This window comes from Tursiops truncatus, chromosome 1 (assembly GCF_011762595.2).
Source record: "Tursiops truncatus isolate mTurTru1 chromosome 1, mTurTru1.mat.Y, whole genome shotgun sequence".
Lineage (NCBI taxonomy): Eukaryota > Metazoa > Chordata > Mammalia > Artiodactyla > Delphinidae > Tursiops > Tursiops truncatus.
Window position 1 is genome coordinate 62658127 of NC_047034.1, and position 144179 is coordinate 62802305.

The 144179-nt window shown below is 43.7% G+C and overlaps 1 protein-coding gene across 4 annotated transcripts; it reads right to left on the bottom strand.

Moving 5' to 3' along the window:
* Window positions 1-11783: 11783 nt before the first annotated feature.
* On the bottom strand, window positions 11784-91103 carry UCK2 (uridine-cytidine kinase 2). 4 transcript variants are annotated; one of them, XM_033855643.2, is made up of 8 exons: window positions 90753-91103; window positions 88240-88622; window positions 38214-38373; window positions 37288-37384; window positions 30449-30591; window positions 24402-24499; window positions 21901-21949; window positions 11784-20537 (listed from the first exon to the last, which is right to left on the bottom strand). In XM_033855643.2, exons 2-8 carry the CDS (start codon window positions 88249-88251, stop codon window positions 20398-20400), a joined length of 699 nt encoding a protein of 232 aa, XP_033711534.1. In that variant the 5' UTR covers window positions 88252-88622; window positions 90753-91103; the 3' UTR covers window positions 11784-20397. The 4 variants fall into 4 exon arrangements, with proteins under 4 accessions (XP_033711534.1, XP_073660895.1, XP_019791032.1 ...); XM_073804794.1 differs by lacking the exons at window positions 88240-88622; window positions 90753-91103 and adding an exon at window positions 52029-52088; XM_019935473.3 differs by lacking the exons at window positions 88240-88622; window positions 90753-91103 and adding an exon at window positions 90469-90607 and having other exon boundaries at window positions 11785-20537.
* Between the last annotated feature and the right edge of the window lie 53076 nt (window positions 91104-144179).

A 144179-nucleotide genomic window follows, 5' to 3' on the forward strand; every position in this document is an offset into this window, starting at 1 on the left:
TAAGTTTTTATTGAAGTATAACACAGATACAGGAAAGATTACAAATCCTAAGTGTTACAAAACAGAAACAGACTCATAGACTTAGAAAACAAATTTATGGTTACCAAAGGGGAAAGGTAGGGGGGAGGGATAAATTAGGAGTTTGGGATTAACATACACACACTGCTATATTTAAAATAGATAACCGACAAGGACCTACTGGATTGCACAGGGAACTCTACTCAATATTCTCTAATAAACTAAACAGGAAAAGAATTTGAAAAAGAATTGATATATGTATAACTGAATCACTTTGCTGTACACCTGAAACTAACACAACATTGTAAATCAACTATACTCCAATATAAAATAAAAATTTTTAAATTAAATTAAATTTTAAAACTTTTTATTGAAGTATAACACACATACAGAAAAGATTACATATCCTAAGTGTACAGATGGATAAATCATCACAAAGAGAATACACCTAGTAACTACCAGCCAGGTCAAGAAACCGAATCTCACCCTTCCAAAGCCTCTCTCCGGCCCCTTCCCCAACTCTTCCTTTCCCTCCTCCCCAAAGGTAAGCACTATCCTGAATTCTGAATCCCTAGATTCGTTTCTGGAGTTGAGATTTGCACCCAGACTCCTGAGGCCAGGGTTTTCAGTAGGCACAGGACTAGGTGGATGGACGTCCCCCAGTCTGGCTGGGTCTGCACACCATTGCCAGGGCTGTTTTCCTCAACCACATCCCATTCTGTGCCATTCTCCTTGCAGTGCCCTTGGTAGCACCGGAAGACAGGTGACAGCTCTAAAGCGAACTCTGGAAACAGGTGTGGGAGCTGCCTGCACCCAGGCCAGAGTCCCTCCCTTGGCTCAGTGACAGGGATACGCACTAGACCTTAGGTCAGTGAGGTTGCCCACATCCCTTCTTCAAGAATGTATGATTTAATGACAAGTCTGTCCTTTAGGAGAGAGCAAATCGATAGCCCTGAGCAGTGTCCTTGAATAGATATAACCATATTCTCAAAGCTAAGAGTTTTTATTTTGTGAGATGTGGAGAAAAACTTGGGGTGGGGGAGGGGGAACGGGGAGTTAGTGTTTAAGGCAGAGAGTTTCGGTTTAGGAAGGTAAAGGACTTGGGACATGCATGATGGTGAGAGTTGCACAACCGTGTGAATGTACTTGGTGCCACGGAACCGTGCAGCTGAATATAGTTAAAATGGTATGTTTTATGTTATGTGACTTCTACCACAATAAAAAAATTTAAAAAATCTATATAGTCACTGCAAAATAAAATAAAAAGACTCCAGTTTGTAACAGGACAATAAAACACACCCTCCGTTCCCCCACCTCACCCCCTAGTCTCTGTTCTGGTACAAAAACAGAAAAGAAGCGTAAACTTTGCTGAGATAGTGATTAGCTTGGGTTCTTCTGAAGCCCTGAGTAACACAAGCTCTAACCCATGTGCTGCCCGCTTCACCCTCAAGCATATTTCAGCCAGACCCTTAATACAGAATTCTGTGGTCCACTCCCCTCTTGACAAATCTTCTTTTTCTTGTGTCCTTTCACTCAGGACAAGATGAACCCCTGACTTTCTCAGGCAGCACCCATCAAGGCCCTGCTCCCCTTCCCTGGCCGTCCTGACCAGAGGACTGTTGGGTGGAAACAGTCTAGTGAAGGAATATTCCTCCCCTCTAAGCCATTGTGAGCTCAGGGGGGAGCCACCTGAAGGGAGATGGGCCAAGCCACAGACCCGAGTAAAAGAACTGAGGGTGGGGTTGGAGAGGTCCGTGAAGAGGGACTTTTAAAGTGCAGCTGTGCTCGATACTGTCCCAAATGGGGATGTTATCGGGAACATGAGGCCCAGGCCAGGTGGCTGAGGTAACCATTTCCTGGTCAGGTGAGCAGGAAACCTAGTTTAGTGGAGAGCAGCGTAGCACTTGTAAAGCTCTCCAGGTGGGGGAGACTGGGAGGCGAGAACCCTGTCTTTGGGACGCAGGACACAGAGGAGGCAGCAGAGTGTAAGGTACAGAGTTGAAGCTCTGCAATTAGAAAAACATGGGTTCCAATGCCAGCACCTCCATGCATTGCTGACTTGGCATAATTTACTTAACCTCTCCTAAACCTCAGCTCCTTTCATGGAAAGTGGGGTAACATAATCCACCTCATATAAGTCAAGTGAGATTTAAAATAAAATAATGTTATTTCAGCGACAGACACACAGCAGAGCCTAGGTACATGGTTGATGAATGAAATGATTAGAAGAAATTTCAATTACGCCCTCTGGTGGAATTAAGCCTAGCACATTGGAAAATGGAAGGAGCATTTAGGAGACGGTGTGACTATAGGATGTCATGGCTAACACACACACACACACACACACACACACACACACACACACACACACACACACACACAGTGTCGCACGAAAATGACTGCATGGAAATCTCATTTTAACTTAAGTTTTAAAAACAGCGACTATGATCAAATTTATTAACACATTGCTTTTAAAATAGACTCTGGGGGACTTCCTGGTGGCGCAGTGGTTAAGAATCCGCCTGCCAATGAAGGGGACACTGGTTCGATCCCTGGTCTGGGAAGATCCCACATGCCGTGGAGCAACTAAGCCCGTGCGCCACAACTACTGAGCCTGCGCTCTAGAGCCCGCGAGCCACAACTACTGAGCCCATGAGCCACAACTACTGAAGCGCATGCGCCTAGAACCCATGCTCCATAACAAGAGAAGCCACCACAGTGAGAAGCCCGCACACAGCAACGAAGAGTAGCCCCCGCTCGCCACAACTAGAGAAAGCCCGTGAACAACAACAAAGACCCATCACAGCCCAAAATAAATAAATAAAATAAATAGATTTATTAAATTAATTAATTTAATTAAATAGACTCTGGTGGCAAAGAAATTCAAGAATCCTCACAGGGGTGTTCCTTGATGGGGCAGGAAGATAGCATGATAACATGTCTCCAGGCTGTCCTCCTCTCCTCTCTTTCCATGGACCATGGGAGGGTACCTGGAGTCTCCCATTGACTAGAGGACTTGGTCCCGTTCCCTCAACTGTCAGTGGGATAGAAAAGTCCCCCCTAGCCACATGTTCTTTTATCACATCTGTCCTGAAAAGTGACAGAGGATTTTCCTCTTGGAGCTTGTTTCAGGGATTAGGACAGAGCCACACTCCACCCACACTGTCCTACTTCCCCCTCGATGTCATCTTCCTCAAGGCGCCTGCGTGGGGAAGGAAGAGAGCCCCTCTCCTCAGGCTGAGGCAGACCCCTCCCACAGAGCCTGAGACAGAAACTCCTGCTACAGGAGACCTCCCTTCTTGGATGTCAGGCTGCATCAGGCCCAGGAAACATCAGAGCACGAGGCTCAGCCCAGCACTTCACTGACACTGCTGTTTCCTTGGCTCTGAACCAGCTGGTACACATCAACCAGCTGTGGGCCTCCTTTTCTGGAAGAGCTTACATTCTTTTTTTTTCTTTTGGCTGTGTTGGGTCTTCATTGCTGTGCGCAGGCTTTCTCCAGTTGCGGCGAGCGGGGGCTACTCTTCATTGCAGTGCACAGGTTTCTCATTGCAGTGGCTTTTCTTGTTGCGGAGCACGGGCTCTAGGGCCTGCAGGCTTCAGTAGTTGTGGCACGTGGGCTCAGTAGTTGTGGCTTGAAGGCTCTAGAGCGCAGGCTCAGTAGTTGTGGTGCATGGACTTCATTGCTCCACGGCATGTGGGATCTTCCTGGATCAGGGCTCGAACCCGTGTCCCTTTCATTGGCAGGTGGATTCTTAACCACTGCGCCACCAGGGAAGTCCTTACATTCAATTCATTCAACAAATGCCCAAGTGGGCCTAACTTTCCCTGAAGGAATTTTAGAGAAATTTATATGAACAATTTTTTTTTTTTTTTTTTTTTTTTTTTGCGTTATGCGGGCCTCTCACTGCTGTGGCCTCTCCCGTTGTGGAGCACAGGCTCCGGACGCGCAGGCTCAGCAGCCATGGCTCGCGGGCCTAGCCGCTCCACGGCATGTGGGATCCCCCCGGATCAGGGCACGAACCCGTGTCCCCTGCATAGGCAGGCAGACTCTCAACCACTGCGCCACCAGGGAAGGCCCTGAACAATTATTTTAATGCCTCCTAAGTTTATGGCACTTATGAATTTTCAAAGCATTTTAACCTTTAATACTTCACTTAAATGTGACACCGTTCTGGGAGGTGGTAAGGACCGATATTATGATCCCTAAATGAAATTGAGGCTTAGAGAACAGTTAATCCAGGGTCACATAAGTAGTCAACTGCAAAGTGAGGCCTAGGAGGAAAACCTGATGGGAATGATAAGATATATACACATGAAACAACTGTAAGAAGAAGTTGGGTGAGACTGGGAGGGGGTGACACGCTCCTGGAGGCTCCTGTCTCATAAACTGACCAATCTGAGTCCTGCAGGGAAGAGGTCAGTGGTTCCTCCTTCTTAAGACTCCCTGGGTCGGGCTTCCCTGGTGGTGCAGTGGTTAAGAATCTGCCTGCCAAAGCAAGGGACACGAGTTCGAGCCCTGGTCGGGAAGATCCCACATGCCGCGGAGCAACTAAGCCCGTGCGCCACAACTACTGAGCCTGCGCTCTAGAGCCTTCAAGCCACAACTACTGAGCCCACGTGCCACAACTACTGAAGCCTGCAGGCCCTAGAGCCCGTGCTCCGCAACAGAAGCCACCACAGTGAGAAGCCCGCGCAGCGCAACGAAGACTCGCTGCAACTAGAGAAAGCCCGTGCGCAGCAACGAAGACCCAACACAGCCAAAAATAAAATAAACAAACAAACAAAAAAAGACTCCCTGGGTCCAGGAACTTGAATGTGCACATACCATTCCGCCTCGGATACATGCTGTGTCTATACGTGAGTGGCCATTGGCCATTTATGAGGTCCCTGAGGGCAGAGACGGCTTGGCACAGTATCTGGCACATGACAGGCGTTCAATGTTTTTGAATTGACTGCCTTCCAGCTGTTCTGAAGGTTAAAGCAGGACTTGACTTGCTGTGGCTCACTCTCGCCATCTAGTGGCCAGTTCTAAGAGAAACAGACCACAGATGGAGCTGAGTTTCCCAAGCCGATCTGGCTGCAGCATAGTCACACCTAGTCTACAGACCATTTTTCTGGTCAGGACCAACTCAGACAGATTTCCTTGACACTCTTTAAAAATATGTGTGCATCTCATGCTAACACTGTGCCTGGCTCCAAAACAAAAGTCAAGTAAATGGCCAACTATTAGGCACTGATTATGTGGACAAGTATGTGCAGGAGCACATGAAGGTACAAGAAAAGCACATTTCACAGTTCCTGAACTTAAAGAGCCTACAGTTTAACTTGGAGTAACACACTCCACACCCTAGGCATCCCAGCACACTCACATACTTAGAACAATGGAAGTTTTAGAACTCCCAGTAAGACTTGATCCTGTAGACAAAGCAGAATTTTTCTGGAGAAAAAAAGTTTGAAAGAAACCAATGGGATTACTTTTATTTTTTTCACTATTGTGAGTCAGATAAGCAGAAAGCCCTCTTGCTATAAAATACTAGAAATTCTAGATAAAATACCAAAATATGTCTTGCTTAATGCATAGTTGAGTACATAAGAAAATTAAAAATTTTTTACGGGGGCCAAGAATAGAAATTGAAAACATAAGGATAAGACACTGTAGAATATCAACAAGCAGATTTGTAATAAGATGAAATAGTTTTTCTAAAAGCTAAAAATATAGTCAATGAAATTAAAAACTCAGTGGATAAGTTTTAGACAACAGACTGAACATGGCTAAAGAGACAATAAGTGAATTGGAAATAGATCTGAGAAACTTTGCAAAAGTAGTTAAAAAAGGAAAAAATAGAATGAGAGTAAGAGACTTAGAGAAAAGAATAAAGAGTCCTGGGCTTCCCTGGTGGCGCAGTGGTTGAGAGTCTGCCTGCCGATGCAGGGGACACAGGTTCGTGCCCCGGTCTGGGAAGATCCCACATGCCGTGGAGCGGCTAGGCCCGTGAGCCATGGCCACTGAGCCTGCGCGTCCAAAGCCTGTGCTCCGCAACGGGAGAGGCCACAACAGTGAGAGGCCCACGTACCGAAAAAAAAAAAAAAAAAAAAAGAATAAAGTGTCCTAATACATGTAACTACAGATCCAGAGGGTTAAAGGTGAGGAGGCACATTAGAAAAGATAATAGCTATGAACTTTCCAGAATATATGACACACGTAGCTCTTGCCAGTCAGGAAGCACAAGAAGGATAAATAAAAATAGATCCACGTCTCAACACTTCAAGGCAAATTGCAGAACATCAAAGACAAAGAGAAGTCTTTTTGAAAAAAAAAGACAGTAGAAAAATATGTTCCAAATGTTGAGAGGAAATATACAGCTAAATTATCTTTCAAAAGTGAAAGTAAAATAGACAGTTTCCAACAAAGAGCATACCACTAACACCCTTTGTAAAAGTGTCATTAAAGAGTGTACTTCAGAGAAAAAAATGAATCTGGAACTAAGAAGAACAATGCAAAATGAAATAGTGAACAAAGGCATTATAAAACTCTGGGTAAATATAAAACAAGCACTGACAGCATAAAACAATACAGATTTTTTAAAAACAATAAATGATAACTAACTTAGGGCATATAAAAGCAAGGTGAATATAATGGAAAAGAATCTGAAAAAGAATATATATATATCTGAATCACTTTGCTGCACACCTGAAACACTGTAACTCAACTATACTTCAGTAAAATGAATACATGAATATTAAAAGTAAAAAAAATTTAATTTTTCAATAAAAATTAAAAAAGCAAGGTAGAAATAAAACTCAGTAATGCTGACATGTAAGCTGGACTGCGTGATCAGAGTTAAAACTTTCTAAAGCTCATATTGTTAGGTAGGAGATTAGAGATTTTTTTCAAGTCAAGTACGCCTGTCAATTTTAAAAGATAATCACCAAAGGAAGAAAAATATGTGTAATTTCCAAACCTGTAGAGATGATGAAAATGAATACAGAAATCTCAAGAACTTTTCATTAAATATGGTAGATTAAACCACTGTTATATCTCTGCTCACTCCTGAAACTACTCTAAACATAGTATTAACATTAATAAGTAAGTTTAGCAAGGTTGCAAGATAAAAAACCAGTATACAAAAATCCATAGTATTTCTATATGCTAGCAACAGGCAATTAGAAATTAGAATTTTAAAAAATACTATTTACAATAGCACCAAAAATTATGAAATACATAGGAAAAAATCTGATAAAAAATGTACAAAATCTGTAAACTGAAAACTACAAAGTATTGCTGAGAGAAATCAAAGAGCAAAATAAGTGGAGAGATATACCTTGTTCATAGGTCATGATTATATATCGAAGATCATTTAAAAATCAAAATGGAGTAACTCTGGTTCAAGCATTCAAAATGGAGCCAGATGGCCACTGTGGATGTGGTTTCAGACATGTTCCTGCATCACTGAGAACTTAAATTTTCTGAACTCTATCAAACTCAAGGACGCCACCAGTTGTTTTCAAAATAGTATTTGCTAGCAACTTCCAGCTGCAATCTTGTAACAATGTGACCATTTCGGATCCCAATCAATCCTTGCTTAATAAGCACCCTTACTTCTTACCAGCTCCAATCCTAAGTCTTGACAAACAATTTATATAACTTTGTGGTTGTTGCCTGTATAAGCCTCCCGCATTTTGTAGTCCACAGAATACAATTCAAGTGCTTCTTGATTCTGTGTCTCCCAGGCTATAGTCCTCAGCTTGGCTCAAATAAAACTCTTTTCTATTCCTATCATAGATTGTTTATTGATTACTTGAGTTGACAGTCAAAAAACACAACATTGTTAAGATGTCAGTTCTCCCCAAACTAATCTACGTCTCCAACGCCATCCCAATTAATGTCCCAGCGGGACATTTTGTGGAAATTGACAAGCTGACTCTAAAATTTATATAGAAATGCAAAGGACCTAGAATAGCCAAAACAATTTTGAAAAAGAACAAAATTGAAGGGCTCATACTACCTGATTTCAAGACTCATTATAAAGCTACAGTAATCAAGACAATGTGGTATTGACATCAAATAGACAAATAGATCAGTGGAGTAGAGTCCAGAAACACACACACAAATATGAACAGCTGAGTTTTTGCAAAGGTACAAAGACAATTCAATGGAGGAGAGTCTTCAACAGTGGTGCTGTTGAAAAATGGATGTCTCATGCAAAATAATGAACTTCCATCTATACCTCACACCATAAACAAAAATTAACTCAAAATGGATCACAGACTTAAATGTAAAACCTAAAACTGTAAAATTTCTAGAAGACAACCCAGGAGAAAAATTTTGTGACATTGGATTACGCAAAAATTTCTTAGATATGACTCCAAAAGTGTGATCAGTAAAAAGTTTTTGATAAAGCAGACCATCAAATTTTTAAACATTAGCTCTTGAAATGACACTGTCATAGAACAGACAAACCACAGAATAGGAGAAAATACAATTGACCTTGAATAACACAGGGGTTAGGGGCACCAACCCTCCACGCAGTCAAAAATCCATGTATTACCTTATAGTCAGCCCTCCACATACAGTGTTCTGTATCTGTGGATTAAACCAACTGGGGAATCTTGTAATACTTTAATATGTATTTATGGGGGAAAAAATCCATGGATAAGTGGACCCGCACAGTTCAAACCCATGTTGTTCAAGGGTCAACTGTACTTGCAAAGCACATATTTAAAAAGGATGTGTATTCAAAATATATAAAGAACTCTCAAAATTCAATAGGAAAACAAACAGAAAGGGCAAAAATTTGATATACACAACATGGATCCATATCAAAATTATGCTGAGTGAAAAAGTCAGACCAAAAAAAAGGAGTACATAGTGTATGACTCCACTTATATAAAATTCTAGAAAATACAAAATAGTCTATAGTGAGAAAGCCAAGCAATAGTTACTTGGGGGAAGAGGAGGAAGGAGGCTTATGAGGAAACTTCAGGGAATGATGGATATATTTACTATCTTGATTGTGATGATGGTTTCATGAATATATACATGTCAAATTTTATCTAACTGTAAACTTTAAGTACGTGCAGTTTATGTCACTTATACCTGCATAACTCCTTTTTAAAAAACAAAACAAAAAATTACATTAACAGCTATCATTCATTGAGAACTTGTCATGTTTGATTGATTTTTTTGCTTATATTATCTTTGCATATTTCTATTTTAAGCAGAGTAGGAATGACTCAGCTAAAAGACCACATTTCTCTATCTCCCTAGCACGCAGATACGGACATAGGCTAAGTTCTGGCCAATGAGATATCAGCAGGAGCGTGTGGTACTTCTGAAAAGTCTTTCTTAACAAGAATAAGCCATGTCTTTCTTTTCCTCCTTCTGTATGGAATGCAAATCTGTTGACTGGAGCTCTAGCAGCCTTTTTGGAACACAAAGTAATCTTGAAAATATAAACCAAGTGCTGATGATAGAAACAGAGGCCTGAGTCCCTGACAACATGATGAAACCACCATATTTGCCTTGAACCTCCAGTCCCTAGACTTCTTTTGTGAGAAAAATAAACTACCTTGCTTAAAGCCAATTATTTGGGGCGCTTCGTTAGTTTGTTTTGTTGTTATATGCAACTGAAGCTAATCCTAACTGACAGAGCCTCTTTCAATGATGCTTGGTATGGTGGAGCTACTTCTCAGACTTTGGGAAGGTTAGATCCTGTGACAGGTTGACACTTTGACCAGAGGTAAAGAAACAAACATTGTCTTCATGCTTCCTGCAGGTTCACGGACACTGTCCCAAAGCCACACTCTCCGAGTGGCTGACACAGGCTTTCACTCCATTAATCCACTTTGCTGTTTTCATCTGCTCTCACCTCCTTTCTGGCTATGTACAGACATCTTATTTTCCTCACCCACACATTTGTCTGAGTCCAACTTGATCATTTCTTAATACCACTTTGGCCTAGTCACATTTTCCACTGAAAATAAATAACACATTTTATGTTTGTATGACAGCTTTTATTGCTCTAATTCATGTTATAGCTGTTCTTTCACATGATCTACTAAACCATTAAGTTGAGGAGGGCAGAGAGGAGTCTCTCATTTCTCAGATGGAGAGGCCTGGCAGGAGAGGTGATGTGACTTGCCAACATCCCAAGGAAAGAGTGGAAGCTCAGACCAGATGAGGTTCCCTGACTCTGTGCCCATCTTGCACTGCATGCAGAGCTCTCCTCCCTCATTCATTTATTCCCCTTTGTTTTTCAAAAGTTTGTCAAACACCTGCTCTGTGGCAGAACTAAGCCATGCCAAGCATTGGGTGGGGATACTAAGAGTAGCCAGACATGCTCTATGCTCTCAAGGAGCTCCCCATGCAGGAAAGACAACTTTTTACACACGCAGACAGTACCGTGGACAAGCATGCAGCATCTCTACCTAGTGACTGAGCTGCGGTGAAGACAATTCCCTGGTGTCTTCCCTTATCTGTATTTAGGAAAAAAACAGAAGATTCTGGGATTTCCCCCTTTTCTCCTTTCATTACCAGTCATTTCTGCCTTCCATTTCATAATCATCTCCTTTGGACCTCTGTGTGATAAATGGATTTTTTATGTTCCCCATCTATTCAATATCATCTCAAAGATTTTGCCTTATATTCTTTTTCAACAGTTTTCTTTTTATTTCCCTCCACTCTGAATTGGTTATTTCATCCTCATCCACTGCTGAACCAACATACGTTCTTCCTGCTGTGAGGTCACCCTCCACTTCTGTCATCACCGAATTCCCCTTGAGTCCTTCACTCCTCCAGGATTTTCTCTCTTTGGCTGTTTTCTTAGCCCTCTTCACGGGCTTTCAGAGGGGGCACTCCCAACACTTAGGCCACTCCTGAAAAACCCAAGGCTTTTGGAACCCAGGGCTGGAAAAATGTAATCTTTCCTGAAGGGTAACATGAAGGCAGAAACCCCACTAGACAAAGGCCTAACCAAGGCCTGGCTCTCTAGTTAACTAGCCATGACCTTGGGCAGGTCACTTCCTCTCTCTGGACCCCAGTACCCACTTTGGTAAAAAGATAGTATTTAATGGGAGCCCTTGCCTGACCCAAACACAATATAATTCTAACGGTACTGACCTGCGCTGTCCAATAAGGCAGCCACTAGCCATGTAGCCATTGAGCCCTTGAAATGTGCCCAGTCCAAATTAAGATGTGCTGTGAGTGTGCGATAGACACTAGATAACGAAGACTTTGTACAAAAAAAAGAAAATGCAAGATATGAGTAATTTTTACATAGATTACATGTTGAAATAACGGTATTTTGGATATACTGGGTTAAATAAAATATAATGTTAAAATTAATTTCACCTTCTTTTTACTCTTTTAAGTGTGGTTTCAAGAACATTTTCAATTACATTGGGGTTGCTTGTTGTGTGTTCACTGGCCAGCACCCAGACAGCTGTCACACAAGAAGCCCAGTGCCATGGCTGGGTCCTGACTCACTCAAGACACATAGTAAAAGGAGACAAATTCATCTACCTTAGTCACCAGGTGACCCGGAAGATTTGGATCTAGACCAGTGTTTCTTAATCTGAGGATTAAGGACAGAAGCCTTGGGCAGAATTCAGGTGGTCTATGATCTTTAAAATTTACATCTTTATTTTCACTGGCCTCTACTTGACATGTTAGCCTTGCCTTCCGTTATGAATGTAGGAAACAAACCACAGGAATGAATGTTAGTTGTACTTGGACTTGTTTGTCAGCAATAGAAATCAGAGTTACGTTCCTAACACCTTACAGTTGCCGCAGAATTTCAAAATACGATTTAGTTTCATCACTATGATACCATGTAGTGGTTATTAGACCGGCCACTGAATCTTGTTATTTGATGTGTTAATAAAGAAGCACACGGATCACAGATTTGTTTTTATATTTTGGTAACTGTGTTTCAGTATAATTTATTTTCTTAAATTTCTTTGGATGTTATTTCATAGGTGTAAAAACATTATTCTGACAGGTGTCCTTAGACTGCTAGAGGGGTCCATGGCACAAAAAAAGACTGAAAACCCTAATCAAGAAAGACAAGGCACTTTCATCGGCTGGAGTACCAGGGGGGACCCCTAACCCTGAAGGGGCTGCCAGGACAACGTAGGCTGTCCCACTGGAGATGCCCAGTGCCGCCCCTCAGCTTGTTTGCCCCACAGACAGACTCTTCAGCTACAGAACAAGAGAACATAATATCTGACCCCTTTGTTTTGGTGCCAAGGCTTCTGGATAGTCAACATTTTGAGGTCCTAAAAAGCACACCATCAAAAAAAAAAAAAAAAAAGCACACCATCAAGTATTTGGATCCATTTTAAATACCTAAATGATATGTACAACAGATATCCTTCCTTATTCCACCCCTGAATCCAACTCCCATCTCTGAGCCTCACACCCGTGGGAGGTGTCAGGGTCAACAAGAGGGCCAGAAATGGGTGGGTTTCAGCCTGGGATGCTCATAGCCCTGGGGGCGGGCTAAAGCTTTGAACCTATTGGGTTGGTCTTTGCGTCAAAATATCCTATTGTGCTTTTGCTAAACCCCCCTCTGGCAACTCTGAGATTAGCCCTGGGGCAGGGCTCCAGCAGTAGCTACAGAGAAATCTGGTTTAGGAATTATTCCCCAAGCCAGCCAGCCTCTCCCAGATGCCCTGAGCTACTAAGAAAAAGCCTTCTAGGAACTCAGTCTCACCCACTGCAGCCTAATTACTAAGAGTATAAAGACAGCTGCCACTCCCTGGACACTTTACACCCAGGCAGTCCTGCCTGTGTACAAGCTCTCATTCAACACTGAGCAAAGCAGGGGTCCTTATCCCTAGAGTACAGGCTGCACAAGACCACACAGCCATTACGTGAAAGAGTCAACATTGAAACTAGATCTGTCAACTCCACAGTGATTTCCCCCAACAGGCTTGAAGTCTCCCTTTGACTTGAAGCCAGACAACAGTGAAATCATTGAGCAGAAGGTGGAATCCCTTTTACAGAACTCAGCTGACCCCCAACTAACCAAACATAATTTTTAAAAGAAGTTCGATTCTCTCTCTTCATTCTCCTGTCTTCCACCCACCCAGGTCCTTCTTCCTGTAGCTGCCCAAAAGAGTCAGTCCAGGGCTTCCCTGGTGGCACAGTGGTTGAGAGTCCGCCTGCCAATGCAGGGGACACGGGTTCGTGCCCTGGTCCGGGAGGATCCCACATGCCGCGGAGCGGCTGGACCCGTGAGCCATGGCCGCTGAGCCTGCGCGTCCGGAGCCTGTGCTCCGCAACAGGAGAGGCCACAGCAGTGAGAGGCCCGCGTACCGCAAAAAAAAGAATCAGTCCAATGGCAGTGGTCCACCCCAACTTCTGCCACCAATGCCTGCCCTGGCGAAGTTCTAAAGGACTACAGGAGGAGGGACTTTTGTTTCCAACCCTGAAATCAAGTCCACTGCAGACCTACAGCCCAGTCGGTAGTAGGATCCGGACCCAGTCGTTTTGCCTCTGGGCCCTAGGTTCCTCATCTGTAAAATGAAGGGCTTTGACTTCAATGGCTTCAAAGAAAACCCTGAGAATTCTCAAGGGAGAAGCTGCTTTTCTGCTTTTCACATTGAGACTTCAAGAAGACTTCACGAAGGGCTCCATGACTAAAAGCATGCTTGAAGGCAGTGGACTAGATGACTTCTAAAAGCTTGCCCTGCTCCCAGGACATCCTAGGAACTTTCCCAGGGCAGACATGCAGCCGTAGTTTAGTGTCTCCTGGTGCCGGGTTTTTGGGGGGGCTGGGGGGGTGGAGGGTGTCTTACAACCTAAGAGGCAGTGCTGGACTTGAATGAGCTTCTGAGCAGCGTTTAACGCCCCTTTCCAGTCCCCACGCAGGCAGTGAAGGGCTTTAAACAGCACAGATGACATTTTCAGGAGAAATGGGCTCTCCAGTGCTGTGAACATCACAGATTTAAACGGTCTACGCGATTAAATACACAAGGTCCTGGGTTTCCAACTCTGCCTATTCATCTGACTCACCTGTAGTTTGTTATAAAAGACCCTCTCCCTAGACCTACAGAATCAGAATTCTCAGGAATGAATCACAGTAGTGTCTTTATCAAGCCCCGGTGATGATGATGGCCAGCTTGGGGAACCACTAGAGTAGACTGCAGCAACAGAGAAACTAAGAAGTAGGAGCTGATGCTCCTACCTGCCTTAGTGAAGGCTTTAATAAAGATCTTCCAGGAAAAAAAAAAGAAAAAAAAGAATCACATCAGAAGTAGTTAGACTTCTAGGCCCTCTGACCATTCTCTTAGAAACCGTGAGAGCCAAGCAAAAGTATTAGTTCCACAACCCAAGGCAACCCCCAACCCCCGTTGAGAACTGAGTTCCACCACTAGATGGCAGACACGCACCAGGCAGCCTCCTCCTACAGCACAGTCCTACTTCCTAGCTTCCTCGGTAGAACTGGAGCAGGACCGCATTCCTAACATACTTTGCAGGACTGTTTGAAGGCTGGAAAAGTCTGATGTGAGTGTTATCATGAAAACTGGGAAATTTCAAGAACTGAAAAGAAAGTACATGGTGCTCACTGATAAAGAGGAATCTGGAAATATCCTCAACTCTAATTCCCTTAGTGAGAGCATCCTGGGCTTGTCAGATAAAACCCCATGAAGCACATGAGCTTGTAAGGCAGAGGCCAGGCTGGCTTCCCCTGGCCCAGGGCAGTCAGCACTTAACACCATGGTGAACCCCAGGCCATTTTCATCCCCTGCATCACGGGCGCCACTGACCTAGTCCCAGCAAATCCTCATTGTAAAAGGGGATGCCAAGCATGGATTGGACCGTGCGAAAAATGAGTTTGCGTAAGGCACAGTTTCATGTTCTCCCACCCGTAAGCTCCATCCGTTCATCTGAGGAGATACGTCTAGATAAATCCTTAGTCCTAGCTTCAAATTGATTCAGTTGGCTAGTTTGTTATTTTAGTTCATGATGTAATTGAAAAGATACATAAGCATATATGCAGGTACAGCCCAAGATTTAGCAGGAAGGTTAACTTCATTCTGGGTTTTAGCAAATGTGTTTAAACTGTTTTAAAACAGAAATCTAAACAGCCCCCAGCACCAGATGATGAAAGAAATCAATCCCTACGGTCCCATCCTCTCAAAGCTTTCCCACATCCTAGGTCTCCTTCTCCACCTCTTGTCTTTAAAACTCTTATGCAGGTCCTAACGGGTTTCTTTCAGTCTGAGCCGACGTGGTTTGATTCAAGCAGCACTCACCCGTCAAAAGGGTGAGTCCAGGATGCAGAGCGGAAAGTGGCTCAAAGGATGCTGCGACAGGCGGGTGGGAGGCAGAGCAAATCGCTCAAGGGCTTCACTGGCCTGCACAACTGTGCCTCAAGTTACAACAAGGAAGCAGAACTGAATTCTGAGAAATGAACAGAGTCCCAAGCAAAGCTTGGACTCCAGACGTGGTCCACAGATAGGGGAAATGTGAGAGCAACGCACAGAGCAAACTGGATCGCAGCTAAAGCGGCTTGCACAACCACGACTCACGTCTTCATCTGCCTGCAGGCAATAATCGAGCTTGATAACACACACCTAAGTGTTATGTGAAAACACAACGGCCTTCTGAGGATGGATTCCTCTTAAATCCAAGTTCTTTTGGATCTGAATTCCTTGAAGGGTTTGCCTCTGTCCTTGGAACAAGTGGCTGGAAATAACAGGGCAACTCCGCACATCAATGAGGGTCATTGGGTGCCTGGGAGGCAGCAGGTGAAGGGATGAAAGGGAAGCTGAGAAAAGGGGGGGCCGGGGGGAAGAGTCGGGGTGCTACAAGGAGCACAAAAGCCAATTACTTTAATTATTTTCAAATCCTCGGTGGTGGGTGACCTAGATCTTTCAGTAACAAGAGATGATGATTATCTGCATTTGATTGATGTATGACTATACACTAAATGGATATAGTCATCAGGGTAATCACACACACATATATGTATGTGAATTCAGCCTGAAGTTGTTCACATTGTCCTAATGTCAACTTTCCTCCACCCAACCCCAATAAAGTTTTCTTTATTTAGAAGGTTTTGTTCTGGCTTTTATTGTGAAAGTTGAGGAAGGGATGGGGAAGGGAGGACAGGAAGGGAGGAGACTGCACAAACCGGATGACCTCAGAGGGAGCAGAGCCGGCCAGAGCCGGAGAAGAGAAGCCTCCCAGGGATCTCGACCTGGCTTCAGAAGCAGAGCAGAAACACACAAGTGCACACATGGTGGCCTGGGTGCAGCCCAGGAGGGGAGGCATAGTGACAGCAGGCTGGTGCCCGTATCCACACAGCGAAGGCCTGGAGGCGCTACTTTCCCTTCAGCTCGCTGGCCTCAGCCACTGTTCCTCCGGCCCAAGCACCACAAAGAAGGCAAGAGTGGGTTCTTTTCTGTTCAGTCTTTATTTACAGCAAAGTACAGAGTATGTGGTCATTTATGTAACTGCTAAGAGTAAAGGCAGGGCAGTAGAAAGAAAAGGGGGAAGCGCAGGCATCTAAGACACACAAAAGAAGCCTACGTCTTTATTTACCACTCACTCTGTTCCTAAGGCAGGACTGGCTAGGCACTCACTGCCTCTAAGGGTGGCCGGATGCTGACCTGTAGCCAGCCCCCTGCCCCAGGAGGGCCGAAGAAGGCCCAGAGACCAAGATCAAAGGGGACTCAGCTCCAGGCTCACCCCGACGGTTTCCTCAGCCTGCTCTCCCTCTCGTTTGCTCGGACACCGAGACTTTCCCCACTCCACCCTGAGGTCAGGGTGAAGGAGAGGAGTGGCAGAGAGGTCCAGTCAGCCCTTCTCAGAAGCCCAGCCCTGGGACCCAGAATCTCCCTAGCCCGCCTCACCCACACGGTTGTGGACAGGCAGGTGGGAGACTCCAGGGCAGAGGAAAACACTTCCCTGCAAGAGGCTACTACTTCCCTCCAATAGCCTTGGGCCCTAGTCCTGGTCAAGGATGTCAAATCAGGGAAACCTCACAAGGACAGCAAAGGAGGTGATACACAAACGAGCTGGGCTCCAGTTCCTCCCGCACACAAGCCTTAGCCTGACCTAGTGGCCTCATGAGACTGGCAACCCACCCTGGACACAGAGACAAGTGTCCAAGCCAGCCCAGGAGAGGCAAGAAGCCAGTGTCTTTGACTGCCCAGCAGCCAAGACCACAGTGGGTTGCTGCAGAGACAACAGGTTCTGAAGGGTGAACCGGGGACCTTTCCCTGCCACCCTCCCCAGCCTGTTCTTCAGAGACCGCTGCCTCTTTGAGGGCCTACCCTATCCATTCCAAATCAAAGGACACCTGAAGTCACAACACTGCATCTTCCGTATACACACTGCCAGCTCTCTGCCCCTATTGGTCTCAGGCTGCCCAAGAACAAGAAACCCAGGGAGCAGAAGCTCCACTGGGGTGAAGGAGCTTGGGACCAGGCCTTCCCACGACACAATGCCTGTTCCCTAAACACATGGTCCTTGGACAATACCTGCGGAGCCGGGAGAAGCAAGCACCACAGGGTATCTCTGAAGACAAGAGACTCCCATGTACACACGACCAACATTGCCCCACTCTGCTCATCCGTGTCGCCTCCCTGGACAGCAAAGGGTACCCAGGTGACTCATGTCATGATTTCTGGCCTAATGGCTCTCTACCTGACTCTCCAATGGAATCAGAGATCCAGTGACTCTTAAAATACCAAGTCCGGGATTGGCCACATAGAAAGCTCAAATTCAGATACTCAGTTGGCTAAACGCTGGGGTCACCACACCAAGGCAGAGCTTCCCGTCCCCTCCTGGCCCCAGACGTACTATGTCACAGAACCAGAGGAGTCGTCAGCACGGCCCAGTGAGCCCCCAACCAAGACACCAAGAATTGGTGACAGTTTTACCCAGAGGCAGGGCAGCCCTAGAGCTGCTTCCAGCGAGGACAGGGCTATTCGGAGACACTGGAGGCTTGGTCCCAACACCAGGAGTAGATGAGGAAGCGGCTAAGTAACTCAAGGCTCAGAGATGAGAAGAATCCATCTTCCAAGGCAGTGGGATAGACAGCCAAGGCACTGAATGGTTTGGCACCTGGGAGCTTCAAGTAAAGTTGACCGTGCTACCACCGAAGGGCCGAGGCTCTCCCAGACAGGGACGGGCTTCCCCTGAGCACAGACAGGCCCCACCCAACAAGGCAGGAGACCCCTGGGTCCTCAGGATCCTGCCATCTACCCTTCATCTCAGAACCGCACAAGGCATGACTGGAAAGATAATCAATACTGACTCGGAAACACGCACTCCAGAACTTGGCCATCCCGCCAGGTACCGGCCTTCAGAGCAGGCACCTCGGGACCCTCCCCTTCTCCAACCAGGCAGCTGCTGCCCTTGGGGGGCTCCCTCAGGGCCTGCAGTACAGTCTCCTGAAGGTCTCAGGGGTGGCAAAGCCCTGCTGGGGATTAGGTTTGACTTTTTGACACAGCCCAACGGAGTTAGAGTCAAGTGGAGTCCAGAAAAGGGGAGGCAAACTGCATGGCTGCTTGCTCCCGTGTAACTAGAGTTAACGGCATCAGTTTATCTGAATAGCTCAAGGGGCTATGAAAGCAATGGAAGGAGAAGCGTTCCCCAAAGTGTTTCAGGCTGTGGCAGTCACAAGGGAATAACTAAGGGCATAGCCTACCGAGCACTGAGATGGAACACACTGAGGTGAAAAGCTTCTGCCTCTTCTGCAGTTAAAAGGTGACGCTTCAGGCCTCTATAATTACACCTCCTCCTTCTCGCTTGGTCCCCTGCTTCCTCCACCCCTCCCCACCAGGAATCTTCAGGAATCCGTACTTCTTGCAAAGAAGGAAGTTTTCACCAAGAGGGAGCCCTCGGAAAAGCTGGAATTCTCCACCCCAAATGTTTTCAGCCCAAGACTCCAACTTGTGACTTAAAAACGCCACTCCCAGGCTTCCCTGGTGGCGCAGTGGTTGAGAGTCCGCCTGCAATGCGGGGGACACGGGTTCGTGCCCCGGTCCGGGAAGATCCCACATGCCGCGGAGCGCCTGGGCCCGTGGGCCATGGCCGCTGAGCCTGCGCGTCTGGAGCCTGTGCTCCGCAACGGGAGAGGCCACAACAGTGAGAGGCCCGCGTACTGCAAAGACAAAAACAAACAAAAAAAACACGCCACTCCCCTTCCCCACCCCTCGTTTCCGGCAGCTGCCACATGACGCGGCAGCGTGGTAAATAAGTCAATCAATGTGGCTGTGATGTTGCCAGTGACGGTCCCCGTTATCCTCACCTCGCTGCAAATCCCCACGCCTCGGGGAACAAAAGCTACAGGCTCCCTACACGGCAGAGCTCTCTTGCCACCCTGTGAGGGGCAGGCTGCCAGCAGAGGCCCTCAACCGAAGCCCAGACTGCAAGGGTCCACTGTGCACTTCACAGCTTGGGGGACAGCCCAAGGAATCTCATGGGTGACTTCCCTGGGAGGCACCAGCATCTCAGACGATGCGACAGGCATAGTCCCACTCCCTCCTTCCCCACTCAGTCAGGAAGCGACCCCGTCACATCCCCATCAGGGAAGGAGAGCGAGGCAGCTCTGGCTTTCCGAGAGACTGAGAAGCGGGTGAGTAAGGAAGGAAGTGTGGAGCTACCCGAGCAGCCAGAGGTGGGCAGGGGCAAGAAGAAAACGCAGAAGACTCGTTCCCCTCAGTGGGCCCCTTCCCTGAGTTTGAGTTTTGAGTTGAGGTCTTGCCTAATTTCAACTCAAAAAAAAAAAAAAAAAAAAGAAAAAGAAAAAGAAAAAAAAAAGAGGATCTCTCATTAACGTTATCCTGAAGCTCCAGCACCAGGAAGGTGGCATCTGGCAGGGGAAGCAATCAAAAGTTCCAAACTCCACTTCCAACGAGACCCACGGACACCGAGAGCCGCGAGCCGTGAGCCTCCCTCCCAGACGCCTGAGCCTGCCCCACCTGGAACCCACCAGGCAACTTCCCTTTGGTGAAACTCCAGCTCCAGCCCCCAAAACACGCTCAAGTACAGGCCCTCCTGCAGAATACTTACGGCAAACAGCTGTACAGTATTTGTACATTTACACAAAAATAGATCCTTTTCTATATATATATATGTATGTATTTATAACTGGTTACACGTTGAAGTCATAATTAGGCATCACCAGTAGTAGTTGGCACAGTTTGTCATTTAAGCTCAGGGTCAAGTTCTGTTTCATTTCGCTGCTCCGAAGTACCAAAAAAAAAAAAAAAAAAAAAAAAAAAAGGCATTTCATCTCCATGGTGTTTTCTTAAATACAGCAATGTCATAGGAAACCATATGTATAGATGCACAGTGCCTCCTGTCCCCTCCTCCTGTCCCTTGGAGATCGGGGCCAGGGTCTGAGGAGACGGGGGTCAGTGCGGCCGGCTGCTGGACTCCGAGGCCTGCCTCTTGCGTGAAGGGGTATAGCCATTGAGATAGCCGTTGGTCTGCCGTTTGGAGAGCCCTCCGTTCAGGATGTCCTGGATGTGCTGCACGATGAGGTTGATGGCCACTGTGGGGCAGAGACCAGAAAAGTGTTAGGGACACGGGGAGGGTGGGAGCACGTCTGTGGGGCTGTGTGTCTGTTTGGGTGGACGGCACTCAGGAACCAAAGGCTAAAAACTGTTCCAGGAAGCTGGCTCTGCTGCTTGCCAGCAGGTCACGCCACCTCCCCAAGCCTCCATCAGGGCTAATATGACCCCCGCGGGGGCATTCTCGGAGTAGGACAACGTAGAACACGATCAGAGGCACGGACTGGATGAAAGCAATTGACCCAAATTCTGTAGACATGAGGTCTGGCCTTCGCTCTGACACCATCCATTAGCTGTGAGACCCTTCCACTGGGCCCCCATCCCACGCAGCTCCCCATCCCAAGGACAGGGACCCTACAGAAGGCCCTCTCCTCCAAAGGTCAAATGGGACTCTCTTTCATTAGCCTTGGAAAGAAATCATATGATTCAAGCAAATGATCAATGTTAACATCACCCCAAATGGGATAAACATCAAGTGCTCTCTGAGGTGATGCCCCAAGAACACCCCTCCCCCAGGGTGTTCTCCAGACTATATAAGCTGAAGCTAATGTGAGGACACAAAAGCAAACCCAAGCTGAGTGCCATTCTACAAAACACTGGGCCTGTGCTCCTCAAAAATGTCAGTGTCATAAAAAACAAAGAAACGCTGAGGAAAGTTAAAGGAGATTAAGTCAATGTTAATTGTCCTGGATGTGATGAGCGCACTGTGGCAATGTAAATGAAAATGGCCTTGTCCTTAAGAAATATACAGTGAAATTTTCACTGCTGTGACTAACTCCCAAAAGGCTCGGCAAAAATTTTACTTTTTAAACAGAGGAAAATTGAAATAAATGATAAAGAGAATGAGAAGACGGGGTATTCTCACAATTCAACTCTGCCCCACTATGCCTAAGTCCAGGGATAGTCCTACTTTCTAGACAAGTCAAAGCTAACGCATAAATGCACTAGTGGTAGAAATCCCTTTCCCTTTAGGAAAGGCTACCTTAGTGGCAGGTCATTCTAAATTAGATTAAGAAGGAAATCTACTTTTGCTAAAAAATGGCCTCAGATACAAGGCAGCCAGGTATCATCACTGGGAATGACAGTAGAAGGTAATCTATTGCCCTCTGATTGTTGCCAGAGAAGCACAAGTTCACGCCTGTCCCCATTTATGTACATGCATATTCACAGGGGCCTGTCCCTGAGGCCAGATGCATAGGTATAAATACCTTTCTGGCTCACAGCAGCAGCCAGTGGCTCAACCACATCTATAGAGCCTTGTCTGGTTACCACATCCTACTCCAAAGTATAACTGACAAAGGGTAGAAGTTATGCCCCACGGGATGGCACTCCATGAGGACTCACCTAGATTATCTGCACCTCTAGGAATGATCACATCAGCGTATTTCTTTGTCTGTGGAGAAAGATATTTACAATGCGTTAAATGCATTACAACGCATTAAAGAGAGAAGCTGGACCAAGCCCCTCTTCTAAGGGAATGTGGGGAAAGGGCCAGCCTTCTACCAATCCCAGAGAGCAGCAGCTTGTGGCTTTAAACAGAATACATTTTATCCACGTTATCTAATTTATAATAAATCGGCTTTTCCCTGAGTTCTCATTAGCAGTTAACATTGTTTCAGCTTACAATCTGCACAGAGAACGTGGTCTTTGAAACCAAATATATAACTGCCTCTTCGCTGATGGAAAACCATCAGTTAGTAAGACCAAACTTAAAGGGGAGCAATTCACCTTGGATTTCTATACACAGTTTATCTAGCATGAGGGTAAACCCAAAAAGAAGTAATCGCCATTGATGACCACTTTCCCTGGCTCTGTTATGACACAGCCTTAAAAAAAAGAGAAAAAAAAGCCCACAGACTCTCTTTTTGTTTGTAAAGTTTACTGATATTTTGTGGACCATTTTACAAATAACTTGTGTCCTGGTGAGACCACATAAACGATGCCTTAGGACATGGGCATCTGTACTCTGCAGCTTCCACGCTACAACTGTCGAATTGCAACTGATGCCCAGCTTGAACCAGGCCAACAATTTATCAGACCCAAGTTCCTGGTTGACGTGGGAATGAGCTGCTTTTCCCTGAGCTGAGTGGCTGGACAGGAGGAACAGGTAGAACAACCTAGAAAATATTTACGTAAAATTCGGAGCTCCATTACAAATAAGTTAAACAGCAGGAAGTTGGCAGTAAACTCTAATGTATGTTCAGTAATCAGTTTACTTTGTATTCTTTTTTTTTTTTTTTTTCCGCAGTACGCGGGCCTCTCACTGTTGTGGCCTCTCCCGTTGCGGAGCACAGGCTCCGGACGCGCAGGCTCAGCGGCCATGGCCCACGGGCCCAGCCGCTCCGCGGCATGTGGGGTCTTCCCAGACCGGGGCAAGAACCCGTGTCCCCTGCATCGGCAGGCAGACCCCCAACCACTGCGCCACCAGGGAAGCCCTGTATTCTTATTATTAAGTTAAAAAGAGCAGGAGAGGTCCTCAGATGGATGGATAGAATTTCACAGCTCCACAGCCACTTCTGCCCTCTTCCCAGAAACCTAATCCTGTGACCCAATCCTCTCCAGGGGAATGAACAGGGCATCAGCGTTACTCAGGCTGACTCAAAGTCTGCCCGGTTCCAGGCTGAAACAAATGTCAAGTCTGTTTTGATGCAAAACCTACTAACAGACTTAAAGAAACAAAGAGGCCCCCCGGGGTGGGGGGGATGGGCAGGGGTGGGGTTCGGCGGATGAATTGGGAGATTGGGACTGACATATATACACTACCATGTGTAAAATAGAGAGCTAGTGGGAAGTTGCTGCATAGCACAGGGAGCTCAGCTGGCTGCTCTAGGTGGTGACCTAGATGGGAGGGATGGCAGGGATCTAAGAGGGAGGGGATATAGGTACACATATAGCTGATTCACTTCATTGTACAGCAGAAACTAACACAACATTGTAAGGCAATTATACTCCAATAAAAATGAAAAAAGAAAGAAAGACGGTTTGGGATCATATTTTTCCATGGGAGGAAAAAGAAGTTAATTATCAGGCGAAGCAGAGAAATCCCCACACTCGGCCACACTCTACACCTCCCATCTCCCTGAAGGCATCACCCAAGACAAGACGAAGACTCAACCTCTCTCGCTTTCTCTCAGAACTTAACCCCACCACTCCAAACCTCATGTCCCTGAGGTCTTCCCTCAACGTTCGCAGGTCTTTCATGAAGAAGCTGGGGTGTTTCCTAGGCTGAGGGCTGATTCGCTAAAAGCTGAGAATTCCCCCGTCCTCACCCTTCCTTCTCTGAAAGCCACCTCACTAGAGAGTTCCCAGCTGCCGTGGGCAGGCCTGACAGAGCCCGTGCTAGGGCAGAAGTACAGAAGCCTGTTCCAATATGGCGAACCTCCCAAATCGGAACTTACACGGGGACCAACGACAAGCTCGAAACGGGGCTCAGATGTAGCGGCAGAAGAGATTCAGAAGGGAATACCTTGTAGCTGAGGCCTCCTACACCAGTACTCCAACCATCACAGACCTTCTGAAGACCCAAGTGGCTGAGTCTATCCTGGGATACTGATGCACCCTCGATAAAGGGTCTCACACCACGAGCCTACCAAGCAAGAAGTGTACAGCTTGCTGGAATCAGACAGCAGGATCCTGAAGGGGTACCCCAGAAAAAGAGGGGCAGGACAGAGCTCTTGGAGAACACAGTGATAGGGAACAAAGCACCAAAGGCTGCCCTTTCTTGGGACTTGAGGATAGAGGAGGGAATGAGTGAAATCCCAGCCAGGGAGCTCAACTTACAGACCTTTATTTGTTTGATTACATTTTAAAGACTAAATTCAATGAAAAACAAGAACACAACTCACTGGCAAGCAGAATTCCTCAAAGGCAGGCTTGACGAATGTAATGTACTGAGATAAAATCTGCTCAAGGTCCCTCCCTCTTTCGCTGATGTCCCTTAATACTAGAAGAGAAGGAAAAACAAGAATCAAGAAAAGAGCGCATGAGTCAATACATGTCCGCCTTTCACGAGGCCGACCAGGATCGCACAGGCTTCACAATGACTCTGGATGATTCACAAGCCGGATTCCTAAGAGACTTGACCGAGAGCCAGTCAGCAGCCGCTTTGGGAAAAACAAGTTGCATTTTCACATCTTGCTACAGTCAAATCCAGCTATGCTCTCCAAAGCAAGAGGTTTTCCAGGAAAGGCCAATAGTCTTCTGGTTTCAAGCAACATTTGACCCAAATAAAACTTCATTGAGAACCCCAGAAAAAGGCAGGACAAACTCATAATAGGAAGTGGACCGGGCCCAGAGAGGTGGTGGGGCTTCCTGGAAAAGGGTGCGGGTTGCCCGGAGACTTCTCCTTTGCCCACCCTGATCCCCTGCCCTTACACTTACCTGTGTTCAGGGCGGCAACCCTCTGCTGATGTGCCACCTCCACCTGCCCGGCTCCCACCCACACTTGAGCCCCTACAGGGCGTAGAAGTGGGGCAGAGGGCCCACCTGTGGTCAGCCACTCCTGGCCACCTCAAGCACAGAGGTCTGCAAAGGGAAGACCTCTTAGTGAAAGATGAGAAAACCATGGTGTAAGAAACCACGGCCTGGAGCTGTGAAGCTGCCCAGATGGACCCAAACTCATCATCTTCTACCTTCTTCCTCCTGGGGGTGCTGTTATTCGGGGACTTGCAACAAACACTGCTTTTAATACAGTCTTTCATCAAAACACGGAAGAGCGTCCAGAATCCTCGTTCCGCCACTGTACACTAACCTCCCTGGGCCTGAGTTTCTCCCAAACTCAGCAAGTGAGTTTGAGTCCCATAATCAAAACCAGCCCCTCCCTACAAATGTTTTCAATCTTGGCTATTAACTCTTTCCCTCCTACCCCAAAAGGGTATCGAATCCATCTACAGTCACTTGCAATGGGCTCTCAGCTCCCCTCAGTCATTTCTCAGGTAATCGTTTCAGTGTGGGATGAAACTCTAAACAAACATAGGGAATACTTGTAAGTGAATTTCTGGAAAGCCACGTCTGTAAATAATTCTGTGTTTACGCGCAGGCATGCGCACAGGAACGCACGCACGTGGGGAAGGGCAGGTAACAGGGAGAGCCTGTGGTTTTGGTCCAGGCTGGCATGAAGTCTGCATGATCAGATGGCTAGAAAACTGTCAGGAAGACCCCATTCCAGAAACCCGGGTAACAAATATACTGCTGTCACCATTGACTTCTCTACCAGCTCCTCAAATCACAAGGAGTTTTCCCCCCGCATGAGCCCTGGCAGTAAAACGGTTGGTTGGTCCCTAAATCGTCAGGATTTGCCTCACAAACCCTGCCGCCTGTGCACCCAGCCCAGCCAGGAAATGGTCTTCTCAGGCATTTGGACACAGGGCCCCGCTCCAGCTGCCACCGCCACTGCTCTGCCAGGGACGCTTGGCCAAGTAGGAGCTCCAACAGGTGCCACGTGGCTCAGCCCCACAGGCCTCCAAGAGCTTGGGCACTCAGGCCAACGGGCTGAGCTCACCAAAACACACAGCCCATGCGGCCTCCAGCTCTTCACACGTCTCCAGATAAGGTCCAAAGAGAAAAGGAAGCCAGACCAAAAGGTTGTCAGAGCTGGAGGGAAAAAAGCAAACACACGCCCGCACTTATTAAGCAGCTTTGACTCAAAAGCCCTGCAAATAAATGCCTGATGCCGGGTTTGTTTCACAAGACGTGCATTTCACACAACTGCTGACAGCTTCAGCACTGTGGGAACCTCTGTCCTTCCCCCAGAACACACACACACACACACACACACCACACACACACACACACACACACACTCACTCCCCTTTCACATCGCTCTGCCACTGCCCTCGGCCCAGGCCTGCAGCTCTCTTGTGTCTTGCAGACCCGAGAGCATCACCTGTCATGTCACGGGAGACAGGAACGTACCAGGAAGAAAGCAGTGGACGCAGGTGAGTCACACCTGCGACCGCTGAAGCCCGAAGCCACTTCTTGCCCCATCAGCTACAGCGATGGGGACAAAACTGACCCAGTTTGAATCCTGACCCCATTAACTACTACCTCTGTGGCCTTAGACAAGTTACTTAACATCTTTGGAGTTCATTTTCCTTGACTGTAAAGCAGAGCCCATAATAGCAACTTTCTCACAAAGCGGTCACTTAGGAAGACAGGGAGATATCTATAAAACGCTTCAGCACCGTGGCTGGCACATGGTGTGTATTCAATAAGCCTAAATTTCTATGAAGACGACAGGAACTGAGGAAGCTCCGGGAGGGGGATGGCTCCCTGAGACAGCAGACTGTCGTATCGGAAGGATGGGAACTGTGAACTCAGGTGAGCAGGCTGGACCCAGTGGGGGTGGGGGTCCCTCAGAGCAGCTGGGAAGGTGGGGGGGGGCGGGGGGGGCTGCAGTGCAGGAGGTGGAGGGCGGACACGTGGAAAGACAGGATGGAGAGGGAGAAACAGGAAGACAGGCAGGGGGCATCCTCCAACTTCCACCCTGGAAAAGGAGATGGCAGTGGGTCGGCACGTTGCCCAGATGCTGGGAACACGCAAAACCAGAAGGCTTCGCCCACCTCCGCTCCCAAGAGCCTTCCATCGAATTACTACCTTAAACAGACGGGCCCCCTCCTTAAGCTAAGGACAGTTCGGGGCCAGCCAGTTCACCGCACTGAAACGCCCTCCTCCTCAGTCAGGAAACGGGGCGAAGCCGACAACTAAGGCAGAACAAGGTCTTGGCACAAACCGGACACTCCAGGGACTTAAAACCAGCTTCCTTGTCATCACTCTGGCCCTGGCACATTTGCTGGGCTGAGACAGGCCCTCTCAGAGGGGCCTTGCAGGGTAAAGGGCAGGAAACAACAGGTCTACCCTTCCCTGCTTGGCCTCCACTCAGCCCTTCCAAATCAGCTAATGCTGCTTCCCATCAGCCAAAGCTGAGAACCACATGTAGAAGGACCCAGAATAAACACAATTCCTCCATGGCTGTCAAGTCACTTTAAAAATTCGTTGAGGAGACGTGTTACTCTAGTAAAAGAACACACTGACCATGCCAAGGCTCACTGCAGCCCTAACTCCGTGTAAACTGGGCACAGAGAGCCGTGGCGGGAGAGACGAGGGGTCAGCAGTTCAGGGCCCCCGCCTCTCGTCTCCCCTGTCCCTAATTCAAGGGTTGATTAAATGCATATAGAGAGGGAAGGCAAAGGCAAGCTTTGCTGGGAGGAAACCAATTCCCTAGAAATACAAGGGGGTCCCTAGGAAGGAAGGAAGTCCTTCCAAGGCTATGAGACTTGATGCAGACCTCCCTCCCACATGAGGGTCAACCTGGAATGTGCCCAGGAGGATGTAACCCACAGACAGGTGAAATCGTAGCGCTCACTCAAGTCTCCAGGAATGTTCTTTTGCCTCACAGCTCCCAACTAACCCTCCCTCCCTCTCCCTTACCCACAAAGCACATGCCAGGCATGTATTTTGTCCTAGGTGGACAGAGAGTGAATTTGTAGAAACAACTTTTGCTGAGAGTGACTAAGCAGTGGGTGACATGACAAGACAGCGGAACGGAAAGAAGGCAGGACCTGCCCCGGGGGCACCAGGGAAGGCAGGGGGTGAAGAGAACTGACCCTAAGAAATCCCCAGAGAAGGCCACCATCACCTCAGGTCTCTCCCCCGTTTCACATAAGGATCTCAGCACAAGAAAAGGAGGGAGAAGTTTCTGTTTAATCTACCCTAGGATTACTTGTTTGAATGAATCAGAGTCCAAGGATGTGGCCCCTCCACAAAAGCGGTTCTAATTTCCTATGCAATTTCTTGCACTCGCCCCACCCTCAGGCATCACTCCATCCCCTGGGATTTTAGTACCACCTGCTGGACTAATGATGCTACCAGCCCAGGTGTCACCAGCTCCTGAGGACATGACTACTCAAGAGGTTCTGACAAGTCCTGAGAGAACACTTGGAAAACATAACATCATCATCTCAGGTGAAGCAGGTTTCTTACCTGCCACCTTGATATTTATCGACTAATGCCACCACCAGGCATTTTACCTGCATTACCTCTGATCGGCACAACTATCCCAGGAGTACTAACTAATCCTTACATGATCAACCAATAGGAAAATAAGGTACAAAGAGATTAAAACATAATCTGGGGAAGAGATATGGGAACATATGTATATGTATAACTGATTCACTTTGTTATACAGCAGAAACTAACACACCATTGTAAAGCAATTATACTCCAATAAAGATGTAAAAAAAGAAACAAAAAAAAACCCCATAATCTGCCCAAGGTCACACATCTACTCAACCGTGAAACCAGGATTTAAATAATGTCCAGTTCATCTGACTCCAATTTTCCCCCCAGTGATGCCTCCCAAATTTGGCAAGCTACTATGGACATCCGAGCAGATCAGCCTAGGTAGGACCTGGGTTTGTGGATGAAGGTGATAAACCAGACCCTGGGGCAGATGCATAAGCAATTGTCAGGCTCAAGCCTCAATTATCTGTCAAAAAAGATCATGCAATTCTTACCTGGCCTGTGTAACCCTAGAAAACAGGCCTGTCTCCTTCATATTACCCATTTAAATAAAAAAAAACCCATGCCTGGGAGGTCACAAGAGGCACCAAAGTCACAAAGCTAGCAAGGGGCTCTGCTGGGACTAGAATTCTCCTTTTCTCTATCAGGTTACTCCCACGGCCCGACACCACCGGGGAGGGGAAGTACAGCTCCCCTGACCTAAAAGAGTGTGACTCCTATTACTTCTTAGGAGGGTAAAACCCAGGGAGTCATTTCTCTAGATGCTGCCATTTCCACTTATAGTTCTTGTGACAAGAGTACTGAACTGGATAAACTAAAAATCTGTTTCATGAACCGGAAAAGAGGAAACTTCACAGACTTTGAGGTCAGAAGGCTCTGGGCTGCAGCTTATGAAATCTGACTCTGCCAATGACTTGCTCTGCGACTAGGAGCTAACCCTGGCGTTTCCTGTGTCACTCCTCTTCCGCACGATGGGGACTCAAACCTTAAGTCAGCTTTCATCCCTCTCCTCAGTCACCCACACCCCGCTGCCTTGGCTGGGGTCCGGTCAGCGCTAACTCTGCTAGGAACCTTTCTCATCTCTCCCCAACTCTCCATTCCCCCTCACACCACCCACAGGCGACAGCCCTACCTGTTGTCCAGATCAGCAGGACAGTCCTAACGAGCCATGGTGTCTCTGTCTGAGGTATATGCCTTCCTGGGCTGCCTAGGCCATCACCCCGCCCCATCCAAGTCCAGAACCCACTTCCCCCACAAAGTCTCCCAAGCTCTCTGGTAGAAGCAAGCCCTCTGCTTCGCGTCCCGCAGAGCTGAATTCACAGGCTCCGCTCTCCCACCAGCAAGCAGTTTGGTGTCTTCAGCACTCGTGGAAGGAAGGCCTGCAGAGAGAACAACTGACTTTGCTCCCGAGCTGGGTGGACAGAGTGACCAAACCTCCACAGAACTTTCCGGAAAGCAAAGGGCGAAAGAAGCGGGCAGGTGGGACCAGCTGCCCAGAGTTGCAGGCAGAGGGTGTTCCTGCCCACCCCCCAGATGTCCTACAGTGAGTTCCCATCTTGATTATGACACCTGTGGGTAAATCATAAGGAACTGAGCACTTAACCAAACTTTTCCCCAGCAAAACCAAAACGTGAACTTCTTATGTCATCTCTGTGACCTCACAAGCTTTTCGTTATCTGAAACAGTAAGTGACTAATCCCTTCTCAAATGTCACCAAATGTTTGGGCAACAGGACATCCCTGGGGCTAGACTGACTCAGTTGGGCTGGGCCATGCACAAGGCTGCCTCGGGGAAGGCACGGGGCCCAGAATCGGGGAGGGCAGGGGCCTGTCACAGGCCACCGACAGGGCCATCTGAGGCTTTTGGAACGCACCTCTGCGGGAGAGCCGGGTGTCCGCATCTGTGTCCACGAAAAGCTTCATCTGGAACAGGTCTCGCACTTCCTGGGAGTAGAAGGCCAGGATCCCTTCGAAGAGCACCACATCTGCAGGGTAGACAGTAACCGTCTCCTCCTTCCTGCAAAGCACAGAGCAGATGATGGGCCGAGCCAGGTAGGGGGAGCCCAGGAGGAGGAAACAAGAGAAGCTGTCTGGGAGTCTGGGGTCCTAGCCCCTTGACTGAAAGGGCACTGAGAAGGTTTAGCTAACACAACCTTACAGAGCCCTCAGACCACCACGGAAGACCCAAGAATGAGGGCCAGGACGGCTGCAGCAAAGGTCTCCTGTGACCAGTTCTTCTGAGCTTCCGCCATAAAGCAGATGGGTAGACATCCTTCTCCTTGGAATAAAAAACCTGCTGTTGGGACCTCCCTGGCGGTCCAGTGGTTAAGACTCTGCGCTTCCAATGCAGGACACGCAGGTTCGGTCCCTGGGCGGGGAACTAAGATCCCACATGCCACACAGCGCAGTCAAAAAAACAAAAAAAACCTGCTGTTGAATGAAGAATAAAGACAGACAAAAGAAGATGTGATCACTTTTTTTTTCCCCCTCCGAAGGCGTCTCCAGGAATGCTCTCAGTCCTGGCATTTATGGAACCTAACACTCTGAACTTTCAAAAACAGAAACTCACAGTTTTCTCCCAACAAGTCCACCCCCTCCCCCAGTGCTGAGGCAACTGGGAGGAAGAAGGAAGGGGCAGATGGAGGGAGGGGAAAAGAAAACTTTAGGTAAGAGGGTGGGAAGGGGAAAGGATTTCTGTGGAAGGAAAGAGTCCCAGTCCTGCCAGGGTTGGCTCTGCCCAGCTCCTACAACTGTCTTCCTTATCAGTAAAGCAGGGACGGGCTTCCCTGGTGGCGCAGTGGTTGAGAGTCTGCCTGCCTGATGATGCAGGGGACACGGGTTCGTGCCCCGGTCCAGGAAGATCCCACATGCCGCGGAGCAGCTGGGCCCGTGAGCCATGGCCGCGGAGCCTGCGCGTCCGGAGCCTGTGCTCCGCAACGGGAGGGACCACGGCAGTGAGAGGCCCGCGTACCGCAAAATAAATAAATAAATAAATATAAATAAATAAATATAAATAAATAAAGCAGGGACATACATTACCTCATCCATCTCCCCACAGGATTGGGAAGCCCAAGGCAGATACTACTGTAAACACGACTTTTCAAAAGCCAGGGGAGTGAAACCAAATGGATAACTGGGGGTCCAGCTCCGCCCTGTCTCAACTTTCACTGCAATCTTGTCTTTCGCTTCTGTCGGAAAACCACCTTGCACTTCACCTCAAAATTCACGAAAAGGGAAGTAATGACGCCACTGCAAGGTTTACCACTCACCCTAACTAGCAGACGTTTGTGAAGAAAACCACACAGTTATTTCAAAAGTTCCTTAAGATTATAGGTTTTATCTGTGCAAACACAGTGAAGTCAGCAGCAGCTGGCCACTGAGTAGGGACTTCCCTCCCATAAACATGCTTTGATTCTTTATTGGCTCAGTCCCCTGGGTTCTTGTCTAAATTCTAAGGCAGCACTGTTGGAGCAACTACCAAGGTGGCAGAATATGGAGCATGAAAGACAGCAGAAAAGCACCAGGTTAGTGCAATTAGGAGACTCTCTAGGATGGCGGTATTAACTCTGGATGCACACAGAATCATCTGGGGAGCTTTTAAAAATATTTATACCTGGACCCGACTCCCCTGGGGCTCTGACTTCATTAGTCTGGGGTGGAGCTAGAGCATCGATATTTTTTAAAAGCTCCCAGGTATTTCTTTTCTTTTTTTTTTTTTTTAAAGTCATGAAACTTTATTTACTTAACAGCAGAGGTTCGAAGTATATTGAGCGGATAAAAATACCAGGAGAAACTGCATCCACGTTGGTATTGGAGAGACGCCTAACTTCTGTATTTTAGAAACTGACAGATGAAATAGCAATAAAGAAGGAAATGGAAAGTATGAATAACACAATTAGCAATCATGTATGTGTTTGTGCGTGCACACAACTTTGTACAAAACTTTGAAATACAACTGCAGCAGGCACAAAAATTAACTGTTAGGTCACAATGGAATATTAACCAATTCCAAAGAGTAGAACTCACTTGTGTATTTCTTTTTATTTATCCTGCTTGGGAATTTGTTGCGTTTCTTGAATCTATGGATTTAGTGAGTTTCATTAGTTCTGGGGAAAATTAAGCTACTGTCTCTTCAGATATTGCCTTTATTCTCTTTCCTTTCCTCCTGATTAAATATTTTTCAGGTCTTTTCACTGTCTTTTATGTCTCTTAATCTCTTTTCTGGTTTTTTTCTGTCTTCTTCTTTCCTTAATGCATTAATGAATGATTTCTTCAGATGAATCCCCTAGTGTTTGAATTGGGTTTTTTTAGGTCCATTTTGCTGCTAAATACGTCTACTGAGTTTTAAAAATGTGCCATTGTGTTCTCCGTTTCTAGAAGCAATGTTTGTTCTTTTTCCATATTTGATACATTATTTTTAATTTTTTCTTTTTTTTAAAAATTTACATTTTCTTCTCCCAGTTTCATTGAGATATAATTGACATAAAGCACTGTGTAAGTTTAAGGTGTACAACATAATGATTTGACTTACATACATCATGAAATGATTACCACAATAATGGTAATAATGTTCAGTGAACATCTGTCATCTCATATAAATGAAATATTTAAAGAAACATTAAAAGAAATATTAAAGAAATAGAAAACTTTTTTGTGAAGGAACTCAGGATTTAGTCTCTTAACTTTCATATATAACGTACAACAGTGATTATCTTTATCATGTTGTACGTTACATCCCTAGTACTTATTTATCTTATAACTAGAGTATGTACCTTTTGATTATCTAGTTCTCCCTCCCCCTGCAAGCCCATCTCCCCATTTCCCCACCTCCTCAAACTCCCCACACTGGTATCAATAAGTTTGATCTCTTTTTCTATGAATTTGTTTTTTGAAGTATAATTGACATACAATACTACGTTAGTTGCTGGTACACAACACAGTGATTTCATATTTCTATACATTTCCAAATCATTACCATGCTAAGTCTAGTTGTCATCTGTCACCACACAAAGATATTACATTATTATTATTGAGTATATTCCCCACACCGTACACTTCATACCTGTGATTCATTTATTTCGTAGCTGGAAGTCTGTACCTCCTAATCTCCCTCACCATTTCTTCTTCCCTTACCCCCCCCTTCCCCTCTGGCAACCACCCGTTTGTTCTCTGTATCTATGACGCTGTTTCTGTTTTCTTGTTTGTTCATTTGTTTTTAGATTCCACATAATACATGAAATCATACAGTATTTGTCTTTCTCTGTCTGACTGATTTCACTTAGCATAATACCCTCTAAGTCCACCCACGTTGTCGCAAATGACAAGATTTCAGCCCTTTTTTAAAAAAGCTCCCAGGTATGTCTACTGTGCAGCCAGGGTTGAGACACGCCAACCCTAGAAGAATGTCAGGTACTGGAAAACAGGGTGCTCATTGTGGTTTAGGATAAGGAACCAAACTGGGCAGAGTTCAGAAGCAAGATGGATAGAAAAAAGGATCAATGAGTGAGTGAAATAATGAGTCACTCTAGGCAGCTGCCCTGGGCCAAGAAGAGGGCAGAAAGGCTCTGCCGGGAAACGAAACGTGTGTGGGATTCCTAGGGTTCCATCTGGAATACACAGAGTGAGTGCAATGACCGTGCTAATTTACCCAGACTGACACTGTCTGGCAGTGCTGATCAGCTTGCCTAACTGATAAACACTAAAAAGGAACAGGTGGTTTTCCAACTCAACAGTCATGCCTCTTCAATCCTGGGACAGTAAGGAGAACCAAACTGCCTGCTCTGTGGGTGGTGTCCCCAAAAGTTGAAATCAATCACTCCCCAAGTCCACATGTAGGTCTAGGTGGGAGAACATTTAGAAATAGCCTAGAGCTAAAAACAACATTTATTGAGCACCTACTAGCCCAGGATGCGCCAGGAACCTATGGTGCAATATTCTGTTTAGGAGTTTAGAGATGGGCTGGGAGGTTCACATAAACCTGGAGTATTAGAGCATTTGGGATTACCAAATTTGGGATTACCTAGCCCAACCTTCTCATTTGACAATCATTCCTTACGATAAAGAAGGGGAAGACCAGAGAAAGGTATTTACAGAGAATAGGTGACTTCTCAGTTGTAGCCCAACATTTGTTTGTGGTCACCAAGAAAGACCCATGGCTGGGATGGGATCAGTTAACCCTGGACAGCTGGGTCCCTCACAAGTGGCTCTTAAGAGTTGGGGGGGACTGCTGTGGTCTTAGGTGGTCACAAAGCTTCATGCAAGAGATGGGCGCTGGGCCACTAAAGAACAGGATTTTAAAATAAAAGGTATGAGAGGGGAATCGGGAGAAAAAAGTCAAACACATCTGGACGGGCAACTCTGCAGGGTTTTTTTTTGTAAATACGTGAACTTGATGGAGCTCGTGCTGCACAAGGTACTCATCTTCACCCCCTGCCCCCCGACTACACTGGTCAGGCCCTGACTCCTGCCAACTGCCCTCACTCCACTCCCTTCCATCGGGCCTGTTATCAGTCTCTCACCTGGGCCACTCCAACGGCTTCCTAAACAGCATTGTGAATCCTCGTTCCTGCCACAAGACTGACCTCTCCATTCCTACATAACTGCCATCTATGGCTCCCTACTGCCAACACGTTTATCCTCTGGCCCTGGGGTCCATCCATGGCCCTTCCTGATCTGAGGCCTGCCTGCCTCCCAGCCTCTCCACCTCCCGCCGCTCCTCCCACACACTGACCCCCATCCCTCCACACCTAACCTACTGCAATCCCCCACCAAGCTGGCCCCTGAAATGTCTACCTACCCATCACCTTGGAAATCCCTTTCCCAACAGCTTCGCATGCTTTCCAATGCACAGCTTAAATATCATCTCCTTTACACAACCTGCACTAAATACTCCAGCCCTTCCTCCCTCCTACTGCTCCACATCCCCTTGCCTCAGTCGTCAGGCTGCACTGTAATTCTGTAGCAGTACCCTGCCCAGGACCTGAGAGGTGGTGGGCTAGACTGTCTCTTGTCAACTTGACATCACCACCACTCCCCCAAGGCTAGAAACTACAATTCCCAGAATCCCTTTCCCTACATGGTCCCAGCTACTTTACCAATGGGAAACTCAGAAGATGAAAGTGATTACCACAACACTGTAAATCAACTATACTTGAATAAAATAAAGGTTTAAAATTAAATTAAAAAAGAAGATGAAAGTGAAACAAAAGCTGTAATTTTTAGGAGACCATAAAGCTAGACAAGGAAACTGCAGACACTCCGTAAGTTCCCATTCAGAGGCTGTGGGCCCGGATGGATGCAGCGGATTCTTGGACTTTGCATGAACCTAGCTTCTTCTCCAGATGGCAGCTCAGGCTGCCACCATTGGGGACGAATTTCTCTGATTCTCCGGCTGCGGCCTCCCAGATCTTTGCTCTCCCAGCCCCCTCGTTATTCATGTTAGCTCCAGTTCCCTATTCTAAGCGCCCCTTTATTCCTGCATAGTCTGGAGAGGTTTGATATAGGAGGCATATCTTGTTCTCTGAATGTCCTGCACAGCAGAATCGGGTCCACAGTAGGAAGTACTTCAAGAGCTGCTGGTGAGGGATGAAGGTGAGAACCAAAGCAGCCCGGCTTTCCATCACAATGTGCTCTTTCCTCCTCCTCCAACCCAATCTTTGCCACACCCTCAAGTTCTGAGAAAGTTCATGAGAAGAGCACAGAACATGTGAGCTAACTGCATTAAAGGCTGAGATGTGTCCTAAAGGAACACACAGGGAGATGAAGATTGGGCTTTTAATGATAGAAACATTTGGTAGTAAACATTTGGTAGTAGAAACATTTTAATGATAGAAACATTTGTTTTTAATTATAGAAATATTTGGTATGAAATCTAATTTCCCATTTTTAAAAAATCAACTCAAGAGAGAGTGGGATAAAGAAACCAAGAAGGAAAATGAAAAGTGGGAGGGAGAAACTTTCAAAAGATCCCAGAGCTGAAAACAACACTTACTGAGCCACTACTAAGGACCTACATGTGATGTGACACAACATTTACGAGTGTCGAATGTGCCTGGGAGGTCCCCCGAAGGAGACAAAGTGAGCAAAGAGCTCTGTGTAGCTCTGCAAGAGCTTGGGGTCTGGCTAGCAGGAGGGAAGTCCTCCAGAAGCCCCTTCCCACCACTCAAGAGGGAAGGAGGCTGTGATGGAGGTCAAGCCACTCTGCTATTCTATCAGGAGCATGAGAATCGACAAATGGAAAGGACAGGTTTGACGTGATTGAGAAGCTCTCTGGTGGGTCTAGTCTTTGGTGACCCCAGTGCCCTCACACCTCCCCACACAGCTCGATCCCAAGTAATCCAGGAGAGCAGAAAGAACAGCTTCTTTTCTTCTTCTTCCTGTTTTTCCTCTACCACACCCCCTTGCATTGGTTCCAGGAACAACAGCTTGGGCATGTGGATGAGGACGAATGTGCAGTCCCTCACCTGAGTCCAAATTCACAAATCTATCCCTTCAGAGTTAACAAAGCATGATGATCACGATGGGACTGTTCCAGGAAGCACCTGGATGAATTCCTGACCCCGTGCACCTACAGGTATGCTGACGCCACCGCCCTGTCACTGACAGGCTGCACTGGGCACCAGACACATGGGGGCGGCGTGAAGAAGCCTGGAACTTCTGGGGACCCTCTGGGGAGCAACAGGTAACAATCCCCAGCCCAGAGCAGCTCACTTACCGGGAATGGGAGACAAAGTCATACACAGGAATCTGGACCGTTTTCCCTTCGGTGATTTCTTTGAGTGTCTTGAAGATGAGTTCATTGTCAAAGGCATCTGAAGGAAATCAAACTATTAAGATGTTTCTTAATTGTAAAATGATTTCTCCTATAGTGATGAACAGGGCATCCCTAGAAACCTATTATTTCACATACGTGTATCACACCCTAGAGAAGCATCCCCTCCCCACAAAAAAGCCAGATATCTACCTAAAGCAGAATGCCAATTCCCTGCATCTCAAACCAAAGTGTATAAATGAGTTCTGAAAAGTGGATTCTTTTTTTTTTTTTGGCTTGTCATTCCGTCTCTGGCCTCAGACATCTCTGTCCTCCCTCTAAATCCAGCAGCATATGATAACCTGGAAAGCATACTCACAACTAGGGCACTGCAGCAGGCATCACACCAAGTTTTGACTCTCACAGTTATAAGAACTCCAAACCAGCTGAAGGGGCAGTGTGCTCATCTGGGACTGTCAGGGCCAAAGACATTCAGGCAGCCATCCTGGACCCTCCACCCCACTCTCTGCCAGTCGGTGAGTTTAACACACGAGCCATGTACACGCACGTGCTGGGTGCTGGCGGGAGGGTGTGACACAGGCTGCTGCAGAGCAGGAGGCGGGCGAACCAGCTGTGTGTGCGCTAGCCTGTGTCTGGCCCACCCTGAGGAATAGGCTTCTCCAAGAGTCGCCCTTGTTCAGACACAGATTCGATCAGTATTTAAGGCGCCAAGCACCAGAGGATGCGTTGCAAAGCGCTTCTTTCCTATAAGCCCCACCGCAACCCCGCAAGGTACTTAACAGTCCTCCATTTTATGGATGGGAAACAGAGAGGTTAAGTAACTTCTTCAACCGATCCCCCCCCAACGCCCCTTCAATGCCCCGACTCACCCGGGTGATCAAAATTGAACTGGCCCTTCAAGGCTTTGGCCTTCTGCTCTGAAGTGAGGACACGGTAGAAGCTATCCTGGCTCAGGATGACCACCTGCTTCTGGCGATAATCCACCTCATTCTGTCCCAGGAGCTGCACAATCTTAGCACAAACGGAAGACTGTAAGGAAAGAAGGGAACACCACGGAATAAGGGAGGTCCAGTCACTGAGCTGATGTGTGCGCCCTGAGCAAGGGGGCCTTTGGAAAGAAGAACCCAAAGGCTACCATATCTTGGATGATGCATTAGGGGAAGGGAGGAAACGTCTGCTGAGAAGGAATTCGGGGGCCCCAAAAGTCTCTTCCTCTCTTTCCTTAACACAATTTACTACACTCAGGTATCCACAGTGAAGGCAGGGGAAGGAGGGCCGTAATCTCTAACTCCTCTTCCATAAAGCCTTTCCCAAAGCTACTAATAAAAGGTGACACTATTTTATTCTTCCTGGCTTGCACCCTGGTATAGATACACAAAAAAGACAGCAGAAAGTGGGGAAAGGGCACATTGAGGCTGTGCTGATGGGCCCAAGGGCCTCTGGGTCATGAAGTGCCTGGGCATTTGCTAGACATCTCACAGCCCCTGCACATCTCTTTATGTCAAAGGAATCTCATAGCAGAGAGCCTGGCTGGTTGGCAGTAAGGCCAAGGTCATGGTTTCCATCCTGCTTCTGTTGGTTTCTTTTGCTCTGGTCCAGAGCCGTGGACATCACTGCCCGCATAGTACCCCAGACAGCCTTGTCACAGATGTGTGCCCCCACTTTTAGAGCTGGAGACATAAACATCACCAATACCTGAAACAACCTAGGGGTATCCCAACTAAGAGTAGGGATGCCAGTTCCAGATGAACTCAAACCTACATGCTTTGTATTGTGTTGCTAGTAATACACATATCTGACTCCTTTTCTCTCCAATAACATACGCTCTTTGTAAAAGGAAAAGTATAAAAGCAAGCGCATTCCAAAGAATGAGATAGTGAAAGATTGTATTTACCAAATAACTCTTTTCTTTTTTTTTCATTTGATACAAAGATTAATTGAAAAATAAGAATGTCTACATTACAAAACCTCTAGAAGCTGTAACTCAAGCCCCCTATGGAACTGGTTGACCTAATTACAAGCGATGAAAAAATGAGCAGTTAGAGGTTTCTTGGGCTCAGCCTTAGAAGTCTTACTATTGAACTTATTTTACCAACTGATTTTACAGGGAAAAACCAGGAAACTTTTAAAAGTTCTTATGAAGAATGTATTTGATTTGTCCAAGCATAAGGAAAACTGGTCATTCCTGTTGTACTAGCCAGTGCAAACTAAAACTATTTTGAATTATACTCCAATAAAGTTGTTAAAAAAAAAAAAACTATTTTGCACAATATGCCCTGTTGTACACGTGGTGAAACACACTGCCATATTATAAGGATCTGTGGGGGAAATTTTTTTTTTTTTTTGCGGTACGCGGGCCTCTCACTGTTGTGGCCTCTCCCATTGTGGAGCACAGGCTCCGGACGCGCAGGCTCAGCGGCCATGGCTCACGGGCCTAGCTGCTCCGCGGCATGTGGGATCTTCCCGGACCGGGGCATGAACCCGTGTCCCCTGCATCGGCAGGCAGACTCTCAACCACTGCGCCACCAGGGAAGCCCGGGGAAAAATATTTTGACTCAACTGTTAATTATTAGAAAATTATTTTACTTTTATGACACTTTTGCATATTAACACACAAAAAAGCATTTAAAACTACTTAGGATTTTTGGAACTACAGATGTGCCAAAAGAAAGAAAAAAAAGGAATCACAGGAAGGTATAAAGCTTGCACATGACTTAAACTACATTCAAAAATGAAAATGCTACAACAGAATCAAAGGTTCTATGCAATCAAAACCTCTTTAAGTTTTTAAACATGTATAGGCCCATAATTTCCTTTTCCTAGCTCAAGGCTATGACAGGGCAACTTTTATACCTGCAGCCTTCACTAGTAGATAGAACTCCTTCCAGAAGTCCAAAGAACAAAAGTGAAAAGAGGGATTCATGGAGCCAGATATACATAATCTATCAGGTTATTCAAATAATGGTATTTTTTTATTTGTAGCTAAAACACATTAAATATGTGTTTTTTTAAGAAGAATAGTAATCCCACCACTGCCAGAAAAGCATATAAGGAAGTTACACTACTTAATTTCACAGATAAACCATCATTTCCCTTAACCCAGGCACAACCTAGGACAGAACCTATCCAATGGCCAATAAAATTGGTTAATGAACATACAATAGGTACAATTCTAGAACGTTAGTGCTCATCACCCTCTCTAACAAGAGTAAGGATGGCTGGGGAATTTCCTGGTGGTCCAGTAGTTAGGACTCAGCACTTTCACTGCCGGGGCCTGGGTTCGATCCCTGGTCGGGAAACTAAGATCCTGAAAGCCACGTGGCGTGGCCAAAACAAAGCAAACAAACAAAAAGAGGGTAAAGATGGCTGTTTTGTTGGTCCACAGCTGCTTGTCTCAGCTCTATGTTTTCAAGGACTGAGCTGGTGATCGTTCTTTCCACAAACATACCACCACCACCAACTGCTAACATTTTAACTGATTATTGGTTAGGTGTCAGGCCGTAGGCCAAGTGCTCCGTTACAGCTACCCCCAGAAGTCACAAGTGTTACCCTTCACAGATGTGGACACCAAATTAAAGGACTTGGCTACAGTCATACAATCCTGGTTCCTTTCCTCTTCAACTTAAAAGTAGTCAGGGACTTCCCTCGTGGCGCAGTGGTTAAGAATCCGCCTGCCAATGCAGGGGACACGGGTTTGATCCCTGGTCCGGGAAGATCCCACATGCCGTGGAGCAACTAAGCCCGTGAGCCACAGCTACTGAGCCTGCGCTCTAGAGCCTGAGAGCCACAACTACTGAGCCCGCATGCCACAACTACTGAAGCCCGTGTGCCTAAAGCCCATGCTCTGCAACAAGAAAAGCCACCACGATGAGAAGCCCGCATGCACAATGAAGAGTAGTTCCCACTCGCCACAACTAGAGAAAGCCTACGCGCAACAACAAAGACCCAATGCAGCCCAAAACAAATATAAATAAAATAAATAAATTTATTTTTTTTAAAAAGTAGTCAGAAGTGGGGGGTGGGATAAATTTGGGGTTTACATATATACACTACTACATATAAAATAGACAAATGACAAGGATTTACTGTATAGCACAAGCAACTATATATATTCAATACCTTGTAATACCTATAATGGAAAAGAATCTGAAAAATAGATATAGATATATGTATAAGTGAATCACTTTGCTGCACACCTGGAACTAACACGACACTGTAAGTCAACTATGCTTCAAAAGAAAAAAAAAAAGGTAGTCAGAAGTTCCAAGCCGAAGAAACCCTTTTATCACTCAGGAGATAAACACCACTGCATGAATAAACAAAGAAACACTTGCCTCTAGGTTAATTTAGATTTTTCTAGTATTTTCTTCTTTCTGGAACTTGTTAAAACTGTTAAATCGGGGCGACAGATACTTGGGGAGGGGTTCATTGCCTCTACTGGTGCTTAGGTTTGAATCTTCACACAATCAGAAGGAAGAAGTCCTACAGAGGACGTCTGCAATGAGTGAATGGTTTTTTCCTTACTGAAGGCCCTCCTTTTATGTCTCCTTCACTTTAATTTCCCTTTTCTCTAACCCTACCCTTTTCAAAAGGATGAAATGGAGGTGCAAGGTGTCTTGTTCCCTCAAGAAAGGAAGTAAGTCACTAATGACTAGGGTTTGAGGAGAAGGCAGGCAATCCTGAGCTTGTAGAATGCTAAAAATGGGAGAGAGCGCAATTGCTGTGGTGAGCTAAGACTTATTAAATAATTATAGTCACAAAACCACAAGTACCATATGATCCCACTCAGGAGGTATGTAGAGTAGTCAAACTCATAGAAACAGAAGGTAGAATGGAGGTTGCCAGGGGCTGGGGGAGGCAGGGTAGTGGGGAGCCGTGTTACGGATATAGTTTCAGTGTTACCTGATGAAAAAGTTCTGGAGATTGGGTGTCCAACAATGTGAATATACTTAACACTACTGAAACGTACACTTAAACATGGTTTAAGATGGTAAATTTTATGTTATGTATATTTTACCACAATTAAAAATAATAATTATTATTATAAGAAGAGTTCACATTTAAGGGGCAGTTTCTTGCTATGTGCTGATACTGGGCTCAACATTTTTAAATCATCCCATTTACTTATTACAACCTTGTATGCTGGCCATTATTATTATACCCACTCTACTTACGGTGAAGCCTGAGGTGAAGTGACTTGCCCAAGTCAAGTGGCAGTGGAGCCAGGATTCCAACGCGAGGAGTCCAACCCCAGAGCCCACCCTCCTTCCAGCTGCACCTCCCAGGCAAACTGGTACCACCCGTGGGGCTGGAGGTAAACTCAGTTTTGCATGGTATCTCCACATGTAGCGCGATGTATCCAGAATGTCTTCTGTCCCTGCCACTTCTACTACACTATTTTAAAAGAAGAGGGGGTGGGGGACAGGACACACAGCGACAAGCCAGCTAGGGTTGCTGTCTGAATACAAAGTTAAGATCAATGAGGTTAGCTTTAGAAAAGGAAAAAAAGAAATCATATGGAAGACTCAGGGAAGGTCATTTACAATTTCTTCACTCCTGTGCCATTTTGAAGATATTATCTCAATTCTTTTACAACAAGACACTATTTTATCTTTTTTTTTCCTTAATGAGAAAACTGAAGCTTAGAGATTTCATTCAAGCTGAATGGCTTGCTCAAGGTCATGGAGCCCAATCTCAAGCCACAGATCTTCTAACTGCAAAGGCACAATTCTTCTCACAATTCCAAACTGAAGCAGCTCTGGCATCAGCCCCACTACTCTCTATAAATTTACTCCATTTCCAGAGAGCAGGGAGGGAACTGGTTAGAAACGTAATACTGTTTTGTCCCACTGTATCATTAAAGTCAACTTTCATAGAATTTCATGTGACTCAAGGCAGGCAAGTGATTTGTATATCAAAAAGAAGCTACAAGTGTACACACACACACACACACACACACACACACACACTCAAGGTATTTGGAACCTAAATTTGGATTATGCTCAACGAATCCAGCTGTTTGGAGCCAGAAATTTGGAGGGCCCAGAAAAATCTCTGAAGAAAAATCTGTAGGACTAAATCTCACAAACAACTACAGTGATGGAGAACAACTCACAATGACTTTAAGATTCCTTCCCACATTGTAATTCCGAGAACATGCCAACACTGGACTTCATAATTAGGCCAGTCCACCAGATGTGCTAACCAATTGGCGGACTCCCTTCTCGGGGACACTTCCCATTGCTTTAGGAAGTACAGCAATTCTCTAAATTGATTCTCACATAGGAGGTGGCTCAGACAGCCTAGACACCATCTTAGTGTGCCATTTCTGGTGTGTGTGTGTCTTCCAAGATCTTCCTTAAGATCCTCTTGTCCAATCCCAATACTGCCAAATGAGGAAAACAAACGAAACAAACAGAGCAAATGAGCTCTGGTGGCCTCTTTGTTGGGTGAACCACCAACCACCCCAACACATAACCTGGATGGAGCCCAAGCTGGTCAGCTCAGAGCAACATAGCTCAGCCCCACAGAGGGCTTCAGGCTGGGTGTGTCCCCAGGGGACGGGGTTGGCATCTCTCATGCGCAACCTTACAGAAGAGTACAGGCTGAGGGCTATGCTCCCCGACATGCAAGAATCGCATCAAGCTGTCTGTCCTGCTCAGAGTGAGCTGCTTCATTAGCAGAGGGAGCGCTGCTGAGATGGAGGAAAACCTAGCAACCACACAGCCCGCAGCTTAAAATAGTCAGCCAGCTCCAGGTGAGGCACCTGACTCATCACTCCCTCCCCACCCTTCAGAATGGGTTGTGGGCATCAGTTAACACCTGCCCTGAAGGCACCACCCAGCAGCTAAGAGTGTAAGAAGGCCAGATGCTTAGCCTCCTCAGGCAGGAAGACCCCATCTAACTCCGTCACTCTGGGACTGTGTACAAGTCACCTCGAGAACTCTTAAAAGTAGCTTTCCCTGTCACTATCATCAAGTAAGAAACACACCACTGGAATTTCCCTGGTGGGGCAGAGGTTAAGAATCCGCCTGCCAATGCAGGGGACATGGGTTCAAGCCCTGGGGTCCGGGAAGATGCCACATGCCGTGGAGCAACTAAGCCCGTGCGCCATAACTACTGAGCCTGCGCTCTAGAGCCCACGAGCCACAACTACTGAAGCCTGCGCGCCTAGAGCCCGTGCTCTGTAACGAGAGAAGCCACCGCAATGAGAAGTCTGCACACTGCAACGCAGACCCAACACAGCCCAAAATAAATTAATTAATTTAAAAAAAAAAAAGAGAGAAAGAAAAAAGAAACACACCACTACCTTATATGGTGCTCAGCACGGCCCCCAGACATTACATCACACCTTTGGGGGCTGGGGTTGCTCCCCATGCAGCTCAGAAACTCTAATTTACAAGTATGAGAAAACCAAAGCCCCAGTAATTTGCCCTGAGACAGAAGAGAGCTCAAATCTGCTGACTCAATTCCTGGTCAAGCCAACTATATGGAAGCAATAGGGAGGTGTCACTCAATGCTTCCCCGGGAATATCTCTAAGGCCAACCAGCCTTGGGTCCATAGATGACCCCAGAACCCATGCACTGCTAAACGGGTTCTCCTAGCTACAACTACAACACCACCACCACATACACACACACACACACAAATAAATAAGATCTAAATCAGAAACTCACTAAGTTGTTATGTGATAAAAAGGGTCTTAGACATCAAGAGGTAGCCACAGATCAATCCAATCACTAACAGGCGTTGGTGAGCATAGCTACCTTACAATAACTAAGAGTTCCTGGAACACAGGAACCAGTTATGACTCAGCTCAGCTTTTATTCCCAGGGCCTGGCAGGGCTTGGCACCTGAGGGGCTCACTCAAATGTGGTTAAATGGATGACCACAGGAAATGTCTGCATTGATGGCCCAACAGTTTTCTTTTTCCTTCAGACCTGGAATTTCAAAAATCTAGTTTGCCCTGCTCATCCTTAGCATCAGCCTTGATTCCATCCTAAAGCATATCACATACTCAGGTAGAGACAACTAGCTGTGTACCCAAATCTCAGCCTCCGAGTTTTAGCTGCGCACATGACTACATTTCCCAGCCTCCCTTATAGCCGATGACTGTACTAAGTTCTGACCAATTAGACCAATTGTGAAATGGAAGCTTCTAGAATCTCCTAAAAGAATAAGGGTGCCCTTTTGACTCTCTCCTTTCTGTTGGCTGGAATGAAAACTTGATGGCTGGAGCTCAGGCAGTCACACTGTAGGATTGATATCATGCTAACTAAGGGTAGTGAAGCAGCCAAATAAAGGAGCCACAGACTCAAAGGATCATAGAACTAAGATAGAAATGAGGTAAATCATCTTGTTTAAACCCTGTTGTTTGAAGTTTTCTGTCTCTTTCAACTTAAATAATCCTAACGTCAACACCCACATTACCCAGTATACCTTAGTGTAAATGTCCTGTTGAAAGCTGCAATAATTCTCCTGTCCTGGGCCAAGAGGCTGCCTTATTCATCACAGGCGCCACAAGCATCCCCTCAGCCAAGCAATTTCTTTGAGTTTTAAAAGGTGAGGTGAGGGGGCTTCCCTGGTGGCGCAGTGGTTGAGAGTCCGCCTGCCGATGCAGGGGACACGGGTTCGTGCCCCGGTCCGGGAAGATCCCACGTGCCGCGGAGTGGCTGGGCCCGTGAGCCATGGCCGCTGAGCCTGCGCATCCGGAGTCTGTGCTCCGCAACGGGAGAGGCCAAAACAGTGAGAGGCCCGCGTAATGCAAAAAAAAAAAAAGGTGAGGTGAGGAACATTTTGCCTGGGCCAATGTCCCCAGACCACTGGGTACCTCTGTGCCACCTGCCAGCCTCTCTCTCTGTATTTACCTTGATGTGTCAGAGTGGAGTTAAACATCCTCCCCATCTTTTAGCACATTACTTGTGTTGCAAGCCAAGCACTCCATAGAGGAAGCTGCAGCTGGGAGGGGGAAACCAGATTATAAACAGCACTAGATGAAAACGCCCCACAATGGAAGCTCTCAGTTGTGTGTGTGTGTGTGTGTGTGTGTGTGTGTGTGTGTGTGTGTGTGTGTGTGTGTGTGTGTGTGTGTGTGTGTGTTGTGTTTAAATTGGAGTATAATTGCTTTACGATGTTGTATTAGTTTCTGCTGTACAACGAAATGAATCAGCTATATGTATACATATATCCTCTCCCTCTTGGACCTCCTTCCCCCGCCACATCCCACCCATCTAGGTCATCACAGAGCACAGTTTTAATTCCTGATCCGTGTTGGTACTGCAAAGGTAGTCCAGCGTAGAAAATCCCAGGTATGAGCCTGCAGCTGAGAAAAATTCTAGTTGATCAACAGTCACCAACATAAACATATTCCCAGGACTTTTCAGTGAATTGTCCATCTAAGCTCTATTCCTAGCAAAGACATTTAAAATAATTCACTTCTGGGTTTGTAAAATTACCTAGTTGGCTCTGTTCTCTTTGGAGTCACGAGCCCCTGCAGAGAAACGCCCTCAAAGAACACTCGCTCATGAAATTAAACTTGTTTAGAATCAACCGAGGAATGATGAACAATAGCTAACACACAGACGCCAGGAACTGTTCTAAGGACTTCACATTTACTATGTTATTTACTCCTCAAATCAACTCTGTGAGGTGCGTGGTCTTACTGTGCCCATCTTACATCCAGGAAATGGGGGTACAGAGGTAGATTACGTGACTTGGCCCGAGATCACACAGCGAGAGAGCAGCTGCGCCAGTCTTCACAACCAGGCAGGCTGGCTTCAGGACGCTGGCTCTTAACAACCACACACACTGCCTGCCTTGCCACTGCATCAGAAGGGGACAGAAACCTATTCTCTTCCCGAGAGCCACAGTGACCCTACAACACAGGTGCAGTGTCCACAACAAATAATACAGGAGCTGCCAGGAACAGAACACTCTCAGCACAGCTCTGTAATTTCCTCCCCTTGGGCTCCAAAGCACAGGCTTGCTGGACTTCCTTAGAAGTTAGTTTTCCTGAGAAATATTTTACTAGGAAAAGAGCAACACAAGTCACTTCTGATCCCCCTACTTTGCTGTATACTTGAAACTAATACAACACTGTAAAATAACTATACTTCAGTTAAAAAACGGGGGGGGGGGGAACCCATGCTCCTTATGTGAAGCCGAGTTCCAGTCTCAGCCACAGCCTGGTTAACACCTGCCACCAAACTCAGGCAAAACATCAAGCAAGATAGGACTGTGCTTGTGCTCAAGGGGTGATGCGGGCCTCACCACCGGGTTACAATTATTCAGTATAAAAACAGTGATTGATTTCAGCCCCCTCTTGCTGATTCTGAGCCTGAATATGGAATCGGTGGACACTTCTTTGTACTCCCCACAGGACAAACACAAAAGGCACCACCACCGCTCTCCTCACTCCTAAAAAAATGGAATGCATCTAGGCTTATTGCTAGCTTTGATGAATGTGCTCCTTATGAAGCCCACTGCAAGAGGCAGAAGCAAGAGGAGGCATGCCAGAGGGTCAATTCTCACTGCCTCGTGGGTGCAAGTGAGGCTGGATCTCTTTTCTTCCCCTTTTACTTGAGAGGCAGGAGGCAAGCTGAGATGGTAAGACTCAGCCAACCGAGCCCCCTCTCCGAGGAAAAGATGAGCACGTCTTTGGACAAGCGGTGCCAAAACCCACCCACTTCGTACAGTTTGGCTTACGAAGCAAGGATAATATGCCTATTACAGAAATTATGGCCCAGGACTTGAAGTCCCTCTGGAGAGAGGCACAAAAAGGAAAGCTGACTCCCCCCTGTTTTTAAAAAATGAATGGATAAAAAGGAGAGCACAATGTGCGGTTGGATCCTTGGCTAAATCTTTGCAAACTGAAGGCCACACATGGGTAACCGTTTAACGTGGACTTAACAGCACAAGACTGCTTTGTTGTACAAAGCATATTTGAGTTAACTCTTCCTTTCCAGTAATCCTTATCCAAATTGTGGAAAACCAGAAGTTAGCCTATCTGGCGGTCAAAAGATTTTTTTTTTTTTTAAATTTTCTCTTCAGGGTTCCTCTAGCACCTGCGTCTAACTGCAGCACAGCAGGGAGAGGAAACCGAAAGCGTGTGCCACGCACCCACTTCCCCGTCCTTTTGGAAAGTCTCTTTCACTGTCCTTGAAAACCCAACTTCCCATTTATTCCTCATAGCATCTGAAGAAAGGGGTTCAAATCCTCTGTTAAGAGATTCAATTGCCTCAAGTTATCCCTTCCAGATTTTGATGGATTCGTCATTCATCAACTACCTCCTTGGCCCCCCAAACTCCTCTGGAATCCAAACATAAATAAATAAAAGAATTCCCAAAGCTACACACCATGTTACTCTATAAAGTATGGTGAGTTTACCACAATGTAAATCATCATAAATCATCAGGGCTAATCTACTGTTGGCAGATAAGAGGCACTAAAGCACGTATCCTTTGCAGAGAATGATCTTCTTTTATTAATTTGTGAAACTGAAGCAACTATCAGTAGACACAGGCCAAACTTTTGTTTTAGACTCACACAAATAACTCCACCTGCTTGACAGAGGAAGGACAGTCTTTTCCAGAAATGGTGCTGGACCAACTGGACATTCATTGGCAAAAAAAATGAACCTTGACCTAAACCTCATACCTTATATACAAATTAACTCAAAATGGATAACGGGCTTATGGAAAACAGAAAACTTATGAGGGGTAATTCCCTGATGGTACAGTGGTTAAGACTTGGCGCTTTCACGGCCAGGGCCCGGATTCCATCTCTGGTGGGGGCACTAAGATCCTGCAAGCCAGGTGGCGCGGCCAAAAAGAAAAGAAAGTCTTCAGAATCTAGTGCTTGGCAAAGATTTCTTAGACTTGACACCATAAGCATGACCCATAAAAGGGAAAGCCGATAAACTGAATTTTGTCAAAAGTAAACCTTGCTCTGTGAAACCTCTCTGAAGAGGATGAAAAGACAAGCTACAGACTGGGAGAAAATGTCAAACGAAGTATCTTATATAAAAAATTCTCAAAATTCAACAGTAAAATACAAACACTCCTACTAGCACATAGGCAAAAGACGTGAAGGAGCATTTCACCCAAGAGGGTATAGAGATGGCAAATACGCACATGAAAAGATGATCAATATCATTTAGCCGTTAGGGAAATGTAAATTTAAACCAGGATGACATTTCACTACATACCTACAGCACAGCTAAAATAAAAAATAGTGACCACACCAAATGTTGGTGACGGGAAGGAAAGCTATCACTCATACACTGCTGGGAGACATGTAAATGGCTCACATCCTCAGGAAAACAATTCGGCACTTTCAAAACTAAACACGCAACTACGATATGATCCTGCAATTGTACTCCTTCCTGGGCATTTATATAGCCCAGAGAAATGAAAACATGTTCACACAGAGGCTTGTACCCATACGTTCACAGAAGCTTTAGTCATAACAGGCAAAAACTGGAAATCACCCAGAAGTTCTCCAGTGGGTGAATGCTTAAACAAACTGGTGACACACACCATGGAGCACCAGTGCGCAATGAAAAGGAATGAACTCCTAACCTACCTGCAGGAATCTCCAGAGAGTTATGCTAAAGGCGCGGGGTGGGGGTGGGGGGTAATGTATGATTCCATTTATGTAACCTAGCAATGACAAAATGATGGAAATGCAGAAGAGGTTGACAGAGATGAGGGACGATGGGGGATCGCGGTGGTGGAAGAAGGCAGGGATGGCTAATAAAGGGCAACATGAAGGAGGGATCCTGTGGTGATGAAGTGTTCTATATCTTCACTTTATTGAGGCCAGTGCCCTGTAAGATATTACCACTGGGGAAACTGAGTAAAGGGTACATGGGATCTCTCTGCTTTATTTCTTACAACTGTATGTGAATCTACAATTATCTCCCAAAAAAGTTTATCTGAAAAAAAGATCAATGACCATCCGTCTTTTGTGATTCAACTTGTCGTGGGTTGAATTGTGGCCCCCCAAAAAGATATGACCATGTCCTAAACTCTGGAACCTCAGAATGTGACCTTATTTGGCATTAAGGTCTTTGCAAATGTTACTAAGGTTGAGGATCTCGAGATGAGACCATCCTTGCAATGGATGGGCCCTAAACCCAATGACAAGTGTCCTTGTAGGAAACAGAAAAGGAGGAAACACAGAGACATGAGGGAACACCACGTGAAGATGAAGGCAGAGATTGGAGTGATGTATCTATAAGCCAAGGAACTTCACCAGAAGCTAGGAGAGGAGCACAGAACAGATTCTCCTTCAGAGCCTTCGGAAGAAACCAATGCCGCCGAACATCTATAGTTTGGACTTCTTGCCTCCAGAAATGTAAGAGGATAAATTTCTGTTGTTTTAAGCCACGAAGTTTGTGATAATTTGTTACTGCAGCCCTAGAAAGCTAATACACCTGTCATTTTTCAATGGCTGGGTTCAATTTCTCTCTTTTTTTAAATCACAGAGAATATGAGCACGTTCTTCAACTTCTATTAATGTCTACTCTTGGACACAATTTTTTTTTCTTCTTCCAGAGGATATATGCCATAGGATATGTATCATTTCATTCTATAATCTTTTCCTGCAGAACTTTTCCTGATGTCTTCCGTTTGCTCTAAGTGTAGACTATTACTAGCTGGCATATAGGACTGTCTACTTCATCAAATATCCTGGTTAATAATTATCATACAAGCTAAACAGACTCAACCAATTTTTAAAGATCTCAACTACACTTAAAAGAAACTAGACTGAGCACTAGGCTAAATCTACTGTTTCCTTGGTAACTAAGAAGTTGCTTTTAGATCCAGCAAGGTGCTTCAGGGTCTTCAAAATGAGTACCAATTATTAGGCTGCAGATGTGTAAAAAGTGCCATTTTGTATCGTGATAGAAATGCCCTAAGCTTCTGAGCAAGATAGATTAAAAAAAAAAAAAAAAAAGAGGCCGAGATGGACAAAAACTACCCACTTACCACAAAGTCTAAAAGGTGAAAAATGGGTCCTTTTGAATCAGGCTGGGCACACGGGACCTGGCTTGATTCCTGACTTTACCGCACCCACACCAGTTATCAGACAACTCAACCTCTCAGACCATTAACTGTCCTTGTTGCAAATGGTAGGAATGACAGCCATTCCACAAATGGGCTCTAAGTGTTAACAGGTCAATATATATAAGACAGTGGCTAACACAAAATACATGCTCAATAAAAATTATTCTTGTCTCTAAAACCCCTTAAATTTTCATTTATACAAATATTTCCTGGAAAGTCTACTGGGAAACTTTTTATTTTGTAACTCAGTTGAAGACTTCATCCTGATTCATGCCCATTTGTTTTATTTTCTTCACATCTATGAAACCGTACAGGACTACGTTCTCTCTCTAGCTCAGAATTCTGTCATTTGTCCCCGCTTCATTGTTAAACCTTGGTGATCTAAAACCTGAGCTGAAATTCTAGGTTGTTGTTGGGTTTTGGGGGGTGTTTTTGGTTTTTCTGGGGTTTTTTTAAGTTTTTATCTTGGTTTTTCTACTTACTTATCTCTATTACCCTTTTCAAGGCAGTTAGCTTTTTAAGAGGCAGTATCTGAAACATGGTACAAAATCTAAAAGGTATGAAACAGCACAAAGTGTAAAGTCTGCCTTCTTCCCACCCCACATCCCAACCACCTTTCTGACTTTCTTGCAGGTGCTGTTTTCGGTTTTCATGTACATCATTTGAGAGGCGGTCACTGCATATAAAAAACAGAAGCGTGTACAAACTTTTCAAACAAACACTAACACAATGCTGTACCTTCGTTCACTCATATATTTTGAAGATTTTCTCATCAGCACATTTAAGACCTCTTCCTTTACAAGTGCATACATTCCATTGTATGAATGGAACCACAGCTAGTCTTCCACTGATAAACATTTTAATCGTGCCCAACTTTTTCTAAAACAAGCATCATGTATGGGCAAATGTATACACCTGTCAGATAAATTTCTAGTAGTAGATCTGCTAGGGCAAAGAATCTCTATTTTTTAAAATTTCCATACATAAGCCCAGATATCCCCCAGCATCAGTGATTTACATACATCGATTTCCGCATACTCTTAGTATCTAACTTAATGCTATCTACCTATTTAATTTACGTTTCTATTTTAAGTGAGGCTAAACATCGTTTATATGCCTAAAAACCTTTGTTTTTCTTTTTCTGAAACCAGTCTGTTGATATCCTATCCTCACTTCTCTGTTGAGTTACTGATCTTTTCTTTATTGAAAAGCTCTTGATATCCATTAAGAAAACTGAGCATTTCTCATTTGTATTACAAATATCCTTTCCAGTGAACTGTCTTTTACCCTTAAAAAAGGGATGTTTCCTGAAGAAAAATTTTATTTGTGTAGTTAAATTGATTAACTTCGTAATGCTTTTATCATGTTATATATATATATATTTTTTTAAAGTCTTACCCTAACCATAGATTGTCCTCTTGCCCTTGCTTTTATTTATTTATTTTTATTTATTTATTTTTTTGCGGTACGCAGGCCTCTCACTGTTGCGGCCTCTCCCGTTGCGGAGCACAGGCTCCGGACACGCAGGCTCAGCGGCCATGGCTCATGGGCCCAGCCGCTCTGCGGCACGTGGGATCTTCCCGGACCGGGGCACGAACCCGCGTCCCCTGCATCGGCAGGCGGACTCTCAACCACTGCGCCACCAGGGAAGCCCTATCATGTTATATTTTAAAAAGACTTCCTCATGCAGAAATTTATAATCAATTCCCCCAAGTTTTCTTCTTCTTAGGGACCCTGTCTTGGCCTTCAACTCCCAAGATCCCAACCAGATCACAGGAGGACCACAAGAGGGCCCCAATCCAGAGGCTCTCTGAACCCTGAACCTACAGGCCAGACACCCAGGGAGCACTGAGGGCAAAAAACTGAAAGGAAATGAGATCTAAAGGAGTGGGTTGTAAGGAACTTCCTGTGCACATGCAAAGAGTTACAGAAAAACCTGCAGCTGTGTCCCCCTGGAATTCATCCGGAAAGAGACACAGGATCTGCTTTCAACCCTCTGGTCCACAGTTGCACACATGTTGAGATCAGGCTTGTGTTGTGGCACCACTTTTAGGGGAGAAATCTGCAGCAGGTTTAGAGTCCATCACAGATGAAGGCCATGTGCAAAGTTATCGTTCTTTCAAACAAGGTAATATCTTCCCACCAACACAAAACCCTGTTTCTTCTCTACCATGACAAACAGCTAAAGTAAGCACACACATCCCCACTGAAAAACCCCCCACAAACTAAAGACTAACGAGGAATTCCTATAATTCCTATAATTCCTATTCCAAACAAGCCTCCTATAAAGAATACATATATAACTAAAGATAACAGATTAAGAAGCACATTATATACCATGTGTTTCTCATCTTACCTGGATAATGTCCTTCTCTTTCCCCCCTTCTCACTTGAAATGGCTCCTGCAGATTCCCAGACGTGTGTTGTGGGAATTCCCAGACTTGTGTTGCACAGGAAGTACCCACAGGGAAGCTTCCTGCAGTGTGCTGTCTCTCCATAATGCAGTGAGAGGCTTGAATCTCTTCCTCCTATATCATCCAAACAGAACCCTCTTGCCAGAGACTGTGGCTCAATAACTCCTGTGAGTTGCTTGCAGCTAAGCGTCTTCTTTCATATATTAAAGTTGTCTTTCAACATATTGTATTAGGAAAACTGAATATCCACAGGAAGGAAGGAAGAGGGAGGGAGGGAGGGAGGGAGGAAGGAAGGAAGGAAGGAAGGAAGAGTGAGGGAAGGAGGGAGGGAAGGGAAAAAAGAACTGGAACCGTACCTTATACAGTATACAAAAACTAACTCTAAATGGACCAAAGGCCTAAACGCAAGATTTGAAACCACAAAACTCTTAGAAGAAAACACAGGAGGAAAGCATCATGATGTTGGATTTGACAATGACTTTTGTTTGGATATGAAACCAAAGGCACAGGCAACAAGAGAAAAAAATAAGATGGACTTCATCAAAAGTAAAACCTTTTGACCATCAGAGGACACTACCAACAGAGTAAAAAAGCAACCTAAGGAATGGGAGAAAATATTTGCAAATCACGTATCTGATAAGGGATTGGTACCCACAATACACAAAGAACTCTTACAACAACAACAAAAAAAAAACGGATTAAAAACTGATCAAGACTTGAACAGACACTTCTCCTAAGAATATATGAGTGGCCGATAAGCACATGAAAAGATGTTCAACATCAGTAATCATCAGGGAAACGAAAACCAATACCACAGTGAGATTCCTCTTCACATCCATTAGGATGGCTATTAGCAGAAGAAAATAACAAGTGATGGCAAGGATGTAGAGAAACTGGAACCCTGTGCACTGCTGGTGGGACTGTAAAATGGTGCAACCACTGTGGAAGACAGTACAGTGATTCCTCAAAACACTAAAGATAGAATTACCATAAGCTCCAACAATTCCAGTTCTAGATACATACCCAAAAGAACTAAAAGCAAGGAACAGATATTTGTACACCCATGTTCAAAGCAGCATTATTCACAATAGCCAAAGATGGAAGCAACCCAAGTGTCTATTGATGTAGGAATGGATAAACAAAATGTGGTTTACAACATGAAAAATACAAATGAAAAATACAATGGAATATCTGTTCACCCTTAAAAAGGAAGCAAATTGTGACACACGCTACAACATGGATGAAACTTAATTCCTGGAAGAATTAAGCCAAATGAAATAAGCCAATCACAAAAGGATAAATACTGTATGATTTGCTTATGAGGTACCTAGAATAATCAAATTCACAGAAAGTAGAATGGTGGTTTCCAGGGGCTGCGGGGAGAGGGAAATGAGGAGTCATTGTTTAACAAATACAGAGTTTTAAGTTGGAGAAGACGGAAAATTTCTGGAAATGAATGATGGTAAATACATTCACAACAATTTAATGCCACAGAACTGTACACTTTAAAATGGTTCAAATGGTAAATTTTATGTTATGTATATTATGCCACAATAAAAACGTATCTATTATTTATATTACTAACCTTGTATCACCAAAGGACGGGCAAGGGTCTGATCTCATTCATCTTTGTACACCTATCCCAGTGCCAAGCCCTCGATAAAAGATTATTGAGCCAAAGTCACATTTCTCATGTAGAGTCTAAAACCAAGATGCCTTCCAGCTTCAGGTTCAGAGTACTGAAAAGCAGCCCCTGAAGCCATGATTTGTGGGGAGGGGCGAGACACACACCATGTCTTATAACCCTTTTCTCAGTTATAGAAATCAATTCTCTCATTAACAAAAACTTAACCAAAAAAATTTAAAAGTCAATAGTTTGCATTACTAGTTACCAACTTCAAGCCAAGCTCTTAAAAGGTGCTTGCTTCCTGGTATATGCCAAAAACACAGCATATACTCTAATCTCCCAGAGTTAACGTCCTCTTCCAAGAAGACTTAAAAGATTGCTCCTTGAAAGTATCTTTGCTCCCCCCTCATCCTCCTTTTCTTCCTCTCCCTACTCCCCACACTGGCCAACCACTCAGTTTTCTATAGCCCTTCTTCCATTCCCAGCCACACACCAACTAACTACTAAGAAGAAAGCCCAGGTTAGTGAAAAGAAAATTAGATCAGGCTTGGTCTCACACCTACACGGAAGCAAGAATCCTGACGTGAGTCCTGCCATCACTGGTGGAAGTCAAGTCTGATGACACGCGTGTTCTGTGTTTAGTTATCACGGCTGTGGTCACCCTAGTTAACCACCCCCTGGCTTTTCCAAGCTCTCTCATGGGGTCCTCGGCTATGATGGGAGGTCTGCTCCTTTCAGATCACCTCTACTGTCTTCTCATGGTGGACACTCTGAAATGGAATGAACAGTCAGTGGCTCGCTTTTTCGTGTACGAGAGAGGGTTTAAAAAAAAAGAAGACAATCTAGTGTGTACATGTCAATCCCAAACTCCCAATCTATCCCTCCCCCTGCCATAACCTTAAGTTCTTTCTCTAAGTCTGTGAGTCTGTTTCTGTTTTGCAAATAAGTTCATTTTTATCATTTTTTTTAGATTCCACATACAGCCGTATCATGATATTTGTCTTTTGTCTGTCTGGCTTGACTTCACTTAGTATGATAATCCTGCTACATTTAAAATAGGTAACCAACAAGGACCTACTGTATAGCACAGGGAACTCTGCTCAATATTCTCTAACAACCTAAATGGGAAAAGAATTCGAGAAAGAATAGATACATTGTATATTAAATAAATAAATAGATAAAGGCAATATAATATCGGTCTCTCTTTTTACATGAAAAAATAAGGAATATATAAATAGGGCTGAGTTTTCGAGAAGGAACTCACCCCGCCCCACCCCCAAAAGAAGCAAGAGCAAAAAATGCTAGTTACAACCGGTTTTCTCGGTTTTTTTTCTTCTACGGCTCGCGCTGCTGCGCTCACCATGCCTCCGGCAGGGGGCGGGGGAGACCCTTACTGCACTGCCGCCCCGGCGGCGACACACTGCATCTGGGGCCCAGCTGTCCTGGGAAACTACTCACAATGCTGCCAATGGCATGCACCGAGGATTTTGTTCCCGGCTTGGCAAGAGCAGGAAAAACGTTCATCCTTTTAACCTATAATTAGACTTCTAGGAATTTATTGTAAGGAAATAATTAAAAAGGAACAAAAAATTTATGAAGATGTTCATCAATGCAAAAAAGTTAATGACAACCTACTTAGTCAACAATGAGGGGAGTGGGTTTGTTAAGTAAATTCTTGTATGTTGCGCATAAAATATAACACAGGTACCAGGCCATGTTTGCAAAACAATTTGGGTAATATGGGAAAATGCTCGGGATATATTAAGTTTTCAAAAGCTATGTTTTTCTCAGTTTTGTCCGAAAACAAAATAAGGTCCATGGATGTATATATATTACAGTTCAGAAAGAAATTTCATAGTTTTAACAATGGTTAGGTCTGGGTGAATCAAGTAAATCATTTTTCTTCCTCCTTACACTATTTTGCTTATTTTTTCACACCAAATGATAACGTTCAAACAGAAAGAGGTCCAATCCAAAACCCCATACACAACATGCTGATACTCAGAAAAATAATAAAAATGACATTTGTTTCTGAAATATTATTTTTAAAAAATCAGTCTATTTATTTTAAAAAGACTGCTAAGAGGAAAAGCTGTGCACCCTGGTAAGGTTTACAACCCATTATCATTAGAACAGGTAGAGATGGAAAAAATTCTGTGGTTTCCTATTCTCATTTGGCACCCTGAGTCTGACCATTACAAAGGAACAAAGAATGCACAAAAACAGGTGGCAGATCCAGGACCCTGATATGAAGGGTCACTTACCTAGCTGTTGGAAAAATAAGGGGGGAACTATTAAAAGATAAATGACATGACTTTTTATAATACATGTAAGGTGATTGCCGTATTTCACAAATACATAATGTAATTGATATATACCATATGTGCTTTCTATAGACATTGCAGACAACTTAATTCTTTATTACAGACAAACCAGTTTGCAAACCAGCAATTAGGATGCACTAGATCATCTCTATGACTCCACTACTAATATTCTGAATTTCTAAACACCCTGTTGGAAGTTATTCAGGCTCAACCATACTACAGGCAAGTCCAAAACTCATTTCGAGCATGCTTTTTTAGCATCTGGTTCCAGTGACTCCCCTTTAACCCACAGAAGGTCCTGACTTGAAAAGAATGTTTCCTTCTTTACAAAATACCCTACAAGCAGTCCCCAACTTACAAACACACTGCCACCCAAAAGTTCACTGGCTGTGCAAAAATGGAACACATTTTTCCACATAAATGAGTGAGGATTAGGTTCCCAGCATAGCTTCTAATGTCATTTAACCCATACCGACGAACAGTCTACAAAACAAGAGAAAGCAATACTGCTGCATTTCTAAAATTTAAGTAGAGAAGAACACCAGTACAATTGAGTAAATGCTGGTGCTTGAGGACACAGACCTATGCTTCTTAAGCTTAATTTCTTCATGCTACTCACAGAAAATGGCCAGCATGGCTGGTTCTTCAACACATAACCTGTCCACCATCTCTCCGGAGGTCTCTACTCCAAACCTCTTGGCCTCACTAGTTTTCTGTGTGTCTCCAGAGACGAGCCCTCAAGTGCATAAACCCCCCTTAGGGTCAACATGCAAAGCACATCTTTAGCACAGCTGGGAACCAGGCAGAGGAGAAGGCAGCAGCCTCTAAATGGAGGTCGCAATAGCTGTGCATCTGTTGTCTTGGGGCCCAAAGGCTCACACATAATTACATGTTTCCTAAGTTCCAGATCTGGCTGGGGGCAGTTGAGAACCAGACAGTAAAATTATCACTAAGTAGCCAAATGCCTAGCAAGGTCCCTGATTTAGATAAATCTCTACTTTTTCTACACAGGGAGATCCTCAATTATAGGTTCCTCTTTATTTTTGCCCACAAATCTAAGAAGCTTCCCTTCCAGATTTCCAGTCAAAGGGACAGAAATTAACAGTAATTGTTGAGTGCCTCTGTGTGGCACTATTTTATTCTCATTTAAGGGTCTAAGTGTCTTGTCAAGGCCACTCAGCAATGACATCGGAACTGTGACCTGAAACTAGACCCCACCTGGTGGATCTGAAGTCCCTGGAAGCAGTCAATGCCAGGAGTCGGTAGCCAGCAACAGGCTGAGTGCACTATTATGGTAAGAAAAAGAAAAAAAAAAAGCCGACACAAGTCTCAGACTGCAGCAGCTCCATTTCCCCCTGCGGAAACAAGGGGGCGCTTGGGATGTTTTTCGATCACTTCTCCCTAAAATTAAGTTTTCCCAAGTGTTGGTACTTAAACGGGGCTCTCTGAAATGTGCCACCCTCGAGGTTCCGGGGGCGGGTTGGGGTTTTTTACTCCCCAGCACCTCACGCTTCCAGGCATCTCAGGTTGCCATTCCCTGAGCAGCAGAGATGTGGCCAGACTACCACCCTACGGATGCTTTCTGATGCGGATGCGGCCCTGTCCTGGCCCTGGCTGCCTTAGCAAGGGCAACCTCACGCTTCCCTGAGCGTTTTTGAAGCAGCAGGAAGAGACACTTCAGAGCACAGGTGACAGGATTAGCTTCCGAGAATAGTACCATCTGAGACCACTCAAAAGGAAGGGAAAATCAAAAATGAGACTGTGCGTAGGCATAAAGAGACTGATGAGAGCACATACCTGGGGACTTGAATGTTTTCAGTCAAGTATTTAGTAAGGATTTCTACCAAGGCTCATAAGAGGACCGATGGCTTTCTTTTCAATAAGCAAGGACTTCCAAGTGGGAATCATTAAAGAGTAATAAAAAATGATGAGGGTCTCCTATCAGAACTCCTCTCTCCCGAGGGTCACCCAATAATTATCAATCGGTTTACTGAAAATGATAATATAATTTACTGAAATTTAAAAGTGGCTTCATGAAATTGGCTTATATTCCCCTGAAGGCAGAAGAGCACAGTGAAGACAAAACAGGCTTGTGTTACACAGATCTGTGCTTGAATCGGATGTGGATGGGTGACCTTTGATTCATCTCCTTTAGCCTCAGTTTCTTCAACCACAAGATGGCCAGGTAGGGGACACCTATCTTATAGGAATGCACAAGCATTCAATAAACCAGAGCTAATTCGTTTTACTGGTGCTAAGACACAAATTATAGTTGACAAGTTGCTTTCTTTTCTTTTTCAAAACAAAAAGCAGTTTCAAGCACTTACTTATGCCTGGTAAAGTATGGGGCATTTATGGAAAATCGTGTAGACTTAATCCCTGCTCTCTTGGACTTTATCATCACAATCCCAAGGATACTAACAAACAAGGGATATTAGATTAGATATTCGATAAGATGAAGAATTTACTCTGTATAAACATCACGCATAATTGCAGGGATGTGAGCTAGAGTCCTGTGGTCATAGTACTCTCTCTTTTTAACAATAGTGAAAAGACTTCAACAGAGAAAAAGGCAGCTCAATGATGGTGGTGTTGCAGCCTTAGCAACGACTTCAAGGAAGGAGGGGGACAAAGGTGGGGGAAAAGAAGTGGATCCTGGACTTCCTTGGTGGCGCAGTGGTTAAGAATCCGCTTGCCAATGCAGGGGACACGGGTTCGAGCCCTGGTCCGAGAAAATCTCACATGCCGCAAAGCAACCAGGCCGATGCGCCAGAACTACTGAGCCTGCGCTCTAGAGCCCGTGAGCCACGACTACTGAGCCTGTGCTCTAGAGCCCCCGAGCCACAACTACTGAGCCCATGTGCCACAACTACTGAAGCCCATGCGCCTACAGCCCGCGCACCGCAACGAAGAGTAGCCCCTGCTAGCCACAACTAGAGAAAGCCCGTGCACAGCCACAAAGACCAACACAGCCAAAAATTAATTAATTAAAAAAAAAAACAGTTTAGAAAAGAAGAAGTGGATCCTGAAAGGCAGGTGGTTAACACTGAAAACAGCAGCACACCAGGCATGCTTGGAGTTAAGGTACAGATGGGTTTCAGATGAAAGGTACAGATGAAAGTCCAGAGCTCCCATGGGACGGGAGGGGTCTGTCCTACTGCAAATGCGATGGTGATGTGAGCTGATTCAAAGCTGGGAGCAATGAACACAGACAGCCCCAGCACACAGCAACCTACAAGGAGGCTGGGGAAAGGGGGAGGGCACTGCAGTGGGATGGAAGGGCCACTGTCAAGAGGAGGCAAGGTGGGCAGGGAGGGTGGAGTGTTCACCAGAGAGGGTGAGGGTCCCTCCCCCGGGATTCGAGTTTGGGAAGGGACTTTCTCTTCATTCCAGTTGAACCTGCTAACAGGGTGCTGTTTGGGTCTGAAATGCAGGGGAAGGTTTGTATACATAAATTTATATGGATTTTATTACAGTCTTCCATTCCCTGTGTCATAAATGTCACCACCCAGTGAACTGTCTTATCTTTCTCAGTCTTCAAATCAAACGTCAGGGAGTCAGGGCCAGCATCACCTGTAAATCTGTAGAATGGGATTTGAAACGGGACAGCTACTAGTTCAGTAGATTCTGTGACATGTCCAGACGCTTCTGCTGCAAGGCCTGGTATAACTTTCCTGGACTCAGCCTTTCCCTTCACGGACAAGTTCCCAGGCCTATCAGAGCAGCCGCTGCTGGCTTGCTCATCTGTCAGCAAAAATCGAGCTAACGTAGGCAAGGCTGCCAAGGGGGCAGACAGGGAACCACAGCCACTTTCTGCATGGCACCCAGGGCAGCACCACCAGACCCACTGACACCTGCAGCAGGCACAGGGCAAGCAGGAAGAGCTGGACAGACACACGTGTGAATCCCCGGGTCCATCCCTTATTGGCTGAGCAAGCTTGGGCAGGTTACTTAACCTCTCTGAGTCTCCACTCCCTCCCCTGAAACAGAGGACCAGAACCTCACCTCAGGACTGAAGTAAATGAGCAGCTTTCTATCTTTAGGTGCACCCTGCACAGTGGCTAGAACACTCAATAAAGCTTGTGGTCTCACAAACCAACCTCATGCACATACCTCATGTATCCTAACTTGAGATTTTTTGGAATGGTCTGGAAACAAACCTTTCTCTAGTCCTCCTACCATTCCCCTCCCTCACTTTCTCAGAGCGCTGATCCTAGAGGCCAAGATCCAAGATCCTCAGAACTCCTCCTGTACCACTCTCTCCATCCCTCCAGCAGACACAGATACGGGGAAACAACATAGGGAAATCACTCCGAGAGGACACACCTGGCTTGGTGAAAGCCTGTAACCCTTTAATGTGTGAGGCTGACACTGACAGCCTTGGGAGGGGTTAAAAAAAAAAAAAAAAGGAGAAAGGAAGGGGAGGGAGGGTAGCCAGAATGACAGACAGATGACAGCCAGAGCAGCACATAAAGGACATGTGGGGTACGGTGGCAACGGGACATCATTCAAATGCCTCCGGCTTGGCACACGAAGCTGCCAAGCTGGCCTCTACTGGCTGCTCCCGTTCTGTCTGGAACGCCACCCTGCGAGTATCCCCACCCACCTTTCCAATCTGGCAAACTTCTGCTCATCTTTCCTACTGCAGCTCAGTCACCGTCTCCGCCTTCTCCAACTCCCCACCCCTGCGATGACATCTCCCTCTGGTGTTCCCACATCATGTCACCTACCCAACTGCACCCATCGCTTGTATCCATTATCTCTGTCCTCTCCTATTGCCTTACTCGTCTTTGTATGCCAGGTACTAGGGACTCAACAGGCACTTAACGTTGGCTGAATAAATTGATGACTCGGGTGGTATTCAGTACCATAGCCTGCCTCCTGCTCTGATGGAGCCTCATCAGCTTAGTGGAAACCAGGATTCAGCGAGATGAGGGTTCAAGTACCAGCTCCACCATCTGCTAGCTGTATGTGACCGGGGAAGACACTTGGGGAGACACTCATTTCTGAACCTCAGTTTTTCATGTATTAAAAGGAGGGATGAATAATACCGTCCACCTTCCATGACTGTGATTGACCTCAGGATCTCGAGAAGGCAGGTAGAAGAGAACTCTGGGAACTGTTGAGGCAAATGCTTTCCCAAGCCCCTGAAAAATGTTCTCTCCGCAGAGAATGAAGCCACATCACCTGTAGGAGGCCTTCTCGGTCTCATCTCTGTAGACAGGTTGCCCAATGTTAAAAAGAAAGCCCCGGAGCCCATGAAGGTTGCGTTTAACGCATATCCTTCATCCTCAGGCTCTAAATGCTCGTCCCAGGTGACATCTGAAACTGCCAAAGGACTGACATTTGACTCTGGAAGTGTTTTCCAATTAATTTATCTACCAAAGCTTTCCAGCTCCCCCTAGGTGAGCCCAAAGCTGAAGAGTTAGGAAGGTTAACAGTTAAATCACCACCTGGCCAACTAAACACAAGCAAAGCTGACACAATCACATGTCACAACTCCTAGTTCACTTACTGAAGTCATGCCAAGTTTCTCTTCCTAGGAGACACGCCTCTGGCCAGTTGCAGGGTATATACACACAGGAATGTCAACTAAGAAATTAAGACTGAGGGCTTCCCTAGTGGCACAGGGGTTGAGAGTCCGCCTGCCGATGCAGGGGACACGGGTTTGTGCCCCGGTCCGGAAAGATCCCACATGCCGCGGAGCGGCTGGGCCCGTGAGCCATGGCCACTGAGCCTGCACGTCCAGAGCCTGTGCTCCGCAACGGGAGAGGCCCGCGTACTGCCAAAAAAAAAAAAAAAGAAAAGAAAAGAAAAGAAAAAAGAAATCAAGACTGAGAACCAAGGTTGGAGTAGTTAAAAAGAGGAAAAAAAAATTTAAGCCCAACGCTTTTAAAGATCATTACAAGTTACTTAGAGGAAAAAACTGAAATGACAACAAACAAAACTCACTTAACACCTAGAATGCCAGGTATTAGGCCTACAGCAGTCACTTAATGTTTGCCGAAGAAATTAACCCATCAGATGGTACCTACTACTGTAAGTTGCCTACTGCTTTGATGGACCTTGATTAGCTTAGTAAAAACCAGGTTTCAAAAAGAAGATTCAAGTGCTGGCTGTGCCACTCACTAGTTGTATGAGCTTGGGGAAGACACATTTCTGAGCCTTAGTTCTATCATCTATAGTAAGTGCGATGGCGTATCTACTTTATATAAAATGTAACATACCGCTTAGAACACATAATACATAATACCTTCTACCCTGGAAAATGCACATCGCCTTATCACGGAGAGTTCTTTAGGGTCTAAAAACATTTTCATACCTATTTTCACCTTTTATTCTTGTAACACCTGAGTGCCACAGATAGGGCAAATTCCTTTCTACTTTATAGAGATGATCAAACATCTTGGAAGTTAGTTGACCTGCACCAGGACACACCCAGAGGCCGAGCAGAGCGCAGATTCAGAGTATTTTGACTTCTCTACTCTGTGGCTTTTCCCGGGGGCCATGCTGGCCAGGGAAGGGAAACAGAGCTCCAAGTCTCCCAGGGCCAGGCTGGCCCCTCTCTTCACCTCTGCCCCCACGTTCTACATCACAGGTAGCCCTGTCTCCACGTGCCACAGCCTCAGACATGGCGACTCCAGCGCATCACCCAAAGCAAGGTTCAACCAAACAGCACGTGTTCCACCACCCAACCTGTGTTCAGACAACTACGAAAACCTTGGGATGCGCAGGTGCAGAGATCACGTGGGTCCCAGTTAGACAAGACAGAAGGAGCTTGTGAGAGAAAATGCAAAAACTGGGAAGTGACTGAACCCACATGTGAAAACAGTTTTACTTCCTACCGTGGTGGACTGTGTGCCAACTGAAATGTGTTCAACTGTGAGCGGTTCTGAAACAAGATGCAAGGAAGTAGGATCTGTTGCTATATATAAGTGACTTACTGGGGGACATCTTTACTGCAAAGTACATGGAGATTCAGAGAGACCAGGAATAGGCATTTATAGGAATGAATTCAGAAAGCCTGACTCCTTGGAACTAACCTTCACACACTAAGGCCTACAACATGGGGAAAGAGGTCCTGAAGAGAGCTAGTTGGATCCTGCCAATTACAATCTATATCATTCCAGAGATGAAGAATGTCCTTTTCCTTTGTTTTACAAGTGTCCAACTCTCCAAGGTAAAACAGTTCAGAACAGGCAGAAAAAAATACAGGTTGACAAGCATTTCACACAGGGTGAAAAAGTGGCGATCATCATTTTCTCCAGCAAGATACTTTATTCTGTCCCTTCTCTTTTCATTGTCCCTGTGTGCAAGGTACCTAGCAAACTATTAATTACACCTTCAGAAGGGACTTACCTAACTTTTCAAAACCAGTTAAAATCTTTTCAACTATGTCCTTTTAAAGTAGGGTCCAATAAGTGTTGGGGATCTGTAGGAAAAACAGAAGTATAAAGGAAAGAGTTCGGGGACTGAAATAAAGAAAGTAAGGTATTATTTATGGACTCAAAAAGATACGGTGCGGCCAAATAAAAAAGAGAGAAAAGAAAAGATATGGTCGGGACTTCCCTGGTGGTCCAGTGGTTAAGACTCCACACTCCCAATGCAGCAAGCCTGGGTTCCATCCCTGGTCAGGGAACTAAGATCCCACATACCACAACAAAGCCCGCGTGCCGCAACTGCTGAGCCCACGTGCCACAGCTAGAGAAGCCCGCGCACCACAACGAAGACCCGGCGCAGCCAAAAATGAATAAAGAAATGATTTTAAAAAATTAACTTAAAAGAAAAGGTATGGTGAAGGAAGAGTTATGGTGTGGGGGGCTGATCTAGAGTGAAGAGCTGAACAAAAATCAGAACATCAAGAGAGGAGAATACAAATTTCTTTCTTTAATTTATAAAGATTCAAAAGATACATTTTTTTTTTTTAAAGGAGGCTGAGTTAGCAATGTACAGTCTAACTCTAAGAGGCGGGTCTGGGGGAGGGGACACGGGTCACTGAAAAGGCCACTGGCATGCAGCTACACAGCTACACTGGTTGGGTTGGTCATGGGCCTTACACTACCCGGCAGTTCTCTGCATAATTCGAGTGATCAAGTCCTGGAGGGAAACCAGAGGAACCAAAATTTACTTTCCCATGGGATGCGTGGTAATCACCTGAATGAAGTTATTAACTAATATCCTAGGACCAGAGTCCCTTGTTCCCCATCCCTCCCTGTGGCATGGGTGGTTTCAGAAGCTAAGCCCCTTCTTTTTGTGTGGGATGGTGTACACATTCTCTGGCCTGCCACCACACTCCATGGTGCCTTGGGGGAAAGCCATTCCAGAATCCACTGCTTGACTGCTTCCTACCGCTCCCTCAGGAAATCTCAGCAGGCATTCTGCCTCACCACTGGAACCCCCAAATGAAGGGAGATACAAATGGGACCCCACCTCCCCCAGTCTTCAAACTTCCCTGAGAGCAGGGGATTCTGACAGCTCGGCTCTAGTTGAGAAGGCTGCTGAAAAAGCGGTACCCAAGATTCTATCTAAAGCTGCTAAGGAAGAAAGTTTGAAAGATGAGATCTTTACATTCGAATAACTACATACAAGTGCTCCCATAAACGGACATTCCAAGAGCTCTGATGGCTTTTCCAGAGCCTTGTGTTTGTGCAAGTTAAGAACTCCCAAGGAGGTAACTCTCTTGTCCCCAGTTGTGAAATACTCATGAAGGGAGACACAACTAGGGCGTGGGGATGGAAATGGAAAGTTCCAGAATATCACTAGTACCTTAACCTTGTGTCACCATGGGCCCAAAATAAATACTTTCCATTATCTTCACAGGTTATAAGCACCAAACAGAGGAGGGAGTAGAGAAGAAAAGCTCTCTGTGAAATGCATTCTGACAGAGGATGACATTCAGGGAGGGAGGTGATTCCTTTTTGGATAAAGACCCTTTCTGCAAACTCCCAGTTGGGTAGGGGAGAGACGGAAAGAGAACCCACTGGATTTAGCAGGCAGACATGATACTTAGCGTTCTTTAAAAGATATAACGATTTGGGGCTTCCCTGGCGGTGCAGTGGTTGAGAGTCCGCCTGCCAATGCAGGGGATGTGGGTTCATGCCACGGTCCAGGAAGATCCCACATGCTGCCGAATGGCTGGGCCCGTGAGCCATGGCCGCTGAACCTGCGTGTCCGGGGCCTGTGCTCCGCAGCGGGAGAGGCCACAGCAGTGAGAGGCCCATGTACCACACACACACAAAAAAAGATATAACTGGTATACTGGCATGCTTGGTTTATTTTTCATGGAGACAAAAAAAAATCTCATAAATATGCCTGACAAGTTCAGTGTTGGAGATGCAATAAGGGAATATCCTTCTCCTTTGACTTTGCAAAAACAGATGGGCATTAAAATCACTGAGATGGTCTGCTCTACACTGAGTTGCTCCCCAGCTCCCCAACCCAAATTTTCCCATCCCGCCCTCCAGTCTCTGACCAGATCCAGGAGAGAAAAACTGTCAGTAGGTTGGGCTCTTTCTGGTGCCTCCAGGTGCTAATCTGAAAGCCTGATGGCAATCCATAGCTTTAAAGTCTGTTCTCTATGATTCACGTGGTTCTGCAAAATTCTGTGGGAAGGTGGCCCCTCAGAGCTCACAGGCGCCAGGCTGGAACCCTGATATCCACATGACACGTAACTCACAACGAAAGGGACAAGTTAGAAGAAAAGAAACCAGAGCCAGGGCCCTGAGAGGGGCACAGCCTGGGGAACGAGAGCCTTGACGAGGGAGACCTTGCTTTGATACTTGAGAGATGTTTGACTCAAAGCCACAGCAAGAGCTGTACTGGCTTGAGATTGATTCTCATCACTGTATACGAGGACTTTTCAGAATGTCCCAGTGAAGCCAGATGGTACCAGGTATCCAGGCTGGGCACTGAGGTCACCCCTAAGAACCTCACCCAGACCCAGTTAAAAAAAAAAAAAAAAAAAACTGGGGCACAAAATGAAAGCTTCCTTCCAAACATTCAAAAGGAAACTAAGACAAAGGAAAGAGCCTGAGAATCTGTGTGCTTATGGATGAAGCCAGAAGACAAAAGAATAAACCAGAGAGAAAAACCACCACCACAATGCACCTTTCACAATGTTTCCCCTGGGGGCTGACGGCCACAACCGGATCTCAGAGACACCCAGGTGTGCCGGGTCAGCTCCAAAGATGAGACACAGATCACAGAGGGAAAAGAATCTTGTGTTTACCTTCCCCAAGATTCAGACTATGTGACCTGGAAGGGAATTTCAAGGCTGTCTATTCCAGTTCCCCTCAACGTGGACCTAAAGAAGGTGTCTGTTCTGGCATATGGAGCAAGCTTGGGTTCTTTTCCTGACTATTCCTTACCATTTCTGGGTCACCCCAGTCAAACCTCTTACCTGTTAATCCAGTCCATCTCTCTGAGTAATGAGTGTTAGTAATTACACCTTCTTGATACAGAAAATGACCAAGTTACAGACGTTTATGACTTACTGTTAACTATTCAGCAAAACCTGGTAAAGGCTGAATGAAAAATGTGGAGGAAGGTACCACACCAAGAACAGAAAGGGAAGAACTACTGTGAACAAGAAAACCCTCTGCTACTCACTCCAAGAGACATGCTTTCCCAGCTAAAACCAGCTTTTCCAGTGTGTATAAACCCTCACGACAATTACCCTACAAAACTGGTCACTAACCCCCAACACAAAAAGAGCCAAGAGGGAGGCGATATACGTATACATATAGCTGATTCACTTTGTCGTACAGCAGAAACTAAGACAACATTGTAAAGCAATTATACTGCAAAAAAAAAAAAAAAAAAAGGTTAGAGCCAAAGATGAGAAAAGTAACTTTGTCTTAAGCAGGAATTAATCTTGTGTTTCTCTCTCAATGCTGCACCTGATCATTCTGTATAAAGCAATCATTAGTACCTGAGCACTGGCTTCCTCCTCTCTCCCCACCCTCCCCCCACTCCGGCCCTGCCCTGCCCCTTTCCCGCTACATCTCTGAGGCCAGCAAGTCCCAGACCAGGATCCCTTCAGGACTACTTCATTAACTACAGCTCCTGAGAGAAATTCTGCTTGGGGTCTGGTTTTCCCCAACCCCTGTCCCAAATCCAGAGCCCACACTTTCACCATGAACTACACAAAGGCAATGTTTTGTCTCCAGTTAGGATTCTCAGAGCAGTGGCACCGCACCACCTGACCTCCTGTCTGGTTCGTTGGTAAACACTTGAGACCCACAAAACCACAACTCCTCCTTTGTCCTTATCTCCGCCCCTCCCCCCAGGCTGGGTAAACTGTACCAAGTATTATAGAAGTAAATCAACACTGACTTTCCATCTGTGAAAATCTGCCTAGTCCTTCTGTTGAGTGCACTTTGAAGACTCTGATCTTCCCTACTGTCATTCGTATTTCCTTTTCATAATCATATTAGCAGTTTGCCTTTTCCCACATTGGGCTCATTTCGTTCCACACCCACCTAGGCAGTCCCACCTTGTGCTTCCCTGAAACCTGGCATATGTTCTGAAGCCTAAGGATAAGGACCTGAAGGGCAGCTAGTACCAAAAGCTAACAGACTCACAGACATCCATGTCTGCTCCAAACTCCCAGTCTATCGAAATCCCAATGTTTCTTCTAGAAATTCAACCTCTACCAATTCTAAGATTCCTGTATGGTTATATGAACGAATGAGGTAAAACTGAACAGCCGAGGAGAAAAATAAGCGGCTCACAAAATACATCTAAGCAGTTAGCAACCGCATGACAACCTTTAACTTCATAACTGAGAGCAAATCAACAATACCCCCTTCATTTTTTTTCAATTCAAAATAGCAGTTGAAATATTCAGTAACACCCAACACTATCCCACAACTCAGCTATGAACAAAGTTTATATGATCATAATAATGTAAAACACTAAATGTCGCTCTGCATATATACACTACCAAATGAAAAACAGATAGCTAGTGGGAAGCAGCTGCATAGCACAGGGACTCAGCTCGGTGCTTTGCGACCACCTAGAGGGGTGGGATAGGGAGGGTGGGAGGGAGGCTCAAGAGGGAGGGGATATGGGGATATATGTGTACATATAGCTGATTCACTGATACAGCAGAAACTAACACAACATTGTAAAGCAATTATACTCTAATAAAGATGTTAAAAAAAAAAACCAAAACTGGTTCACTTTGTTGTACAGCAGAAACTAACACAACACTGTAATTCAACTATACTCCAATAAAAATTAATTAATAAAGAAAATTTATGGGACTTCCCTGGTGGCGCAGTGCTTAAGAATCCGCCTGCCAAGGCAGGGGACATGGGCTCGATCCCTGGTCCGGGAAGATCCCACATGCCGCGGAGCAGCTTAGCCTGTGTGCCACAAATACCGAGCTTGCGCTCTAGAGCCCGTGAGCCATAACTACTGAGCCCACGTGCTGCAATTACTGGAGCCCACGTGCTGCAATTACTGAAGCCTGCGGCGCCTACTGAAGCGTGCTCCGCAACTAGAGAAACCACAGCAATAAGAAGCCCACGCACCGCAACGAAGCGTAGCCCCCGCTCGCCGCAACTAGAGAAAGCCCGCGCACAGCAACGAAGACCCAATGCAGCCAAAAATCAATCAATCAATAAAAATTTTTAAAAAAAGAAAATTTATTTTTTAAACAAGAAATAAATAAATAAATATCGCTCTAACTGAAACTTGATATAATTATATTAGAACAAGAGACGTAGGGGAAGAGGTGTTAGTTAAAACCTCATCATCTACAAAAGGGAGTCAATAAAGAATGTTTAATATTGGGAGAGGAAAAATCAGAAAATAGCAGTGAAAATGTGATTTTTTGAAATTCAGAAATAGTGAAATAATCAAAAGAATTGAAAGTGTTTGTCTCTGGGAAATGGGATGGAGCGAAGGAGAAAGGACTCCTTATTTAGGGTTATAAGCCTTTCTGCAGAGGTAGTTATCCTTACTGTCATCATCATCTTCCTAAAAGCTATTTACTAAATACCAGGTAACGTTTCAACTGCCATCTCTATATTATTTCACCTCTTTTGAGAGGTACATTTTGGTACCCATTTTACAGATGAGGAAAATGAGGCACAGCAAGCAACTTTCCTCAAGCCCACTGCACTAGGCAGTAGCAGAGCAAAGGCAGAACTATTTGTCTTTTTATACCAAACACATTTTTTAAACTTTTACCAAGTAATAACATACAGGTTAAATTTTTAATCAGGTACTTGCACAAAAGCAGCAGCATTTGGAATAAAAACAGCCAGTTAAGGCTTCCCTGGTGGCGCAGTGGTTCAGAGTCCGCCTGCCGATGCAGGGAACACAGGTTCGTGCCCCAGTCTGGGAGGATCCCACATGCCGCGGGGCAGCTGGGCCCGTGAGCCATGGCCCCTGAGCCTGCGTGTCTGGAGGCTGTGCTCCGCAACGGGAGAGGCCACAACAGTGAGAGGCCCGCATACCGCAAAAAAACAAAACAAAAACAAAACAAAAAAAACAGCCAGTTAAATATGAGGGTGTGAGCTATTTCCAAACTACATGATAAAAGGCTCAGATGGGGACGAAAGTGGGCATGACATTAGTGTCACACCAAAATGTTTATTTAATCTGACCAGGTGCCCCCTGTATACAGGCTGAGCCCACACATTCTCCTCAATTAGTGAGAACCTCTGTGCCCTAACGAGGAAACGTCCAAACTGCCCTCTCTAGAGGGCACCCACCTCATTTCCTCAAACTAGAAAAAAGTATTTCCAATCTCTAAATCAAGTCAGCCTCCAGAACCGCCGTAGCCTGAGAATGAGAGTGTGTTAATACCCGTATCAAAAAGGGCTCTTTGTGTCCTCATGCTCCATTCTGGGATGGAAAGCTCCTCCAGCAAAATGCGCACACTTAACAAGATTCTACATAGTTTAAGAAATTGATGGCCCTTCTGGAACACCACCCTAGGGCCCCAGGCTAACCTAAGAGCCCCTGCCCTTCAGGGAAAGCCTCCGCTCCCACTGGAGGGGAAGAGAAGGAAAGACAAGACTTAACCACTTCCCAAATGTTATTATAAAAGGTTGTTATTACACAAAGAAAATTTTACGCCGTCTTTTTTTTCTCATCAGCACAATTATAGGAACTAGGAAAAGACCGCAGTCAGTAAGTAACCAGGATGCTCAAACCTCCAAATAAGGTATATCCTTAGAGTTTAGCAACATTAACTTTCTTTACAGGGATGACATCTTCTAGTAAGAATCAACAGAAAATAGATGGCAGCAGCCATCTGGACGAGCACCACTCTCCCCAGGATATTGCTGATGAAGCTAAAATGTTCCCCAAATCTCAAGAAGACTGACATTTAGGTAACATAAAACAATTTCAGGGCCGTTCATTGTCGCACAGCTAAGATAATGTCATAACTCAAAGGACATGTCCCCAAGGAGTCATGGAGGAAAAGAAATGTTTCCCAAGAGGGTTAACATTTATGTAAAAGGACTCTATCTGTGAATAAGTGTATGCTTGTAATTGAAAAACGCTTTTTGAGGAAACCAACCAAATCGTACTGCAGAAGGGTGCTGAAAGAGGACTTCATTTCCACTTTTTGCTTGGTGTATTTCACGTTCATTCCACACAGCCAGTGCAGAGCACCACACTGGGAGCTGCAGGAAGCCAGGCACCTGTCCTATCCAGCTTAGGCTGAGACTCAGCGGAACAGAGTGGGGTCTTGGACTCTGGAGCCAAACTGCTTGGATTTAAATTCCATTGCTACCACATAGTGCTTACGGACTTGAGACAGTTACTTAACGTCTCTGTACTACAATCTCCTCATCTGGAAATCGGGGATAATTGCAGTAACGTATCTCTCGGGGTTCTTAGAAGGATTTAAGGAGTTAATAAATATATAACACTTGGAACAGTACACAGTCAGTGCTCAGAAAAATATTAGCTATTATTTTTAAAAGTATTTTGAAAAGAAATAGAAAATCAACATACGTACAAATAATTTCAGAAAGCGATGCAAGTAAAATAAAATAAGGCAGTGGAATAGAGTGACTGCAGGCACTCCAACATGTCATGCTGATGTTTCACAAGAGCATGTGTTATCTCGGATTAAGAAAAAAAAGAAGTGGCAAAAGATGATAAAAGTTGTACTTTCTAATAAATTAAAAGACTGTGCCTGGGAATTCCCTGGTGGTCAGGGAATTCCCTGGCAGTCCAGTGATTAGGACTCCATGCTTTTATTGCAGGGGGCATGGGTTTGACCCCTCGTCGGGAACTAAGATCCTGCAAGCCGTGGGCTGTGGCTGGAAATAATAATAAAATAAAATAAAAAAATAAAATAATTTTAAAAAAGACTGTGCCACCCCTCAAAACACCAGTGACCCAACAACTTCTTGAAATTGAAATATCTACCTAGGAACTCAATAGAAAAGCAATGGTTTTTCCTATAAATACAGGGTTCATTTAAAGCTGACTTTTTTTCACACTCATGTATAATAACTTTTTTTTTTTTTTGCGGTACGTGGGTCTCTCACTGTCGCGGCCTCTCCCGTTGCGGAGCACAGGCTCCGGACGCGCAGGCTCAGCGGCCATGGCTCAAGGGCCCAGCCGCTCCGCAGCATGTGGGATCTTCCCGGATCGGGTCACGAACCCGTGTCCCCTGCATCGGCAGGCGGACTCTCAAACACTGCGCCACCAGGGAAGCCCTATAATAACTTTTGACAAAGTTTTCTGCACTAGTCCCATGGTCTAAAACATCAGTGCCCAGTCCATCTGCCATCCCCATGCCTGCTCTCCTTTCACACACCTACACACACATGACAGGCACGGCAGAGGTTAAACCGGATGCAACATCAACAAGTGTGGGACTTCCCAGGTGGTGCAGTGGTTAAGAATCCACCTGGCAATACAGGGAACACGGGTTCGATAACTGGTCTGGGAAGATCCCACATGCCGCAGAGTGACTAAGGCCGTGCACCACAACTACTGAGCCTGTGAGCCACAACTACTGAGCCCACATGCCTAGAGCCCGTGCTCCGCAACAAGAGAAGCCACCGCAATTAGAAGCTCACACACCCCAACGAAGAGTAGCCCCCAGCTCACCGCAACTAGAGAAAGCCCGCACGCAGCATTGAAGACCCAATGCAGCAAAAAATTAATTTTTTTTAAAAAAGGCCTGCCTATAAATTATTAAAAAAAAAATCAACAAGTGTGCCTCCTGCTAGTATACTTCCTACCAACACTAGTTTAATGTTCAGCTCTGCAGAGAGCAACTGCCATGAACATCTGTGCCACACCAACCAAGAACTATATATATGTGAGATTAACTTTTCAGATCTCAAATTCTGATGTTAGAATGAAAAAAAAAAATTATCCAGGTGAACCCATACATAACTCAACCCTACACTCGTAGCAAAACAAAAAGCAAAAAACAAAACAAACAAAAACAAAGAAAACCCTCATACCTATGATATTCTAGGTATAGTAGAGATGAAAGACATTGCTCTTAAAACTCAGTCTGCTGGGAAGAAAAATAAGCAAACAGCGAACAGCGTGCTAGAGGGAGGAGAACACAGGATGGGAACCTCAATTCAGAGCACAGTGGACGGCCAGAGAACACCTCCCAGGGCTTTGAAGGGACCGGACAAAAGGGGAGGGGACAACGTGTGAAGAAGAAGCAGCCACACGTCCAGAGGTGTGGAGGTGAGCCGTCCAAGATCTGGGAACTGGAAGCTGACATCTGGGTTGGAAAGGACAGGCATGGTGTATGTATGGGGAGAAACAGGAAGTAAGCCTGGAGAGACTAAACCATTGCTTAGGTGGGAGGCAATGCTGACAGCAAGACTGAAGGCAAAGAAGAGCCACTAAAGCATTTTTGGGGAGTGACAGGCATGATCACTCTAGCAACAGTGTGGAGAATGTCTTGAAAGAAGTCCAGATTGGCGGCTGGGAAGTCAACCACTGGAGAGTTATCCAGGCAAGAAATGATGGATGCAGGCGAGGGAGGGTGGGGGTAATTCCAAGGGAAATTCAGCAAGTAGAACTGGTGGGACCCCAGGAGCCAGGAAGGGTGTGGGAGGATGGAGGAGCGCTGGAGAGAGATGACTTGAGGTTTCTTTCCCATGCATTTCTGCGGAGGGAAAATACGGGTAGTGCAGCACCTGTGGCTGGAAGCAGTTGAGACTGGGTACTAGTGACTAGGTGTCTAGTCCTGAATAAACTTAGTTCGTGAACATCAAAGGGCAATGCCCAGGAGACAGCTGGATAAGTGGGAAAGGAACCCAGGAACAGGCTCAGGGCAAGAAATCACCTGGGAGTCACCAACAAATGGAGGATACAGAGTATGCAGAGGGTACAAACCAGTGAGCTAAGGAGGGGGTTCTGAGGCATGACACATTCACAGGCAGAAAAAACCCTCAGAAATGGAAGAACCACGAGACAGGAAGAAAGTCAGCCTAGAGTGGTAAAATCTAAAAACTTTCCCCAGGGACTTCCTTGGTGGCTCAGTGGTTAAGAATCCGCCTGCCAATGCAGGGGACACGGGTTCATACCCTGGTCTGCGAAGATCCCACATGCCTCAGAGCAACTAAGCCCATGTGCCACGACTTCTGAGCCTGCGCTCTAGAGCCCGCGAGCCATGACTACTGAGCCCACGTGCCACAACTACTGAGCTCGCACACCTAGAGCCCGTGCTCTGCAACAAGACAAGCCACCTCGATCAATGATAAGCCTGCTCACCGCAACCAAGAGCAGCCCCCGCTCGCGGCAACTAGAGAGAAAGCCCGCGTGCAGCAACAAAGACCCAACGCAGCCAAAAGTAAAAAAATAAATTAATTAAAAAAAGAAACTTTCGTCAGAGGAATTGGTCATTGTCAATTGTTACAGAAGAGTAAACTAAGGAATCAACGGCTTTAACGGGCCTTTAGGGACTAGGTGATTATTGGTGACTTTAGCAAGAAAAGCTTTACCACAGCCGTTAACATTCTCCAACTCCTCTTAACTTCTGACAACACTTGCTGACTGTACCATTTATTCGGCACTTGTCACACCTTCAATAATCAGACCGAAGTCCTTTCTATGCAAGAGACTAGGAATACAAAGATGGACAACCTGCATTCCAGGATCCTGGAATCTGGAAGTCAGAGGTCTTGGATGGACCTGGAGGGTATCATGCTTAGTGAAATAAGTTAGAGAAAGACAAATACTGTATGTTATCACTTATATGTCGAATCTAAAAAATAAGACAAACTAGTGAATATAACAGAAAAAAACCCACAGACTCACAGATAGAGAGAACAAACTAGTGGTTACCAGTGGGGAGAGGGAAGCGGGGAGCGATAAGATAGGGGTAGAGTATTAAGAGGTAAGATAAGCGATAAGATAGGGGTAGAGTATTAAGAGGTACCAACTGCTATGAATAGAATAAATAAGCTTCGAGGATACGTTGTACAGCACAGGGATTATAGCCAATATTTTACAGTAACTATAAATGGAGTACAGTCTACAAAAATTTTGAATTGCTATATTGTACAGCTGATCTAATATAATACTATAAGTCAACTATATCTCAAAAATAAATAAATAAAAATGTTTTAAAATACGGGGGAAAAAAGTCAGAGGTCTAACAGCTGAGCACAGTACTACAAAAGGGTAAATGCCATAGGAGAAGAGTAAAGGGATTATATTTAGTTGGGTTTGAAAGACATTTATTAAACACCTACCACGTGGTTGGGTAGTAGGTTAGCACCCATGAGTCAGACCTAGACGTGTGAGCTCCACGAGGTCAAGGGCTTTATCTAATCACTGTTGTGTGGTCCCAGTACTTAACAGTGTGCCTGGCCCTTTGTCAGAAATCAATAAATATTTACAGAATGAACCAATGAATGGAAGACACGACCTTTTCTCTCAGAGGCAGACAAGGGTGAAAGCTTCAGTGGCTTTATTTTCATATGCATGTATCTCCTATACTAGACCAAGTTCCTAGAGTCCCACAAGTCATACATGGTAACTCTACAGCTATGAAACACTGCCTCGCATCTAGCAGACAATCAAGAGACAATTGAGAGGAGGGTAGTGATGGCAAGGGACTTGCAGTGATGCTGGTCACAATATATTTCTTAACTTGGGCGAGTACCTACACAGGTGCAGTCACTTTGTGATTAATTCACTGAACCACACACTTGTAATTTACACCCATTCCTGTATGTTGTATTTTTAATTAAAAGGGTTTTTGGTTTTTTTTTAAGAAAGTAATGTTAGGGGCTTCCCTGGTGGCGCAGTGGTTGAGAGTCCGCCTGCCGATGCTGGGGACACGGGTTCGTGCCCCGGTCCAGGAAGATCCCACATGCCGCGGAGCGGCTGGGCCCGTGAGCCATGGCCGCTGAGCCTGCGCGTCCGGAGCCTGTGCTCCGCAATGGGAGAGGCCACAACAGTGAGAGGCCCGCGTACCGCAAAAGAAATAAAAGAAAGTAACGTTAGGGAATTCCCTGGCAGGCGGTCCAGCAGTTAGGACTCCATGCTTCTATTTCTGGGGGCGCAGGTTTGATCCCTGGTCAGGGAACTAAGTTCCCACAAGCCACGTGGCACAGCCAAAAAAAAAAAGGTATGTTAATTAATTGCTTTTTTTCCCCCATAACTACACTTTATAAAACAAGTCCATCTTAACAGCTACAGAACAGGATCGCTAAGGCCTCCAGCAAGTTGGGGATGAGAAAAAGAACACTGAGAAGTCAACGTCTGACTAGTCATGGCCTTATCAGCAAAGAGGACAGGCCATGGCCTCAAGGAGACAGCACCACGGTTAGCAGGTAGGAATCACAATGCCCAAAGGGGTCCTCATCACTATCAACACCGCAACGCCTGGACAGCACCAGGCTCATGTGCTCAGGGAGCCGTGCTGGTCAGAAGTGTCAGCAGGATGGCCAAAGAGCCTGCAGTGACAGCACGGCTGCTGCAGAGCAGGAACCACGGTGCAGGCGAACAGGTCCCCTGTAGACTCCCTGCGATGTATGTACTTCTGCTCCTTCCCATGGAATCCTAGCAACTCTCCAAACGAGACATGATCTCCTTTTCACAGATGGAGAAAGGGGTTCAGAAGAAACAGATGAAGAGTGGTGGAACTGGGACGTTAACACAAGCACGCTGACTCCAAAGCCCATCGAGCTGTCTGGACCTACTGGAGATCTACTGCAATCCCTGCTGCAAGGAGAGACATCATAAAGCTTTGATTCTATCACACCAAGACCTTGAACCCCACAAAGACCTGCAAAAGGAGCCTCATGGCAGGCTGGGGATTAGCTCTTCTCAGATGTACAAAACAAGCTTTTCCACTTCCAGCAGGACGTCCCGTGATCGTGTCCCTCCAGAACCCAAATGGTCAATCCAGCACAGCCTCTAGCTTGTGTCCTCCAGAGTCACACAAGGAGGGCTCTGCCTGCAATGCCTTCAGAAGAATACTCACTGCCCCTTATTCAATTGCTATGTATCACTCCGTCGTCTGCTACTTATGCTTTCAGAGGTTTACTTTCTCAGGACTTCCCTGGTGGTGCAGTGGTTAAGACTCCATGCTCCCAATGCAGCGGGCCCGGTCCTGGTCAGGGAACTAGATCCCACATGCATGCCACAGCTAAGGAGTCCATGTGTGGCAACTAAGGAGCCCGCACACCGCAACTAAGACCCAGAACAACCAAAATAAATTAATTAATAAGTAAATATTAAAAAAATTTTTTACTTTCTCTACAAGGGGGGTAGAGGAAAATGAAGCCACTGACTAATTAAAATAGCATGTTTTACAACCTAAACGTCTATCGACATATGAATAAATAAAGATGTGGTACGAATATACAATGGAATACTACTCATCCATAAAAAAGAATGAAATAATGCCATTTGCAGCAACATGGATGGACCTAGAGATTATCATGCTAAGTGAAGTCAGACAAAGACAAATACCATATGATATCATTTACATGTGGAATCTAAAATATGACACAAATGAACTTATCTATGAAACAGAAACAGACTCAAAGACACAGAGAATAGACCTGTGGTTGCCAAGGGGGGGTGGGGGGGAGGAAAGATTGGGAATTTGAGATCAACAGATGCAAACTATTATATATAGAATGAATAAGCAACAAGGTCTGACTGTATAGCACAGGGAACTCTATTCAATATCCTGTGACAAACCATAATGGAAAACAACATGAAAAAGAATGTATAAATATATGTATAAATGAATCACTTGGCTGTACAGCAGAAATTAACACAACATTGTGAATCAACTGTACTTCAATAAAATAAAATAAAATAAACTTTTAATGCATTTTTTAGCTCATTAGAAAAATCAACAGGTCCCCAGGAAATGCAGCCCACCTGAAACAGTAGGGCTCTTAACCAATCTCCTCACCAAACTCAACTACTGGAGAAATTCTGGAGAAAGTTTGCGCAGACAACCAATACACCATACAACAGAAACAGGTCCTCAGAAACCCTCCACTGGGACTTCCCTGCTGGTGCAGTGGTTAAGAATCTGCCTGCCAATGCAGGGGACACGGGTTTGATCCCTGGTCCGGGAAGATCCCACATGCCGCGGAGCAACTAAGCCCGTGCGCCGCAACTACTGAGACTGCGCTCTAGAGCACACATGCTGCAACTACTGAACCTGTGTGCTGCAACTACTGAAGCCCGTGCGCCTGGAGCCCGTGCTCCGCAACAGGAGAAGCCACCACAATGAGAAGCCCACGCACTACAAGGAAGAATAGCCCCCACCCGCTGCAACTAGAGAAAGACCCCGAGCAGCAATGAAGACCCAACACAGCCAAAAAAATAAAAATTAAAAAAAAAGAAAAGAAAAGAAACCTTCCACTGAGACAAAGGGCAGTCATACCACAGCTGCTTTGATAAATGCCAGGCTGATTCCAGTGCACCTGTTGGTAGAGGTGCTAACTCATGAGCTGCACAGATGCAGCAGGCTACCCGTGGCTCCTGGGTATTTGCCCCGGGTTCCAAGTTCTATTCCTGCGCAGAACTACTTATTATCAGTCCTATCATAAATTTACTAGAGCAGTGAAGACCTCAACTGTTTCAGTTTACAAAGTATCTGCATTTCTTTTGTCGAAAAAGAGAAAACATTTTAAATAGTAGCATCTCAGATCTTAACACTGCTGTTTTACAGCAGAAACTAAAGTTTGTAATACATATAATTATGTCTCATCTGTGTTGATGAAAGGAAGAACACTAATAACCCCAATGGGACAATACAGAATTACACACATAGCTTTGGACAGTGTCTGTCATGTCGAATCTCTCTGATTCAGTAAGGACATACTCTGTTGCCTACAAGCCACTCTAAACTCAAAAGAACCTAAAAAGCTACCATGTTTTCCCACCCTATGGCTCTGCTCAGCACTTCTGCAACTCCAATCCATGCTATGAAAGGCCTATATTCAGAGGAATGCAAGCTGCCCAAAGCAGAGATAGTTTTTCTCAAAAGATGATGCATCTACCTTCCTCTACGATAGAGAAAATAATCGTTTTGGTTTAAAAGATCTACTCTTCTAGCATTTCTTGAGTTAAAGTAAAAATCTAGTTCATATCAACAAGCATTTCATTAAACAAAATTAGGTGGCATCCCTAATATGAATTTGACAGCGAGATATTAACGTTCATTATATATTTTTTAAACGCGCCATTAAACAGGCACCGAAGCCATCTAGAATGTACACTGACGCCGAGCTCTGTGGTTGGCAATGTGCCCACAATCCTATCCTGGTAAAGTGATGTCCAAGAGGAAGTACAAATGTGACCAGCAAAGGGACAGTGATCTCCCAGCAACAGCCAAAGCAACTGGGTTTAAGTGCTGAAAACTAGTATTAGAAGGGATAACTGAGCAAGGAAATAACGCACTCTTCATCCATTGATTCAACAAATATTAGAGTGTCTACTGGGTGCAATTCTAAATAAGGTGACCAAGGAGGTGAGAGAGTTAACTATTCCGATGTCTGAAGGAAGTGCTGTCCCCACAGAATGAACAGCCAATGCAAAGGCCCATTTGTAGGACCCTGTGGATCTTTGTAAGGACTTTGGCTTTTACTGAGAGTAAAATGGGAAGCTACTGCAAGGTTGTGAGCAGAAGCAGGGAAACTGCTAACCAACCTTCCTTCATTTTTTTTTTTTTTTTTTTTTGCGGTACACGGGCCTCTCACTGCTGTGGCCTCTCCTGTTGCGGAGCACAGGCTCCGGACACGCAGGCTCAGCGGCCATGGCTCATGGGCCCAGCCGCTCCGCGGCATGTGGGATCTTCCTGGACCGGGGCACGAACCCGTGTCCCCAGCATCGGCAGGCGGACTCTCAACCACTGCACCACTAGGGAAGCCCAACCTTCCTTCATTTTAACAGAATCACTCTGGCTGCTACGATGAGAACAGAGTATAGACGGAAGACAAGAGTAGATCAGGGAGATGAGTCAGGATTCTACTGCAGTGACCCAGCTGAAAGATGCTGGTGGCTTGGATCAGAGTGGAAGCAGTGGAGATGAAAAGTGGTCAGATTGTGGACATGTAGGTAAGGAGGTAGGGTCTACAAGATTCCTTAATGGATTGGATACAAGTGAACATAAGAGGAGTCAAGAATGGCTCCAAAGTCTTAGGCCTGAGCAACTAGAAGGCTGAAAATGTCATCAACTAAGATGGGGAAGGCTACAGGTTGAGCACATTTGAGGGAAGCGCAGGACTTAAATATTGGACGTATTGAGATTCCTGTTATACATCTAAGTGAAGATGTCAGGGAGTTACAGATGAGTCCTTAATGTTTGGTTATTTAACAAACACTTACTGAGAACTCACATAGACTGTTGTTAGCCCACGTGTGAGCCTCACTCAGGCAACAGTGAGGTAAACATAGTCCCTGATGCTGAGAGCTCCGTCTAGAGAGGAAGACAGACTAAAGAAGCAAGGACCGCCCTGGGTGGGGGAGAATTCTACAACGGAGGTCTGGTAGGACACTTTAGCAGCACAGCAGAGGGACACTCAATCATGCCAGCCTAGGAGGACTGCCTAGGAGACAGAGACACCAACGGAAAGATGAGCAGGGGCTATCCGGGTAAGGAAAAGGAAGGAGGATGCAGGGAGGAAGGAACTCTAGGGAAAAGAAGCAACATCTATCTGTGAGAGGAAGCACACAGGGCCCCAGGACCTACGAGAAATCCAGTTCAGGTGGATGTTGGCAAGGGCCAAGAGATGACAGTGCCTCAGAACCCCACCAAAAGATGACAAATGCCAACCGCGTCATAGAGGTTCGGAGTTGAAGGTTTGAAAAGTACTTGATCTGTGTGACCGGTAGTGAGAAAACAATTATAGGATACTCAGGGCAAGCTGTGGAATTGTGAAACGCTAAGAGCTGAAAGGACCCTCTTCTATAGATGAATATACCTAATAAGTAACTGGCAAAGTTGGACCGGAATGCAAGTTTCCTAAATTAGTGGCCATACACTGATTTGAGATACTAGTGCCGTTACTAAAAAGTGAATGACCCAACGAGTGGATAACAAATGCTTTTACAATTCTGGAGGTTTCCAGTTTTCTGCTTTCGATAAAATTAAAGGGAGGTGGGTGGCAAGCTGGCTGATTCATAAATACACATCAGGTTCTGACATATAAATAGAAAGATGAAAACTGGGTGACCTTGATATAACAAAAGTTCTTCCATTCCCATCTACTTACGTCAACAAGGTTTCTCAAAGTTTACATCTAAACAAGCAAAACATCTTATTCTAGCATTAAGTAGTAATCATCCCCCAATACATGAAGTAATTGGGTGGGGGAGCTCCACCTGTCTCATCAAGTTGCTTTCCAACATAATTCTACCTTTTGTGTCTAATTACTTACCAAAATGTATATCTACTTGATCTGATTAATTTATGCTAATAATCATACTGATGCAATCCAAAGGAAATTAACACTGAAGAGACTTATGAGAACAGGAAATAAAGATCATTCCAATGTACATACATATTTCTGTTGCAGAAGGATGACGGAGTGATCGATAAAAAATTTTCAAGCACAAAAACAAATTAACATTTTGTGGAGGAAGTGGAATTGAAATAAGATTTCAAGGAGAAAAAAATGAAAAATTAACATTTCTGATTCAATGAAGAGCTTATTCATGTATTTCTTAAATGGATGGTAATAGGTCAAATTATTACAGTATTTAGAGCACATTTAAGAGAAGGAAACAATTATTTTAAAACGTCAACATTTACACTATATCAGAAATTACATATTTTGCTACTCTTTACTCATGTGATAAAAGAAACTGATGTCAAAACCATGTGACAGGGATAAAGAATTCTCCAAAATTCTCTTAGCAGAAACGGATGCAAACATGTTTAAAGACCATAGTCCAAAATCACAGGTCAGCACTCTTAGCATCCCATTCTACTACAAGCTCTGTGTAGAGCCTGAGAGAGACTACCAACCTGCACAGAGACAGAGCTCACCCTCCACCATGCGGGAGGAGGCAATCCTACAGACAACTGCAGAACTCCGGACTGCCTACAGGACAGGCAAACAAACAGAGGATGTTTGCTGAGATATGACAAAACAGCTCTTCAGCTGAGGGGAAGGGAGGTATGGATATCAGACCAGACAGCATACTTCCAGCCTCATTAAAGCAATAAAGAAGCACAACTCAACTTCAACAACACACACACAAAATTCTTATGCTTCTACCATGTATGTACCAGGCAAAATTCTTACCTTACCAAAGCTCTACAGTAATGTGCCACAAGTCATACAAAAAGCAAGTGGTAGAATCTTCTGTCACTATTATTGTGAAAATGAATGCTCCACCAAAATGAAATGTGTGATCACACGGGATGGTGGTGGTGGGATGAACTGGGAGACTGGGATTGACATATATACACTAATATGTATAAAATGGATAACTAATAAGAACCTGCCGTATAAAAAAAAAGAAAGAAAACATTAAATGGAGCATCTTGGTTTGCAAAAACAGCTGATGGACAACAAGGACGATGAAAATTTTCTAGCTGCATAATAGGGGGATGGGACTCTCATGATTTTATAAATACTGCAAAGGATGAGTTTCCTGTACTTGGATCATTTTGGGGAATAACTTTTTAAAATACAGTCATGAAATCAAGATTCATGATACTTAACTTAGAACCAAACTTTCAGCCTTATATTATCACTAAGAGTAATATCACCAAGATCATCCAAGATTCATGAATCACCACATTTGAAATAAGATTTTTAAAAATAAAACATTCAGTAAGAACCAAAAGTCTTTATACTGCTAAAGAAACCACAATTTTAAGTGTTTATCTCATTTTTCTTATCTTTTCATTACCCCTATTTTTGTTTTTAATTACATTGATTATACTTACATAATTTGCATATTCAGATACATGACACATTACAATAACAAGATGATCAAATGCTTTAATGATAAAAAGTTTAATGGACAAGAAAGCACATAAACACACACACACACACACACACACAGAATATACATTCAAACGTTTTTATTGATTTAAAAAATTGAGACACACGTCTAAAAGACCTTAGAGATCTTAAGCAATTCCAACAGCACCATCTCAGATCCCACTAGCAAAAAAGGCCAGGTCTTCAGCCATGAAATTCCCAAACACAACCTGTCTCCATCACAGGACCTCATGAGAGCAAGACTCAACAAAGAAATAATATCAATGAAAAGACAACCTACAGGACTTCCCTGGTGGTGCAGTGGATAAGAATCCCCCTGCCAATGCAGGGGACACAGGTTCGAGCCCTGGTCCGGGAAGATCCCACATGCCGTGGAGCAACTAAGCCCATGTGTCACAACTGCTGAGCCTGCACCCTAAAGCCCGCGAGCCACAACTACTGAAGCCCGCATGCCTAGAGCCCGTGCTCCGCAACAAGAGAAGCCACCGCAATGAGAAGCCTGCTCACCGCAACCAAGAGTAGCCCCTGCTCACCACACCTAGAGAAAGCCCGCGCGTAGCAATGAAGACCCAACGCAGCCAAAAATAAATAAAACGAAATCTTAAAATAAATAAATAAATATATATATATAAAGCAACATAACTCAAAAGATAATTTTAAAAAAAAGAAAAAAGAAAAGACAACTTACAGAATGGGAGAAAATATTTGCAAATGATGCAACTGACAAGGGATTAATTTCTAAAATTATATAAACAGCTCATACAGCTCAATATAAAAAAAAAATCAAAAAATGGGCAGAAAACCTAAATAGACATTTCTCCAAAGAAGACATACAGATAGCCAACAGGCACATGAAAAGATGCTCAATATCACTAATTATTAGAGAAATGTACATCAAAACTACAATGAGGTATCACACCTCACATTGGTCCGAATGGCCATCATCAAAAAGTCTACAAACAACAAATGCTGGAGAAAAGGGAACCCTCCTACACTGTTGGTGGGAATGTTTAAAAAAAATAAGAAAGAAATAATATCAGGCAGAAGACCTAAGCAAATGCTACAGGTACAGTGAGCTGGAGTTAGGTGACCACAGACAGTGTGCATCAGAAACACACTTCAAAGACTTTCCAACAAGAAATGAGGCAGCAGCTGAGGAAAGGCAGCAGCAGCAAGACCTGCTGCTTGGGCTTCATTCTGGCAGGCATGTGCTAGGCACTGGCACAATGAACAAGAGGGGAATTTCAGGCAGAGCAAACAGCAAGTGTGAAGAGCCCTGGGCAGGGGGAAACATGATGGGCCAAGCTGGGGATGTGGCTGGAATCGAGAGCAAAGGGGAGAGTGGCAGGAGGTCAGCAGGGCCAGATCCCGTCAGACCTCCCAGGCAGCAGCTTGAGGCGGTACAAAGCAGACAATGCCAGCTCCGAGAAAAACAGCAAAAGAACCAAAGCAGTCCCATGGTTCTGGGAGCACCTGATGGAGGGAGGGTGCGGAATGAGTGATCTGGCCGGATGGGGATGGCTGCCGAGGTTCCAGGAACCCAGCAATGGGAGTCGGAGCCGGAGGTCCAGGGAGCATTCCAGAGCGCTCCAAAAGCAGATGCTGACTCATGGTCAGGCAGAGCTGAGGTGACAGCCCCCACCTCTGAGGGGACTGCAATGTCCTCTCTTGGTCTGTATTATTCATACACTGTCCTACTGACCTCCCTCAAAATACGTCCGAGGGCTGGTCCCAGCTTGTGGAGAAAGTTCAAAACAGGCATAGCTTTAGTAAAGGAAAAACCTGGATTCCAATCCAAGTTCTATCACTTACTAGCTACATGACCTCAGGCAAGTCAAAAATTCTCCTAACACCTTCCAGTGTTATCCATCAGTGGGGAAGACACCTGCCCCACTTCAAAAGGAAGAGATAAGGAAATGCTTTAATGATAAATTGGCTTGATGAGCTGTTTAAGCAGCTTGCAACTATAAAATACTGACAGACTTTCTCTCATATTTCCTTACGACCTGACTTCCTCATAATACAGTATTCTTCACAATGACATTCAACAAATGTTCATTTAGTACATACTAATTAAATGCTAGGCTCTGAATAAGCAATACCAATGTACAGTATTAGGGTTCAGCGGGGTTTTTTACTGTCTAGTCACTGCAACACGAATAGCTCAGTTAAACATGGTTTCAACTGTGGCTTCAAAGCCTAATTCAAATAGTCTTATGAATTAAAAGAATAAAAGGATAATTACAAATGATGGTCTGCCTAACTCAGTTCAACAAACACTGTATCAAACACTGTAATGGTCATTAAGGCAGAAATAAATGAGACGCTCTTACAGAACTTTTACTATAGCGGGGGAAGCAGTCAACAAATAACCCCAGCACTAGGCAAAATGTGGTGAAACTATGGAAGCATTAGAGACAAAAAATAATTCTGATTAAGAAAATGGATAACAAAGTTCCCTGGGGGAAGTATTAACAAAACTGAAACCTTGAAAGGATTAGAGGCCATTCCAGAGAGAAGACCAGGAGCAAAAGTATAAATGAAAGAAGTTCCACAGATGTGTGTGTGTGCATTTGGGTGTGGGGAAGCGGGACAAGAGTGGAAAAATAGTCTGGTGGGACTTCCCTGGTGGCACAGTGGTTAGAAATCTGCCTGCCAATGCAGGGGACACAGAATTTGAGCCCTGGTCCGGGAAGATCCCACATGCCGAGGAGCAACTAAACCCATGCGTCACAACTACTGAGCCTGTGCTCTATCAGCCCGCAAGCCACAACTACTGAAGCCTGAGTGCCTACAGCCTGTGCTCCACAACAAGAGAAGCCACCACGATGAGAAGCCGACAACACTGCAACAAAGAGTAGCCCCCGCTCACTGCAACTAGAGAAAGCCTGAACGCACAGCAAGGAAGACCCAACACAGCCATAGATAAATAAATAAATTTATTTAAAAAAAATTTTTTTAATAAATACATTAATAGTCTGGGACCACATTTGGGGGCCAGGGGGATGTGCACTGTGCTGAAATATCTGACCTATAGCCTGGGCAGTGAAGAGGCATCCAAGGTTTCCAAAAAGGAGAGTGGCACAGTCAGAGCTACACTAAGGAAGACCGCTCTGATGGCAGTGCAGACTGAGAAGCTATTTTAATTGGCGAAGAAGTCACAGCTCAGTAAACAGCAAAAATAAAGAGGAGAGGGAATGGCACCTAAAGTCATGGATATATATTCAGGTAAAGAAGTTTAAACTGTTTTTTTCCCCCATCCAGTGTTACTTCTTGCTCTCTTAGACTTGTCCTTTAGGAGGAAATACGAGAATGTGATTTTTTTTTTTTTTTTTTTTTTTTGCGGTACGCGGGCCTCTCACTGTTGTGGCCTCTCCCGTTGCGGAGCACAGGCTCTGGACGCGCAGGCTCAGCGGCCATGGCTCACGGGCCCAGCCGCTCTGCGGCATGTGGGATCCTCCCGGACCGGGGCACAAACCCGTGTCCCCTGCATCTGCAGGCGGACTCTCAACCACTGCGCCACCAGGGAAGCCCCCACCACAATTTTAAGGTGAGTTTTTAAGAATGATTTGCCATGTCAGCCTAGCAAAGCTTACTCTAGAGTCCTAATTAATCTTCATGTATAAAACAAACTTTAATGTGATGTATGGAACTTCCCTGGCGGTCCAGTGGTTAAGACCCTACGCTTCCAATGCAGGGGGTGCGCGTTCGATCCCTGGTGGGGGAACTAAGATCCCACATGCTGTGTGGCATGGCCAAAACAAACAAACAAAAATGTAATATATAACCACAATCGCTATTTTTGCCTTCTACAACCAAACTAATTTAGGCTAAGATAAAATACTTGTTAACTCAGGGCAACAACAACATTGAGACAAATTAGAGCTCTCAAGAGAAGCTGAACAGGGAGTTGTTTTCTCTTATAAAGGAGGGAAGAAAGCAATCAAGATCTATATTGCCAGGCCACTGAGTACAAAGCAATCTGCATTTCCATTTCCTTTTGGGTCAAGTACCTCTGAAACCATTCTGTAGCCATTTCCAAGTAGCCCCTTTCCAGGTTGAAAGAGTAAACTTGTGTTCTCCAGGCATGCCTTAGTCAATTCTTCTTAAACAAGGCCAATAGCTGGGACAAATATATGATCTGAATTCATTATTTTTCTCATCCGTAAGTGATGAGATGAAGTGTTGGACTCCAGGGCCTCCGAGGTTCCTTCTAGCTCTAAAACTGTCCTTTTTTGTTGATGTCCTTGGGCCCTTTGCCTTCTCCCAAATTCCTTTAACAGGCACAGAGCAAATATGCAGGGGGTAGAGTATCGACTGCTTCCAGGCCCTCCTGTACCACAATGTTCAGACTTGAGGCTTCCAAAGGAGGTCCAGTTTGTTAATGCTGACCATCCTTTAAAAAAAAAAAACAAAAACAAAAACTTCAAATTCCTTGGAGAAAAGGCACTAAGGACTGGACTAAAGTATCAAGACACAATTGCAGCAAACTGACTGCAGTAAAGAATTTTTGAAGTCCAATGCTCCTTTGGACTTTTTCTTAATAACAAAAAAATTATAAAATCTTACAATGACAAAGTATTTGTTAATGCCCAAAAGATACAACATGCTTTTAAAACTGCATGAAAATAGACCCTTTCTTAGGAGTATCTTCCTCCTTGATGAGAAATAGGGACAGCAGAGTTAAGAGTTCCCTTAATGGCTCATTCCTAGCTCCTACTTGACACGTTACAGAAATAACACATTTATACTGATTATCCACTGAGAAAAGGTGATGATTGAGGAACGCACAATAATAAGAAGCGAGTTAGTTCACCTTTTAGGATCTTAGTTTCCGCCTCTGTAGTGACTAAATTATTTAGATGATTACCAAGGTCATTTTGTTTCTAAATGCTACACTCATCTGCCAGTTTCGGTCTCCTTTCCCCTAGGAGGGCTGGATCTCAGGTTAATATTTGGGTCCAACTATGTGCCAGGCATCGTGCTAGGAGCGCTGGGAATATGGCCATCAACAACAAAAAAGGTCCCACATAACACGAATATACTATGGAAAGGGCGGGAGGGGGTGCGGAGGGGGACTGAGAAAATTCTAATATAACAGGTACATTTCCTAAAAGAGCTGGCATCCTGGTTTGGCTTTGACTTACTAGTAATAGTACCAATAAAAAACATGTAAAATTTTTAAAAATTAAAAAAGGCATTCAACCAGGGGCAAATTCAACATAAACTTCTGGGACATAAAGCAGGCAGATCCCAAGCCCTGGGGGCTACAGTCGAGATTAACTAATCAATAAAGAAGTTCCATAGCGCCAGCTGCCGTGCCTGGGCCCCGGGCGCCAAAGTAGTCCAGACCTGGAGAGAAAAATGTAAAACCAAAATGGAGGAGGGGCTACGGCAGAGTCTGCTCCGGAGCAAAAACCTCGTGGCTCGCTTCTCATGGCGCCAACCAGCCTTCCTGCTCCGCTCTCCCTGACCCTAGGAGGCATCATCCCACCTCGCCAAACCCAGCGCGCAGCACCTATTTCTCGCAGGCTCCCCTTGAGGAGCCCGGGCACCAAATGAACTTGTTAAACAGTAGGGTAACAGTAGGGTAAACAAGTAGCCACATCTTTAAAGGCAGGGGACCAAAGAAAACTATCTGAGAGGACTCTACCCTTCTCCACCTGCAGAAAAAGCCGCGGGCAAAGCTAGGAAAGCATATCCCTAGTCTCTCCTTGCCTTGCTGAAAAAACAAAGAAAGCAGGCTCCTAGAGGAGTCAGACAGCCAGAGAACGACCTCCTTCCGCGGATGCAAGACGCGTACGGCCCCAGACATCTAAGAGCATGGGGCCAGCACAACTTTCTTATTGAAGCCGACCGCGTTTCCTCTTAAAACCCCCCAAAAAGAGAAGCCCCGACTATGATCATTTCACTGATGTCACCTCGCCTATTTGGCTCTCGGGATTTTACCCGAAAACCTCTGCAGTGCCCGGCACCGGCGTCCAGCCCAAGTGCGGCTCCCCTTCCCCGGGACGCCGCGTCACGTTCTCGCAGCCCTCCCGGTCGGGCTACCCGGCTCGCTCCGACCCGGCACCGGGGTTGCGTCGCCGGGCGAGCGCATCAACGCCAGGCCGAGGGAAGACGGGTGTACCGGGGATTCGTAGAGGACCCCGCTTAAAGCCCTCTCCCCCACGACGGACTTGCAAAACAATAAGCATCCGCTTTCTCTGCCCCTCCCCCATAGGACCCCGGCCACGAATTACCGCCGCCGGGAGCATGCCAGCCCTGTGATCGGTGGCCGGAGTACCCCTGGAACCTCAGATGGCCCGAGTCCCCGGCCGCCCATCCGCTGCCGCGGCGCCCAGAGTCTGCGCGGGGAAGACTCTGCACTGGAGCGCGGCCAGCAGCGGAGGCGCGCGGGCCACGCGGTGGCTGCAGGAACTGACATGGCCCGCGGCCGCCGGCCACATGCGGCGCCGCCGGGGCCCGGCCGGGGTGGGGAGAGGTGGGGAGGAGAAGAGAGAGCGGCCCCGGGACCCCGCCGTACCTTGCCGCTGGCCGTGCCCCCGCTAACGCCGATCAGGAAGGGCTCGCCGCCGTTGGGCTGCTGGTGGTTCTGCAGGGTCTGCTCGCTGTCCCCAGCCATGGCTCGCGCCGCCCCTCCTCCCGCTGCCTGTGCGAACGGACGCACGCTCCCCGCCCGCGCCGGGCTCCCTCCGCTTCCCGCAGCCTCCGCTGGGCGCTGCCCAGGTCGAGGCTGACGCGGCTCCCTGCGCACCGCTCGGATCCCGGTGCTGGAGCTGGCTTTCCCGAAGGAGCCGAGAGCCTTCCTCTGCCCGCTGCGGCCGCCCCGGTTTACATCCCAGGCAGAGGTCAGCGTGATGCTGCTGCTCCAATCCGGGCGGACAGCGCACTGCTATTCGCCGAGGCAGCGGCGGCGAGGCGTCTGCCCCAGCCTCCGCCCCTCCCGGGCCCCGCCGCCGCCGCCTGGGGTCTCTGGGAAAGGTATGAGCCCGACCCTTCTCCCAACCCGCCTGGTTAACCCTTTCCGCGACGACGACCTGAGGCGGGACCAAGGGAAAAGAAAGGAGCCTTCTGCGTTTTAATTGGGTATGCTCCCAATTAAAGCTAAAAGGACAGATCAAATAATGGAGGAGATGCCTCAGGTTTGAGAAGCAAAATTAGAACAAGCTTGGAAGGTTAAGATGAAACAAAGAGTTAATGTCATTTACCCATTATCCAGACTAAAAACTTGTGTTGCGAAAATGAGATTTCTTTTTCCCATCCCGTTTGCCAAAATAATATGTCAGCCTCTGGCTTTAAATATTTCCTCTCTTGGAAACCCCCAAACACCATCCTCCTTAAACGGCGACTCTCTGGAGTCCTTCCTAGAGAAAGGTAATTTGAGGAGCTCATCTGAGGGAAGCCCTCCCTCCTAACATCAACGCCCTTTCTAACCGTAGTTTGAAATCCCAAACACTGAGGTTCCTGTGGAGTTAGAGCTGTGGAAACGATAAATGATGCTTAATGTCACGTTGACTTATTAATACCTTTAAGTGAACTGGTTTCTCAGAGATGGGGAATTAGGCACTTGGTTACAAAGGCAGTAGCTGCTGATGACTCAGAACAGCGCCACCTCTGGAGCCAGATTTCTGCATTGACTTGCAGTTCCCTGAGCAAGTTACTTAATCTCCCTTGCTCAATGTTCTCATCTGTTAAATGGGAATAATAATGGCAGTTACATGCTAGGATTATTATATTAAATGAACTATTGTATTTAAAGTACTTAACGTGGTACCCTGCACAGGTACAAGACCCTATATAAATGATCTATGAGGAAAAGCCCCTAAAGGGCTGAAACTGGAAAGGGAAGCTTCGTTTGGGCACAGGGGAGAGAGGGAGGACTTGACTAGTCACAGCCGCTGCCCCTGTGAACCTGAGACTGGTATAAATGAGCTGATGGGGGTCCTACAGTCTAAAGGAGAAGTTAAGTCTATAGCATTCTCTTTCAAAACTTAGTGTTACCTAAAATTCAGAATTCTTTTGAAAAAAAATTACTAAAGAAAATTGAGTATTAGAAAAAACAAATGTTCGCTTCACTTTTTATATATTTCAGGTAACCATCCAAAACCAAACTCCACAGAAGCTCAGACAGGAAACTAAGCTGGGGAACGCAGCTACCTGGTACCCAGAGGCAGGCATTTGGGGGAGGTTAGCTAGAAGGGTGCCTTATCAAATGCCTGTGGGGTGGGTGAGTTTTAGCTGATTCATGTGTCTGCTTCTCCTCCTCCAAGTTTTTCTCCACTAAAAAGATAAGATCTTCAAGGACTTTTGCAGAGCTCTTCACAGCCCAAGACAAGGCCTATTGGAATTTGGAAGTTGATGGACTCATAGCTAAGGGGATATTAGGTAGCTGAGAGGAAGAAGAGGATAAAACACTGCCATGTCCTCCATGAACTTTCCCCAAATCTCTGCCTTTTTTTTATCATTCCTATAACTTTCTTCTACAATATTTTATCATAAGAATTTTCAGACATACAGTTGAAAGATTTTACAGTAAACACTGATGTAGCCACCACCTAGATTCTGCTGTTAACATTGTACTATACTTGTTTCATCACACTAGTTGTCTACCTATCCTCTATCACATTTTTATTATTTTTATTATAGCTTGTTTCCCTTTGTTACTCCAAACTGGTTTATACATTTCTTGCTTTGTCTGTCTAGTTTTTTTTTAATCTTTTCTTTTTTAATTTATTTAATTAATTTATTTATTTTTGGCTGTGTCGGGTCTTTGTTGCTGAGCGGGGCCCACTCTTCGCTTCGGTGCGCGGGCTTCTCACTGTGGTGTCTTCTCTTGCTGCAGAGCACGGGCTCTAGGCACGAGGGCTTCAGTAGTTGTGATTCGCGGGCTCTAGAGCGCAGGCTCTGTAGTTGTGGTGCACGGGCTTAGTTGCTCTGCGGCATGTGGGATCTTCCCCAACCAGGGCTCGAACCCATGTCCCCTGCATTGGCAGGTGGATTCTTAACCACTGTGCCACCAGGGAAGCCCCTGTTTGTCTGTTTTTAACTACTATATCCCTAGCACCTAAAACAATTTCTGAGACACAGTAGGACCTTCATAAATATTTGTTGAATGAATGGACACCATATCTCATTTCTACATTCCCAAGGCCCACAGAGCAAAATAATTGGAAATAGGAAGCGCTCAATACATGTTTGTTGAATGAATGGATGGATGAATGAATGAACAAATATGAAAGAGGTAAGAAAATACCAACAAGTAAACTTCACTTCCACCACTTTGGAAGGAAATGTGGTTTTCCCTAGATTGCATTTATGTGGTTACTATTATTTCTGAATGTTTTGTTTTCCTGGCATTCCAAGTAACTGTCTACCTCTAATCCTAGTACGTGCATCTATTAACTAGTTAAACTAACTCATTAACTGAGCTAACTCATTACACTTATCTGCACCCTGTTTAATAATAATAATATTTGACATGAGTTAATATACATAAAAGTGCTCTGGGGACTTTCCTGGTGGCACAGTGGTTAAGAATCTGCCTGCCAATGCAGGGGACACAGGTTCCATCCCTGGTCCGGGAAGATCCCACATGCCGCGGAGCAGCTAAGCCTGTGCGCCACAGCTACAGAGCCTGAGCTCTAGAGCCTGCAAGCCACAACTACTGAGCCCGCGTGCCACAACCACTTTAAGCCCGCGTGCCTAGAGCCCGTGCTCTGCAACAAGAGAAGCCACTGCACGCCACAACAAAGAGTAGCCCCTGCTCACCACTAGAGAAAGCCCACGCGCAACAACGAAGACCCAACACAGCCAAAAATAAATACATAAATAACTTAAAAAAAAAGTGCTCTGAAAAAAAACAAAAGCTATCTATATAAAGGCCTAATCCAGCTGCACTCTGCACTCCCTGTTTTCACTTTGCTGTTTTTTCTCTATTCTGTCTCTAGGGCAGGCTCACCTACACATAAGGAAGTTCCCCTTGTCCATTTAAATTATTAAGAGTATTCTCAGCACTGGTGACCTGAGCAAGGACTTTTGCATATTTGCTCTCTAAAAAGCAAGGCAGGCTGTCTGTGCTATTCCCTGTGCTGTGTCATCCTCTCTTGGGAGCCTGGTCACCAAATCCCACAGCTAGGGATGTTCAAATCATGTTTGAGCCTCCTCTAGCAATTACACTGCAGATTCTGGATTAAGTGATTTCCAGATGCCCTCTTTCCCCTCCCACTAAGAAAAAAAAATCAAACATTTTCAATAAAATCCAGAGCTAGAACAGATTCAAGGGAACACATTTTCTCAGTATCTGTGAGAATGTTTTTAATACAAATTCAGATTTCAGTCTGATCAAGCTCTGGCCTAGTTAACATTTGGGAATGAAGTCAGCATGAGTGTGCAACTATAGCTGTAGCCAAAGAAGGAGAAAAGACCTTGCTGTTGACAGTCCTCTATCTGCCTGCCTTCTCTCCTTAAAGCAGCTATAGTTCTGAACTAGACAAGCAACCTTACATTTTGCATCCAGCTGACAAATGCTACCTCTAGGTGCTTCATGCACCATAGCTAACTCTCTGATTGCTTATCACATTTCCCAACCAGAAAAAAATGTTCTCGCACTTCAGTATGTCTTCTGCAGCATGTTAGTTCCCTGTTTTGCCTTTCCAACTACCTCCTGCCTTTTATCAATCAGCAATTGCTTTGACAGGTCATAAGTACTGTTCTGAAAAGATGACCAGATGATATGAAAGCTACTTCAGCATCTGGCTCTGTGATCTTAATCAATCCTGTTCTCAGATACTGTTCTGTTAAGCAGCGGGATATAGCACAGTCCCAGAAAGAGCAGCTTCAGCAGCCTCTGAAGGCAAATCCATGGGCCCCACCCCAGAGGTAATAAACCTGAAAGTCTGTGGGAGGGGCCAAGCAATTTGTCTTTCATAAACCCTCCACTTGACTCTAGTGCCCACCAAAGTTTGAGAACTACTGATTTAGTGGAACAAAGACAGTGTGAGCTCTAGCCAGAAAAGCAAGCTTTACATCCTTGCTTTGTTACTAACTTTGTAACCTTTGGCAAGTTACTTACTTTCTATAATCCTTGGTTTCTTCAGCTGTTAAATGGTACCTGGCTCATAGGATGGTTGTGAAAATAACGAATCTATATCGGTATGCATATAGTGGTTGTTAAATATCATTTCTCTTTCCCTCCTATTTCCGTCACAGGTCCCTGATTATTGCAAGAGTCATACCATTTAGAGATTAGGAATTCCAAAGGTAAGGACTCCTAATCCCCAAGGACACTTTAAACTAAAAATGAAATATAATGTCCAGAATAGGTAACTACAGGTAGGGCTTGCCTACAGCTAGAGAAGTTGGGGGATAAATAGGGAGTGGCGACCAATGGGTCCAGGATATCTTTCTTAGGGTAATGGAAACGTTCTAAAATTAATTGTCATGATGGTTGCACAACTTTTGCCTAAGAACCATCATTGAATCATTAAGTTGGTGAATTGTATGGTACGTAAATTATTTCTCAAAGCAGTTTCAAAAATTAAGTCTCAACCTGCAGTCTAGGAGGGGTAAGAGATTTTTCAGAATTGGGAACAGAAATGGCAAAGGCACAGAAAAAAGACTTGAGAACTAAAAAGACAATGGTCAGAGGACTTTGTAACCTATAAAACAGTACCCAAATGCAAGTTGTTAATTTTGTTAAATTCAGTATATTGATTTTTGCACATATGCTCGTCCCCTTCCTCAGAAAAATAATAGTCATACAAGGGCCCTTAAATTTTAGCTGGCCCAACTTCAGAAATCCCACATGCCCACAGAAGTCTTCCCAGACTTTGAAAACATTAACATATAGATTTTAGTTCTATAGGGATTTTCTGATTTTCTCTCCCTACCTTATAACAGGATTTTCTAGTGTGATTCTATGAAAATAAGACTTTAAATAAAATAAGGAGTTCAGTTGTCTTGCCCAGCCAGCTCCCAGCATCACTATTTTGTTCACTCTCCTTGTTCTAAGCCATTTAGCTTCATTTTGTTCCCAGGTCTTATCCCAGACCTGCATCTGACCCTTTGCTTCTTTTCCTATCACCAGATTACCACCCTGCCCATCCCACTTTTCTACAATGACTTCCTTCACCTTCCTCAATTAGCTACAAGGTCACTTTCTCTGTAATTAATCTACTTCTACTTCTACCCCTCCCCCCTCCCCCCTGGGGCTGATGCTCTGTCTATTACACCATAATGGATGCATCGTGGTTGGTGATGTACAGTGCTGGGGACTAGCGTGACACAAGGGAGACCCCTAGGGTGCAAAATGTAAGGAGGCTCTGACTCTTGGATGGAGGAAGTGCTAGCGTAGGGTGGAACTTAAAAAGAAGTCTTCTTTACGTGTTTGCTCTAGACGCCTTCCTTGCCTCACCCCAGTCCCAGCCCTGGTAATTGTCAACAGGAGAAGCAGAGGACAGTACAGCTAATGGCATCAACCTCAGAGCAGTAGCTACATTTAGTCTGGTGGCTTGGCTTGTATTTAGACTGGTGGCCAAGGATGGCAGGTTTGACTCTCCTCAGGGTAATGGACTGAGGTGCTAATTGGTGTTGGAGGCTAAATGAGATTGCAGATTTAGCAGGTTAGTTTTTGCTCAGAGTTCAAATGGTATGTTGCTGAAAAGTTACTTTGGTATCTGGAAGCAACCTCTCCCCAGATCATTAGGAGAGAAAATTAGTTCAAATCTGCTTCATAATGAAATTACAGCTGTTTCTGGTGGCAAAGAGGCCTAAGGCTTTGAGTGATGGAACCTAGTGTTTCAGAAATATTTTTAGTCACAGACTGAGAAAGCTAAAAAAAGGAGGCGATTCCCCAGGAACACACACACATACACACACAAGTAGAATTTTGAGTATAATTTACTCAGGCCTGACATAGCCCCAGTTTTCATCCTGGTGGCCAGGGGAGGTGGTGGGGGTGAGGACAGCTTCTGAGGAGAGCACCTATTGCCAGCACAATGGAAGTGTTAATCTCTTTTTAAGGAATATGGGCCATCTCTGCGCGCACAGAGGGCCCCGGGGGGCATGGTGGTTGCCAAGGCAATATCTTCAAAGGCACCCATCCAGATGTCCCCACCCATATTTTAGGATCCTAGGTTTTTATCACCAAGGCCCTGACATTTTCCTACCGGTCCTGCCTTGGCTGACCAGTGTAAACAGCTACTGAGCTCTGAGCCTCTAACAACTAGGTCTTCAGCCTGCTGCTCAAATGTGCCTGCACTTCTACTGCAAAAGATCAGTGTAAGGCCGACTGGCCCGAGGCAGGGGAACACAATCAGATTCACAGGTTGCATCAGACCGAAACTCTCCGGACCACCCAGTTCCAGAAACTGCCCTGGAGACATTCCGGACCACCCAGTTCCAGGAACTGACCTGGGGACTTTGCACCCGGCCCAGCCTTCCCCCCTTTCGAGGCGCGGTACTAACGGTCCCCCAGGATACCTGAAAAGACCACCAAATAAGGAATACCCTGCGCCCTCCCAGATTCACCACACCCCTTTCCCTTCTTCCCCTATAAAATCTTGCCCAACCCTCGCCCGGGTGCGACTTCTCTGGCCCCTTTCTCTCGGACCAGTGAACCTGGCCCGGGAGCGCTCCCTAATAAAGCTCACTTGAAGCTTTCCTCTGTTTCGCGGTGCCGTCTGTTAAGATCCGACCTTACAATCAGGACCTCTTTGTAAGCTACCAGAGGTTCTCTGACTCTCACACTTAACCATTAACTGCTTGCTAACAATAGCATGTCACAACTTAGCAGCAACCAGCCAACTCCGGCCTTTGTAGGCACTGGTCCCCCATATTTTCTGAAAGGCCTGAAACATGGCTCCTGCTTTCTCCGCCACCAGGACATTTTCACAGGCCACCACCAGTGAAACCTTTAGCAACTGAGGCACCATCTTGTGCCACATCCCATTCCCCAACCAGGACGGCATCTTCTTCCTCTGCTGGGCAGTAAGTGAGCCATTCCAAATCTCTGTCTGACCACCTATTTTCTTGGACCACTCTTGGTACCAGTGGTGCTAATCTGGGTCCTCTAAGAAGCAGATGCCAAGATGGGATTAAACACATGAAGATTAGGGGTAATGACTGTGAGAGGAAAGAGGGGCCTGGAAAAACTTGGGAGAGACCCCAGACTGCAATACAGACCTGGCTCTGAGTGAAGGAGAGGGAGAAGGAAGACTGGGCAGAAGCACGCTAGACTACTGTGCAGACTAAGAAAGATTCAGCCAAGCTGCTGGGAGTCCTCAAGTTAAAGTTAACAATAAGAAGAGCCTCATTTCTCCTAGGAATGGACCTGCCTTAGTATTCCAGTGACATGGAGTATTCCAACTGGCTGGCCGTAGCCTGTGGGAAGCACAGTCAGGGAGCAAATGCAGCACAGTAGCTCAGGCTCTTGGTCAGGTCTGTTCCTTGTGGGTGGAGTTCTTCGAGGCATTTCTCCTGGCCACCACATATGGAGAGTGAAGTGTTGAAATCGCTAACTAAAATTGTTGAATTATCTATTTTTCCTTTCAGTTATATCCCTTTTTGCTACATGTATGTTGGGGCTCTTTTGTTAAGTACATGTAAATTTATGAGTGGTCATATATATATAGATATATATAAAGGATATACCTATCCTTTTCCATTATGAAATGTCCCTATTTATCTCTAGGAATATTCTATGCCCTAAAGCCTGTTTTGTCTGACATTAATAAGCCACTCCAGCTCTCTTATGATCACTGTTTGCATGGTATATCATTTTCCATCTTTTAGTTTTAACTTCTTTGTGTCTGTGAATCTAAAGTGTGTGTCTTGTGAACAGTATATAGTTGGATCTTGCTTCTTTATATAGCCTGACAATCTGTAGTAGATCTAACAGTATAATATAAGTCTGCTAGTAACATCTTCTCTCAGTTTTTGCTTGTCTGGTAATATCTTTATTTCAGTTTCTTTTTCAAAGAATGGTTTTACTGGATATAGAATTCTTGGTTAAGAGGATGGTATTTTTTCCCCAGCCCTTTTTTTTTTTTTAACATCTTTATTGGAGTATAATTGCTTTTCAATGGTGTGTTAGTTTCTGCTTTATAACAAAGTGAATCAGTTATACATATACTTATGTCCCCATATCTCTTCCCTCTTGTGTGTCCCTCCCACCCTCCCTATCCCACCCCTCCAGGTGGTCACAAAGCACCGAGCTGATCTCCCTGTGCTATGCGACTGCTTCCCACTAGCTATCTATTTTACGTTTGATAGTGTACATATGTCCATGCCACTCTCTCACTTCGTCCCAGTTTACCCTTCCTCCTCCCCGTATCCTCAAGTCCGTTCTCTACGTCTTCCCCAGCCCTTTTAATAAGTCATTCCACTGTCTTTCTGGCCTTCAGTATTTCTAGTGAGAAGTTAGAAGTTAGTTAGTTAATTGTTTTCCCCCTATATATGATGAGTCATTTTCTCTCACTGCTTTCAAGATTTTTCTCTTTGTCCCTGGCTTTCAGAAATTTGCCTCATATGTCTAGGTGTGGTTTTCTTTTAGTTTATCCTATTCAAATTTCATTGAGCTTTTGGATGTGTAAGTTAAAGTTTTTCATTAAATTTGGGACGTTTTCAGCCATTATTTCTTGGAATATTTTTTCTACTCCTTTCTCTCTCCCCATTTTGGGACTCCCATTACATTTAAGTTGGAATGCTTGACTCCAAGGTTTCTAAGACCCTGTTTATTTTTCTTCAATCCTCTTTTTTCTCTGTTCTTTGGAGTGGATAATTTCTATTAGTCTATCCTCAGATTCACTGATTATTTCTTCTGTCATCTCAAATCTGCTGCTGGGACCATCTAGTGAATTTTTCATTTGAGTTATTATACTTTTCAAATCTAGAATTTCCATTTCGTTCCTTTTTATACTGTTTCCTTATTGAGATTTGATTTGTGTTGATTCATTGTTAGCATTTCTAAAATTATTTGAACATATTTATAATAGCTGCTTTGGAGTGTTTCCCTGCTAAAGCTAAAAGCTGGGCCCACTCATAGTTTCTTCTAACTGCTTTTTTCTCTGTATATGGGTAGAACTTTTCTGGGTTTTTTTGCGTATCTAGTAGTTTTTGATTAAAAAAAATGGACATTTTAGATAATATATTGTAGCTACTCTGAGTTTCATTTTATATTTTTGAGAGTTGTTGGAGTTTTGGTTTTTTTGTTTAATAACATGCCTAGATTTAAACTGCAGAATCTATCTCCCTGATGTGCAGCCACTGATGCCTCTGCTGTTTTATTTTTGTTTGTTAATTTGTTATGTTTGCTCAAACTGGCTCCCTAGTGATTTCCTCTGTGACTGCATAGCTTACTGGTCAGTCAATGCTTTGGGCAGAGGTTGTACTCAAACATCTTGAGCCAATTAGGCTCCTACCCTCTGCTGACTGATATGTGTGTGGACTGGGGAATGCATTCAAAGTTTCAGCCTGTGCTCAAGTGTCCCTCATCTTTTACGTTTTGCTGGTCTCTCCAAGGTCTCTTGGATCTTCTCTAACCATGTGTAGTGTCTCAGTCAGCCAAGGATGTATGAGGAGCTTATCTCAGCTATTCTATGCGTGTCTCATTTCCAGAATTACCCTGTTAAATTTCTGGCTGCTTCACCACTTGCTCTGAACCTGAACGTCATCTTGAAGCTGGCAGAGCTGCGTGAAGCATTTCCCTTGTGCCCAACTAAGTCCACTGCTTATTGCTGGCAAGGCTGTGGGACTGTGGCCACTACACTGAATGGCGCCTGACTCCTCTTGCAGAAGTGAGATTCTCTTGCAAAACTGAAAACTATCGAGCGAAATAAAACACAGCAACATAAATTTCCAGGCTCTGATATTTTCATTAGTGAGTTATACCAAACATTCAAAGGAGAGTTAATACCAAGATTTCACAGGCTCTACCAGAGAGAAGAAAAACGATGGAACACTAAGCAACTCATTTTATGAGACCAGCAGAACTTTAACACCAAAACCTGACAACACGTTACAAGAATGGAAAATTAAAGGTTAGTCTCTCTTGTAAGCGTAATATGTAAAAATCCTGAACGTAAACCACAATTTTAAATCCATCAATACATAAAAAGGACAATCCATCACAAACAAGTTTTGTTTAGTTAAAAAAATGTATTAGTTTAATATTGGAAAAATCTATATCTTCAATATTCTACATCTGGCTCAAAAATGACATGCAACAAACAGGGTAACTTTATTTTTTTTAAATAATTTTTGTTGGAGTATAGTTAATTTACAACATTGTGTTAGTTTCTTCTGTACAGTCAAGTGAATCAGTTATACATATACCTACGTCTACTCTTTTTTAGATTCTTTTCCCATATAAGTCATTACAGAGTATTGAGTAGAGTTCCCTGTGCTATACAGTAAGTTCTTATTAGTTGTTTATTTTATATATAGTAGTTTGTATATGTCAGTCCCAATCTCCCAATTTATCCCTCCCACCCCCTTTCTCCCTTGATAACCATAAGTTAGTTTTCTACATCTGTGACTCTATTTCTGTTTTGTAAATAAGTTCACTTGTACCATTTTTTTAGATTCTACATGTAAGCCATATCATATGATATTTGTCTTTCTCTGTCTGACTTACTTCATTCAGTAAGGGTATCTTTATATATGGATAAATCCTGTGATAAATAAGAAGGGGTAGGGTCCTTCATTACCTATCACTATGAAATGAACTCTTTCTTGAACACCCTACAGCAGTGTTTCCCAAAATATGTGCATTGGAACAGTAGTTCTGGGAGGAACAAAGGTATTGGGAACAAATAAGTTTGGAAAAACCTGTGTAATACCCTCTGTTCCCACTTGTGCAGTAGCATATTAAACACCCTGAGAAATACTGCAGTGAAGAAACTTATTTATGTTTGTTTAAACCAGTGTTTTACCAAAGTTACCAAAGCACAGAATCCTTTTTTTTCCTGTATGCCTATTACTAAGGGGCAGAGCTAGTATTTTGTGGAGCTCACCCTAAGAAATGCTTGTCTATAGTAACCAAGGGTCCATACAGCAAATTATCTCCTACCAGGAACTAAACAGTATTTTGCTAGCTTGGAAGAGGTCCTAAGAGACCTATTTACATTGAGAAAGATATTTATTGACTTCAGCTTTCTATTAGCTCAATATCTCATGTTCAATATTCAGTTATTAATAATTTATTATAATTGTTTTCTCACTTAAGTTATAGATGTTTAGTGTATAAAAATCAAGCAACGCAGAAAAGTTTTATATAGAATGTTAAATTTCTCCTTAATCCCCTCCTTTAGAGATTATCATTATTAGCAGTTTAGTGTTATTATTCAGTATTTAAAACTCATATTTTTTGCAAAGTTTTTTACAATAATTGCTCACTAGGAGAGGATTTGGTCAGTTTTTGCTATCTAATGAAAATGCACACATTAATACCATTAAAACCTCTAAGCTTTCAAATAAATATGAAAATATCAGAGTTTAAAAAAATATATGCAGAAGATGAACATTAAAAGTTAAATACAAAAGGGAAGATAAAAGAAGGAAAAAACCCTAGGAAAAGAAAGACGATGACTGTGACATCTGATTAACTTGAAGCAAGAAATGGAACACGCCAAAGATGGGAAACTAAGGGATAATTTATTTATTTCTGGATACACAAAACACTTACCTTTTGAATGCTCTGACAGTTTCATAAAAAACAGTTTTCACTATGGCTATTACAAATCAAGGCATACTTACACAGGAAAATATTCACAGGCATGAAATTACTGTTTACGCCAACAAGAGAAAATGAATAAAAGACATCAGTAGTTGACAGTTATGATTGATGGGGAGGAGGTGTCTCTCATTCACAATAATCCAGGATTTGGAATGAAATGAAGGTCAACAGAGGAGGGACTCCAAGTAAGTGTCATCCTGTTGACACCTGAAGCACCACTGTCACCAAGGGAAACAACTAGGCATTCAACTAGTCCTCTTTCCATTGGTGGCGTTTCTAGGGATCAAGTGGGAATTGAAATGACAAGAAAAAGGGTTTTGTAAACAAGGCCATAGTAATTATCATACTGGATCAGTCTTATGGGTCATTTAATTCATGACAACATCTGACAATGGTGTCCAGGGCTATTTTGTGGAAGCGTCTCATTTTCCTCTATGCTGACTTCAAACGTTTCAGGTCCAGTTCCAACAATTATTTTCTTTTAACGGCTCAGGCTGAAATGTCAGAGTGTTTATATACTATTCTTCCAACTCTCAGATCAGTTTCATTTCCTCCTGTGGTTCTTTCTCCAGCTTTAATGTATCTTTCCTCCAGTGTGGACACAGAACTGCCTACTGTATTCTGAATGTGAACTCTTCTGTTTCCTCTACAATGTCATTCCTAATGACCCCACATTTTTGCTGCTCTTTGAGGCTGAAGAACCAGTCTGGACCAGCATGTTCAATGAACAAGATGATTGTCTCTGACCACCCCCCTTTCCTTGGTTTAGATGATAGTCAATCCTTCTTTAGGTTTGGTGGAAACAGCAAGTCAGGAGTCCTTGCCCACGGTCTGGTATTATCAATAATGAGCTATGTGACCTTGTAAGTTATTTAATTTATTCATGTACTAAATGAAAGGATTGACTTTTAGGTGCCTTAAGTTCCCTCCCAGCTCTGAATTTATGTAATTATGCTATTGTAGCTTATCTGCCATTTTTCTCTACATTCTTACACCTCATAGGAACTTTTAGCACTATATTTCTATCTTGACATTTCATTTACCGCAGTTGGTTAGTGTCAACTACAGATGTAAATATTTTACCTTAAAATCTCAACTCTTAATGTAACATACACTTCTCCATCAGTGTGTAAGTAACCATCTCCATTGTGCTTTTTAAAACCCCAACCCTTTATTTCCTAGCTGTAAATTACAACCCTAATGGCCATCGTCAAAAAAATCTACAAACAATAAATGCTGGAGAGGGTGGGAGAAAAGAGAACCCTGCTACACTGTTGGTGGGAATGTAAATTGGTACAGCCACTATGGAGAACAGAATGGAGGTTCCTTGAAAAACTAAAAATAGAGCTACCATATGATCCAGCAATCCCACTCCTGGGCATGTATCTGGAGAAAACCATAATTCAAAAAGATACATACACCCCAATGTTCATTGCAGCACTATTTACAATAGCCAGAACATGGAAGCAATCTAAATGTCCATCAACAGAGGAATGGATAAAGAAGTTGTGGTACATACATGCAATGGAATATTACTCAGGCATAAAAAAGAATGAAATAATGCCTTTTGCAGCAACATGGATGGACATAGAGATTGTCATACTGAGTGAAGTAAGTCACACAGAGAAAGGCAAATATCTGATATCGCTTATATGTGGAATCTAGAAAAAATGGTACAAATGAACTTATTTACAGAACAGAAATAGAGTCACAGATATAAAAAACAAACATGGTTACCAAGGGGAAAAGGGGGGGAAATAAACTGAGAGATTGGGATTGACATATACACATTACTATATATAAAATAGATAACTAATAAGGACCTACTGTATAGCACAGGGAACTCTACTCAATACTCTGTAATGACCTATATGGGAAAAGAAACTAAAAAAGAGTGGATGTAATGTATAACTGTATATGTAATGTATAACTGATTCACTTTGCTGTACAGCAGAAACTAACACAACAGTGTAAATCAACTATACTCCAATAAATTTTTTTTAAAATTCACAACTCTATCCACTCATTCACTTATACATTCTTTCATTTTTTAAAAAATATTAAGTTCCTATTAATGTGCCAGTAAGACAGATATCATTCCTATTCCTACTGCGCTTACAATGTAGAAAGACAGGTACTTGAACACTCCAAGACAATAAAATGTAATCCTAGGGAAAGTACTAGGGAATATTTAGCAGAGACATATAACCAAGTCCCAAAGCAACCTCAGTTTTTTAAAATGACTTCACTATTTGAAACTATGAATGTTTAAATAAATTACATCTGCAGTTCTCCTTTATTTAAGATAAAGTAACTTAAGTAGTAACATTTAGAAATTCTCCTTTCCCTAAAAAAGTAGCTACATTCAGGCACCTCCATATCAATAACACCTTACAACCCAGGGGAGTGTTTTCCAAATGGCTTTATATTTCCGAGTAGCTTCTTTTCTTTTATGTGTTAGTTGATAAACAACCCGGCATTTTCTGCAAGTATTGTGGAAAAGTAGCCTGACATAGGTGAAATGAATCAAATCCAATATACTTTATCCATTGTTTACAGAAATGTTTTGTCTGTATTCCACATGGGATGCCCCACAAATCAGTGTAATGCATTTGCTACAAAGGAACATAATTGGCCAACACACACAATAGTCTTTCGTGTATTTAAGAGCGTAAAGCTTCACTGTTGTTGTTATTGTTGAATATTTTTAATCTTAAATTTAATGGTTTTGACTTTTATTATTTCTCCATTATATACATAATATAGAACTATAGTCATATTAGAAACTCGTAAATGAGTAAAAAAGAAAACAATCACCCTTAAAGTTCTAGTCAGATATAACTCCCATGAACAGTTTAGAGTATAACCTCCTAGATGTTTTTTCCCCTTTCCTTTCTTTCCTTTCTTTAATGGACTTCAACTGCACAAATTTGAAATAATCATAACCCTTACTTTGTAACACATTCTCATCATTGACCCTCTTTATTATTTATTAATAAGCTAATAAACATTTACCACCCTATGCAAGATCTAGAATACTGACAATAAATTACAAGTTATTGTCAATATTCTAGATGTTTTCCTATGTGGTATGTGTGTGTGCATATATATATGTAACTTTTTAAAAAGTGGTCCTTTTCAGCCAAGATCTCATTAGCCAAGTACCCACAGTTAAGAGATTGCACTAAAAAGCAAAGATTGTCCTAACATACATTTACCAATGAACCAAAATAGTCACATGATATATTGTGAACTTTCAACGCCATCAATATACATTTATATCATTTTAAGTACTGAACAGTATTCCATTGCATAAATTTGTTATAATTTGTTTAATGGTCCTCTTTTTTTAACATTTAGATATTCTGCTTTTTTAATTAGGTAAGAATGTGAAAACATCCTTAAATATGCTTCTTGACCCAACTATCTGATTATTTCCTCTTGTTGGATCAAAGGGTATGCACGTTTTTAAGGCCTTTGATGCATCCTACTAAATTGCTTTTAAAATTTAAACTAATTTAGGTTCCAGTGACCTCACTAGAGAAGCAGAAGCTCCTGATGCCAGAAGACCTTAGGCAGCTGGACGTTGGTGGAGTAAGTACAACAGTCAGACCTGAGGTTAGGTAGGGCACTGACAAAGTCTGCTATGCTTTAGGAAGGAATCATATACAGAGCATTTAATCTGTGATATTTTAGCATATTTCTAGGTTATGTGTGCAACAGCACAGTAAAACCCACAATGGAAAAAAAGCCACAGAAACAAAATTTAGTGTGGCCAGAGGTACAAGTTTCTATCAGAAAAGACAAATTATATGATGAAGAATGTGGAAATCATTTTAAAAAATAAAAAGTATAACTGTTCAATCCTATCCAATTTTTATGTATCTGTAACCCTTAGGACAACTTGAAATGCCCAATATGTAAACCTTCAGGTAGATGAAGACCTAGAAAAAATATTTTTGAACTGTTACATGCTTCTATATATACATGTAACAAACACATATTTAAATACTTTTCTAACCTGAATTTGGTAATTTAGGAATATTCCCACCTCATTCCAGTCCTCCTGCTTACCATTTATTTTAGGTTTTAGAAATGGCAAAATAATTGTAAAATAGTGTGTGTATATATATATATATATACACTATTGTATTCAGGAAAAACACATACTCCCTTTTTGGCCAACTGCATCATTGGTGAAGTTCTGCCGCTTTTCATGTGCTTTAAAGGCGAGTCCAATGTATCTCTTGAAAACTGTTTCCTGCAACTCTGCCTTGCTTTCAAATCCTTTTCGTTGCCTTACCTCAATATATTTTTGGATGATAGTTATCATTTATAACTCTGAAGGTTTGTGAATTGCAGTGCCCCTCAGCTCCATTTTTCAACTCGCCTTTTTGGGAGCTGGCCGCAAAACAGCAGGATTGCTTCAGGCCCTATTCTGGTTCCGGGGAACAAGCTGAGCCTTTGGTTAATTATTTCTGATTGGAAATTAGAGTGACATGTGCCTGTCCAAACACCTAGAGCTTGTCTCTCATTGGTTCCCCCTCTTCCCGTCCATCCTCGGAAAAATTGCAAACTGTACAAAACAGGAGGTTACAGGTGCTGATTCTCCAAGTGGGGAGCTTGTTAGGAAAGAGGCTGGAGGGGTGAACCCGACTACCAGGATATGAGGAATTGACGTGTCTTTTCCAAACTCTTTCCGATCAAAGGGTGTACTATCTTCTGGGTGTCACAGGCATGTTTTAGCTGTAGGAAGAGTTCCCTGCATGTAAGGAGAACACCAGGGATTTTTCCAAATCAGTGTCTCCCCGAACCCTACACTGGGAAATTTTTAAGCTACGGGTACATGTTTGTTCATTAAGGGCCTTGGGCAGTAGTCAGATTCCGAGCTTTAGATGATTGAAGTCTTCATGGTCAGAAGCGCTCACCATCGACCTCCTTTAGGTTACATTTTATCTGTCGTTGATAGATGATGTCGATAAAAATATCTATTCTTTTTCAGAGTATTTCCCCTTACAGGTTATTACAAAATATTGAGTGTAATTCCTTGTGCTATACAGTAGTTCCTTGTTGATGATGTATTTTATACATAGCAGTGTGTATGCGTTAATCCCAAACTCTTAATTTATCCCTCCTCCCGCGTTTCCCCTTTGGTAATAATAAGTTATAAGATTTTATACTCAGAAATGGGGGAGCTGAAAGAGAGGTATCATTTTCAATGGAAAAGCATTCAAAACAAGATTGAAGCTTTAACCAAGATTATTAGACGTACATCCTTGGAAAGAAATCACTTCATTTCTCTAATATTGACCTGACAAATAAGACAAACCTTTTCACTGAACTTGCTTATGATAAAGTGATGGAAATATCCAAGGGAAGTGTTAGAAACATTTTCCCCGAGCCTTATACACTGCTCTATGTTAATTACAGTTTGGCTCACATATCTGTTCATTGAAGTTACAATGTTCTCAATTTCCGTTACTGATCCTCCAGAGTGGGCCCCAACAAGGGTCCCCCTGCCCAGTGTCATTGGAGCCAACAGATCGAGATTGAGTTTGGTTCAGAAGCAAAGGAAACTTTATATTTTGATCAGAGAATGGAGAGGTGAGAGCGAGCGCTCCCCCGCGGGCTGTGGGCCGGGCTGCTGTGGAGGGATCCCGTCAGAGTCAGCAGGTGGGAGGGGGCGGAGCTCTCGAGGGCCGGGTTGGCTGGAGCTCAGGCTCTATGTCGCGGAGTCTGAACGGAGCCCCGCAAGCTGAGGTGTCGGCCCAGCCATTTTGCACTAGGAAATCGGGTCTGCAGTGCCGGGTGTGAGGCCTCTGCCTGCGGAAGCCTAGGAGCAAGTGAAATTAGACAAAGCACAAAGGAAAAAAAGGTTAGACTTTATTTTATTGCTCAGATTCTATTTTTATCTCCCAGGAATTTTTAATGGGCTTTGCCAGTGACAAAACCCTCCTCTGCCTTTTGTCCCGTTCCTCATTCTTGGGGCGCTGAGGGTGCAGACCCCTCTTCTGTAAATGCTTCGTGCTAAGTTGGGAGTCCTCATACCCGGTGGGGAGGGGCAGAACTTCTCCCCAGCAGCCTCCAGGTGAGGTTGATTGTCCCTAGGCCTCCTGCCTCACTGCTCGTCCGCCTGAGCGCCAGCATTGGAAGTGTTATAGATTCCAATGACCTTTAAGGGTCCAGGAAAGAGATGCGCAGAGACGCTGTGGGGGCCGGTTTTACCCCGCCCCACATTTGTTCGGCCACCTTAGGCTGACCGTTTCTGCCAGCCTAGATGCTCTGACCAGTAGTCTGCGCTTTCTTCAATTAGGCCCCTGAGTTAACGTACAAACAGCACCAGGTGTCAGGGCCCTGCCCGCTCAGCTCCCAGACAGTCCAGGCCCGGTGCTGATCCAAGACCATGACAGCCACTGAGTCAACGGCCTTTTGAAGTAGCCAGGAGTCCAGCCGGTCTCACTGGCCGCCGTCACCGCGGTGGCTGTTGGCTTTTCTATGGTGACAGCGTGATATACGGTTCCCCTGCCAAGCTTATTAGCTCCCCTCTGGGTGCAGTAAGTCCTGCAAGCAGTAGTCTGCTTTTTTGGGGTACACACTTGTTTTCTGAGAGAAGCTCCAGGTCAAGTGATGTTCACACGAGTCGTCATGGTGCCCTGTTGCCCCCAGTTATCTCTCTGGATGTTGGAGTTGGAGGGCCTCCTCACTCGAGGTCGGTGTGCCCACGGAGCGAACCCTGCAACTTCAGGGCATGGTTGGTGGTTAGGATCACTACGTGGGGTCCTTTTCCCTCAGGAGGGAGCTGGCCTTTTGGGCTGCTGATTTCCAGGTTTTTAGATACCGCCAGTATCTTGGCCAGATGTGGCAGTGGGCCAAGCCCCTTGGTGACCATAGTTTATCCTACCTGGATGGCATTCTTGCATTGTTCCATTTCAAGTGGTCCCAGTTTTTGCACTAATTCTCCGATGGCGATTCACCTTTCACCGGGAATGTAAAGGTCAAAGGGTTTAGCTAAATTAGGGAGTTCCAGGGCAAGGGTCTGAATTGACTGCTCTTTCCATTCTTGAAAGGCCACTTCTGGATTCTATTCAAAAGGATCATCATCTTTTCCTTTCAGTGTTTCATATAGAGGCCCAGCTAGTAGACTGTAGTTAGGGATCCAGATGCAGCAAACCCCGGCCTCCCCAGGAACCCCTAAGCTAGTTTTAGAAAGGGGTGAGGCTGCAAATGGCTTCTTCCCTTTCCTGGGATGGGCTTCTCCGACCTTCTGTGAGAATGAAGCCCAGGCAGGTCACCTTAGTCTGTGATATTTGAGCGTTTGTCTTGGACAACTTCTATCCTTTATTGGCTTGGTAGTTCAGAGACCTCCTTAGTAGGGCTGGCGATCAGAATGTCGTCTGCGTATTGAAGGAGGGTTCACTTCTCCAGAGGTAGATCTTTTAGGTCTTTAGCTAAAGTTTCCACAAAGATGGTGGGGGAATTTTTGAATCCTTGTGGTAGGACGGCCCAGCAGGATTCTTTCTGTTGCATGTTGAGTCCTGCCAGTCAAAAGCTAAAGTTTCTTGTGACTCTGGGACTAATCGAATACAGAAGAAGGCATCTTTTAAGTCTAATACAGAATACCAGGTGCTGGTTGATAGTAGAATGACAAGCTTTGTGTAGGAATTAGGAACTACTGGATGTATATCCTTGGTGGCTTCACTGACTGTCCTGACACCCTTTACCAGGTACCCAGCAGCCCACGGGGCTCTCGTGGTCAGGCCCCCCCGGGATATGGAGCTCACCTGGGCTGGCACCCAGCAGCCCACGGGGCTCTCATGGGCAGGCCCCTCCCAGGATATGGAGCTCACCTGGGCAGGTACCCCGGCAGGGCTGGGCACACAGGAACCGTGCACATAGCCCTCATTGCAGAGCACCGCCAGCTCACCTGTCACTCAGAGCTGACCCAGAGCACCTCAGAGCAGGACTTGAACTAACAAACAGCAGCTCCGACAGGTCTGTGACCCTGGGCTTCACTCTGGGCGGCCTCACTCCACCTGGTCTTCCAGAGGCTTCCACTACAGCCGCAGCACCAGGCCTCTGTCTCTACCCACCACCCCTCCTCTCCCTGACTCCTAGGTTCCTCCCATTAGGAGTGGGTCTTCTTGAAGTTGTCTCCCACTCATGGACCAAATAAAATGATTAGAAAACAAGCCAGAGCTGCAGCCCCTTGTCTATCCTGACTCTCAAAACCCTACACTTGTTCCTTCGACCTGGCCGGTGCAGCAAGGCCCATTTTCTGCAACTGTGAGCCCCTGAGGGGCGAGGATTGGCTGACCTGGGCAGCCTGACCCGGCCGGCCAGCCCTCCCCAGGTGTGCCTGGGTTGAGGTGTATATAAACACCGCTCCAGGCAGCAAAAGCCCCTGCAGCTGTGTCTGACGCCATTTTCTCTGCCCCGTCAGCAGTGTCGGGGCTGGGCTGGTGGGAGGGAGTAGGGCCAACGGCTTTGTGGGTGGCCCGGTGTGAATGGGGCTCTGCTGGACTTTCTGCAGGAGTTGCCAGTCTGCTACTTGCTAAAGAAGACTATGTGTCACCCGTACCTGCTGTTGGAATTTCTCCCTGGGCAGAGGTGAGGAATGAAAAAAGCAGTGGGGGCCGGGACAGGAGGGGTATCTCAGGCAGGGAAATGGAAAGCTTCCAGAACTGCGCCCAGGGCCAGGACCATCCTGGTTGGCCTGCAGGCACCAAGTCGGCCTGCGTGCTGTCGCCGGTGTGGCTCCACGGCCCTTCCTCTAGGCTTTCAAGTCCTTGCACACATTCAGGTGTTTTACCTGGGAAGGGTGGGAACAGTTCAGCAGCAGCTGGCCTGGGTTCAACTCACGTTTACTCACAGACGCCTCAGCACGGTCCGCCAGCTTTGTAATGAGGACGCTCCTTGCGGGTGGGCTGCTGGCTGCATGGGAGAGGATTCCCCACCTCTGACCAACTTCAGAATTGTTTACCACTGGAGCAAGTGCCCTGATAGGGTTTTTCTCTGTATAACTGGTGGGTTCTGTGGGTTTTTTTCTTTTTTTGTTTCAAGGTAAGTTTTTTTATTGTTTTTTTTTTTTTTTTTTTGCGGTACGCAGGCCTCTCACTGTTGTGGCCTCTCCCGTTGCGGAGCACAGGCTCCGGACGCGCAGGCTCAGCGGCCATGGCTCACGGGCCCAGCCACTCCGCAGCATGTGGGATCTTCCCGGACCGGGGCACGAACCCGTGACCCCTGCATCAGCAGGCGGACTCTCAACCACTGCGCTACAAGGGAAGCCCTCAAGGTAGGATTTATTCCTTTTTTTTGTATTTGTAGATATAAGCATAGAAATAATTCATTCATATAAATACGTCTATGGGAAGGGAAGAACTTTTTCTTTCTTTTTAAAAAAATTTTTTATATTATTTATTTTTTTATACAGCAGTTTCTTATTAGTTATCTTTTATACATATTAATGTATATATGTTAATCCCAGGCTCCCAGTTCATCCCACCCCCCCCAGCCACTTTCCCCCCTTGGTGTCCATACGTTTTTTCTCTACATCTGTGTCTCTATTTCTGCCCTGCAAACCTGTTCATCTGCACCATTTTTCTAGGTTCCACACACATGCGTTAATATGTGATATTTGTTTTTCTCTTTCTGAATTACTTCACTCTGTATGACAGTCTCCAGATCCATACACGTCTCTACAAATGACCCAATTTTGCTCCTTTTTATGGCTGAGTAATATTCTATTGTATATATGTACCACAACTTCTTTATCCATTCGTCTGTCGATGGGCATTTAGGTTACTTCCGTGACCTGGCTACTGTGAATAGTGCTGCAATGAATATTGTGGTGAATGTGTCTTTTTGAATTATGGTGTTCTCTGGGTATATGCGGGATTGCTGGGTCATATGGTAATTCTATTTTTAGTTTTTTAAGGAACCTCCATACTGTTCTCCATAGTGAATGTATCACTTTACATTCCCAACAACAGTGCAAGAGGGTTCCCTTTTCTCCACACCCTCTCCAGCATTTGTTGTTTGTAGATTTTCTGGTGATGCCCATTCTAACTGGTGTGAGGTGATACCTCGTTGTAGTTTTGATTTGCATTTCTCTAATAATTAATGATGTTGAGCAGCTTTTCATGTGCTTCTTGGCCATCTGTATGTCTTCTTTGGAGAAATGTCTATTAAGGTCTTCTGCCCATTTTTGGATTGGATTTTTATTTTTTTAATACTGAGCTGCATGAGCTGTTTATATATTTTGGAGATTAATCCTTTGTCCATTGATTCATTTGCAAATATTTTCTCCCATTCTGAGGGTTGCCTTTTCATCTTATCTTTTCCTTTGCTGTGCAAAAGCTTTTAAGTTTCATTAGGTCCCATTTGTTTATTTTTGTTTTTATTTCCATTACTCTAGGAGGTGGATCAAAAAATATCTTGCTGTGATTTATGTCAAAGAGTGTTCTTCCTATGTTTTCCTCTAAGAGTTTTTTAGTGCCCCATCTTAAATTTAGGTCTCGAATCCATTTTGAGTTTATTTTTGTGTATGGTGTTAGGAAGTGTTCTAATTTCATTCTTGTACATGTAGCTGTCCAGTTTTCCCAGCACCACTTATTGAAGAGACTGTCTTTTCTCCATTGTATATCCTTGCCTCTTTTATCATAGATTAGCTGACCATAAGTACATGGGTTTATCTCTGGGATTTCTATCTTGTTCCATTGATATATATTTCTGTTTTTGTGCCAGTACCATATTGTCTTGATTACTGTAGCTTTGTAGTATACTCTGAAGTCAGGGAGTCTGATTCCTCCAGCTCTGCTTTTTTCCCCCAAGACTGCTTTGGTTATTTGGGGTCTTTTGTGTCTCCATACGAATTTTAAGATTTTTTGTTCTAGTTCTGTAAAAAATGCCATTGGTAATTTGACAGGGATTGCATTGAATCTGTAGCTCGCTTTGGGTAGTATAGTCATTTTCACAATATTGATTCTTCCAGTCCAAGAACATGGTATATCTCTCCATCTGTTTGTACCATCTTTAATTTCTTTCATCAGTGTCGTATAGTTTTCTGCATACAGGTCTTTTGTCTCCCTAGGTAGGTTTATTCCAAGGTATTTTATTCTTTTTGTTGCAGTGGTAAATGGGAGTGTTTCCTTAATTTCTCTTTCAGATTTTTCATCATTAGTATATAGGAATACAATAGATTTCGGTGCATTAATTTTGTATCCTGCAACTTTACCAAATTCATTGATTAGCTCTAGTAGTTTTCTGGTAGCATCTTTAGGATTCTCTATGTATAGTATCATGTCATCTGCAAACAGTGACAGTTTTACTTCTTCTTTTCCAATTTGTATTTCTTTTTCTTCTCTGATTGCCATGGCTAGGACTTCCAAAACTATCTTGAATAATAGAGGTGAGAGTGGACATTCTTGTCTTGTTCCTAATCTTAGAGGAAATGCTTTCAGTTTTTCATCATTGAGAATAATGTTGACTGTGGGTTTGTCGTATATGGCCTTTATTATGTTGAGGTAGGTTCCCTCTATGCCCACTTTCTGAAGAGTTTTTATCATAAATGGGTGTTGAATTTTGTCAAAAGCTTTTTCTGCGTCTATTGAGATGATCTTGTTTTTCTTCTTCAATTTTTTAATTTGGTGTATCACACTGAATGATTTGCATATATTGAAGAATCCTTGCATCCCTGGGATAAATCCCACTTGATCATGGTGTATGATCCTTTTAATGTGTTGTTGGATTCTGTTTGCTAGTATTTTGTTGAGAATTTTTGCATCTATATTCATGAGTGATATGGTCCGTAATTTTCTTTTTTTGTAGTATCTTTGTCTGGTTTTGGTATCAGGGTGATGGTGGCCTCACAGAATGAGTTTGGGAGTGTTCCTTCCTCTGCACTTGTTTGGAAGAGTTTGAGAAGGATGGGTGTTAGCTCTTCTCTAAATGTTTGATAGAATTCACCTGTGAAGCCATCTGGTCCAGGACTTTTGTTTGTTGGAATATTTTTAATCACAGTTTCCATTTCATTACTTGTGATTGGTCTGTTCATATTTTCTATTTCTTCCTGGTTCAGTCTTGGAAGGTTATACCTTTCTAGGAATTTGTCCATTTCTTCCAGGTTGTCCATTTGATTGGCATAGAGTTGCTTGTAGTAGTTTCTTAGGATGCTTTGTATTTCTGTGTTGTCTGTTGTAACTTCTCCTTTTTCATTTTTAACTTTATTGATTTGAGTCCTCTCCCTCTTTTTCTTGATGAGTCTGGCTAATGGTCTATCAATTTTGTTTATCTTCTCAAAGAAGTAGCTTTTAGTTTTATTGACCTTTGCTATTGTTTTCTTTGTTTCTATTTCATTTATTTCTGCTCTGATTTTTATGATTTCTTTCCTTCTCCTAACTTTGGGTTTTTTTTTCTTCTTTTTTCTCTAGTTCCTTTAGGTGTAAGGTTAGACTGTTTATTTGAGATTTTTGTTGTTTCTTGAGGTAGGCTTGTAGAGCTATAAACTTCCCTCTTAGAACTGCATTTGCTGCATCCCATAGGTTTTGGATTGTCGTGTTTTCATTGTCATTTGTCTCTAGGTATTTTTTGATTTCCTCTTTGATTTCTTCAGTGATCTCTTGGTTATTTAGTAACCTATTGTTTAGCCTCCATGTGTTTGTGTTTTTTACTTTTTTTCCCTGTAATTAATTTCTAATATCATAGCGTTGTTTTCAGAAAAGATGCTTGATATGTTTTCAATTTTCTTAAATTTACTGAGGCTTCATTTGTGAGCCAAGATGTGATCTATACTGGAGAATGTTCTGTGCACACGTGAGAAGAAATGTAATCTGCTATTTTTGGATGGAATGTCCTATAAATATCAATTAACTCTATCTGGTCTGTTGTGTCTTTTAAAGCTTCTGTTTCCTTATTTCATTTTGGATGATCCGTCCATTGGTGTAAGTGAGGTGTTAAATTCCCCCTCTATTATTGTGTTACTGACTATTTCTTCTTTTATAGCTGTTAACAGTTGCCTTATGTATTGAGGTGCTCCTATGTTGGGTGCATATATATTTATAATTGTTATATCTTCTTGGATTGATCCCTTGATCATTATGTAGTGTCCTTCCTTGTATGTTGTAACATTCTTTATTTTTAAGTATTTTATCTGATATGGGTATTGCTACACCAGCTTTCTTTTGATTTCAATTTGCATGGAATATCTTTTTCCATCCCCTCACTTTCAGTCTGTATGTGTCCCTACGTCTGAAGTAGGTTTCTTGTAGACAGCATATATATGGGTCTTGTTTTTGTATCCATTCAGCAAGCCTGTGTCTTTTGTTTGGAGTATGTAATCCATTCACGTTTAAGGTAATATCTATATGTATGTTCCTATTACCATTTTCTTAATTGTTATGGGTTTGTTTTTGTAGGTCCTTTTCCACTCTTATGTTTCCCACTTAGAGAAGTTCTTTTAGCATTTGTTGTAGAGCTGGTTTGGTGGTGCTGAACTCTCTTAGCTTTTGCTTGTCTGTAAAACTTTTCATTTCTCCATCAAATCTGAATGAGATCCTTGCTGGGTAGAGTACTCTTGGTGTAGGTTCTTCCCTTTCATCACTTTAAATATATCATGCCACTCCCTACTGGCTTGTAGAGTTTCTGCTGAGAAATCAGCTGTTCCCTTGTCTTTTATTTGTCGTTTTACCCTTGTTGCTTTCAATAATTTTTCATTGTCTTTAAACTTTGTCAATTTGATTATTATGTGTCTCAGCATATTTCTCCTTGGGCTTTTCATGCCTCGGTCTCTCTGTGCTTCCTGGACATTGGTGGCTATTTCCTTTCCCATGTTACAGAAGTTTTCGAAAATAATCTCTTCAAATATTTCCTCTGTTCCTTTCTCTCTCTCTTCTCTTTCTGGGACCCCTATAATGTGAATGTTGTTGCGTTTAATGTAGTCCAGAGGTCTCTTAGGCTGTCTTCATTTCTTTTCATTCTATTTTCTTTTTTCTGTTCCATGGGAGTGAATTCCACCATTCTGTCTCCAGGTCACTTATCCGTTCTTCTGCCTCAGTTATTCTGCTATTGATTCCATCTAGTGTATTTTTCATTTCACTTATTGTATTGTTCATCTCTGTTTGCTTGTTCTTTAATTCTTCTAGGTGTTCCTTTTCTAATCCTTCTAGGTGTTTGTTAAACATTTCTTGCATCATCTCGATCTTTGCCCTCATTCTTTTTCCAAGGCCCTGGATCATTGTCACTATCATTGTTCTGAATTCTGAAAGGTTTCCCTCTTTTGAATTTTTCGGTCGATTTTAAACCCCAGGATTTTTTTGAGTGCAGGTGTCATTTACAGGCCTGCAAATATTGTTAATATTAAGTGACCAGTAGCACTGGGTTAAACTGCTATTGTGGGAAACGACCGCAAAGTGGCAGCATTTCTCCATTTCCAAATCTGGTTACTAGGGCAGTAGACCTTTCCTTGACGTAGTGTTTCTAGGTTGTAAATTAGGATGGAATGTGCCAGGAAGAACCCCCCTAAGTTTATGTCTCAGTACTTCTTGTATGTTCTTTTAATTTATCTTTTCTAATCAGGGTAATGATTAGAATATCATTTGTTCTAAGTGTACAAAATCTGCTTCATTTGTACATTATATATATCTATTCATGTACAGATCCTCTTCTCATGTAAATTAATACAGAGTGTTCAGTAGCCCTGCCTTCATATATGGTCGGTCTTTTTGATATATGTATTTAATATGTATAGGTATAGCTATGGTAACCCTAATCTTAATTTATCCATCCTACCACCTTTCATTTTAGATAACCACAGTTTGTTTTCTAAGTCTGTGAGTGTCTTCTCTGTGGAAATAAGTTCATTTGTATCAGTTGTTAGATGCCACCCAGAAGTGATATCATAAGATATTTGTGTTTTGCTTTCCGACTTCCCTCATGTTCTGTGATTATCTCTAGGATCATCTATGGTGCTGCAAAGAGCAGTGTTTCCTTGTTTTCCACGGCTGATATTCCACTGTGCACATGGACCACTTCTCCTTTGTCCACTCATCTGCTGATGGCCATTTTGGTTGCTTCCGTGTCTTGGCTTTTGTGCAGATTGCTGCAGTGCACCTTTGCCAGCCTGTGTCTTCTCGACTCTGGTCTTCGTATGTGAAAATCCCAGCAGTGGGCCTGCTGGATTGAATGGTACCTCAATTTTTACTTTGAAACGCAGTTCCTATCTGTTCTCATTATTAGCTCTTACCACTTTACATCTCACCAGCAGCTACAGGGTACACAGTTCTCTAAAACCTCTTCTGGATTTATTGTTTGTATTTTTTGCTGATGGTCATTCTGACTGGTGTGAGCTGATACCTTTTCATGGTTAGATTTGCATATGTCTAATAATTTCTTATATTGAGCTTTTAGCCATTTTCTTTTCTTCTTTTTTTTTTAAAGAGTGAGTACAGCTTACGTATTCAAATGGTTTCTTGACGTATGTGCCTTATTTTGAATTATTTTGGCCATTATGTCCCTCAACACATTTTCTTGGCAGGTCTCATTTATAGCCCTGCAGTCCTTGAGAATATGAAGTGACCTTTAGCACAGGTTTTACAGCTGATGTTGCCTCAAATGGCCCCAGGGTGCACCACTTCTACATTCCCAACTCTGGTTCCTAGGGAAACAGTACCTTTCTATAAGTAGTGTTCCTTGGTTGTAAATTAGAGTGGAATGTGCCAGGAAAAACCCCCATAAGTTTATGTCTCATTACTTCTTGTTGGTTTTCTTAATTTAATTTTTATTTGTTATCACAGCAAATTCGATTACAATGTTTTGTTTGTTCTAGGTGTGCAAGATGTGGTTCTTTTACACACATACATATATCTATTCATCTTTGGATCCATTTCCCATGTGGGTTAAGACAGAATGTTGAGTAGTCTTCTCTTGGTATTCCATAGGGCTTTGGTGCTTATATATTTCACATGTGTTGGTATATCTCTGTTTACCCCAATATCCTAATTTATCCAATCCACACACCTTTCATTTTGGTTAACCATATGTTTGTTGATTGAATCTTTCATTGCCTTTCTCTGTGAAAAACCTTCATTGGTATAAATTTTTAGGTAACACCAGTAAGTGAAATCATAGGATATGTGTCCTTTGCTTTCTAAGTTATTTCAACTTATGATTACATCTAGACTCAACTGTGGTGCTGCACACAGCATTGTTTTATTTTTTCCTTGGCTAATATTCCATCTGTACATGCACCAGTTCTTTTCCATTCATCTTTGGATGGACTTTTTGGTAGCTTCCATGTCTTGCCTATTGTAATACTGTTGCAGTGCAGTTTTGCCTGCCTGTGTCTTTCTAATTGTGTCTTCTTAGGTCATAGGCCCAGGAGTGTGCCTGCTGAATGCTATGGTAGCTCAAATTGTACCTGTTCAAGCCACCTCTATTCTGTTTTCATTAGTGGCTCTTTCCAGTTTAGTCCCACTTAGAGATGAGGGTACGAATTTCTCCACAGCGCCTTAGCATTTTTTGTTTGAAGAGTTTTTGCTGATGGTCATTCTGACAGGTGTGAGCTGATACAGGTTTGTAGACTGGATTTGCATGTCTTTAATAATTCCTAATTATGAGCATTTTTTCATCCCTTTTTTTTTGTTGTTTAAAAAAAAAGTGCAAGGAAAATATACCTCTTGAAATTATCTTCTTGAAAGGTTGCCCTCTTCTGAATTTTTTGGTCGATTTTCAACCTCAGGATTTTTTGGAGGACGTGTATTACTTACCAGCTTGCAATTGTTTTAATATTTAGTGACGTTTAGCACTGGGTTTAAAACTGTTGTTGTGGGAAAAAGCCAAACGGCGGTAGCGTTTCTCCATTCCCAAATCTGGTTACTAGGATAACAGAGCTTTTGTGGAAGTCGTGTTCCTAGGTTGTAAATTAGAATGGAATGTGCCAGTAAAAAACCCCATAACTTTATGTCTCAGTACATCTTATTTATTGTTATAATTTAAATTTTTTAATCAAGGTAATGATTAGAATATTATCTGTTCTAGGTGTACACAATCTGGTTCATTTGTACATTTTATATATATACACATACATATATATATATACATATGCATATATATGTTCATGTACAGACACTTTTCCCATTTAAATGAATACAGAGTGTTCAGTAGACCTCCCTTGGTATATGGTCAGTCTCTTTGATATATGTATTTAATATGTATTGATATACCTATGGCAACCCTAATCTTAATTTGTCCATTGCTCCCACCTTTCCTTTTAGATAACCATAGCTGTTTTCTAAGTCCGTGAGTGTCTTTCTCTGAGGAAATAAGTTCATTTGTGTCTGTTGTTAGATAACGCCTAGAAGTGATATCATAAGATATTTGTCTTTTGCTTTCCGACTTACCTCATGTTCTGTGATTATCTCTAGGATCATCTATGGTGCTGCAAAGAGCAGTGTTTCCTTGTTTTCCACGGCTAATATTCCACTGTGCACATGGACCACTTCTTCTTTGTCCACTCATCTGCTGATGGCCATTTTGGTTGCTTCCGTGTCTTGGCTTTTGTGCAGATTGCTGCAGTGCACCTTTGCCAGCCTGTGTCTTCTCGACTCTGGTCTGCTCGGGTGAAAGGCCCAGCGGTGGGCCTGCTGGATTGAATGGTACCTCAATTTTTACTTTGAAACACAGTTCCTTTGTGTTCTCATTATTGGCTCTTACTCCTTTACACCTCAACAGCAGCGAGAGGGTACACAGTTCTCTAAAACCTCTTCAGCATTCATTGTTTGTAGACCTTTTGCTTAGGGTCATTCGAGTGGTGTGTGTTGAAACCTTTTCATAGATTAGATTTGCATGAGTCTAATAATTCCTGAGTTTGAGCTTTTATCCATTTTCCTTTATTTTCTGTAAAGAGTGTGTAAAACTTACCTCACATAGGATCTTCTTGAAAAATTTGCTCTCTTTTGAGTTCTTTGGCCACTCCCTGCCTCAGAACATTTTTTTTGAGGCCAGGTGTCATTTACAGGCCTGCAATTAAAGTAAATTTTCACTGATCATTAGCATTGGGTTTAAAAGTGCTGTTGGAGGAAGGCCAAAATTCTGCACGATTTCTTCATTCTCAAATCTGGTTACTACGTCACTGAGCTTTCTGGGAAGCTCTGTTCCAAGGTTGTAAGTTAGAATGGAAAGGTCCAGGAAGAACCCCTATAATTTTATGCCTCATTACTTCTTGTTCGTTTTTTTAATATAACTTTTATTTTTCAAAAATTATTTATTTATTTATTTGTTTGTTTGTTTGCAGTACGCGGGCCTCTCACGGTTGTGGCCTCTCCTGTTGCGGAGCACAGGCTCTGGACGCGCAGGCTCAATGGCCATGGCTCACGGGCCCAGCCGCTCCGCGGCATGTGGGATCTTCCTGGAGCAGGGCTCATACCCGTGTCCCCTGCATCAGCAGGCGGACTCTCAAACACTGCGCCACCAGGGCAGCCCTAATTTTTATTTTTTATCACAGCAAATTTGATTATACTGTTTTTTTTTTGTTCTAGGTGTGCAAGATGTGTTTGTTTTACACCTATACATATATGTATTCATCTTGGGATCCTTTTTCCATTAGGTTATGACACAGTGTTGAGTAGTCTTCTGTTGGAATTTCGTAGGTCTTTGGTGATTATATATTTCACATGTTTGTATATACCTGTTAACCCCAATATCCTAATGTATGCAATCTTCACAACTTTCCAGTTGGTTAACCATAAGTTTGTTTACTAAATCTGTGATTGCCTTTCTCTATGGAAATATCTTCATTGGTATCAGTTTTTAGGTAACACCTATAATTGATATCATAGGATATGTATCTTTCACTTTCCTACTTACTTCAAGTTCTGTGATTACCTTCAGAGTTATCTATGGTTCTGGAAACTGCATTATTTCATTTTTTTTTCGTGGCTAATATTCCGTCTCTACACGTACCAGTTCTTCTCTGTCCATTCGTCTCTTGATGGACTTTTTGGTTGTTCCAAGTCTTGGCTAGGGTAAATAGTGCTGCACTGTAGGATTGTCAGCCTGTATCTTTTTGATTCTGGTCTTCTCAGGTGTTAGAGCCAGTAGTGGGCTACCAGATCACGTGGTAGCTCAATTTTTACCTGAAAACGCACATCCTTTCTGTTCCCACTACTGGCTGTTACCATTTGACATCCCACCAGCAGCTAGAGGTACACAGTTCTCTAAAACCCCTTGAGCATATATTGTTTAGAGATATTTTGCTGATGATCATTCTGACTGTTGTCAGGTACAAGTTTTTGTAGATTGGATTTGCCTGTCTTTAGTAATTCGTGAGGTTGAGCTTTTTCCATGGCTTATTTTGAATTGAAAAAAAAGAAGGAAAAGGAAAAATATGAGTTAAATGTGCCTCTTGAAATTTTCGTTTTGCAAGGTTGCCCTCTTTTCAATTTTTTCAACTGTATTCGAATCCAGGATTTTTTTGAGGGCAGGTGTCATTTACAAATCTGCAATTCTTGTGAATATTAAGTGACCCTTAGCACTGTGGTTAAAGCTGCTTTTGCAGGAGACGGTCACAAGGCTGCAGCATTTCTCCATTCCCAAATCTGGTTACTAGGGCAAAAGAACCTTCCTGGGTGTAATGTTCCAACTTGTAAGTTAGAATGCAATGGGCCAGGAAAAACCCCATACATTTATGTCTCATTATTTCTTGTTGGTTTTCTTAATTACATTTTATTTGTTATCACAGCAAATTTCATTACAATGTTTTGTTTCTTCTAAGTGTGCAAGATGTGGTTCTTTTAAACATATACATATATCTCTTTATGTTAGGACCAATTTCCCATGTAGGTTATGACACAAATATACATATTATCTGTTCACCTTCGGATCCATTTCCCATGTGGGTTAGGACACAGTGTTGAGTAGTCTTCTCTTGATATTCCATAGGTCTTTGGTGCTTATATATTTCACATGTGTTGGTATATCTCTGTTTCCTGCAATATGCTAATTTATCCAAACCTCACACCTTTCCATTTGGTTAACCATACGTTTGCCGATCGAATCTTTGATTGCCTTGCTCTGTGAAAAATCTTCTTTATTATCAATTTTCAGGTAACACCATTAAGTGATATCATAGGATATGTGTCCTTCGCTTTCTGACTTACTTCATGTTGTGATTACTTCCAGACTCATCTATGGTGCTGCAAACGGCATTGTTTCATTTTATTCCTTGGCTACTATTCCATCTGTACATGTACCAGTTCTTCTTTTCCATTCATCTTTGGATGGACTTTTTGGTAGCTTTCCTGTCTTGCCTATTGTCATACTGTTGCAGTGCAGCTTTGCCTGCCTGTGTCTTTCTAATTGTGTCTTCTTAGGTCATAGGCCCAGGAGTGTGCCTGCTGAATGCTATGGTGCCTCAATGGGTATCTGTTAAAGGCAGCTCCATTCTGTTTTCATTAGTGGCTCTTTCCAGTTTAGTCCCACTTAGAGATGAGGGTACGCATTTCTCCACAGCCCCTTCAGCATTTATTGTTTGCAGAATTTTTGCTGATGGTCATTCTGACCGGTGTGAACTGATACGTGTTTGAAGATTGGATTTGCATATCTTTAATATTTCCTCATGATGAGCATTTTTCTTTTTCTCTTTCTTTTTAGTGGTCAGGTTTTTTAAGAAATATTATTATTATTTTTTTAACATCTTTATTGGAGTATAATTGCTTTACAATGGTGTGTTAGTTTCTGCTCTATAAAAAAGTGAATCAGTTATACATACACATATATTCCCATATCTCTTCCCTCTTGTGTCTCCCTCCCTCCCACCCTCTCTATCCCACCCCTACAGGTGGTCACAAAGCACCGAGCTGATCTCCCTGTGGTATGCGGCTGCTTCCCACTAGCTGTCTACCTTACGTTTGGTAGTGTATATATGTCCATGCCTCTCTCACGCTTTGTCACACCTTACCCTTCTGCCTCCCCATATCCTCAAGTCCATTCTCCAGTAGGTCTGTGTCTTTATTCCTGTCTTACCCCTAGGTTCTTCATGACAGTTTTTTTTTCTTAAATTCCATATATATGTGTTAGCATACGGTATTTGTCTCTCTCTTTCTGACTTACTTCACTCTGTATGACAGACTCTGGGTCTATCCACCTCATTACAAATAGCTCAATTTCGTTTCTTTTTATGGCTGAGTAATATTCCATTGTATATATGTGCCACATCTTCTTTATCCATTCATCCGATGATGGACACTTAGGTTGTTTCCATCTCTGGGCTATTGTAAATAGAGCTGCAGTGAACATTTTGGTACATGACTCTTTTTGAATTATGGTTTTCTCAGGGTATATGCCCAGTAGTGGGATTGCTAGATCATATGGTAGTTTTATACGTAGTTTTTTAAGGCACCTCCATACTGTTCTCCATAGTGGCTGTATCAATTTACATTCCCACCAACGGTGCAAGAGGGTTCCGTTTTCTCCACACCCTCTCCAGCATTTATTGTTTCTAGGTATTTTGATGATGGCCATTCTGACTGGTGTGAGATGATATCTCATTGTAGTTATGATTTGCATTTCTCTAATGATTAGTAATGTTGAGCATTCTTTCATGTGTTTGTTGGCAGTCTGTATATCTTCTTTGGAGAAATGTCTATTTACGTCTTCTGCCCATTTTTGGATTGGATTTTTTTTTTTGTTATTAAGCTGCATGAGCTGCTTGTATATTTTGGAGATTAATCCTTTGACAGTTGCTTCATTTGCAAATATTTTCTCCCATTCTGACAGTTGTCTTTTTGTCTTGTTTATGGTTTCCTTTGCTGTGCAAAAGCTTTGAAGTTTCATTAGGTCCCATTTGTTTACTTTTGTTTTTATTTCCATTTCTCTAGGAGGTGGGTCAAGAAGGATCTTGCTGTGATTTATGTCATAGAGTGTTCTGCCTGTGTTTTCCTCTAAGAGTTTGATAGTTTCTGGCCTTACATTTAGGTCTCGAATCCATTTTGAGTTTATTTTTGTGTATGGTGTGAGGGAATGATCTAATCTCATACTTTTACATGTACCTGTCCAGTTTTCCCAGCACCACTTATTGAAGAGGCTGTCCTTTCTCCACTGTACATTCCTGCCTCCTTTATCAAAGATAAGGTGACCATATGTGCGTGGGTTTATGTCTAGGCTTTCTATTCTGTTCCATTGATCTATCTTTCTGTTTTTGTGCCAGTATCATACTTTCTTGATTACTGTAGCTTTGTAGTATAATCTGAAGTCAGGGAGCCTGATTCCTCCAGCTCCGTTTTTCGTTCTCAATATTGCTTTGGCTGTTCGGGGTCTTTTGTGTTTCCATACAAATTGTGAAATTTTTTGTTCTAGTTCTGTGAAAAATGTCACTGGTAGTTTGATATGGATTGCATTGAATCTGTAGATTGCTTTGGGTAGTAGAGTCATTTTTACAATGTTGATTCTTCCAATTCAAGGACATGGTATATCTCTCCATCTATTTGTATCATCTTTAATTTCTTTCATCAGTGTCTTATAATTTTCTGCATACAGGTCTTTTGTCTTCTTAGGTAGGTTTATTCCTAGATATTTTACTCTTTTTGTTGCAATGGTAAATGGGAGTGTTTTCTTGATTTCACTTTCAGATTTTTCATCCTTAGTGTATAGGAATGCCAGAGATTTCTGTGCATTAATTTTGTATCCTGCAACTTTACCAAATTCATTGATTAGCTCTAGTAGTTTTCTGGTAGCATCTTTAGGATTCTCTATGTATAGTATCATGTCATCTGCAAACAGTGACAGCTTTACTTCTTCTTTTCCAATTTGGATTCCTTTTATTTCCTTTTCTTCTCTAATTGCTGTGGCTAAAACTTCCAAAACTATATTGAATAAGAGTGGTGAGAATGGGCAACCTTGTTTTGTTCCTACTCTTAGTGGAAATGCTTTCAGTTTTTCACCATTGAGGACAGTGTTGGCTGTGAGTTAGTCATATATGGCCTTTATTATGTTGAGGAAAGTTCCCTCTATGCCTACTTTCTGCAGGGTTTTTATCATAAATGGGTGTTGAAGTTTGTCGAAAGCTTTCTCTGCAGTTATTGAGATGATCATATGGTTTTTCTCCTTCAATTTGTTAATATGGTTTATCACATTGTTTGATTTGCATATATTGAAGAATCCTTGCATTCCTGGAATAAACCCCACTTGATCATGGTGTATGATCCTTTTAATGTGCTGTTGGATTCTGTTTGCTAGTATTTTGTTGAGGATTTTTGCATCTATGTTCATCAGTGATATTGGCCTGTAGTTTTCTTTCTTTGTGACATACTTATCTGGTTTTGCTATCAGGGTGATGGTGGCCTCGTAGAATGAGTTTGGGAGTGTTCCTCCCTCTGCTATATTTTGGAAGAGTTTGAGAAGAATAGGTGTTAGCTCTTCTCTAAATGTTTGATAGAATTCGCCTGTGAAGCCATCTGGTCCTGGGCTTTTGTTTGTTGGAAGATGTTTAATCACAGTTTCAATTTCAGTGCTTGTGATTGGTCTGTTCATATTTTCTATTTCTTCCTGATTCAGTATTGGCAGGTTGTGCATTTCTAATAATTTGTCCATTTCTTCCAGGTTGTCCATTTTATTGGCATAGAGTTGCTTGTAGTAATCTCTTATGCTCTTTTGTATTTCTGCAGTTTCAGTTGTTACTTCTCCTTTTTCATTTCTAATTGTATTGATTTGAGTCTTCCCCCTGTTTTTCATGATGAGTCTGGCTAACGGTTTATCAATTTTGTTTATCTTCTCAAAGAACCAGCTTTTAGTTTTATTGATCTTTGCTATTGTTTCCTTCATTTCTTTTTCATTTATTTCTGATCTGATTATTATGATTTCTTTCCTTCTGCTAACTTTGGGGTTTTTCTGTTCTTCTTTCTCTAATTGCTTTAGGTGCAAGGTTAGGTTGTTATTCGAGATATTTCCTGTTTCTTAAGGTAGGATTGTATTGCTATAAACTTCTCTCTTAGAACTGCTTTTGCTGCATCCCATAGATTTTGAGTCGTCGTGTCTCCATTGTTATTTGTTTCTAGGTGTTTGTTTTGTTTTGTTTTGATTTTTTTTTTTGCGGCACAGGGGCCTCTCACTGTTGTGGCCTCTCCCATTGCGGAGCACAGGCTCCGCACGCGCAGGATCAGCGGCCATGGCTTACGGGCCCAGCCACTCGGCGGCATCTGGGATCTTCCCGGACCGGGGCACGAACCCCTGTTCCCTGCATCGGCAGGCGGACTCTCAACCACTACGCCACCAGTGAAGCCCTGTTTCTAGGTATTTTTTGATTTCCTCTTTGATTTCTTCTGTGATCACTTCGTTATTAAGTAGTGTATTATTTACCTCCATGTGTTTGTGTTTTTTACAGATCTTTTCCTGTAATTGATATCTAGTCTCATAGCGTTGTGGTCGGAAAAGATACTTGATACAATTTCAACTTTCTTAAATTTACCAAGGCTTGATTAGTGACCCAAGATATGATCTATCCTGGAGAATGTTCCATGAGCACTTGAGAAAAATGTGTATTCTGTTGTTTTTGGATGGAATGTCCTATAAATATCAATTAAGTCCATCTTGTTTAATGTATCATTTAAAGCTTGTGTTTCCTTATTTATTTTCATTTTGGGTGATCTCTCCATTGGTGAAACTGGGGTGTTAAAGTCCCCTACTATGAATGTGTTACTGTCGATTTCCCCTTTTATGGCTGTTAGTATTTGCCTTATGTATTGAGGTGCTCGTATGTTGGGTGCATAAATATTTACAATTGTTATATCTTCTTCTTGGATCGATCCCTTGATCATTATGTAGTGTCCTTCTTTGTCTCTTCTAATAGTCTTTATTTTAAAGTCTATTTTGTCTGATATGAGAATTGCTACTCCAGCTTTCTTTTGGTTTCCATTTGCATGAAATCTCTTTTTCCATCCCCTTACTTTCAGTCTGTATGTGTCTCTAGGTCTGAAGTGGGTCTCTGGTAGACAGCAAATACATGGTTCTTGTTTTTATATCCATTCAGCCAATCTGTGTCTTTTGGTGGGAGCATTTAGTCCATTTACATTTAAGGTAATTATCGATATGTGTGTTCCTATTCCCATTTTCTTAATTGTTTTGGGTTCTTTATTGTAGGTCTTTTTCTTCTCTTGTGTTTCCTGCCTAGAGAAGTTCCTTTAGCAGTTGTTGTAAAGCTGGTTTGGTGGTGCTGAACTCTCTCAGCTTTTGCTTGTCTGTAAAGGTTTTAATTTCTCCATCAAATCTGAATGAGATCCTTGCTGGGTAGAGTAGTCTTGGTTGCAGGTTTTTCTCCTTCATCACTTTAAATATGTCCTGCCAGCCCCTTCTGGCTTACAGAGTTTCTGCTGAAAGATCAGCTGTTAACCTTATGGGGATTCCCTTGTGTATTATTTGTTGTTTTTCCGTTGCTGCTTTTAATATGTTTTCTTTGTATTTAATTTTTGACAGTTTGATTTATATGTGTCTTTTATCCTGTATGGGATTTATCCTGTATGGGACTCTGTGCTTCCTGGACTTGATTAACTATTTCCTTTTCCGTATTAGGGAAGTTTTCAACTATAATCTCTTCAAATATTTTCTCAGTCCCTTTCTTTTTCTCTTCTTCTTCTGAAACCTCTATAATTCCAATACTGAGACGTTTAATGTTGTCCCAGAGGTCTCTGAGACTGTCCTCAGTTCTTTTTATTCTTTTTTCTTTATTCTGCTCTGCAGTAGTTATTTCCACTATTTTATCTTCCAGGTCACTTATCCGTTCTTCTGCCTCAGTTATTCTGCTATTGATCCCATCTAGAGTATTTTTCATTTCATTTATTGTGTTGTCCATCATTGTTTGTTTCATCTTTAGTTCTTCTAGGTCCTTGTTAAATGTTTCTTGCATTTTGTCTATTGTATTTCCAAGATTTTGGATCATCTTTACTATCATTATTCTGAATTCTTTTTCAGGTAGACTGCCTATTTCCTCTTCATTTGTTAGGTCTGGTGGGTTTTTATCTTGCTCCTTCATCTGCTGTGTGTTTTTCTGTCTTATTTTGCTTATCTTACTGTGTTTGGGGTCTCCTTTTTGCAGGCTGCAGGTTCGTAGTTCCCGTTGTTTTTGGTGTCTGTCCCCAGTGGCTAAGGTTGGTTCAGTGGGTTCCGTAGGCTTCCTGGTGGAGGGGACTAGTGCCTGTGTTCTGGTGGATGAGGCTGGATCTTGTCTTTCTGGTGGGCAGGTCCACTCTGGTGGTGTGTTTTGGGGTGTCTGTGGACTAATTATGATTTTAGGCAGCCTCTCTGCTAATGGGTGGGGTTGTGTTCCTGTCTTGCTAGTTGTTTGGCATAGGATGTCCAGCACTGTGGCTTGCTGGTCGTTGAGTGAAGCTGGGTGCTGGTGTTGAGATGGAGACCTCTGGGAGATTTTCGCCGTTTGATATTATGTGGAGCTGGGAGGTCTCTTGTGGACCAGTGTCCTGAAGTTGGCTCTCCCACCTCAGAGGCACAGCACTGACTCCTGGCTGTAGCACCGAGAGCCTTTCATCCACACGGCTCCTTAATTTGGGATGATTCATTGTATTCATGTATTCCACAGATGCAAGATACCTCAAGTTGATTGTGGAGCTTTAATCCGCTGCTTCTGAGGCTGCTGGGAGAGATTTCCCTTTCTCTTCTTCGTTCTCACAGCTCCCAGGGGCTCAGCGTTGGATTTGGCCCCGCCTCTGCATATAGGTCACAGGAGGGCGTCTGTTCTTCGCTCAGACAGGACAGGGTTAAAGGAGCCGCTGATTCCGGGACTCTGGCTCAGTCAGGCGGGGGGGGGGGGGGGGGGGGGGGGGGGGGCGGGGAGGGAGGAGCACGGAGGGAGGGGCACGGAGAGTGGGGCGGGCCTGCGGCGGGAGAGGCCAATGTGACATGGCACCAGCCTGAGGCGCGCCATGCGTTCTCCCGGGGGAGTTGTCCCTGGATCCCGGGACCCTGGCAGTGGCGGGCTGCAAGGCTCCCTGGAAGGAGTGTGTGGATAGTGACCTGTGCTCACACACAGCATTCTTGGTGGTGGCAGCAGCAGTGTTAGCGTCTCATGCCGGTCTCTGTGGTCCGCGCTGTTAGCCGCGGCTCGCGCCCGTTTCTGGAGCTCCTTTAAGCAATGTTCTTAATCCCCTCTCCTTGCGCACCAGGAGACAAAGAGGAAAGAAAAAGTCTCGGCAGGTCCAGATTTTTCCCCGGACTCCCTTCAGGCCAGCCTTGGCGCACTAACCCCCTGCAGGCTGTGTTCCCGCCGCCAACCCCAGTCCTCTCCCTGCGATCCGACCCAAGCCCGAGCCTCGGCTCTCAGCTCCCGCCCGCCCCGGCGGGTGGTCAGACAAGCCTCTCCGTCTGGTGAGTGCCGCTCGGCACCGATCCTCTGTGCGGGAATCTCTCCGCTTTGTCCCCTGCACCCCTGTGGCTATGCTCTCCTCCGCGGCTCCGAAGCTTTCCCCCTCCGCCACCCGCAGTCTCCACCTGGGAAGGGACTTCCTAGTGTATGGAAACCTTTTTTCCTTCACAGCTCCCTCCCACTGGTGCAGGTCCTGTCCCTATCCTTTTATCTCTGTTTATTCTTTTTCCTTTTGCCCTACCCAGGTACGTGGGGGGTTTCTTGCCTTTAGGGAGGTTTGAGGTCTTCTGCCAGCGTTCAGTAGGTGCTCTGCAGGAGTTGCTCCACGTGTAGATGAATTTCTGGTGTATCTGTGGGGAGGAAGGTGATCTCCGCGTCCTACTCCTCCGCCATCTTCCAAGGATTTTATGATGAGCATTTTTCCATGCCCTTTTCTTTTGTTGTTGTCAAAAAGAAAAAAACCAGTGCGTGTAAAATATACCTCTTGAAATTGTCTTCTTGAAACCTTGCCCTCTTTTGAAACTTTTGGTCGATTTTCGACCCCAGGATTTATTTCGAAGGCTTGTGTCACTTACAGGTTTGCAATTGTTAATATTTACTAACCATTAGCACTGGCTTGAAAGCTGCTGTTGTGGAAAACGGCCGCACGGCACAGCGTTTCTCCATTCCCAAATCTTACTAGGGCAGCAAATCATTCCTGGAACTCGTGTTCCTAGGTTGTAAATTAGAATGGAATGTGCCAGGAAAAAAACGCATAAGTTTATGTCTAAGGACATCTTCTTCATTGTTATAATGTAATTTTTTTAATCAGGGTAATGATTAGAATATTATTTGTTCTAGGTGTACACACACTGGTTCATTTCTAAAATATATTATATAGATAGATAGATAGATACACACACACACACACACACATACATATATATATTCATGTACAGATCCTCTTCCCATGTAAATTAATACAGAGTGTTCAGTAGACCTCCCTTCGTATATGGTGAGTCTCTTATATATATGTATTTCATATGTATTTGTGTACGTATGGCAGCCCTAACCTTAATATGCCCATTGCTCCCACCTTTCGTTTTAGATAACCATAGTTGTTTTCTAAGTGTGTGTCTTTCTCTGTGGAAATAAGTTCATTTGTATCAGTTGTTAGATGACACCCAGAAGTGATATCATAAGGTATTTGTCTTTTGCTTTCCGACTTACCTCATGTTCTGTGATTATCTCTAGCATCATCTATGGTGCTGCAAAGAGCAGTGTTTCCTTGTTTTCCACGGCTGATATTCCACTGTGCACATGGACCACTTCTCCTTTGTCCACTCATCTGCTGAAGGCCATTTTGGTTGCTTCCGTGTCTTGGGTTTTGTGCAGATTGCTGCAGGGCACCTTTGCCAGCCTGTGTCTTCTCGACTCTGGTCTGCTCGGGTGAAAGGCCCAGCGGTGGGCCTGCTGGATTGAATGGTACCTCAATTTTTACTTTGAAACACAGTTCCTTTGTGTTCTCATGATTGCCTCTTACTCCTTTACACCTCAACAGCAGCTAGAGGATACACAGTTCTCTAAAACCTCTTCAGCATTCATTGTTTGTAGACCTTTTGCTTAGGGTCATTCGAGTGGTGTGTGTTGAGACCTTTTCATAGATTAGATTGGCATGAGTCTAATAATTCCTGATGTTGAGCTTGTATCCATTTCCCTTTTTATTTGTAAAGAGTGTGTAAATCTTACCTCTCATAGGATCTTTTTGAAAACTTTGCTCTCTTTTAAGTGTTTTGGCCACTCCCTGCCTCAGAACATTTTTCTGAGGGCAGGTGTCCTTTACAGCCCTGAGTCCTTGTGAGTATGAAGTGACCATTAGCCGTGGTTTAAAGCCGCTCTTGCGGGAAACGGCCACAAGGCGGCACAATTTCTCCATTTACAACTCAGGGCCTTTGGGCAACAGAGGCTTCCTGGAAATCGTGTTAGTAGGCTGTAAATTAGAGTAGAATGTGCCAAGGCGAACCCCTAACAGCTTATATCTCCTTCTTGTTTGTTTTTTAAACGTAATTTTTCTTTTTCCTCAGAGCAAATTAGATAAAAATGTTGTGTATGTTCTAGGTGTACAGAATCTGGTTCATTATATCTATGTATCTATCTATTCATCTTTGCCTCCTTTCCCATGGACGTTATTACAGAGTGTTGAGTGGACCTCTCTTGGTATTCCATAGGTCTTTGGTGATTATTGGTTTCATATGTAGTAGTATAGGTCTGACGCCCCCATATCCTAATTTATCCATTCTTACCACCTTTCCGTTTGGTTAAACATAATCTTGATTTCTTAATCCATGAGTGTCCTTTTCTTCGAAATAAGTTCATGGGTATCATTTTTTAGGTAACACGTATAAGTGATATCATAGGATGTCTTTCTTTCGCTTTCTTTCTCACTTCAAGGTGTGTGATTATCTCTAGGTCCTTCTATGGTGGTGCAAACAGCACTGTTTCATGCTTTTCCATGGCTCATGTTCCACTGTGTACATGGACCACTTCTTCTTTGTCCATTCATCTGTTGATGGCCATTTTGGTTGCTTCCAAGTCTTGGCTGTGGTAAATATCACTGCAGTGTAGGATTGCCAGCCTGTGTCTTTTGGATTCTGGTCTTCTCAGGTGATAGGCACAGCAGTGGGTCTACCAGACCCTATGGGAGCTCAATTTTTACCTTGAAACGCATGTTCTTTCTGTTCTAACTACTGGCTGTTACCAGTTTACCTCCCAGCAGCAGCTACGGGGTACACAGAGTTCTCTAGAACCCGTTCAGCATGTATTGTTTGTGGACTGTTTTGCTGATGATCATTCTGACTGTTGTGAGGTGAACGCTTTCATAGATTGGATTTGCGTGTCTTTATTAATTTCTGATGTTAAGCATGTTTTCCATGCACTTGCTTTGGTTAACGAAAAAAAAAAGAGAAGAAAAGACAAAATGTGTGTAAAATATGCCTCTTGAAATTGTCTTCTTGAAAGGTTGCCTCTTTTGAAGTTTTTGGTCGATTTTCGACCCCAGAATGTTTTTTTGAGGACAGGTGTCATTTACAGGCCTGCAATTCAGGTGAATTTTAACTGACCATTTGCACTGGGTTTAAAACTGCTGTTGGAGGAAGGCCAAAATGCTGCAGGATTTCTCCACTCTGAAATCTGGTTACTAGGTCAGCAGAGCCTTCCTGGGAGCTGTGTTCCAAGGTTGGAAGGTAGAATGGCATGAGCCAGGAAGAACGCCCATAATTTTATGCCCCATTATTTCTTGTTCATTTTTTTAATATAATCTTTTATGACAGCAAATTTGATTGTAATGTTTGCTTTGTTCTAGGTGCGCAAGATGTGTGTGTTTTTTACACCGAGACATATATGTATTCCTCTTGGGATCCATTTGCCAGGTAGGTTATGACACAGTGTTGAGAAGGCTTCTCTTGGAATTCTGTAGGTCTTTGGTGATTATGTACTTCACGTGTGTTTGTATATCTCTGTCAACCCCAATATCCTAATATATCCAATCTTTACAACTTTCCAATTGGTTAAGCATAAGTTTGTTTAATAAATCTGTGATTCCTGTTATCTGTGGAAATATCTTCGTTGGTATCCATTTCTAGGTAACACCTATAACTGATATCATAGGATATGTGTCTTTCGCTTTGTGACTTACTTCAAGTTGTGTGGTCACCTCCAGAGTCATCTACGGTTCTTCAAACTGCTTCGTTTCATGTTTTTTCCATGGCTCCTATTCCATCTGTACACGTGCCAGTTCTTCTTGGTCCATTCGTATCTTGATGGACTTTTTGGTTGTTTCCATGTCTTGGCGATTGTAATACTGCTGCAGTGCAGTTTTGCCTGAATGTGTCATTCCACTTCCGTCTTCCTAGGTTATAGGCCAAGGAGTGGGCCTGCGGGATCATATGGTATCTCAGTGTTTACCTTTTAAGGGCTGCTCCATTCTCTTTTCATTAGTGGCACTTACCAGTTTACGAGCCACTTAAAGGTGAGAGTGCATTTGCTCACAACCTCTTCAGCATGTAGTGTTTGTATTTCTTTGCTGAGGGTCATTCTGACTGGTGTGAGCTGATACCATTTTGTGGCTGGATTTGCATGTGTCTAATAATTCCTTATATTGAGCTTATAGCCATGCATTTTTTATTGTTTTTTAAAGAGTGAGTACAGCTTACCTATTCAAATAGTTTCTTGAAGTATGCGGCATATTTTGAATTTATTTTGCCATTACCTCCCTCAACACATTTTGCTGGCAGGTGTCATTTATAGCCCTGCAGTCCTTGTGAATACGAAGTGACGTTTAGCACGGGTTGTAAAACTGCTGTTGCGGCAAACGGCCACAGGGCGGCAGCATTTCTACATTGCCTACTCTAGTTACGAGGGAAACAGTACCTTCTGGGAAGTAGTGTTCCTTGGTTGTAAATTAGAGTGGAATGTGCCCGGATAAACACACAAAGCTTATGTCTCCTTAGTTATGTTTGTTTTTTATATTGACTGTATTTATTGTATCGGAGTAATACTCCGTTGTGTACACGGACCACTTCTTTTTCGTGCATTCATCGGTTGATGGACATTTTGGTTGTTCCAAGTCGTGGCTAGGGTAAATAGTGCTGCAGTGTAGGATTGTCAGCCTGTGTCTTTTCGATTCTGGTCTTCTCAGGTGATAGAGCCAGTAGTGGGCCGACCAGATCATATGGTAGCTCAATTTTGACCTCCTTTCTGTTCTCACTACTGACTGTTACCATTTGACATCCCAGCAGCAGCTAGAGGGTATACAGTTGTCTAAAACCCCTTGAGCATTTATTGTTTGGAGATTTTCTGCTGATGATCATTCTGACTGTTGTCACGTAAACGTTTTTGTAGATTGCATTTGCATGTCTTTAGTAATTCCTGATGTGGAGCTTTTTCCACGGCCTTTTTTGTTAAACGAAAATAAAGAAAAAAAGAAAGAGTGTGAGTTAAATGTGCCTCTTGAAATCGTCGTCTTGAAAGATTGCCCTCTTTTGAATTTTTTCGTCGGTATTCGAACCCAGGATTTTTTTGAGGGCAGGTGTCATTTACAGAGGTGCAATTCTTGTGGATAGTAAGAGACCCTGAACACTGTGTTTAAAGCTGCTTTTGCGGGAGACAGTCACAAGGCTGTGGCATGTCTCCGTTCCCAAATCTGGTTACTAGGGCAAAAGAGCCTTCCTAGGTGTAATGTTCCAACCTGTAAGTTAGAATGGAATGGGCCAGGAAAAGCCCCCGTGAGTTTATGTCTCATTACTTCTTGTTGGTTTTCTTAATTTGATTTTTATTTGTTATCACAGCAAATTTGATTACAATGTTTTGTTTGTTCTGGGTGTGCAAGATGTGGTTCTTTCACATATATGCCTATTATCTGTTCACCTTCGGATCCATTTCCCATGTGGGTTAGGACACAATGTTGAGTAGTCTTCTCTTGGTATTCCATAGGTCTTTGGTGCTTATATATTTCACATGTGTTGGTGTAGCTCTGTTTCCCGCAATATGCTAATTTATCCAGTCCTCAAACCTTTCCATTTGGTTAACCATACGTTTGTTGATCGAATCTTTGATTGCCTTGCTCTGTGAAAAATCTTCATTGGTATCAATTTTCAGGTAACACCATTAAGTGATATCATAGGATATGTGTCCTTCGCCTTCTGACTTACTTCATGTCGTGATTACCTCCAGGCTCATCTACGGTGCTGCAAACGGCATTGTTTCATTTTATTCCTTGGCTACTATTCCATCTGTACGTGTACCAGTTCTTCTTTTCCATTCATCTTTGGATGGACTTTTTGGTAGCTTCCCTGTCTTGCCTACTGTCATACTGTTGCAGTGCAGCTTTGCCTGCCTGTGTCTTTCTAATTGTGTCTTCTTAGGTCATAGGCCCGGGAGTGTGCCTGCTGAATCCTGTGGTGCCTCAATGGGTATCTGTTAAAGGCAGCTCCATTCTGTTTTCATTAGTGGCTCTTTCCAGTTTAGTCCCACTTAGAGATGAGGGTACGCATTTCTCCACAGCCCCTTCAGCATTTATTGTTTGCAGAATTTTTGCTGATGGTCATTCTGACCGGTGTGAGCTGATACGTGTTTGAAGATTGGATTTGCATATCTTTAACATTTCCTCCTGATGAGCATTTTTCCATGACTTTTTTGTTGTCGTTGCTGTTAAAAAGGGAAAAAAAACCAGTGCGTGTAAAATATACCTCTTGAAATTGTCTTCTTGAAACCTTGCCCTGTTTTGAAACTTTTGGTCGATTTTCGACCGCAGGATTTTTTTTGAAGGCGTGTGTCACTTACAAGTTTGCAATTGTTGTTAATATTTAGTGACCATTAGCACTGGGTTGAATGCTGCTGCTGTGGGAAACGGCCGCACGGCGGCAGCGTTTCTCCTTTCCCAAACCTTGTTACTAGGGCAGCAGAGCTTTCCTGGAACTCGTGTTCCTAGGTTGTAAATTAGAGTGGAATGTGCCAGGAAAACAACGCATAAGTTTAAGTCTCAGGACATCTTCTTCATTGTTATAATTTAACTTTTTTAATCAGGGTAATGATTAGAATATTATTTGTTCTAGGTGTACACACACTGGTTCATTTCTAATATATATATATATATATATACACACACACACACACACACACACACACATATATATATTCATGTACAGATCCTCTTCCCATGTAAATTAGTACAGAGTGTTCAGTAGACCTCCCTTCGTATATGGTGAGTCTCTTATATATATGTATTTCATATGTATTTGTGTACGTATGGCAGCCCTAACCTTAATTTGCCCATTGCTCCCACCTTTCGTTTTAGATAACCATAGTTGTTTTCTAAGTGTGTGTCTTTCTCTGTGGAAATAAGTTCATTTGTATCAGTTGTTAGATGACACCCAGAAGTGATATCATAAGGTATTTGTCTTTTGCTTTCCGACTTACCTCACATTCTGTGATTATCTCTAGGATCATCCATGGTGCTGCAAAGAGCAGTGTTTCCTTGTTTTCCACGGCTAATATTCCACTGTGCACATGGACCACTTCTTCTTTGTCCACTCATCTGCTGAAGGCCATTTTGGTTGCTTCCGTGTCTTGGCTTTTGTGCAGATTGCTGCAGTGCACCTTTGCCAGCCTGTGTCTTCTCGACTCTGGTCTGCTCGGGTGAAAGGCCCAGCGGTGGGCCTGCTGGATTGAATGGTAACTCAAGTTTTACTTTGAAACACAGTTACTTTGCGTTCTCATTATTGGCTCTTACTCCTTTACACCTCAACAGCAGCTAGAGGGTACACAGTTCTCTAAAACCTCTTCAGCATTGATTGTTTGTAGACTTTTTGCTTATGGTCATTCGAGTGGTGTGTGTTGAAACCTTTTCATAGATTAGATTGGCATGAGTCTAATAATTCCTGATGTTGAGCTTGTATCCATTTCCCTTTTTATTTGTAAAGAGTGTGTAAATCTTACCTCTCATAGGATCTTCTTGAAAACTTGGCTCTCTTGTAAGTTTTTTGGTCACTCCCTACCTCAGAACATTTTTTTGAGGGCAGGTGTCCTTTACAGCCCTGAGTCCTTGTGAGTATTAAGTGACCATCAGCCGAGGTTTAAAGCCGCTCTTGCGGGAAACGGCCACAAGGCGGCACAATTTCTCCATTTACAACTCAGGGCATTTGGGCAACAGAGGCTTCCTGGAAATCGTGTTAGTAGGCTGTAAATTAGAGTGGAGTGTGCCAAGGCAAACCCCTAACAGCTTATATCTCCGTACTTCTGGTTTGTTTTTTAAATGTAATCTTTCTTTTTCCTCAGAGCAAATTAGATAAAAATGTTGTGTATGTTCTAGGTGTACAGAATCTGGTTCATTATATCTATGTATCTATCTATTCATCTTTGCCTCCTTTCCCATGGACGTTATTACAGAGTGTTGAGTGGACCTCTGTTGGTATTCCATAGGTCTTTGGTGATTCTAGGTTTCATATGTATTAGTATAGGTCTGAAACCCCCATGTCCTAATTTATCCATTCCTCCCACCTTTCCGTTTGGTTAAACATAATCTTGATTTCTTAATCCATGAGTGTCCTTTTCTTCGAAATAAGTTCATGGGTATCATTTTTTAGGTAACACGTATAAGTGATATCATAGGATGTCTTTCTTTCGGTTTCTTTCTCACTTCAAGGTGTGTGATTATCTCTAGGTCCTTCTGTGGTGGTGCAAACAGCACTGTTTCATGCTTTTCCATGGCTCATGTTCCACTGTGTACATGGACCACTTCTTCTTTGTCCATTCATCTGTTGACGGCCATTTTGGTTGCTTCCAAGTCTTGGCTGTGGTAAATATCACTGCAGTGTAGGATTGCCAGCCTGTGTCTTTTGGTTTCTGGTCTTGTCAGGTGATAGGCACAGCAGTGGGTCTACCAGACCATATGGTAGCTCAATTTTTACCTTGAAACGCATGTTCTTTCTGTTCTAACTACTGGCTGTTACCAGTTTACCTCCCAGCAGCTACAGGGTACACAGAGTTCTCTAAAACCCGTTCAGCATGTACTGTTTGTGGACTGTTTTGCTGATGATCATTCTGACTGTTGTGAGGTGAACGTTTTCATAGATTGGATTTGCGTGTCTTTATTAATTTCTGACGTTAAGCATTTTTTCCATGCCCTTGCTTTGGTTAAAGAAAAAAAAAAGAGAAGAAAAGACAAAATGTGTGTAAAACATGCCTCTTGAAATTGTCTTCTTGAAAGGTTGCCTCTTTTGAAGTCTTTGGTCGATTTTCGACCCCAGAATGTTTTTTTGAGGACAGGTGTCATTTACAGGCCTGCAATTCAGGTGAATTTTAACTGACCATTTGCACTGGGTTTAAAACTGCTGTTGGAGGAAGGCCAAAATGCTGCAGGATTTCTCCACTCTCAAATCTGGTTACTAGGTCAGCAGAGCCTTCCTGGAAGCTGTGTTCCAAGGTTGGAAGTCAGAATGGCATGAGCCAGGAAGAACGCCCATAATTTTATGCCCCATTATTTCTTGTGCATTTTTTTAATATAATCTTTTATGACAGCACATTTGATTGTAATGTTTGCTTTGTTCTAGGTGTGCAAGATGTGTTTGTTTTTTACACCGAGACATATATGTATTCATCTTGGAATCCATTTGCCATGTAGGTTATGACACAGTGTTGAGTAGTCTTCTCTCGGAATTCTGTAGGTCTCTGGTGAGTATATATTTCACGTGTGTTTGTATACCTCTGTCAACCCCAATATCCTAATATATCCAATCTTTACAGCTTTCCAATTGGTTAAGCATAAGTTTGTTTAATAAATCTGTGATTCCCGTTCTGTGGAAATATCTTCGTTGGTATCCATTTCTAGGTAACACCTATAATTGATATCATAGGATATGTGTCTTTCGCTTTGTGACTTACTTCAAGTTGTGTGATCACCTCCAGAGTCATCTACGGTTCTTCAAACTGCTTCGTTTCATGTTTTTTCCATGGCTCCTATTCCATCTGTACACGTGCCAGTTCTTCTTTGTCCATTCGTATCTTGATGGACTTTTTGGTTGTTTCCATGTCTTGGCGATTGTAATACTGCTGCAGTGCAGTTTTGCCTGAATGTGTCATTCCACTTCCGTCTTCCTAGGTTATAGGCCAAGGAGTGGGCCTGCGGGATCATATGGTATCTCAGTGTTTACCTTTTAAGGGCTGCTCCATTCTCTTTTCATTAGTGGCACTTACCAGTTTACGAGCCACTTAAAGGTGAGAGTGCATTTGCTCACAACCTCTTCAGCATGTAGTGTTTGTATTTCTTTGCTGAGGGTCATTCTGACTGGTGTGAGCTGATACCATTTTGTGGCTGGATTTGCATGTGTCTAATAATTCCTTATATTGAGCTTATAGCCATGCATTTTTTATTGTTTTTTAAAGAGTGAGTACAGCTTATCTATTCAAATAGTTTCTTGAAGTATGCGGCATATTTTGAATTTATTTTGCCATTACCTCCCTCAACACATTTTGCTGGCAGGTGTCATTTATAGCCCTGCAGTCCTTGTGAATACGAAGTGACGTTTAGCACGGGTTGTAAAACTGCTGTTGCGGCAAACGGCCACAGGGCGGCAGCATTTCTACATTGCCTACTCTAGTTACGAGGGAAACAGTACCTTCTGGGAAGTAGTGTTCCTTGGTTGTAAATTAGAGTGGAATGTGCCCGGATAAACACACAAAGCTTATGTCTCCTTAGTTATGTTTGTTTTTTATATTGACTGTATTTATTGTATCGGAGTAATACTCCGTTGTGTACACGGACCACTTCTTTTTCGTGCATTCATCGGTTGATGGACATTTTGGTTGTTCCAAGTCGTGGCTAGGGTAAATAGTGCTGCAGTGTAGGATTGTCAGCCTGTGTCTTTTCGATTCTGGTCTTCTCAGGTGATAGAGCCAGTAGTGGGCCGACCAGATCATATGGTAGCTCAATTTTGACCTCCTTTCTGTTCTCACTACTGACTGTTACCATTTGACATCCCAGCAGCAGCTAGAGGGTATACAGTTGTCTAAAACCCCTTGAGCATTTATTGTTTGGAGATTTTCTGCTGATGATCATTCTGACTGTTGTCACGTAAACGTTTTTGTAGATTGCATTTGCATGTCTTTAGTAATTCCTGATGTGGAGCTTTTTCCACGGCCTTTTTTGTTAAACGAAAATAAAGAAAAAAAGAAAGAGTGTGAGTTAAATGTGCCTCTTGAAATCGTCGTCTTGAAAGATTGCCCTCTTTTGAATTTTTTCGTCGGTATTCGAACCCAGGATTTTTTTGAGGGCAGGTGTCATTTACAGAGGTGCAATTCTTGTGGATAGTAAGAGACCCTGAACACTGTGTTTAAAGCTGCTTTTGCGGGAGACAGTCACAAGGCTGTGGCATGTCTCCGTTCCCAAATCTGGTTACTAGGGCAAAAGAGCCTTCCTAGGTGTAATGTTCCAACCTGTAAGTTAGAATGGAATGGGCCAGGAAAAGCCCCCGTGAGTTTATGTCTCATTACTTCTTGTTGGTTTTCTTAATTTGATTTTTATTTGTTATCACAGCAAATTTGATTACAATGTTTTGTTTGTTCTGGGTGTGCAAGATGTGGTTCTTTCACATATATGCCTATTATCTGTTCACCTTCGGATCCATTTCCCATGTGGGTTAGGACACAATGTTGAGTAGTCTTCTCTTGGTATTCCATAGGTCTTTGGTGCTTATATATTTCACATGTGTTGGTGTAGCTCTGTTTCCCGCAATATGCTAATTTATCCAGTCCTCAAACCTTTCCATTTGGTTAACCATACGTTTGTTGATCGAATCTTTGATTGCCTTGCTCTGTGAAAAATCTTCATTGGTATCAATTTTCAGGTAACACCATTAAGTGATATCATAGGATATGTGTCCTTCGCCTTCTGACTTACTTCATGTCGTGATTACCTCCAGGCTCATCTACGGTGCTGCAAACGGCATTGTTTCATTTTATTCCTTGGCTACTATTCCATCTGTACGTGTACCAGTTCTTCTTTTCCATTCATCTTTGGATGGACTTTTTGGTAGCTTCCCTGTCTTGCCTACTGTCATACTGTTGCAGTGCAGCTTTGCCTGCCTGTGTCTTTCTAATTGTGTCTTCTTAGGTCATAGGCCCGGGAGTGTGCCTGCTGAATCCTGTGGTGCCTCAATGGGTATCTGTTAAAGGCAGCTCCATTCTGTTTTCATTAGTGGCTCTTTCCAGTTTAGTCCCACTTAGAGATGAGGGTACGCATTTCTCCACAGCCCCTTCAGCATTTATTGTTTGCAGAATTTTTGCTGATGGTCATTCTGACCGGTGTGAGCTGATACGTGTTTGAAGATTGGATTTGCATATCTTTAACATTTCCTCCTGATGAGCATTTTTCCATGACTTTTTTGTTGTCGTTGCTGTTAAAAAGGGGAAAAAAAACCAGTGCGTGTAAAATATACCTCTTGAAATTGTCTTCTTGAAACCTTGCCCTGTTTTGAAACTTTTGGTCGATTTTCGACCGCAGGATTTTTTTTGAAGGCGTGTGTCACTTACAAGTTTGCAATTGTTGTTAATATTTAGTGACCATTAGCACTGGGTTGAATGCTGCTGCTGTGGGAAACGGCCGCACGGCGGCAGCGTTTCTCCTTTCCCAAACCTTGTTACTAGGGCAGCAGAGCTTTCCTGGAACTCGTGTTCCTAGGTTGTAAATTAGAGTGGAATGTGCCAGGAAAACAACGCATAAGTTTAAGTCTCAGGACATCTTCTTCATTGTTATAATTTAACTTTTTTAATCAGGGTAATGATTAGAATATTATTTGTTCTAGGTGTACACACACTGGTTCATTTCTAATATATATATATATATATATACACACACACACACACACACATACATATATATATTCATGTACAGATCCTCTTCCCATGTAAATTAATACAGAGTGTTCAGTAGACCTCCCTTCGTATATGGTGAGTCTCTTATATATATGTATTTCATATGTATTTGTGTACGTATGGCAGCCCTAACCTTAATATGCCCATTGCTCCCACCTTTCGTTTTAGATAACCATAGTTGTTTTCTAAGTGTGTGTCTTTCTCTGTGGAAATAAGTTCATTTGTATCAGTTGTTAGATGACACCCAGAAGTGATATCATAAGGTATTTGTGTTTTGCTTTCCGACTTACCTCATGTTCTGTGATTATCTCTAGCATCATCTATGGTGCTGCAAAGAGCAGTGTTTCCTTGTTTTCCACGGCTGATATTCCACTGTGCACATGGACCACTTCTCCTTTGTCCACTCATCTGCTGAAGGCCATTTTGGTTGCTTCCGTGTCTTGGCTTTTGTGCAGATTGCTGCAGGGCACCTTTGCCAGCCTGTGTCTTCTCGACTCTGGTCTGCTCGGGTGAAAGGCCCAGCGGTGGGCCTGCTGGATTGAATGGTACCTCAATTTTTACTTTGAAACACAGTTCCTTTGTGTTCTCATGATTGCCTCTTACTCCTTTACACCTCAACAGCAGCTAGAGGATACACAGTTCTCTAAAACCTCTTCAGCATTCATTGTTTGTAGACCTTTTGCTTAGGGTCATTCGAGTGGTGTGTGTTGAGACCTTTTCATAGATTAGATTGGCATGAGTCTAATAATTCCTGATGTTGAGCTTGTATCCATTTCCCTTTTTATTTGTAAAGAGTGTGTAAATCTTACCTCTCATAGGATCTTTTTGAAAACTTTGCTCTCTTTTAAGTGTTTTGGCCACTCCCTGCCTCAGAACATTTTTCTGAGGGCAGGTGTCCTTTACAGCCCTGAGTCCTTGTGAGTATGAAGTGACCATTAGCCGTGGTTTAAAGCCGCTCTTGCGGGAAACGGCCACAAGGCGGCACAATTTCTCCATTTACAACTCAGGGCCTTTGGGCAACAGAGGCTTCCTGGAAATCGTGTTAGTAGGCTGTAAATTAGAGTAGAATGTGCCAAGGCGAACCCCTAACAGCTTATATCTCCTTCTTGTTTGTTTTTTAAACGTAATTTTTCTTTTTCCTCAGAGCAAATTAGATAAAAATGTTGTGTATGTTCTAGGTGTACAGAATCTGGTTCATTATATCTATGTATCTATCTATTCATCTTTGCCTCCTTTCCCATGGACGTTATTACAGAGTGTTGAGTGGACCTCTCTTGGTATTCCATAGGTCTTTGGTGATTATTGGTTTCATATGTAGTAGTATAGGTCTGACGCCCCCATATCCTAATTTATCCATTCTTACCACCTTTCCGTTTGGTTAAACATAATCTTGATTTCTTAATCCATGAGTGTCCTTTTCTTCGAAATAAGTTCATGGGTATCATTTTTTA

Excerpts from the sequence above, each read along its gene's own strand:
- UCK2 (XM_019935472.3), bottom strand. The coding sequence starts at position 90,851 with ATGGCTGGGGACAGCGAGCAGACCCTGCAGAACCACCAGCAGCCCAAC. Across the intron at positions 30,592-37,287 it reads GACTTTGTCTCCCATTCCCG|GAAGGAGGAGACGGTTACTG; the intron begins GTAAGTGAGCTG and ends TGTGCTTTGCAG. Across the intron at positions 21,950-24,401 it reads TTGAGGAATTCTGCTTGCCA|ACAAAGAAATACGCTGATGT; the intron begins GTGAGTTGTGTT and ends CTTTCTCCACAG.